Source organism: Cryptomeria japonica, chromosome 8, assembly GCF_030272615.1.
Source record: "Cryptomeria japonica chromosome 8, Sugi_1.0, whole genome shotgun sequence".
Taxonomy (NCBI): Eukaryota; Viridiplantae; Streptophyta; class Pinopsida; order Cupressales; family Cupressaceae; genus Cryptomeria; species Cryptomeria japonica.
Window position 1 is genome coordinate 594,501,952 of NC_081412.1, and position 144,179 is coordinate 594,646,130.

Below are 144,179 nucleotides of genomic sequence, written 5' to 3' on the forward strand. Positions count from 1 at the left end.
GAAGACTGAAAAAATCTCATTCTTTATCATTAAATGTTGATATTGATAACATAAACTGGCCTAGTGTTCTTGCAGGAAATACATTTTACAACACATCCAACAAGGACCGATACAGATCAAATTCCGATAGAGAATATTGCTTACATGTCCAATGCTTCTAAATATTTCTGTTTCCTGATCTCAAAGAAAATTTTCGTAGAGTGGAGATTCTCTCGAACTGTTGTAAAACCGGAGAGATAACACTCAACTTTATCCCATTCTCCAGCCAGAACTTGGGATTCAAAATAATCCATGTTAAAGTAGCACCCAGACTCTTGTTCCAACCTAGGCAATGCAAAATCAAAGTACAGTAAATATCAAGAGCAGACAAAAAGAAAGTTGAGCTATCTGATTTGCAGGATCATGGTAAAACAAAACAATGCTCAAAATTACCAGAATTAGACAGATAATACTTACTTGTGTGCTGTTTCACTGAGCCCCTCCTCATCCAGAAACTGCAAAATGAGGAACAGCAATTCGCTGCTCAAGTTGGTGTACATTGTGACCGAATTGCAAAGATCTGGTCCAAATCACTTACCTTGAACCAACTCAGCTTTTCCTTCTTCTTCTTCTCCTTGACAAGGATCAATAGCACCTGTACCATCAGATACCCAACAATCTTTATGTTCAGAAAACGGAAACCAGTTCCCTCTTTTTCACAAGTAGTGTCAAAAAGGAAAGTGAACAATTCTTAAATTACAGATAAAAACAAACAAGAAAGATTTAGATTAGCTATAGATGGGAATTTTGAAAAGGGCTAATCATTTCATCCCTGCATTGACCATGGCACCCAAATCTTTGTGAATTCAAAGCAACCAAATTTAAATATATAAAGAACTGACGATAAAACGAGGGTAAAAAATGTCCCACTGAAAACAACCGTATGTTACAAGGCTTTTATAGTGGAGATCTCAAAAGCAAAACAATATATAATAACTCATGATTTGTAAAATCTGCTGGCCTTTATAGTGAAGATCTCAAAAGGTAAGTTACATATTCATTCAGGGCTCTCATACAAGATCTGGTCCAAATCACTTACCTTGAACCAACTCAACTTTTCCTTCTTCTTCTCCTTGACAAGGATCAATAGCACCTGTACCATCAGACACCCAACAATCTTTATGTTCAGAAAACAGGAACCAGTTCCATCTTTTTCACAAGTAGTGTCAGAAAGGAAAGTGAACAATTCTTAAATTACAGATAAAAACAAACAAGAAAGATTTAGATTAGCTTTAGATGGGAATTTTGAGAAGGGCTAATCATTTCATCCCTGCACTGACCGTGGCACCCAAATCTTTGTGAATTCAAAGCAACCAAATTTAAATATATAAAGAACTGACAATAAAACGAGGGTAAAAAATGTCCCACTGAAAACAACCGTATGTTACAAGGCTTTTATAGTGGAGATCTCAAAAGAAAAACAATATAATAACTCATGATTTGTAAAATCTGCTGGCCTTTATAGTGAAGATCTCAAAAGGTAAGTTGCATACAAGATCTGGTCCAAATCACTTACCTTGAACCAACTCAACTTTTCCTTCTTCTTCTTCTCCTTGACAAGGATCAATAGCACCTGTACCATCAGACACCCAACAATCTTTATGTTCACAAAACAGGAACCAGTTCCATCTTTTTCACAAGTAGTGTCAGAAAGGAAAGTGAACAATTCTTAAATTACAGATAAAAACAAACAAGAAAGATTCAGTTTAGCTTTAGATGGGAATTTTGAAAAGGGCTAATCATTTCATCCCTGCACTGACCGTGGCACCCAAATCTTTGTGAATTCAAAGCAACCAAATTTAAATATATAAAGAACTGACGATAAAACGAGGGCAAAAAATGTCCCACTGAAAACAACCGTATGTTACAAGGCTTTTATATTGGAGATCTCAAAAGCAAAACAATATAATAACTCATGATTTGTAAAATCTGCTGGCCTTTATAGTGAAGATCTCAAAAGGTAAGTTGCATATTCATTCAGGGCACTCATAGTCTAAACCCTGCTCAGATCTTCAAATGACATTTTACATACTCATTAACACATTCAATTCTCCCTGCGCCTTACTCCAACTGACCAAGCCAGGCGTAGGCTACGGGTAAATTTAACAGTACATATACCATACAGCAACAGAGCAGGCCAGGCGAAAGTCTAGAGTATATTTAACCCGGCTCAAGTTTTAGAAAAATATAATCCAGTAAATTTAACTGGTACAAGTCCTAGATAAATCTAGAGAGTGCAAGCTCTCCAAAGCTTAAATCTAAGTTTATGATCTAAATCTCACCCAACATCAAGGCATGACTATCCTTCTGAACATGGAGGTATCCTAACTCAAAGGACACTCAAAGATTTTAAGAAAACAGAAAAGGAAATAAATAAATAAAACTAATTAGTTGCTTCTGTAATTCCAACATACCTCAAGACCCTGGAACAGAACACCAGAAGAAACAAAAGGCATGTAAGAGAAATGAAGTAACCCACATGAACATACCCAAATCTAATTTCAATTGTCGCATACAACTAAACAATGCAGTAGGTCATATTAAAATTTTCTCTTTCTTCCGCCTCCTTCGCTTCTGCTATTGTAGCTCTGCTTCTTTCGCCTCAACACAGAGCAAGTAGAGCTGAAAACAATGAAAAGAAAGCTTGATCAAACACGGTGAATGAATGAAGAGAATGGATTGATGGCCATTATATAACGAATCCAAATTTAAGTTCCCCATTCTCGAATTTATCACTCAGCCAGTGCAAATCAATGTCACCCTTCCTGGGAAGTATTTCCCTCAAACTGCGAAACTTTTTCAAGTAAAAGAAAATGTAAAGTCGTTGAATTTATTATAAGTTTGTGGGTCGTTTCCGTGCTATTGGGGCCCGGGCTCGTGTCATTTGAGTTTTGTCACCAGGCTGATAAGCACTCAAACTTATCGTTGATAAGTACGTTATATATCCAATAGTACGGCTGAGTTTGTATTTCTATAGATGGTGGAAATATAGTTCATGACAACGATTCGGATTGTGATCTCTTATAATTAATTTTTATACACGTTTTGTGAATTTCGAGGAAAGAACACGCTTTTGTTTTTCTTTTATTTGTGATCCCCAAAACATTACTGGTTTCCCTTTCCCCACAAATATTGATATTTTAGGTTTGAGAAGCATGTTTTTTTAGTTGACAAAATTAGGATGAGTTTTTTTATTATTTAATTAATACAACAAAATTAAAAGCCTTCAAATATCTCGATGTACTTTACATAGATTAGAGTAAAGATATATAGGGGAAAGGATCCAGTAGTTGTGCACCCTAACTTCGTGCTTCTCAAAATCCTACTTGGAAATTTCAAATCACTTCGATTTTTTTACAGCAGCTTACTTGGCAAGTCCCCTGCTTATAACTAAGGTTTCAGGGCCACATCATCAAATGTGATGCCACATTAGCATGCTTTTTGCCAAGGTGTCCAAAACAGCCCCCAAAAAATGTGAGACCAATAGGCGTGCAAAAGAGACCCCAATAGTTGTGCAGCTGACATGGCATCACCTGATTGGTTACTTTTTACAATATAAGTACATTTCTTAACAACTATTGGTACATTTCCTAACAACTATTGGTACATTTACTAACAAAAATTGATATTTTTTATTTCAAATAATAGATTTTATTTGTTCAATTTTTGGAACAAAAGGTATCAACAACCCTCACAACAATTGGTACATGCTCAACTACTGGGTCCTTTCCCCTATGCTAGTAGAAATGGAAGTTTGAACATATAAGGAAAATAAATTAATATGATTTTAATTAATTTTAATTTATTGGTTGCAATTTATTCATAAAAATAAATAATATTAATTTAATGATAAAATATTTAGATAATATAAATTTATTATTTGTACAATGAAATATTATTATATTATAAGATTAAAAATTTAAGTTATGAATGAATATATTATTGAAGTAATATATATATATAAATTATAGTTTTTACTAAAGTTTAAAAAAATTATAAATTTAAGTTTATCCTTATTTAAAGTTTGAGCTTTAATAATTGATCTCGATTTAGAAGTCTATGTAAACCTTAAATTGGAGAATATAACTATTTGAATTCTCATAAGTATAAACATAATTAAATAGTAAATCTGACCTTAATTGTGGATCATAACTGTGAGCTAATGTTAGTATAATATGAATTATATTTAATATTGGTATTTAATTTTTTAAATGAATTAAAACTTTTTGATTTTTTATATTGGTATTGTCTTAGGCAGTTTTTCAATGCCCTTTTATATATATATTTTAATAAATTATTTCCTCTAGGGAAACAAAATATTAAGAGAAATAAATGTCATATAATAAAATATTATTTAAAATTATTTTAGATAAATAAAATTGGTTTAAAAATGTGTCTTGGGTTAGAAAGCTTTGGTAATTAATTGTATTATTTTTTATATGATTGAGTTTTTTATATCTACCATCACGAATTGGATAGGAAATGACATGGGACGTGAAAAGCTCCCTAAAAAGTTTGGAGAAAATAAGGGTAAAGAGAATGAAAGAGATGTTTTAGATCATGACAAGTATCCTCATCCTATGTTATAAGACAACATGACCTAAAATTAACTTAATCTAATAATGAAAAAACACTCTTATGCTTAGCTTAAGTGTAATAAAGTAATAGGGGACTTAATTAATTAATTACTAGGTGATTATCCTATTGACTCTAATAGAAATCTCATCTATTTTTATAATTGATAAAGATAACTAGAACTTGTTATGCTAATAGAGCAAGGCAAATAGCTTCCCACCTTTTGCCTTAGTTGAGCCTCATTGATTAGTTCAACAATTTCATAAAAAAATTGAAAATGCACCAAGCAATAAATGCAACTAATTGTCAAGAATGTGTTGCTTGTTTTTATTTGTTATACACCCATAATAGATTATATACATCCACAAGATGGGGACTTGGAGAAACACCCTACTTTGGTGGTCTGCGGAGGCCTCAAGGAGAAAAGATGCTACTTTTCAAGGAATTTGGTAAACCCACGGTTTTATGTCCATTATTTTGTTCTACTACTTTTTTTTACCTATTGTGATGTGCGTGTAACTAAATGCACATTTATTGAAAGGAAGAAAATGTGTCAAATACACTTTCTACACTAATATATGAGAGGAGATATGACCAAAACTTAAATAGTTACAAAGATATAAAAATAATAACAATATACTAAACATAGTTAATTATATGGGACATGCCATTTTGAGAGAAAACCCCACACTCTAAAGCAAATGGATTAATCATTCAATAATCAAATTGTTATAATACACCTGTAGAGTCTAATCCTTTACATGAGCATTGCCAACCAAATATTTGGAGTAATTCTAGTAGCATAACAATACGTACAAAACTGACTATCAAAATTTTCATCTCAAGCACCTAATAAATAGAAGACATACATGAAACCATAAAATGGTAACTAGGAAACTGTGAAATAAAACCACCTAAAAATATGGCACATAAATCCCTATTTAGAAATCCATCAGCCAAAATCTCAAGATGAATCTACACACCGACAATAGCATATTCTATCTATTATCACAAACTTGTCATAATCCACTCGCCAACTTGTGTGGTCTATTTTGGCTTCATTATCTCCATTAAAAGATGTCTTGTGAAATGTCATAAGGCATATCATAAGTTGTTCAACAAGTGCAAGCCCCTCTTACAACTCTTTTATGTTTCATATATTTTTTACATTTCTAATACAAGAGGCCTAACTTCTAGAGGCCATATCTTTTGATATGGGAGATGGTCAATGCTTGAGTTTTTTGTAAATTATAAATCTCATTTATATCTAACTATTATCCATCCTTATAAGTAATGTTGAACAATCTAAAACATATATTTTATCAAAAAATAAACTATATATCCCAAAAATTGTGTCTATATCATAGTCTAAAAACTATATTTTTTATATTCTTAACATCAAGAGCAAGGTTGGGACACCTTTCCTAACATGGATTAGGGTTATTATGGGAAATAAGAAACTTATTGTATAGTAAGTTTAGAGGAAGGCTAAGTTGTCAAATTGAGTATGTGAGAATTTGCCTATAGCAACCAAGATCTAGAGGCCAATGAAAAGCACAAGAAGAGAGACAAATATATGTAACAAGAACAAACTGTATTCTCATCAATGATGTAGAAAGATCAATCAATTGGATTACATACAATGTAAATGAGCCTACTTATAAAGGCAAGACCATGAGAGCACACAGTCATGACATGTGGCCCAATAATATACAAGGGTAGGTACCTAGGATAAATAATAGAATATTCCACTAAAGGTGAATCGCCCACCAAAGGTGGAATGTGATAACAAGATAAAACCACAAAGGGTGGAATTTATCCAACAACCATCTTCCCTAGATGCACACTTCCCTAAGTGTCTCATATGCAAACTACTATGAATGCATTACCCTAAGTCAACTTAAGTAAAGTGTAACTATGAGACATAATTTACTCCAACACCCCCCCTTAAGTGCAACTTAGGGGAATGTAGACTCAAGCTAACAATGCAAGATGGGTCTCGGCTACAAGGCCATGTTAGGTACCTATGTACAAATGCAACGTAATATCTCACAGACAAAGAAAGAGAGAATAACCCAATGGAAAAAAACTTTGCCCCCAAAAGAGAGATGAAAGCACATAATGCTTTCAATGATGAATGAGAAGAAAAAAACCTCATGTGAGGAAAAAGCCCCCCATAAGAGAGAGGAAGAGAGGCCTTGAAGCCCCCTCTCAATGTAGAATCTCTTAGAAGGATGGTCCAATGATGTTGACCAACATTTTCCACATTAGGAAGAAGGGGAGCCAATTTGGCACCAAGAATGTCAAAGTGTGACAAAAATAGGTATCAATATCAATGAAGAATGATCGATGAATCACCCACTACAACAAAATGAAGAGTAGGCATGGAGACACCTCCTTGAGCATCAACTAGATACTCATCAATGGTAGATTGGTACAATCCAAGTCTCACTGAAGTCATGCACAAATGTGTATAATTTAAGTCTCAATTGGAGTCATGCACTAAAGGTGGATCACCCATCGAAGGTGGAATGTAATAAGAAGATAACACCACAAAAGGTGGAATTTCTCCTACAACCATCTTCCCTAGATACTATTGGCAATTGACACTCATTGGATTCATATGTTTTCATTGATGACAACAAGATTCTATAGAAGGCATATATCGGTAGATATCGATATTAGAGGCATACACCGATAGATACTGACATTGGAGTAATCAAGGTCATCACCGGCACAAACACCGACACTAGCATCCAACACTTCTGTGAAGTCAACATCAGTTTGAGATCCGAAAGGTTTTATTTATAAAATCATTTTGTAATTATTGTATGGGGCTGATATTGAATATCTTTTGTAATGTATTGTAAGCCGACATAAGGCATATTGTTTGTAAAGGGTATATAAGTCAGTTTATTAGGTCATTTTGATGTAGTACAAGGAAGTAGAACAGTGTGATGAGAAGGATATGTATGTAGGTCATTTGTATGTGAAAGTTATATCATGCAATGATTAGTAGATGGTTTGTAAAACATTCTCAGAGGAAAGGAGATACTGATAAAAGGGTTTAGGGTTTATGAACCGGTACAGAACATGATGAATACTAAGAGGGGGGTGAATTAGTATGCCAAAAAACACTGCATTGAAACACTTAAACAGTCTAAAGATAAATCGATAAAATAGTTTAATAGACAGACCGATTATCACACATGTAAACCAAAATGCAAATAAAGCATTCACCCACAAAAGCAATACAACCATAACACAAGATATTTGATGTGGAAACCCAAATGGGAAAAACCACGGTGAGATGGAACTCACAAGTCACTATCTGTAGAATAAAGACCAGTTAAGGTCAGACCGGTTAAGGTCTTACAATGTTCTTCACCAAAACAGATCCTGTTAGGAATCTCAATCTCTGTTAGGAGATAAGTTCGATCAAGGACTACCTTGCTAGAGGATTTTAGATTCACGGAGGTGAACCACCTTGTTAGAGGATTTTACAAAAGGCTTTTAGGCCTACTCGGTTAAGTGTTGAAATGTGGTGACTGATCAGCAAAGTATTGTACACTCAGCACATATCCTTACCATTTTTGTTGATGAAAACCGACATTGTAATAAAACCCTAAAAAGGCCGACTTTGTTTGTTGCCCTAAAAATGTACGTTATAAGCGGCTGGGATGCTTAAGGTATTGCAAGTTGATGTACTATTTTTGCTGGATAATAAGAAAGATTGGACGGCTGTGTATGGTGGACGCAACCCATTCTGGGTGAACCACGTTAAATCTCTATGTTATTTGTGTCCTATTTTATTCCTTTATCTTTTATATTTGAATCTGCATATAACTGTTAGTTCATATTTGCTTCGGATCTGCTTGAAAACCTAACATTAAGGGCTATAGATTTGTCAAAGATGTGAGTAATCAACAAGTGTTTGATCTACCTAATAGCACAGACTGCTCGGTTAGATCCTTGATAGCTCATTCTTAATGTACTCCTGCATTACTTCAGTCTTCTACACATTCATATTCTTTCCAACTCCTCAACCTCCTTAAACCCTAGCCGCAACATCGACTATCGCAACAACAATAATAACAAGCTAAAACCCTAGACATGATGTCCTTATAAAGGAAATTGATTTCATGTCAGTCCAATGGGATTGCATTACAATTTCCTAGGTTCAATGAACCTGGACATACTAGGTAGTACATCACAAAAAGCATCGCTACAGTGTCGGCACCGTCAAACAATCGGTGGATTGGTAACTCATCACAAAATGTCGGTTGGTAACTCATCACAGAGTATTACCAGTTCATACAAAATACCAGTTGCCGGTTTATCAAAAATGAAGACCGGTAGAAATGTGTTATGCCGCTTTGATCCCTCATACTGCTTGAGGTCAACATGCCGCTTTAGACCAGTAAACACATTTTGCAAAACATCAATAGTCTAATGACTATAATACAACATACTTGAAACATATCGGTTGGAACAAATATCGGTTGTGCTCTAACTCATACATATAAAGAGGATCTTAATGCAAGTGTGTGTCCATCAATGACAATCACAACATGAACATCAAGATTGCCAACAGAACAAAGCTATAACCAGAACTCTTTTTGGCATTGCAAATGCATTTTGTGAGTTCACCATTATTGTTTTATCTCAGCAGAAGCTTGTAGTCAGTGTGACTCTTTTGTGTTTAGCAGTGTGCCTTCCTGCATATGCAAGCCCCCATGCTATGTAATATCTTTCATATGGTCAGTGAATTGATATTGTGGGTCACAAATCCCACCGTGGTTTTTCCTCTTTGAGGTTTTCCATGTATAAAATTCAGTGTGTTATAGTGTTCATCCATGTGGCTGGTTTATTTACTCCATGTTATATGTTTCTTCATTTACCAGTTTATATGTGTATATTACAATAAGGTAAAATCTTACTCTACCGATAGAACATTGATTCACCCCCCCCCCCCCCCTCTCAGTGTTCTTGGATTCCTTCAATTCCAACAGATACACACTTCCCTAAGTATCTCATATGCAAAATACTATTAATGCATTACCCTAAGTCAACTTAATTATAATTATGAGACATAATTTACACCAACACCCCCCCTTAAGTGAAACTTAGGAGAATGTAGACTCAAGCTAATAATGCAAGATGGGTCTTGACTACAAGACTATGCTAGGTACCCCATGTACAAATGCAATAAAATCTCTCACAAACAAAAAGAGAAATATAATTATGGATTGTCATATGGTACAATCCCAGTCTCACTAGAGCCATGCACAAGTATGTACAATCTAAGTCTCGACTGGAGGTATAGTTTTTTGCCAAGAACCAATCCATGTTGCATAACCAATATGAAGATTAGATTATGCAGCTCAATTCAAACAAGTTGCCCAAAGGATTAGTTACCCTAGAGGGCATTTTCAATTCAGATGATCAAGTAAAGGGAAAGACTATGGACCTAACTGCAAGGAAGGGTGATTATAAGCCAATCACAATGGCTAATGGAAAATCTCTAAACTTGGGAAAGGTGTGTTCCAAAATAGAGCAAGAGGTCTTCATTAATATTTATAAAGAATACAATGGCATATTTTATTTTACTTATAAAGAGATAAACGAGTTTGATCCTAGTTTGGCCCAATATACCATAGAGCTAGATTCAAAACAAAAGCCTAATAGAAAAAAGCAGAGACCCATAAATCCAAAGATTGAACCCTTGATGAGGAAATAATTGTCCAAACTCATATAATCTAGTATAATTTTTCCAATCAAACACTCCTCTTGGGTAGATAATCTTGTTTCAGTTAGGAAAAGGAATGGGGAAATTAGGTTATGTGTAGACTTTAGGGATCTCAATAGAGCCTCCCTTAAGGACCATTACCTCCGTCCTTCCATGGAACAAATCTTGTTTAAAGTGAGTGGCTTAGAGATATTTTCATTCTTAGATGGATATTTAAGATATAATCAGATCCTAGTCCAAGAATCAAACCAATTCAAGGTTGTATTCACTACTAAATGGGGCACTTATGCCTATTATAAGATGCCATTCAGAGTGACTAATGTAGGTGCTAATTTTCAAAGATCCATGGATATGGATTTTAAGGGAGTATTCACAGAGTTTGTATTGATATACCTAGATGATATTAGTGTGTACTCCAAGCATGTAACAAATTACTTGGTCATCTTGAATAGGTGTTCAAGAAATGTAGAGAGTATGGTGTGTCCTTAAATCCCAGTAAGTGTGTATTAACTACCAATCAAGGTAGGTTGTTAGGGAACATTGTATCAAAGGGTGGCTTGGCCATAGATCTAGAAAGAGTGGAGTCCATTCTTTCTCTTACACTCCCAAGTCACATAAAGGGATTGTAAATTTTCCTTGGTAGGATCAACTTTGTAAGAAGATTCATTCCAAACCTAGTTGTCATGGTTAAACTCCTCATAGTCATGTTAAAGAAAGGTCTAGTTTTTCAATGGACCAAGGAGGGAAAAGATAGATTTGAACAAATAAAATAGGCAATTTCTCGGTCTCCTACCCTGGTAAATCCCAATTATGCCAAAGAATTCATCCTCTATACTTTAGGAGGGGACACAAGTATCTCAGTTGTCTTAACACAACATAATGAAGATAAGTTGGAGCAACCTATTGCCTTTTTCAGTGAGGGCCTAAAGGACTATGAACTTAAGTATAGCTACATAGAGAAGTAGGTCATCACTGTGGTCAGGGCATTGAAGAAATTTAGACACGTGTTATCCAACAATCGGATACAGCTGCTAGTCCCACATGTAAGTGTGAAATAATTCCTCTTAACAAGGATACCAGTGAGAGGATGGTTGGATGGATCGCCAAGGTCATGAAATATGACCTTAACATAAAAATTGCCAAGATGGTAAGAGGAAAAGGCCTACGTGAATAGTTTATTCATCTTTTGAAGCAAGTTCAGAGGCTTCCCTTGTGTTACAAGAGGAAGAACAACAAGCCAACGATGAGAATGGAAAAATTAGTTGGTTAGAGACCATGACTTCCTTCCTAAGGGATGGTAGCTATCCTCTCAATTTTGATAGAACTAAGAGAAGACACCTTAGACTACAATCCATCCCTTATGTATTAGTGGATGACGCCCTTTTCAAAAGAGAACCTAATGGGGTCTTATTGAGATGTACCAAATAAGATTAGGTTAGAAGACTATTAGAGGAGTTTCATGATGGTCCTTCAAGTGGTCATTTCTCTACAAGGACCACAACCATGAAGATGATCAAGGCAAGATACTATTGGACTTCCCTATTTAATGATTCACATAGGTGGGTGAGGAAGTGTAGGGAGTGTACCCTTTTCTCAGGCAAACAAAGATTGGTTGCCATTCCTCTTCATCCTATATAGACTGATCAACCTTTTACTCAATGGGGCCTACATTTCATTGGCCTAATTAATCCTCTATCAAGTGTTGGCCATAAGTGGATTTTGGCAGCCACAAATTACTTCACAAGGCAGACAAAGGAAATTGCCTTGAAAGATGCTACTGAAAGTTCAGTGGTTGATATCCTTGATGGAATTGTAACCAGATTTGGTACCCCTTCCACTATCATATCTGAAAATTGCAAGGAAGTTAAGTAGTAGAGCAACTTCCTACACTAACCTTGAGATCAGGATAATGCAAAAAAAATTATAGATCATTACCATAGTTATAGAAACTTAACATAAATAGACATAATATCATGCATACCACAACACAATGATTTACGTGGGGAAAACCCTTTTGAGAGAAAAACCCCACACACCAAAATCCGCTTAATATATTATTTAGAAATCAATAATAGATTATAATATACTTATAGAGTAAGATATTCACAGGAGTACCACCAACTAGAGATTCAGAGGTAACTCAATAACCATAAGACTCTTACACACAACCTCTATCTCATGCACCTCATATATACGAGATACAATACATGAAACCGTCAAATGGTATTACAAAACCATGGGCTAAAATGACTCAATAAAGTGGAACCAACCTTATCTCCAATCTAGATACTCTATGATGTGTCAAAATACACATCAACATGTGTTCCTCCCTTTTACAACTCATTTATGTGTTTGATGAATTTCTATATTTCCTATTTCAGGAGACCAAACTTTTGGAGGCCATAACTTGTGAACCAAGTGTCTGATTAACAAACTATTTGAAGTGTCTAAAATCCCATGAAGTGATCTATCACCTCATAACCTAATACGCTAATTACACTCACTTTTTAGGACATTTCAGAGCCTCTAAATTACTCAAAATTAAATTTAAACCTTTCATCACAACCCTAAAAAATGGAAACTATAATATCTTCAAATCTAGTTATGATCTTGCATCAAAAAATTGTTGGCATGATTATCTAGCCAATTTGATGCTTTGGGAAAAAATTTGAACCATTTCGTTTCCAATTTTTTTTTACTACAAATAACTTAACCTTATGTAAATGCAAGGTTGAGATGCCATTTTCCCAACATTCTCCCACTTGTCGAACACCTTACAAGAGAAAATGGAGTATCTACACAATCAATTAATTTATAGGGTCCATGAGGCCCATAGGCTCTAAACACCATCTAAACTTCTTTGTGTTCATAGCCTTGGTTAAAAAATCTATAACATTCATCAAATTTTCTACCTTAACTAGCTTTACCCTGCCATCTTCAACCATATCTCTAACAAAATGATATTGAACATCAATGTGTTTGGTCCAGAAATGAAATGTCGGGTTCTTAGCTAGGAAGATCACACTCTGCCTATCACAATAAATTGTCGCTACACCTTATTTTATTTTAATATCTAAACACAATCTTTTAATCCAAATGACTTCTTTACAAGAATGAGTAGCTTCTATATACTTTTCTTTTGTAGTGGACAAAGTAGCCACAACCTATTGCTTACTCATCCAACTAATTGCATCACCAAATATTTAAGTAAACAAATAAGTACTGGTGGAGCTTCTGCTATCAATATCACCTACTCAATTTGAATCCACATAATCATGAATATCAAGGGAAATCTCGTCTCCAATCAAACTACCATGATAACACTGTAATGGTGAAAATTAGGGTTTCCACCATTAGATGTATGAAAACTGCTAATTTTTCTTAGGGACCATCACATTAGGGAAAGATTGGAATTTGATAGATCTAAACCTAGTAGATCTAGATTCTAATAAATTTACAAGGGTATTAGATGTGCCTCTTCTTTCCCTTGATTTGAACTGAATTATTGAAGATGCCAAAATTAGGGTAAAAGTGTTGGAAATGAGAGTAAAAATATAAAAACAAGTTATAGTCATCAAATTGAGGCACACACTTGGATCTGAGAAATATAAGCAAATTCAAACCTAATCCCCGAAAGAACTCCTAAAATGTTTGGACCATGGTGGAATTTAATATGATCCTTTAAAATTTTTGCAAACCAAAAGGGAATTGATTCATCTCTATAAATAATGCCTATCATGAAGATCACAACTCTGTACCTATTTCTTGCACATAGAAATAAAGGGAAATAGGTTGGGAGTAGGGGTTTGACTAAGTCAAACCCCAGTTGAGGAATCAACCTTGAATGAAACGTTGCAAATACTGAAATAAATAATGAAAGGATATACCTTAGATCTATAATGACTGATAATGATGTTTTGCTTCTTGAATGTAATCACATATTTTCTATGAAATGGCATGAACATGACAAAACCCTAATCATACACACATGCTTGCATATGAATGACGTAATGTTGCTCCACAATTGATGAATGAAGAATGCAGCCTTAAAGAATTCTAGAAATTCTTGATGATGAATGCTTCAATACTTGAATGCTTGATGATTAGTGGATGATTACAATTTTTCCCTTGTATCCTTGTATCACCTTTTTCCAAATGAGAGAGGAATACCTCCTGTTATACTTGTCTATCAAAAAACATGTTAATTTCCTGACATAGGTCAACATGGGGCTAGGTTTCCCACCCAAATTTAAAAATGCCCAAGGGGTTCAAAGGGGGGCCCAAATAGGGAGGACCAAGGCATGGTGTCATGGTCCCAATGAGGACCAAGGCACCACACCTTAGTCCTACCCCATTTTAGGGCTGAAACAAAGGGGCCATTTGGTGCATGAAGTGAAAAAAAGGTCATATTTACATGATGTAAACATAATAAGTCTTAATTAATAATTGAGGGACAAACACTAAGGTGAGGGCCCAAAATATGGATTAAATTGTATGGGAGTACAATTTAGGATGCTACAAACACAAAGAATACTTTGAGGTACCCTTCAAATATCTGAAGACTCTTTTAACTGCATCCCAATGAACTCTACTAGGATTAAACATATATCTGTAAAGAACTCTCATTGCTTGAGAAATGTCTGGTCTCATACAAACCATAGCATACATCAAACTTCCAATTTTACTTTTGTAAGGCACTATGTTCATGTCTTCCATCTTTGATGGGGATGCAAGACAATCTGAAATAGATAATTTTGTTCTAACTTTAAAAGGAACACTCGATGTTCTACAATCCTACATGTTGAACCTTCATAAAACTGAATTCATATACTTACTCCGACGTAGCCAAAGATTTTTGTTCACTCAATCTCTTCTAATATCTATCCCAATAATGTGTTGTTCTGCACCAAGATCTTTCATGTCAAATTTAGCACGGTGTTGAGACTTTAGTTTTGAAATCATGACTTTCCCTTTACCAATGAATAACATATCATCAACATATAATGAAATGTATAGGAAATGATCACCATCAGATTTATAATAAACACAATGATTTGATTTAGAATGCTCAAATTCCAAACTCATCACATATGTTTCAAATTTTTGGTGCCACATCCTAGGACTCTGTTTGAGGCCATACAAAGATTTCTTCAATTTAAGACCAAATTACTTTTACCTTTTACCATATAGTGCTCTGGCTATGTCATATAAATATCCTCCTCCAAAACACCCTGAAGGAAAGTGGTTTTCACATCCATTTGTTCAACCTCTAAATCATAAGTAACAACAATAGAAAGCAAAAATGTAATGGGTTTCATTTTTGCAATAAGTGAAAATATCTCACCATATTCAATATCCTCAACTTGAGAGTAGCCTTTCACAACCAACCTTGCTTTATACTTCTCAATACCTCCATCTGAACCAATATTTTTTCTTGAACACCCATTTATAACCAACAAGTTTCTATCATTTAGGCAATGGTACAAGATCCTATGTATCATTCTTTTTCAAAACTATCATTTCTTCTTCCATAGCAATCTTCCAAGATTTTGCATCATTCATACCTAATATCTCTTTTATAGATCTAGGTTCATCCACATTAGTATTCAAAGAAAAAATACATCTCCAATCATCAGGCGAATACCTTTCAAGTGGTTTTCTATGCCTTGTAGACCTTCGAAAAAGCCAAGTTGGAGGTTCTTCTTCCTCTTTTGAATATTCAGAGCTAGATGAGCTCTTCTCAACTTCTTGTTTATCAAGTGGTCTTGATTCAAATATTTCAGGTCTAGAGGGGAATTGAATCACATCTTTGGTTTAGTCTATTCTAGCTACAATGTAACAAAAGGAGGCTTAGTTTCTCTAAAAATAACACTTCTACTATCTATTACCTTTTGTGCAACAGGGTCCCAAAGCTTGTATCCTTTCACACCATAATTGTATCCCATGAAGATACATTTCATACCCTTATTTTCTAACTTTGTTTTCTTATCCTTTGGTACATGTCCATATGTCTCACAACCATAAACTTTAAGATATCTCAATGAAGGATTATGACCAGACCATGCTTCTATAGGCATTTTATCAACAAGAGATGATGTGGGAGACTTGTTAATCAGGTAGCAAGAAGTGGCAACAACTTCATCCCAAAAAATTTTGTTCCTGACCAACACCACTTAGCATAGTCCTAGCCTTCTCTATCAATGTCTTGTTCATTCTTTCCGCAACTCCATTTTGTTGTGGAGAATATGAAGTTATCTTCTATCTATTAACATGACAATCTTTGCAAAATCTATCAAAATCATTAGAACAAAATTCACCACCATTATCAATCCTCAAACATTTTTTTTTCCAGTCTGCAACTCAAGCATTGCTTTAAATTCTTTAAAATAACTAAAAAACTTAAGATTTACTCTTAAAAAGTACACCCATGTCCTACTAAAATCATCAATGAATGAAACATAACATGTGGATTTTCCAATGGAAGAAATGTCTACAGGACCAAACACATCAGAATGATAAGATCCAAAACACCACAAGGTGTATGAGAAATCGAGTAAAATTGAATGCAATTTTGTTTTCTACAAATGCAATGCTCACAAAAATCAAAGTCAAGGTTACAATAATTCTAACCTTCAATAAGTTTTTTATTTTTCAAGGTCCTTAAACCCTTTTCTCCAATGTGGCCAAGCCTTTGGTGCCATAACAGTCTTCTTTATAGGTAACTTTGCTTCAAAAGAAAGAGCACCCTTAGATACCGAAATTTCATGTCCATCCGCTGAAGGTGAAACCCTCAAATATTCAAATGAAGTATCCACATATTTACTTTTTTCAAAAGTGCTATTACACTCAATAGTGTATATATCTAGCTTATACAAAGTGTCAAATCTAATACCTCTAGCAATCACCATAGCACCCTTTTAATCATTTTACATCCTGCATCAAAAAAGACTACCTCATACCCACATCTATCAATTTTCTCATAGTTAATAAATTTCATTTTAATCCAGGGATATGCAACGCACCACTAATCCTTTTTATTTTGTCATCAAGAAACCCAATTCTAACTTTTCCGTGACCAACAATATCTAAATGTGAATCATCACCCAAGTACACCTTACCTCCATTAAATTCTTTATATTCAGAAAACCAATCTCTATTGGAATTCATATGAAAAATGCACCTGAGTCAATTAACCATGCATCATTACCTACATGAGTAGCCAAAGCTGAAATGAATGCATCACCATCTTCTTTCTCAAACTCAAAATCAGAATCAAACTTCTTCTTTTTCTTCTTTGTAGTCCTTATAGATATGTCCTAATTTACCGTAGTTCCAACAAATGACTTTGGAATTTCTAGGAGATTTTGATCTCCATTTGGAATTGGATTTACTTAGGTCTTCCATGAACAGTTAGGGCTTCCTTCAAACTAATGGATACCTTCCTTCACATCTCTTCTCCAAGCAAGGCACCCACCACATCTTCAGGCTTCAAAATAATAGAAATACTACTAATAGTCACAACAAGAGAATCCCACAAATCAGGAAAAGAACAAAGCAAGATTTGACATTTCTCCTCCTCATCCATCTTGACACCAATAGATAACAATTGAGCCACCAACATATTAAATGCTTCTGGTTGGTATTTTATCTGTCCACCCTCTTCCATTCTCAAAAAATTAGATTTCTTCCTCAAGAAAAATTAATTTAATAAAGATTTGGCTTTCTACATTTCACCAACCTTGGTCCATAGCTTCTTTGTAGAGGTCTCTTCATGGACATTGATTAGAATAGAGTCTGCTAGGCACAATCTGATTAGGCCCTTGGATTTATGGTCCATAAAATCATACTAAGTAGACACAGTAGGATTTGAAGATCTTGAGGTATTTGCATCAACAACATCCCACATGCCCCAATCTATTAGCAAATCTTCGAGCTTTAACTTCCACATCTCAAAATTACTTCCATAAAATTTCTCCACCTCTATTGTCCTTGACGAGCTTGCCATCTAACAATTCTTGCAACAAGATAAAAAAATATCTTATATAATCTCCCACTCAAATCTGGATTAATTCAAAAAGTCCAACAACCCACAACTGAAACCAAAGGTGATGAGGTTTTGATACCACTTGTAAGGAATTTAAGTAGCAAAACAACTTCGTACACTAACCATGAGAGTAGGATAATGCAAAAAATTTTATAGATTGTTACAACAGTTACAAAAACTTAACAAAAATAGACATAATAGAATGCATACCACAACACAATGATTTACATGGGGAAACCCTTTCGGGAGAAAAACCCCACACTCCAAAAGCCACTCAATATATTATTTAGAAATCAATAACATATTATAATATACTTGTAGAGAAATCTATTCATAGGAGTACCACCTGTATACACCTAAAATTGGCTATGAGCAATTAAATAAATATTCTATATTTATTTAATATTTATCTAATATTTATTCTTCTATTAAATAGTTAATTTGAAAAGATTAATTTATTTAATTCATTTCGTGTCTTTCTATTAATTAATATTTTATTAATTAATTTAATTATTCTTCTAACTAAGTTAATTAAATATCTAATATTTAATTATTCCTCTAACCAAGTTAATTAAATATCTAATATTTAATAGTTTTTCTCCTATCCTATAGTCTCAAATATTAAATAATTTCCTAAATTATTTAATCCCTTTTCCAACTCACACTCCATCTCCACTTCATCTTCCCTTTGCCAACTCATCAAACATGTGGCTAAAGAAATTAATATTCCTTAAATATTAATTCATGATTTATCTCCAACTTCCAAAATTAATGAAATTGTGTATGTACACATATTTCATAACCATTTCCTATATTCTCTCCAACACCCCTACATCTTAGGAAGGACTTGAGTCCACTTGTCCTACCATGCCTAAATTTCCTCCAACCATCCCGAGATTCTCTCAATCAGCAACCCAGTCAAGGTGAGATGAGTGACACTTGTCTTCTCCTTCCCCTTTCTCTCAACCTTCATCTTTGCTCATAGCCATTCAAAATTGCAGATATGATCAAGACCATTGATCTGAGCCACATCATCTAATCCTCTCAAGGTCTATAAAATCAAGAGCTTCAGTTGAGAGGGTTAGTCTTGAATAATAGTTTTCAATCAATCATATGCATCTGTGAGTTTTTGAAGCAATTAGCAAATAGAAAATATCATTTTAACAATATAATCATATAGCATTATCATTTTAGCATAATCATGTAGCTTTGCATATCATACTATCAGTTAACTACAAGTTATCAGTCCATTCTTCATATGCCATCTTGGAAGCCAACAATGCATTGTCTGAGAGCACACCATCCGCAACCAGGAACAGTGGAGTTAGGACACAATGAGACATAAGCCATGAAGGTAAAATAATGTTTTATTTTAGTATGTATTTCATGTAGTTTCATTGGTGGATTTTTGATTTCTTGTATGCATTTCTATTGTATTTTGTGAAACTAACTTATTATAGGTAACATTCTAAGGATGAAATTCAAGCTCACATATTTTGGCGTCCACCATGGGGTTGGACCTCACATATACCTTTAAAAATCTCGCAAAAATAAAATTAATGCATTTGTAATGTAAATTCACACATGTGTGAATTCTGACAGCGCTTTTGTTCGATAGGTTAGTGCATTTGCATCATATTTTAGCGCATATGTCATGTAGGTTAGCGCTTTTGTTTGAAAATTTGTGCATTTGCATCATAAGTTAGCACTTTTGCATCACAAGTTAGCGCATATGTCATGTAGGTTAGTGCTTTTGTCTAAAAATCTGCACATTTGCATCACAGGTTAGCGCATTTGCATCACAGGTTAGCACTTTTGTGACGCAGGTTAGCGCTTTTGTGATGTAGGTTAGCACATTTGACAGATAGTTTAGCGCATTTGAAACAAAGTGCAAATTTTCTAATCAAATCTTGAAATTAGGCTTGTGTAAGGATAATATATATGGAATATAACATTTAAGTATAAGTGACATTTCCTCTTCTCTTTTCTCTTGAGGAAATGTCACTTATACTTTAAGTTATATACCATATATATTGTCAGGATGTTTGAGAGGGGTTTCGAACCTCTAGGAGTTATAATCCAAAATCTAGTCTTTGGAAGATCCTCCAAATTTCAGACTTAGTCAAATTTCAGGGCATTTCAGAATCAGGAGTGAAAAATTTGTAACCACGATTTGAAATTAGGCTTGTGGAAGCCCACCTAAGGTTTTGGATTTTCACTAAGTTCTTTTTTTATTGCAGGTTTCTAACAATTTCTTGCAGATTTGGAGGAGTTAACTTAAGATTTAGTTATTTCTTTTCTAGTTTTTTCAAAGTTGGTTCAAAAGAACTCATATTTCCTTTTGGGTAAAAAGGACTTCATTTTTCAATTTGGTGTTCTAAAAAGTACCTCACTTGTTTTTGGGCTCTAAAAATAATCACATTCGCAATGTAGAATGAACAACAAATCAAACATTTACTTTCTTGCAAAGTTGGGATTCACACCTCAAATTTTGGGCTCTAAAAAGAACAACAATCTTTTATTTTCTTGCAAAGGTAAAAAGCACAATCAATCTTATATTTTGCAAGTTAAAAAGAACAATCAACTCGTCCATTCTTATAAAGCAAGTTACTTTTTGCAACGATTTTCATTTTGTTGACCAGGATTTCCAATTCCTAGTTTATAAAATCATTTGCTATGAAGGGCTAAAATAAACACCATACTTGTTGTAGCAACATCTCCAAGTAGAGGATAGATCACATTGCTATAGAAAGTTAAAAAAAACACTTATATTCCGTGTCTCGAAAGTGGTGGGTATATGCTCTCCCCTTAATTGGGTGATCAAAAAGCCAAACCCACTCTTTTATGTTTTCTTTAATTTCAAGCTATTAAATCTTTTAGAGGGCCTACCTTCCCGAGCTACCTTGAGGGGGCCAGTGAGAGGGGAATGACCTAAAGTGGAAACAGGCTAATACTGACTCCTTCCAATCCACTATAAATAAATCATGTTTGTGACGAAAGTCCCAAACAATATGTCCTGATAAGTTCATATCGACACTATGTTTCCCCATAAACCCTATGGAGTGTAATCTCTATAGGCTGGGAACCTTCTGTATTTACAGAGCTGAAAGTGCCGCATGTATGGCCACATGACTGGAAGCCTTTACTAAAAACCACTTGTACTAGTTGCCAAAATCCTTCTAGTTGTTGGCGTAGGAGGTCGGACCTCTGAAGTGGCTCACACACATACGGTTCCTAGTAGAGATATAAAGTTTGCCATGGGGAGTTTTCATGGAAACTAGTGCTTGGCTGCCCTGAAGAAGTGAGTACCGATGGTGGAGCCAGTGGGGTCAAGCATCTAAATATCTGCTTTGAATAGCGTAGCCTCAGGGGAAACCCTATGTGAGATTCAACAACTATTGTCTCAGCCTGCCATAAGATTTGTACTTGCTTGTACATTTTGTTTATTAAACATTGTGTCTTCTATGTTTGAAACATGTTCCAAATGGTCAAAAATTGAAGAAGATTATCATCTACGAGTGAGAAAAAATCCAACAAATTGCTGAAAAAAATTGATCAAAAGGGTAATACAAAGACTTTCATCCAACAAGATTAGGGGATTATCAAACCAAGTGATCAATAGTATATCATCCAACTATCTCAATGACAACAATACCTAGCTAGGTATTCAATTTAGTCAAATCAATTTTCTATATCAAGAGACTTTATCCATATCATTTGACATACTTTGTCATAGGGGCCTATCGAACAAACCCTCTATTCAACTTAGTGAGCTTGAGTATCCGAAATGAAGTATCCATCAAGTCAACAACATCAACCTATCTAAATTGAAGCTTTGATCGCTCATGTGATCATCCCTTGTCACTTGAAAAAGAAGAAGCTTATTCAAAGGAAATGAGTCCTTGCCTAAATCAAGATCAAGATATCATGGCTCTCCAAACTAATCCCATTTTTCATCAAGATCCTACCAATCAAGAATATTATGATCATCCCCTAAAATTCCGGTATTCCATCCACAATGATCCCCTTTTATCTCAAGAGCATAGTACCATTCAACATCCACCTCCTAAGCAAGAGCATGGTATCCCTTCCATCTCCTTCACTAATCTAATTCAAAATCAAGTGAAAAACACAAACTCAAATGATCCTACTCCAAGTCAAGCTCAAGATCAAGAAAACTCTTCATCCTCCAAATCCATTTTAGGTCCTTTTGTTCCAAAGTCAAACTCTTCATCCTCCAAATCCATTTTTGGTCCTTTCGTTCCAAAGTCAAACTCTTCATCCTCCAAATCCATTTTAGGTCCTTTCATTCTATAAAGTGGAAAATCGGACCCCAGGTGTTCCCCCCACTCCACTCCAAGGAGAGAGAAAGGAGGTCACTAGGATTGACGGTTTTCACTTAGGAGAGACTTTACATTCAAAAAAGGGGTTGAAACCCACAAGATCCAATCCCACACAATGCAAGACTGGATTCTAAATGAGTTTCAAGGGTTGAGATAGCAAGGCTACCCTCTTTTGTAAAGAATGTAGATAGAAGGATTGAATTAGGAGTGTATGTAAAAGTAAGGAAGATTCGTTTGCAGACAGAAATAGAAACATGGGATGAAGCTGCGGACCTGGAATTAGTAGTAAAATGTCGAGACGATGCTGTCCTACAAATTTGAGTGAAAGTTGACGGGACGATGGCGCCCGACGTGCACACGGTCCTCCGAAAAATCCACGAAATGAAGGGGGATTTGTTCATCTCTGCACAAGGGTTCCAGATCTTCAATTACAACCGCGTACCTGCAACATGCAAAGGTGTAAATGTTGTTGTATGTTGTATGTTGTAAGTGATCTCCTCTTCAATGGTTGAATCCTTGTCTTGAATGCAACACTTAGCCTTGAATGGAGACTTAGAATGCTCAATTGCTTGAAGGAATGCTTGAATGCTTGAATGTTTGAATGTTTGCCTAGCGCTTCCGCCTCTTGTACACATATGTCCTTCCTCCTCAAAATGGGAGAGGAAATGTAGTTTATATACTTGTCAATTAGGGTTAAAAGACTGATTTTTCCGACCTTAGGTCGACCTAGGAAGATTATTTTCCAATTTTCCAACTTGAAGACCCGATGCCCCATAAGAGACCAGGCCCAAAATACGGCCAGGGACTAGGGCGCTGGGCGCCATGGTCCCACCTCCCGGGACAATAGGGTGCAAGGAAGGATCAGGCCAAGGTGCAGAAATATACAGTTTTTGATGTCGTAAACAAGTTTCGGGGTCTCCATTTAGGTTCAGTGTTGCATCGCCATCATGAAGACCCAAATGCAGTCAAAATTGCAAGTGTCACAATTTTAGGACGCTACATTTAGCCCCCACTTTAGCGGGAGTATAAGCGTATGCCCATACTTCCGGTAAAGTACAAGGAAACAACATTGAAAGACTTTCACCACGTCAAGGAGGCAAGATACACCAAGCCCCCAGTGGACTAAGGATCTTATGACTTCGATTGACAAAGTAAAAGGGAAGATCACAAGGGAGAACCATGACTGTCAGTAGTAAGGTTCCCTCACTATGAGTCATGCATTCAAAATACCAAAAATTTTCAAGGCAAAGCTAAGTTCATCAAGAAATTTTCAAGTATCCTGAAGAGATATGGATGGGGTGTATGCCCCCCTACGTTAAAGTGATCGCACACGCCTCATCGGGGGTGATTGCTTTAAGGTAGTGATACACATAAGAAACGAGAAGGGAAAGGAGCACGTTATCACAAAGATTTAGCCCCCAAGTGTGAGATAAACCCAAGGATAATAGACACAAAGCACGAGGTGACTTCGCTTTCCTCGGGGTCAATATGCTGTATGATAATTCATGTATATCATATGTATGTATGTATAATTGTTCTTCATTCCCCAATCAAGGAAGGTCACCTAGAAGAAGGGAACACATGTGTCTTTTGAGTCAACATGAGAGAGACCAAAAGAGATCTTCAATGCTTTGCATCGTCCTCAAGTAGACAACACTAAGGACAACAAATAGAAGAATGAGAATAACACATAGAAGAAGTAACAAAAGAAAGAGAGGAGGAGAGAGTCTGTTATGCTAATGAAACTAGTCTAGCATGTCATCCACCCCCCGATCTTGCTAATCAATATTTTGGGAAGGCAGGAAACACGCTAGAGGAGGAACATCCAACACAACAGATGGAGCTATCACGAGATCCAAACAAGGGCTATGTTCATGTTCCAAGCCACGTTGTTCTTGTCTAGGAGATAGGATAAGTGCTTTAGAAAATTCGTTAGATAAATGGTTATCAACATCAACATATTCATATTCACTATTAGAAGAAAGAGGAGTAGCATTTTCATCATGAATAACATTTTCATCTATATCATCATCAAGATTTATAAAAATAGGATCTTTAACTCACACAGGATCAAAATCGTCATGCATCTTATGCTTAGGAGATTTTGGAGAAAATGGAATAATACTAGCTGAAGGTGTTTTTGGGGATTGCAAAGTTTGAGAAGCAGTTGCCTGAGCTCTAAGACGACGCTTTCGTCAGTGTTCGCGTGCAGAACGATTTCGTCTAGTCTTAGTAGGAAGTTGAGAAGATTGAGGAGGAGGAATGTTCTCATCCTTATCACTTGGGTGTTTAGGTTGTGATCTCTTAGGTTGGATAATAGGAGAAGAGGAAGGTCTCTTCTCTCTATAAAAGGAAGGAGGAGGAACTGCTCCATATAAAGGAGGAATATTTGGTTTAGGAAGGAGACCAAGTCCATCATGACGAGGAGGTATAGGTCTACTTTTAGAAATTTTATTAGACATAGACATAGTCACATCCATAGGAATGGGTTGGGAATCTTCTTGAGGAAAGACATTAGTTTTATCTTTCAAAGGAAGAACTTCCTTCTCAAGAATGATAGGAATATCAAGTTTGGGTGTTCTAGGTTCACTTAGAGATAGGATCATATCTTTTTTCCACTTTTGATAAGATTTGAAAAGATGATCACTTCGCGGTGGAAGAGATTGGAATTGTTTAGGCCAAAAATAATCAATAGGAACGCTAGAAGTTCTTTCAGCTGGTTTAAAGAGACTATGATTGACAGTAACAACTTCACCATTATGGGGAAATTTCAAACACTTGTGAATAGGAGAAGCAATAGCTTTCATGGAAGATAGCCAAGGATAGCCTAGCTTCACACGAAATTGTTCGGATGACAGAATAATAGCAAAGTTCACATCAAGGGATTTGTTATGAACTTCAATAGGTAATGTAATAGAACCAATTGCAGGAGAAGAAAATGCATCAAATAATTTCACAACCACATTTGTTTTGTCATAGATCACTTGATTCAATTGCAAAGTAAAAAGAAATTCTTCAGTAATAACATTAACCATGCAAGAAGGATCAATAAGCACTCCACGACAAGGTGTATTCTTGACTTTTGCAACTATACATAAAGGACCATTAGGTGCCCTGATAGTTTCACTGGAATCAAATGTGATGGAAGGTTCTTTAGGGATTTTCTGCTGCTCTACAAAGTTAATCACATTTGGAGTCATAGACACAAGACCATCAGATGAGAAAGAGGAATCATTAGTCTCAATCACATTAGAGGTATGAGAAGGTAATGGATTAGTAAAAATCTTAAGATTTTGGTTAGGGGGAGCTACAGATGTGTTGCCTTTATCATTCACGCCTGAAACAGAGATAGTATTATTATCAATCAAATCTTGAATTTTACCCTTTAAAGCAAAACATTTTTCAGTATCATGCCCAGGCTGACGATGAAATTGACAAAAAGATTTGTTATCAAAATAGGGTGAATTAATCTTTGCAAGATCTATTTGCTTTATAGGAGGGAGAGTAAGCACATTTTGCTCCAATAATTTATTCATAATACTATGCAATGATTCATTCAAAGGAGTAAACTTTCTCTCTTTCTTGAAAAACTTAGAAATAGGAGGCACACCTGATGCTGCATTCACATTGTTGTTGATGATGTTTTCATTGAACTTAACAGACTCTCTGTTCGGTTTAAACTTCCCAAATGGTTGTTGACTACTATCACCCTTATCACTCGGAGCCATAGGATTTGCTTGTTCCATTTGACTCACAGTCAGTTGATAATTGTGAAGAGTTACACACAACTGTTGGAAAGAAGTAAACTCAGAAAACAAAAGTTTTTCTCTAATATCTTTTTGTAAATTAGAAATAAAGATTATTTGAATATCATTGTCAGGTACTGGAAAAGAAATTTGAGCACACAAATGCTTATATCTACCAATGAAATCAGTCATTTTTTCTTTAACACCTTGTTTACAATGCATTAAATCAATCAAAGTAACTTTAGGACCTATATTGTTTTGAAATTGTTGAATAAAAGCATTTGCAAGTTGTTGGAAAGAAGTAATAGAATAGGAAGGCAATGAGCAATACCATTGTAGGGCCTTATCTCTTAATGTTCTAGTAAACAGTTTTGCAAGCAACCTTTGGTCATGAGCAAAATCGGTACATGTTGTTTGAAAAGTCTTAACATGTGTTAGAGGATCACCTTTACCATTATAAAGCTCCAACTGTGGGATTTCAACATGCTTAGGAGGGATAGCTCGAACAATGTCAAGAGAAAGTGGGCTCGCAACATCAAATGTGGGCACACTAAACTTAGATTGATTCATAGAGGCAATTTGTTGCTGTAAAGAAGAGACAATTTGTGCAAGATTGTTAATGGTCGCTTCAGTTGAAGAATTCATATTAGACGTGTTAGATTGTGATGGAGGTATTATGTTATTGAAAGAAGGTATTGATTGAGAGTAAGGTGGCGGGACACTATGATGGTTAGTCATAGGAGATGATTGGAAAGGAGGAACACTACAAGGAGGAATGGAATGATTAAACGAATTGCCCCCTTGCGTCATGTTCATTTGTGGAGATGTAATAGGGACACTCATTGAAGGAATGAATGAAGAAGTTGGATTGAATGAAGGAAGAGGGTTAATTGAAGAGGAAGGATTGCCCCCATGACTGGTGATCATAGGCGGAATGTCTTGTATAGAAGTAGTCATTATGTTTGATGTAAAAGTAGGTATACTAGCAATAGAAGTTGTCAAAGGAATAGAATGATTGACTTGAGTAGGAGGTTGTGTATAACCTAAAATTTTGGCACAACTCTTCATAGGCATCACATTCGAATCCACAATGTGTGCAATGCTATGCAAAATATCAATATCATTCTTATCACTTTGAACCATACGTTTTAGACCCTCAATTAATGAAAGAGCTTGACTATCGGGGTATTCTTGAGACATCCATTGCTGAAAATCATCAAATTGGTTATCTAATTTTCAAAGTTGTTCTACAGAAACCTCATGGAGAGCTTCTTCATCATTAAGAGGATTAGAGGAATTACCCGTGTCCTCGTTAAAAGGGCCATTCAAATTAGGTTCCATCTCCTCGGTAATTAATCCTTGGAAAGACTTAATTCTAAGGCTTCATCTAACGGGAATAGTGTAAGTAGGGCGTATTGTTGTAAAACTCATGCACTAGAGAGAGAGAGAAGATTTTGAATTTAGAGGTAGTAAATTTCAATAAAATCAGCCAATCTCCTGGATTTAAGCTGTTAAATGCAATCACGACAATCTCCCAAAATTTCGGAAAAAGTGTCAGGGACCGTGGCCAACGGAGTGCACACGGTCCTCGCAAATTTTTTTGAAATTTTCAGGGATGAAAGTTATGATGATTTTAAAGCTAATTTGAAAAAATTGAGTGATTTTAGGATCTGTAGATAGGCCAAATTAAAGTTGCAATCTCAAAATTGAACCCTGCCAAGATTGTTGAAAAATGCAAAATTTGAATTTTGAAAAAGAGAGGGAAACTGAAATTTTGAATTTTATGATTTTAGAGGGAATACTAAGAGCAATGCAAGTTTTGAAATTTAAAAGTTGACTCAATTTCGTGCAAAATTCAATTTTGAAAGCGGAAATCAAAGTTGGTGTAATTAGACACTTAATTTCAAAAGTTACAAATTGCAAAGATTTGAATAAAGCATTGAAACTTTGAATGAATGCCAACACACTTTTCAGATTTAGGACAGTAAGAACACAATTTTGACACAAAATTTCAATTTCAACAATTTTTGAATGATTAGGAGCCTTAATCCAAGCAATCACTAGACCAATTTTGACTTTAATTTTGAAAGTGTTAGAATTGATGAAATCAGCCAAGATTCTGGATTTTAGTAGAAAGATACAGTAAGATCTAGCTCCCAAAATTTTGAAAAAAATGTCAGGGACAATGGCGCTCAAGGTGCACATGGTCCTCGCAACTTTTTTCCAAATTTTTAGGGATGAAAGATATTATGATTTTGTTGCGGAATCCAAAGTTACAGCCGATTTGGAGGTGTTTTGATCAGTGAAATTATCAGTCAAAGGTTGAATCAAGAGGGTTTTAAAAATTAGGGTTTTGACACTTAACCACTTAATTTTCAGAATTAAAGCACAAATATGAATTGATAATTTGCAATAGAAGGGTAGATCTGAAACAAGCATTAACCATTAAACATTTCGCAAGCTCAATTACTAAAAAGAAAATTTAGGGTTTTCATGCAATTAACCTCTAAAATTTGTAAAAGATCAAACATGGAAATGTAATTAAGGAAGCAAAATTTTCAGATCTAACCATGAATAATCAGAAAGGATGTTCACGTCGAGTTCACCAAAATGTAAAGCGGAAAATTGAACCCCAGGTGTTCCCCCCACTCCACTCCAAGGAGAGAGAAAGGAGGTCACTAGGATTGACGGTTTTCACTTAGGAGAGACTTTACATTCAAAAGAGGGGTTGAAACCCACAAGATCCAATCCCACACAATGCAAGACTGGATTCTAAATGAGTTTCAAGGGTTGAGACAGCAAGGCTACCCTCTTTTGTAAAGAATGTAGATAGAAGGATTGAATTAGGAGTGTATGTAAAAGTAAGGAAGATTCGTTTGCAGACAAAAATAGAAACATGGGATGAAGCTGCGGACCTGGAATTAGTAGTAAAATGTTGAGACAATGCTGTCCTGCAAATTTGAGTGAAAGTTGACGGGACGATGGCACCGGGCGTGCACACGATCCTCCGAAAAATCTGTGAAACGAAGGGGGATCTGTTCGTCTCTGCACAAGGGTTCCAGATCTTCAATTACAGTCGCGTACCTGCAACATGCGAAGGTGTAAATGTTGTTGTATGTTGTATGTTGTAAGTGATCTCCTCTTCAATGGTTGAATCCTTGTCTTGAATGCAACACTTAGCCTTGAATGGAGACTTAGAATGCTCAATTGCTTGAAGGAATGCTTGAATGCTTGAATGTTTGAATGTTTGCCTAGCACTTCCGCCTCTTGTACACATATGTCCTTCCTCCTCAAAATGGGAGAGGAAATGTAGTTTATATACTTGTCAATTAGGGTTAAAAGACTGATTTTTCCGACCTTAGGCCGACCTAGGAAGATTATTTTCCAATTCGCCAACTTGAAGACCCGATGCCCCATAAGAGACCAGGCCCAAAATAGGGCCAGGGACTAGGGCGCTGGGCGCCATGGTCCCACCTCTCGGGACAGTAGGGTGCAAGGAAGGATCAGGCCAAGGTGCAGAAATATGCAGTTTTTGATGTCGTAAACAAGTTTTGGGGTCTCCATTCAGGTTCAGTGTTGCGTTGCCATCGTGAAGACCCAAATGCAGTTGAAATTGCAAGTGTCACAATTTTAGGACGCTACACATTCCAAAGGCAATCTCTTTATCCTCCAAATTGATTTTAGGTCCTTTTGTTTCAAAGTCAATCTCTTTGTCCTCCAAATCCATTTTAGGTCCTTTCGTTCAAAATTCAAACTCTTCATCCTCCAAATCCATTTTAGGTCCTTTCGTTCAAAATTCAAACTCTTCATCCTCCAAATCCATTTCAGGTCCTTTCATTCCAAAGTCAAACTCTTTATCCCTTCCGTCTATCTTGGGTCCTTACTTCCCTCCATCCACCATTCCATCACCTCAAATGATCCATAAGAAAGATCAACAAAGGAACACATATTTGAACTTCTTTCAAACAAATATCTAAACATCTTTTCAAAACTATTCTTCCATCATTTTATTTATCTATTTTGGGTTCTTATGTCCCAAAATTCAATTTTCCTCCATATCTTCATTACTTCTTAAGTTGTGTACCAACACTCATCTTGAATACATTTCCATGTATCCTCACACAAATCTTCAAACATTCTATCTATTATCCAACACATCTTTTCTATCCTTCCATCCCTTTCATTCAATCCTTTTCATAAATTCATCATCTATGAAATAGGCATTTGTGTCATTTTGTCACATGCTTGCCCATGCTCGAATCTCATGTTTAGTCCTTTTCCTAGATATCTATTCATGATACACTTCTGAATCCAAGGTTATTCCTCTTCAACATTATCTTTTGGTTGGGATACACACTCAATCCAGAAAAGAACCACTTATCGTATCTTGGTACCAACATCTTTTGATTACTATATCTCATACACTTAATCAATTGCTTTAAATCATTGTGATCTCTTAGTCGAAGACATGGCTAGTGAAAAATCTAAAATCTTGCTTAAGTGCCACTATAATTATCAAACCCATGTAAGTTTCATTACTTACAAGCCAATGCAATCAAAATAAGAAAAGAAAAAGACAATATCAAAAGATCCAAAGCATGATTATGAAAAGAAATATCTAGAAAAGAAAAGAAAAGAAAAAATGAAATATCCAAAACTTGGCTATGGAAATATGTGAGTAACTCCATCGGGGCTATGGATGCCTGGCTGGCAATGGAGCAATATTTGTGATATTACAACAATAACCTCATTGGAGCTATGGATTCTTTCTAGCAGTGGGGCTCTATCCAGGATGCTTTTGAAGTCAAGAGAACTCATGTAGCTAGCCACGTTGGATTCTAAAGATTACAATGATCATATGAGCTAGAATGAACCCAATTGCACACACATGGGTAATCAAAGACTAAGTACCATGATCCAATCTGGGATTCTTCTTCCCTTTTGAGTCTACTTCCTAGTTTCTAGATATGTTTGGTTGAATTTATCAGAGGCTCTAAGTGTGGGTTGGGTCTCTATCTTTGAAAAGTTCAGGAACACTTATTCAGGTGGTGCTAAATATTGTGGCAATCTTACATATCACCTCTTTACAAATGGAGACCTTTATACTTGGGGTCAAAGTTTCATCCACTCTATTCTTCATACCACATCTCCCATTATCCTTCCTCTAGTATCCATTACTCTATCTAAATTCATCTAGTTCTATCTACAATCTTGCTTCATGCTAATCTATACCATCTATCCTAACTATTCATTTCTTCCATCATCTATCACTATCTATGATCTTGTTTCTCCTATCCATATTCCCTTTTCCATCCTTGATCTTGATTGAAACTAAGGACAAAAACACGATTTCAAAAAAATCTCTTAACGTGTCTCCTCATAAGCTACCTCCATCTTTCACCCATTCATCTTCAGCTCAATAATTCATCCATTCCTTGTCTTGCTATACATTGGGGAAACCAAATACATCTTTCTTCTAATCCAAAAAGCTCAAAAAAATAAAAAATATCCAAAAACTAAAAAAAAAAATAGAACAAAATTGAAAATCAAAGCATAAGTGCATGGCCCATCCATCAAATCAACAATATGAAAACTATCAAAGTCTGCAATCAAACTGAATCAATCATCGATTATTAAATCTATCAAATCAAATTGAAGCAACTTAAGCTATCAAATCATTTTTAAAAACCTATCAATCATGGTTTTCTATCAATCACTGAGTTCAATCAAACTCTGCTAAGTTCTTGCATTAGAAACTAAATTAGTTTCTTAGAGCCAATCAAATCTATCAAATCAAACTGAATCAATCATCAATTATCAAATCTATCAAATCAAATTGAAGCAACTTAAGCTATCAAATCATTTTAAAACTATCAATCATGGTTTTCTATCAATCACTGAGTTCAATCAAAACTCTACTAAGCTCTTGCATTAGAAACTAAATCAGTTTCTTAGAGACAATCAATTTTATCAAATCAAACTGAATCAATCATCAATTTCAATCAATCAAATCAAATTTAAACAAATTAAGCTATCAAATCATTTTCAAACCTATCAATCATGGTTTTTTATCAATCATTGAGTTTTACTCAAAAACTTTGCTAAGCTCTTACATTAGAAACTAAATCAGTTTCTTAGAGCTACTCTATCAATCAAGCTAATCAGGGCTACTCTATCAATCACGCTAATCAAGCAATCTATCAATCAAGCCAATCACGCAATCAAGCAATCAAATCAATCTATCCAACAATATCAATCAATCTATCAATCAAATCAATCAATCAAGTCCTTATTTCATCATACATGTGCATCAAACACATTAAATCTAATCATCAAAGTGATTTTTAGCTTTTGCACTTATCAAATACTGCAATCAAACTGATCACATGTCTTGTTAATCAATTCATCACTCGAAATCTATAAACATCAACCTGTCTTATATAGGGATAGGTACACTCAAAACCAGACAGATCGGTCTTACACGAGGTACTCACTCTTTGAAACCAGACATTCTTATCATTCATCGAACAAATCAACACAATGACATAGATCAGTATGACTGCTGGATTCTGTTGTGGGTAGTCTTATCGTTATCAATTGATGGCAGGACATGTTTCATCTCAAAAAAAAATCAATAAAAAGCATATAAAGTCCTAAAAAATTCAATAAAAAGCATATAAAGTCCTTAAAAAAATCAATAAAAAGCATATAAAGTCCTAAAAAAAATCAATAAAAAGCATATAAAATCCAACAAAAATGCAATAAATTTAGATGGTGAAAACCTGGTAAACATGCACTATCTAAAAAGTGAGTTCCTCCATCTATGAGATCGCTTTGCACACCTATCCACTCCATCCTCTCACACCTATCACTTCCATCTATCTTAGCTTATCCATTCCATCTTTTGCATACATTGCTTTGAACCATTAGCAAGAAATATGCAGCTTACCAATAGTTATAACCTTTTGACATACTTGTTGTAGTCACTGTCTTAGATTTTATCAGCATCTATCAATTTGCATTTCTATTCTGTCATGGTTTGGATCTTGACGAATTCATATATCCATAATAATTTTTGTTTCCGCTGGGGGAAAAATTCCAAATTCCTATTGCTAAGGTGATCTTTTGAATCTTTAAAAATCCAAAACATTCGAAAAACTTAAAAAACCAAAAACATCTAGGGTTTTGAAATAGATAACAAGCAACAAAGCAATGAAAATCAAGGCATCTCATCAACAACTGAATCGTCAAACTCAGAAACCGAAGAATCAATTAGTAAGCTATAAATGATTATCAAAGATCATTCATCAAGATGATTATATCAGTTAATGACCATTAGAATATGTGAATGACATACAAGATTCAGTGTTTATATCTTGATTTTATTGCTAATAATGTACTTTATACGACTCAAGGATGTCCATGACTAGAGGAGCTATGATGGGGCATGATTATTTTCTTTGATTGTTGTCTGTGGTTTATCTCTTACTATGGTATGAACTTGTCTTAGGATATGATCGGCAAAAGATCAACGAGGATGTTCCAAGTCATGCATGAAAGGAGATAATCCTTGTCTGTTCTGCAAGCAACACTCAGGTCAACTTGATCCATTATATCAAGTTGCTTGTATTAACTTGCTATATCAAAATCCATGTAAGAAATACTCAGGTCATCTTGAATCATTATGTCAAGTTGCTTGTATTTTCTTACAACATTTAAAGCTCAATGATGAAATCAAAGCACTGTTACAAGATAGCATATGAAGAATGGTAGTACAATTTTTAGTTAGATCATTTCATTAGCTCATTATTCATTTGCATTATAAGCATTTCATTTCATTAACAGATCAATGGTCATAAATAAAGATTGAGTTTACTTGGACAACAAAAACAATTTGCATTTAATCATTATAGGTGCATTCATTGTTTTTAGAATCATTTTAATCATTATCCATTTCATTTAATTGCATTTAAATCATTGCATTCACATTTGCATTTAGCTTGCATTTCATTCTTGAATGGGATCCCACAAGCTCATCTTATCCAAGGCTAAATCCATCACAAGAATCATTGAAGCATCATCATAAGTGTATACACAATCAAACTGATGACTCATCTCTCTCATGATATTGTCAACCCAGTGCCAATCTTATATCACCCCCTCAACCGAAACACCATCAGCATATCTACTGATCCTGCAACTTGATATCAACAAACTATCAGTTCTTTATCTAATCAATCTTAATCCATTCTATCAATCGATCGCATCTGATCTATCATATCATGTCTTATACAGGATGCATCCTTCTTGAAACCAGACATTCTGATCACGTCTTATACAGGATATATCTTTCCTGAAACCAGACGCTCTTGATCATCTTTGTCTTATACAGGAGGTGTCATTCCTGAAACCAGACTATATCTATATCTTATCGATCTCATCTTATCAATAGAAAACTAAACCATTGTGATCAAAGAACTCGCACTTTCATCAATCAAAGTTGTAGAATCAAACCTTTTCTAATTGGACATCAATGTCGTAATCATCCAACTGCTTTGCCAATCAATTATCTCAATTGATCTCCCGAGGGGGCATCATCGTACCACAATTTATCAACCAAGGTCTGGGGCATCCTATCAAACCAATATCATCATCAAATGAAATTATTCTTTGAATCAACGCGTCATCACACCTCACTTCAAAGAGGGGCAAAATGTATACCCCTAAAATTGGCTATGAGCAATTAAATAAATATTCTATATTTATTTAATATTTATCTAATATTTATTCTTCTATTAAATAGTTAATTTGAAAAGATTAATTTATTTAATTCATTTCATGTCTTTCTATTAATTAATATTTTATTAATTTATTTAATTATTCCTCTAACTAAGTTAATTAAATATCTAATATTTAATTATTCCTCTAACCAAGTTAATTAAATATCTAATATTTAATTATCTCCTCCAAACAATTAAATATCTAATATTTAATAGTTTTTCTCCTACCCTATAGTCTCAAATATTAAATAATTTCCTAAATTATTTAATCCCTTTTCCAACTCACACTCCATCTCCACTTCATCTTCCCTTTGCCAACTCATCAAACATGTGGCTAAAGAAATTAATATTCCTTAAATATTAATTCATGATTTATCTCCAACTTCCAAATTAATGAAATTGTGTACATACACATATTTCATAACCATTTCCTATATTCTCTCCAATGCCCCTACATCTTAGGAAGGACTTGAGTCCACTTGTCCTACCATGCCTAAATTTCCTCCAACCATCCCTAGATTCTCTCAGTCAGCAACCCAGTCAAGGTGAGATGAGTGACACTTGTCTTCTCCTTCCCCCTTTCTCTCAACCTTCATCTTTGCTCATAGCCTTTCAAAATTGCAAATCTGATCAAGACCGTTGATTGAGCCACAACATCTAATCCTCTCAAGGTTTATAAAATCAAGAGCTTCAATTGAGAGGGTTGGTCTTCAATAATAGTTTTCAATCAATCATATGCATCTGTGATTTTTTGAAGCAATTAGCAAATAGAAAATATCATTTTAACAATATAATCATATAGCATTATCATTTTAGCATAATCATGTAGCTTTGCATATCATACTATCAGTTAACTACAAGTTATCAGTCCATTCTTCATATGCCATCTTGGAAGCCAACAATGCATTGTCTGAGAGCACACCATCCGCAACCAGGAACAGTGGAGTTAGGACACAATGAGACATAAGCCATGAAGGTAAAATAATGTTTTATTTTAGTATGTATTTCATGTAGTTTCGTTGGTGGATTTTGGATTTCCTGTATGCATTTCCATTGTATTTTGTGAAACTAACTTATTACAGGTAACATTATAATGATGAAATCCAAGCTCACACACCACCAACTATATATTTAGAGGTATCTCAATAGCCATAAGACTCTTGCACACAACCTCTATCTCATGCACCTCATATATAGGAGATACAATACATGAAACCGTCAAACGGTATTACAAAACCATGGGCTAAAACCATCCAATAAAGTGGAACCAACCTTATCTCTAATCTAGATACCCTATGATGTGTCAAAACACACATCAACATGTGTTCCTTCCTTTTAAAACTCATTTATATGTTTGATGTATTTTTATATTTACTATTTCAGGAGACCAAACTTCTGAAGACCATAACTTGTGAACTGGGTGTTAGATTGAGGAATCATTTGAAGCGCCAAAAAGATCGTGAAGTGCTTTATCACCTCGTAATTGCTATGCTGGTTACACCCATTTTTTAGGACATTGAAGAGACTCTAAAGTACTCAAAATTAAATTTAAATCTTTCAATGCAACCTTCAAAAAAAACTTTAATATCTTCATATCTAGTTATGATCTTGCAACAAAAGTTTGTCGACTTGCTTATCTAGCCAATCCAAAGGTTTGGGGAAAATTTTGAACCATTTCATTCCCAAATGAAAAGTTACTATAAATAGTAACCTTATATAAATGCAAGGTTGAGAAATCATTTTTCTATCAACAATGCCAAGGCTATTGTCAAGGCTCAAATTAGTTCATGGGCGGTTAGGCATGACATCTACTTGAAGACATCATCAAACTACTACCCCTAGGGAAATGGCCTAGTTGAGTCCTCCAATAAGAACCTCATTAAGATCATCAAGAGAACTATAGATGATAGTTAAATATCTTGTCATTTAAATTTAAAGACAACCCTATCGACTGACACAATTAAAACCAAGAGAGTAGTTAGCAATTCACCCTTCATGTTGGTGTATGAAAGAGAGGCAAGGCTTCTCCTATCTCTTAAGTTTCCCTCTCTTGACTTGGCACACCAACCAGAGCTCATGGAGAATGATGCCATGATAGTAAAATAAGCAAAGCTAATAAAAATAGAAAAAATCAGAGGGAACGTCATGCAAATCCTTGAGATACATCAGAGATAGGTCAAAAGAAGTTTTGATAGAAAGGCCATTCATAGTACATTCAAATTTGGAGATCTAGCCCTGAAGTGGGATGTTGACAAAGTCAAACTAGGTAGGAACTAAAAAATTGATGCAATTTAAAGTAGCCCATATGTCATCATCGGCTACAAGGAAGCCAATTCTTTCCATCTTTCCAAACTCAATGGTGAAGCCCTTCCTATCGTAGTCAATGCCATTCACCATAAAGATTTATTTTACCTTGGTGATTTCAAGCCTTTGTAAATAGTTAGATTAGGTTTTTCATTTTCGAATAAGTGCTTTAGAATAGGCTATTCCTCCTTGGAGGGGTAAAGTTTTGATCTTTTACAGGTTATAGAGGTAGGAGTATTCATCTATTTGTTTCAGTTGTGACTCTATGTCCAATGGATGCTCAAGGCCATTGATCTATATGCCAAGAAGGCTTGCATTCCCTTTGAGTCACCATAAATGTTGACATTTTTTATGTTTCTTAGAGATTCATGTAAACAATTGATCTAAGATAACCTAATGGCTAAAACCCTGTATCCCCAAGGCCTAAAACCCTAAACCCTTAAGGTTTCCTTCCTTGGTCTTTCCAGCCTTGTTCTTTTCCTTTGTTGACTGGCTCAGGAAGTCATGTCACTTAAGTACCACCGGATGGAGTGTCCCTTATTCATCCCAGAACTAACTCTGCCCTTTCTTATCCACTATTGTGTCAGGTGGTACCAGTGAATAAGTTTAAATGTTACATGGATTGTTGGATCATAGGTTCATAGCAATCAAGGTGATCCACCAGTTAACCTTGCGATGTCGTGATGTACCATCGATAATTAATATGATGTTAATTACACCTTCACATATTATATGTAACTATTTTGAGCTAACCAGTGATCCTGTGAGATCTTTCCATGTGTCCAATTCAGTTAGTGAAAGATGATGGGCTCAACTTGGAGGGTGGGACTAACAAAGCTTTAATCTTGGTAGTTTCTATTGGTGTCTTGTGTGGTTACAGGTAGGAAGGATCAAAGCTTTAATCTTGGTGAATCACCTCCTCTTTACATTCTGCATTCTTTCTCCCTTTTCCTCTACAAGTGATTACAATATGTTTAGGAGTAAGTTTTACAAGTGTTGAGTAGGTTCAACACTGCACTATAATTGAAAAGGAAGTCAACCTTCTTCATAGATTCATCCTCACCTATGCAATATCCCACACTTGGAGGTTGTTTCCATGTTTCACAAGGTTGTTGAACATTTGTGTGAACAACAAGGGTGCAAAATTTTGTGAAAACACTATGGTAAAGAGGTTCCCTTAGGGGTTCTTCCAAGGGAATAACAATTGATAAATTTGTGATACTTTTTCATTCCTAGGGTAGCTTGAGAAGGTAAATGAAACACCCCTAAATTACACACACACACACATAGGTGTGTATATGTGTGTGTGTGTGTGTGTGTGTGTGTGTGTGTGTGTGTGTGTGTGTGTGTGTGTGTGTGTGTGTGTGTGTGTGTGTGTGTGTGTGTGTGTGTGTGTGTGTGCATGCATATGAATATGCATAATACTTTACATACATATAAATATATCATGTATATTCATACATGCACACACACACACACACACGCATGTATATCCATACATACATACATACACACATCAAATTTGGTTGTTTTCATTGATGCATGATTTGATGGTTTGGGGTTGGTTCCCATGTAAGAGGGTTGATTGATTGCATATAAGTCACATAAGCTCAAGGATTTGGAGTTATTAAATATTATCCACATGCTTGTTTGATGGAGGCATTTTCTTGTGGGTCATCATTTTGATCTTCATACCAACTATCATATTTTATAGTATATATTTACTCAACCAAACCTAAATTCTAAATAGCTTGCTTGGATGGATTTTTTATGAGTATGACTTTTATGTTTAGTACATAAAATGGAATGAGAATTATGTCACAAATTCCTTGAGCAAGAGGACATATGATATTTTTATTTTGATCCTTGGTATCAATTTATGGGATCAAATTCTTGAGGCACTTCCCAGTGATACATGGTATCAAGAGGTGAGAATGGAGATAGAGTCATATAGATACCTAGAGGACATGTTTTCTAGTTATTCCTTGGAGTCCATTGGCAAACAAATTTGTCATTGCAATTTCTTCTACAAACTGACCTTGTTTTCAAGAAGAGCAGTGACAAATGTTCCAAAAGTTGGAGAGATCATTATAGAACACTGATCTTCCTTTGTGTCTAAGAGAGGAAACTCCCTCGTATGATGAGGGTATTTGGTATTTTTTGTGTAATTTTAACTTGAAAGTTCAAAAGGAGAAGAAAAAAGCTAATGAAAGATTAATAACAAAACTTAACAATATACCTACGAAAATCAATTGAGATTCCACAATTGATAATCAATACAAAGGGGGTTTTAACACAAAATGTGATTTAGATATACAATGATGATGAAAGAAGAATGAAAAATATTGACATATGAAGAGATATGATATTTCAACACATTCAAACTAACATACTAAAGCCCATTTGTGTATCAATACACCAACTACACAAATTATCAATATTTCACACAAATGCATAAAACAAATACCAGTTTAGCATATGAGGAATTGGCAAAGATAACAAATAAATACATTGTGGAAGACACGAACTAAGATTCATTATTCATTATTTTTTGAAATTATACAATTCTAAAATCTTTCTATACATAGAATAAAAAGTTCTTCAAAGTCTTTCTATAAATTTCTCTAGCATTTCCCTTCCCAAAACTCCCCCTTACATTAAAAAAAGCCTTGTATTTATAGGCTTTAGAGGATAATTACTTTGTAACCACTTAGCATAACCACCTAGGATAACCACTCAACATAACTACCTAATTGATCACTTCTAATAACTACCTTGGTCATTACTTTTAGTAATTACGTTTTAGAAATTAGTTAGGATTTACCTAACTTTCATAGAAATTAAGCCTAAATAATAAATTTGGTTACAATAAATGACATGTCACTTTTTCAACAAAGTAATTTGAAAATATTAACCTTAAGTTATGAGTTTGATCGAGATAGACATAATTTCTTCTCGTAATCAATGAATCATTCATTCAACATTGAATTGGTCTTCAAGGATATATATTCCTACTTCATTTTCTAAGTATAGATTCCTTAGTAGTCTAGTCTCTTTGTGATCTCATGCAATTATATGATGCCCTTTGACTTATTACATGGATCACCTTTTAGCCCATTTAATACATATACCAATATCTTTTTCTGTCTTGAAAGGGATCAAAGGACATCACCTTCTTTGATATGAAAAAAACAAAGAAAAGACAAACAAAGAGAATAAAAGACACACAAAAAGGGTTAGTACTAAAAACAAAGGCTCCAAGTCAACTAGTTGAAGGGACCTCAATAATCCAATTTTTTTTCAAGCATTAATATCATTCTCAAAATTTTATTGCAAGAACACACAGTCTTATGAAAAGAGTAAGAGCATACATCAATTGATGAGACAAGAAACCATGATCCAACAACTAGCAAGGAGTGTTATGTTATGGGTTAATGGGAGAGAGAGAAAGGAAACATGGATTTCATTGGCTAGCAAGTTGTGTTATGCTAGGTGATCCATGAAAAGAGGGAACATGGATTCCATAGGCTAGAAAGTTGAGTTATGCTAGGTGATCCATGAAAGCATGAATCCTACTAGCCAACAAGTTGTGTTATGTTGTGTGATCCATGTGAAAAAGGAAAGGAGAGATAAAAGGTCTAGCAAGGTGTGCTATGATAGTTGAATCATCCTAAAAAAGGAGGGATTTCCAAACAAATATCGATGTTTGCAAGGCAATCAACTACAAAAATAAGTGCTATAGTGACACAGAGACAAGGTTAACCCAACAAAGCTCACTGTTTGTAAGGAATTCCACAAACACAACTGCAAGATGGGTGTTGCAGCAACACCCAGACAAGGAAGCACAAATTGAACAAGGATAACATAACAAAGCCCATAATTTGTAAGGGAATCCACAAGTTAAACAAGGATAACCAGATAAAACCCAATTTTTGTAAGGAAATCTATAAATTGAACAAGGATAACCAAACAAAGCCCATTTTTTTTTAAGGAAATCTTCAAATTGAACAAGGATAACCGAACAAAGCTTGCTATTTGTAAGGAAATATACAAATGCAACTATAAAATGGGTGTTATAGTATCACCGAGAAAAGGATCGAGGAGGCCACACATATGCTTCCCCTTAGGATTTCCACATACCTCCATGTTGATGTTTTAAGGTAGAAAGTAAAGCTAACAAGGATAAACACCTTCATCACCAAGGAGATATTCTTTGAGCAACAATGTACTTACAATTCAAGCTCAAAAGAGGGTCCATGACTCTTTTAAGCAAGGAAAAGATAGTTGCAAAATAAATATCTTGAAACAAGTGTAAAGGGATCCTTTTGAGAGATGCAAGTAATCGACATCCATAACGTTTCTAAAAAAATCAATAGCTCTTATAAAGTACGGACTAATGAGATATTTATTATTAATATTAATGAGTGGTTGATTTCAAAGACCAATCCACCCATCCATGGTAATGGAATATAAATATTCATCTCCATCATTAATAAATTCACCTTTAAATATTGTTGGTCAAGAAGGGGGTATGCTATGAATGTTCTCTAGTGTATTTTCCTAGGAAAAATGATTATGATAAGTAATTTGGAAATCCGATATTTCCAACCAAAACTTATAAAAGCTTAAGTCTAACATCACTTTTTTGAATTATTATGAATAAATTTATATTTAAATATTGAACTTAAATCTAGCACAAACTTAGAAATTCATCACCACATTTGCATAATTTAACATGAAAATCATAATATCATAAACTAGAAAGTTAAATAAAAAATTAATATGTTGGAGATCTAATCACTTCACCCAAATATATATAAACCCATATTTTTTCACTATTTTTTGATCCATTGGTACCCTAGATTCAAATTATATTCATAAATGTAAAATAAATTATAGAGCTTCTACTATAATAGTTGAGTGTGTGATACATGATAAAGGATGCTATAACAGTAATAATGAATTAGTAATATGGTATTACAATCACAATAGCCTACAACTTGAACAAAATTGATGTATTTGAAGATCTAGCACTAAGTAAGCCCAAATGTGAGCTCTAAGTGAAACCATTCTTCAATCGAAGTAATTTCATTCTTTGATGCATGGGATCAATGGGTTCTCATCTTTTGACTTTTTTATAAACACGAGGGATTTCATCTTCAAATTTGATCATTCAAGCACAAATGGTTTATAATATTTTTTATATTAGGATTTTTGTGCGTATTCATTTTTTTTTCATGAAGACTTAGGACTCTAGATACCTAAGAAATAATGTTGAAACCTACATTAAAGTCCATAAATATATTATTGGCACTTTGATAGGGATGCCCTTACCTAATAATCATCATTTTCCCTTGGATCACATTCAGAATCATACCCATTTACATAAATATATACTCAAAAGGAATGAGGAATGGATTCTTGTAACTTAAAAATATCCTCTAGAATAATATTGTGGGGCTACATAGGTTTTGAAACCCTAACCACCACATTGATGACAAAAAAGGTTATGTTTCTATTTTTTCTATTAGAGGTACACATGGACCTACATTGTAAATATTGAATAATAGATGGAAACCCTTTATACATTCTACAACATCAAATCCCTACAATAATGGAACTTCGTGTCATCTCTAGAGATAATTGAGGTAGACAAAAATAGAAATAGTGTCAAAGTTACCTTAAGAATTATACCACAAATTATGAATTCACGTTTAGAGGTGAAGTATATTGGTGAGAGGAATTTTGAATCTTTTAAAAAGGCTTGAGAAGAAGTGGGGTTAGGCAGCAAGGAATGACAAGATGGAGAAATCCAAGCTCTCGACAAAATATAGAACAATAGTATAGAATGTATTGAATTGTATACATGTATGGGGAATCTTGATTCTCCAACAAGAATATTGGAAAGGGAAGAATTGGGAGGAAAGGCTTGTAAAGATGGAGAAGTTTGGAAGCCTGACAAAAACCAAGGAAAATTGGACTTAGATAGAAAAGTATGCCTAGATGAGGAACTCCAAAATTTTGATGTTTGATAAACACTTAGAATGTTGGAACATGCATCCTGTAGCATTGTAAATTGTAAACTTGTACAATTTTACACTACTTTTTTGTGCCCTTGTCTTAGCATATTTTCTCAGCTCTTATCCAAGCCTATTTCTAGCCTTTGTACTACAAAACTGATGTCATATGTTTGCATTGTGATCTAAATCTCCATCCTTGGGTTGAGTGCACTTTATCCACAACTTATTTGCCCCGTTTTTGGGTAGAAAAGGGGGTTTAGATTTTCTTGTCTTAGACAAGGATATTTGGGGCATCCTTGTACCTGAAAATTGGACCCAAATTTGAATATGTTGGTGTTCGATTCTCACCAGTTGATTCTTAATCCTAATTCCTCAATATGACCATTGGAGATCAACCTAGTTTATAAAATACCTTGAGAAACCTATATAAGAGCATTATTTTCATTCATTATCATCATCATCCATGAATATCCACTACATTCATTATAATCAACTCGCATCCATCAAGCATCAAGATGAAATTTCATCCCACCATATCCTTAAAAAATTATTTAGATCTAAGCATTATGGAGTGACATGTTACAACACTCTTTATGCAAGAATGTATTTATCGATTATGTTACATCATGTTATTGAATCAACACTCGTGATCACTTTCAAAGATCATTACTTTATCAACCATAATCAACTTCAACAAGCTTGAGGTATAACATTCAACATTTTACTTCAGAGATTTCCTTTCAATTTTAATTCAATTATAGGGTTAATTCCAAACCCAGGGTTTGACCTAGGCAAACCCCTATCAACAAAACCATTTTCCTCCTTTCTATGTGCAGGTGAAATGATCTAGAGACAAAAGATACAAATTTAGGAAGAGTAGATGGAGACACATAAATCTAGCTTTTGCGGAGACCAAAATTGGAGGACAAGGTCACCCCAAGCAACATTGTCTGACACTTTTCTAGTGAAACTTCAGGGAAACACTCAAAGCAACATTGTGATTCTGAAAAGGCACCTATTGTCTACATTTGAAATCCTAGACAATATTTCCTCAAACAACATTGTGCGACATTTCCAAGTCCAAATTTCAAACACATGTTCCTCTATGCTTCTTGTTTCTAAATATGTACATTGTGTCTACATATTTGATCTGAAACTACATGTGCATGTTGATTCTTGTCAATTTCACATTTTTAGTCCTAGATCTTGCATTCAATTTACACCATTTTATAGTTCATTTTAAACTCAATCAAAGAGGGAATATAAGTCAATCAATGTTTAGCTCTTTTCAAATAATCAAGATTGGTTCTATTGATTTCATCCCCCTTTTATGCAATGGTAATTGGAAGTGGGTTGGTTCTTTATTTACATAGCTACTAGTGAATACCCCTATACCATGGAATGGATTGAATGGTATACATGTATGGGGAAGCTAGATCATCCAACAAGAATAATGGAATAGGAAGATTTGGGAAGAAAGGCATGCAATGATGGATAAGTTTGAAAGTCTAACAAAAACTAAGGAAAATTGGACTTAATAGAAAAGTATGCCTAGATGAGAAACTCCAAAATTTTAATGATTGATAAACACTTGAATGTTGGATATGCATTCAAATATAGAGACTCTAAAGACATTAAATTGACATAAGGGGAGTGAAATTAAAGAGCGTGTACATAAAATTAGATTAGGACAGATGTGGGAATATGAAATAGATATTCTAAGTCATAACATAAATTATTCCAAAAAGGGGACATGGCAAGAGCACCCTACTAACAATTGATTTTCATCAAGAAATTTTAAAATTTGGATCCTACAAACAATATCCCTTACTAGGTTATGTCCTTTGTAACAAGATTCGTCTATCAAACCAAGTACTTGATCATGTATGCATCTCTTAGCTTCATGTCCCTTGCATCCATAATAATTTTAAGAATTCAAATTAGTTTGTGTTCTTCATCTATGACCATAAATTCTCTCTCTATCTTGTGATAGTCTACATATGTTTTTGTATATTATACTCTTATTAGAGATTTTACTTGAGCGGCTTCAAGATTTCTTGTTTTTTCTTGATCAAATCACTTACTCACATGACCTTGATATTAGATAAAACAATGTCAACACTAGTTTAGGCTTCATACCCATATAAGGCCATGAAGAATGTCATTCTAATAAACACATGCATTATAACAATTCTCTCATATATGGAGCCATTTGATGCATTCCTTCCAAAAGCCAACAACATAATTCCTCAAATAACTTTTCACTTATTCATTTACTATCTCAATCCAATGATCCATTTTGGGGTCATAACTGGTGTTGGATGTGATATTTATTTCTCCCAAATAAAAGAGTTCTTTCTAAAACAAGCTCAATAATTGACTATCTCTTTAATTCACAATATTTTGAGGTAGCTGATGAAACCTAAACACATCCTTGAAAAATAGGGCAACAACTTGTGGTGTCTTAAAATCTAAAGAAATAGCAAAAATTGTGCATACTTGATGAGCCTATCCACAAACACATAAATGTCACGCTAACCTTTGAGTTTAGGAAGTCTAGTGATGAAATCCCCCACTTCTACTCCAAAGTGGCTAGACGCTTCTAGAGTCTTGCAAGGTTTTTTTTTTCAATTTTATTAACCAGAAAGGCATATTTGAGTATATTTGATAATCATTTTTTATTAAAAAAAATCATTAATAAACATTTATCTTTTTGAATAAATTTGATAGTCACTTGAATGTCTTATAATATGAGTTGGCAACTAATAAAGTCATAGACAAAGAAGAATTAGTAGTTACAATCACAGCAGGAACCTATTGAATTTAAATAAATAAAAAAGTTTGGAATTCAAAAAGTCCTCCCATTTCATCTCCTTAACGATACAATAGTCTTTAAATGAAATACAGGTTAATATATTTTAGGCATTTCCTTCTCTCTATAAGGTGAACGGATCCATTGAAAAACATAACGGATTTGCCAATTTGGATGGATGCATCAAATCAAAGAGAAAAAATATTATTTTGGACTTTAACAGTTTTTTATACAAATTCACCATACTAGAGATACAAAATGTTATTACAGAGTCGTGGATTTTGATACGGATCCAACGATTTTGATATAGATTACAAAAAGTAAAGATTGAAAAAATATTTTCAGTTGTGTTATATTTCATTCTAACCGTTTTCTATTAAATTAAGATATTCTTATATAAACTCTAACTCTTATACATAGCTATGAAATAGAATCAGGGTTGTATCTCTAAACTGAAATGCAATTAGGGTTAGGAATTATATTATATTATAAAATAGAGACGTTACAAGAAAGTTTAAACTACTTTAAAATCTCGACAAAGTTTAAGGGTATTTATTTTACAAAATAATTGAAATAAGGGAAATAAATTTCATAAGAAAAGCAAAGCACACAATAGTGAAGATTTGTTTATAATATAATTTTAGAAGAAAATGATAATAATTGTTATGAATACAAATGTTATTTCATTGAACTTCATAATTTATATAATTTCAAGTAAAATATTGTAAAAAATAGTATATTAGAATGGTTGTAGAACATGTTACTTTTTTCTATAAGCTTCAATTTAGGAAGATCAAAAACAATTTCTATATTTATAAATCTTAAACATAAAAAATATAATGTTTATAAACTCAAAAAATCAAACTTACATCCTATACAAATATTTTTTTATATTAAAAATAGAGTAATCAAAAAGAGAAGAAACAACCCGAAGAAGTCCCAAGAAGAGATCAGCTCCGGAGGCAAGCCTCACACGGAGAGAGTGTCACAACCAAAAAAACTGAGTATATAAGTTACATTACATACGGAACCAATATTTACAAAAGAGCAGAAAATTGAAAGAGATTAATAAAGTAAATCTTCAAACTGTTCCACCCACGCAGTCCATCCAAGAGGCCCTTCCATCCAAGCTATGCTTTTATTGGCTTGGATTTGAGCAATCTTTTTTATCTGATCATCAGTTGCATTTTTGTTTTTGGTTATCTCCTTGTGTAATTTTTTCACCGTTTTGTTGAAGAGAGCCAAGTTGTTCATGTGCACGAACATTGTGGAGTGTCCCATTTTGAGGAATCTGATAAGTTTTTCCTTCTCGATCATCATTGTGATACAAACCTGCGAGGAAATTTTAAGAAGGGTGAGTTTTAAGAACAACTCAGTAAGAGATCTATGCACACCTTGAAACCTTTCTTCGTTTCTACATTTCCAAAGCTACCATAAAATGTTAGAGGAGATAATGAACCATAACATATTAGAATCATTTTTAAGACCATGTATATAGCCCGTAGCTATTTCAAAAATATCAATGAATTTAGGGTATGTTATTCCACATAAGGCCCAAATCTTCTTTGCAAATTTACATTCAAAGAATATGTGTCTACATGATTCAGGTTTATTACAAAGATAACAGAGATCATTAGGCATCAAGTACCTGTTGATGGGGAGCCTATTAAGCATCATAAGCCATTTAAAACATCTGATCTTGGGATCAATAGAGGATTTCCAGATTCTATTAAAATTTTTATTCCAATCCTTCATCTCCAGATCAGTATACCACAAGTTATTCACATGCTTTATAATATCTTGGTTATTATTCAAAGAATTATATACATTTTTAGCTTTGATTTTATATAGTAGGGTGCCATCCGTCCATTTGCTATTGCTGTATCTGTGTGAGTCAATGAAACATCTGGAGGGGATATTTGAGCAAGCTCTAGATATCATGAAGTAAGTTTTTTTATGAGCGGCCGACAGATTGTATTTATTTTTTAACTCTTCCAAACTGATCAAGCAGTCATTCTCAAATAAATCAATGAAGGTGGAGATTCCTAATTTATTCCAGAATTTAGCCGAGCAGCCTTGAGTCAGGGCAAGAGGCTTCCCTTGGCGATACAGATTCCACCATATGGACCTCTCACCATGAAGAAGGCTGTCTGAGTGAAAGGAATTATCAGAAATACAGTGTCTCGAGGACTCCCAAGCTTTCCATATGGTTTTAAAGACAGGAGATCCATGAACATATGTTGGTAATTTGCCAAATAATATATCAGCAAATGGTAGCTCTTTCCATGATTTAGCCTTTTTTGGGTAGCCCCTCAAAATATTGTTTCTGACAAGTACTTTCCAAGGTTCATCTCCTTCAACACAGTGAGAGACCCATTTGGTGGCAAGAGCTATACCTTGGAGCCTGAGGTCTTTCAGGCCTAGCCCACCATATTTTTTATCAGTACTGCACCAATCCCAATTAACGGCGTGATGCTTTTTGTTACCTTTACCGTCAGACCAAAGGAAGCTCCTTATGGTCTTCTGGATTTCCAATATTTGGCAGTTGTTAAACATCCAAGCTGAAGCGTAGTATATGTTGTATGAAGATAATATTTTTTGGCAAACTTGAAGTCTTCCAGCAAGAGACAAGGATCGGTTGTACCAGTTATTAATCTTTTTGGTGATCTTGGACTTAACCCAGATCCACATATCCTTAATAGAAGGATCAACAACGAAAGGGATACCCAGGTATTTGACAATATTGTTGGGCCCCCCCCATTGGAATCCATAGTTCAAAAACCAACCCGGAGGTTGCTCGTTCCAGCCAAGACAAATGCATTTGCCTTGAGAGAGTCTAGCACCCGAAATCTTGCAGAAAAGGTCAAGCTTTTTGGTAAGATAACTAAAGTTAATATCTTCCATTTTAACAAATAAGCTAGTATCATCAGCGAATTGGCAGATGTTCAACTCTTCATTGTTAGGTAAGGTGATGCCTTTGACAGCTGGGGATATAGTATTATCAGTAAGAATATAGGATAAAGCTTCAGAAGCAATGACAAATAGAGCAGGGGCAAGAGGACATCCCTGTCTAATAGATCGGGTCAGAGGAAAGGGATCAGATAAGGATCCATTAATTTCAACTTGAGCCATAGCATCTTTAAGAAGGATCTTTATGTAGTTACAGAAGATGTTAGGGAATCCAAAGGCCTTGAGCATAATATCGATAAAATTCCATTCAATTCTATCATATGCTTTCTCAAAGTCTAAGAGAAATATAGCAACGTTCTGATTGGAAGACTTAGCCCAGTTCATTGCTTCCCAGCTGGTTATGAGGTTTTCCAAGATATATCTACCTTTAATAAATCCAGTTTGAGTGGATCCAACAAATTTAGGCAAGATGCTTTCCAATCTGCGAGCTAAAACTTTGGCAAGAATTTTATATGAGACATTCAATAAGGTAATTGGTCTCCAATTTTTTATATTTGTTTTGTCTCCCTCTTTAGGGATAAGCTTGATAATACCTCTGTTGATAATACTGCCCAAAGACCCTTTATTAAAGGCTTCATTATAAAGGTCAAGGAGATCCGAGCTTATCCATCCAATATTAGCTTGATAAAACTCAGTCGGGATCCCGTCAGGACCAGGAGTTTTATCTTTCTTAAGAGAAGAGATAGCATTAATAATTTCCTGTTGAGTTATACTTTGCCCCAGAGTGTCCGAATCGGTCTGCGTTAATTTTTTGGGGATAATGGAACTAATTGTGTTCCTGAGAGCAGAGGATTCTCTGTTATCCTCGGAAGTAAACAGAGTACAGTAATAGTTAGCAAAAGCTTTCTTAATGTCATTAGGATCAACTAACTCCTTATTATCAACATAAATGCTAGTAATATTTTCATTAATATGTTTTTGCTTAAGATAGTTAAAAAAGTATTTGGAGCCTTTATCACCATTTTGTATCCAATGTGTCCTGCATCTAAGCTTGGCACCATTGACAAGTTTTTGTTGATGCAAGCGAAGGTTGTCCCTAGCGGCCGAAACAATAGTGACTAAGTTATGATTGGAAGGGTCACTCTGCAGAAGAGTTTCAACAGTTTTAAGCTTATCAGCGAGATTTCTCTCAGCCAATCTATAATTCTTGGCCTCTTTTTGTCCAATTGTTTGAAGCAGGGTTTTCCAAGCAAGCATATTTTTTTGCCATCTATCACAGCATGAAAGGGACGGGTATCCATTCTTATTGACCGAACTAATGAGTTGGATAGCAATCAAGATGTCATCATCTTCCAGCAAGGAAGTATTGAGGATATACCTAGAGTTACCATTCCGAGGGGCTTGAGGAATACATGTGAGTTTGATACAGGCAGATATGGGATGATGATCCGAGAGGGCCGTAGGATGAACCAAAACAGCATTGCCAAATTTATCAAGGATAAAGGAAAAGCTATTCGAATGAGCATAGAATCTATCAAGTCTAGCATATATACGAGAAGAGCCTTGCTGAAAGTTACACCAGGTGTATCTAAGATTAGGAGAAATATTGACATTGTTTTTAATAGGATCAAAAAGTTTTTTATATTGGATCATATTATTCCAATGGTCAATCTCAGCCGGCTTCCAGCTAAAGGGTCTGCCACCCGATTTATCAATTTGAGATTCAATCATGTTGAAGTCTCCTCCCAAAATCCATGGGATGTCTGGAAGGGAGGTTAACCAAAGCCAAAGGTCAGCCCTCTCCATAGGGTCATTAGGGGCATAAACAGAGCATATTCCAAAGGAAACATTATTGAGACAGAAAGATGCCCACATAGAACTATTGCATGGAGATCGACCTTTATCCATAATGTACTTGGTCCATTTCGGATTGATAAGCAGCGCAGTACCACCCCTACCTTTTGAGTGAGCAGTACAGATTTTTATGGAGTCTTTCCAGATAATGTCAAGACTACAATCTAACATAAAATCAACAGCTTTGAGTTCTTGTAACATAATGAAATCTTTGTTCTTAATAGTGTCTAAAAAACGCTTAGCAATATATTTCCTATCCGGGGATTCAAGACCCCTAACATTCCATGAGATAAAATTCATTCTAGATTGTTGTCAGTGGGAATGCAAATAAGTTCCATGGACCCTTCTATCCTGTTAGAAATGCTTTGAGAGGATAATTCTTCAGTCCCGCACCCGCCAGGACTTTTGTTTTTTGACCCCGGAGGTCTACCCCGTCTCTTAGATCTGGGGAAATCTTTCTGCCATTCTAAGTCATCCGCTTCCGCTTCAGAAATCTTAGAGCAAACATTCCCACTTTCAGGTCTAAGCGACAGAGTAGAGATATTTTGGTCTTTTGTAGGCTCGGTAGGAATAGTTATCTTGTTACTTTTATTTGCTGGAACTATTTCCAGAAAATATCCTTCATCAATTTCTTTGAAGGTCTTAGTTTTAGTGGAGGTAGGATTAATATTAACTGGTGTGGGAGGAACATAGGTCGTAGGAGTCACAGGTGGAATGTTAGCTTTGTTAGTTTTATTACCTTGAGCTTCTGGGTTTTCAATTTTCCTTCTTCTTTTTTTGTCTGATTTCCTTTGGACTTCTTGAAACCCATTTGTCATATTAACATCTATAGTGGGTTCGGCCATTTTGGTAGAGGCTTGATCATTCATGAGCGTAACAGGTGTGGGAGATAGCACTGGAGATACCACAACGGTATTAGCAGGAGGGACAGGGTTTTTCATAGTTGCTAAATCAACAGGTTTAGGATTAGGATTAGCCCCATTTTTTTTTATTGATAATGGGGCATTCTCGGCGAAGATGTCCTTCCTTTTTACACAAAAAACAAGCATTCAGACCCCCAAGGATTTCCAGCGGACATGAGATAACCTCTCCAAGAATGTTGATCTCGAGGGCCGAAGGGATTTCTATACCAGGTTTAATCGAAACTAAAGCCCTAGCGTCCATGTGAGGAACCAACCGAGTAGAATCATCAAATCTAATTACCTTACCAAGTGGTTCCAGGAGTTGGGTAATGAAACGCCAAAGATATGGGGGCATATTTTTAACAATGATCCATCTTGGTGTCGACAGAGCAAGCACCTCTTCATGGATAGCTTCCGGAGTCCATGCTAATGCGCGAAAGGTAGTATTACCCACATTCCAATACTGCCGTTTGAGAACAGCTTCCTGCGCTTCCGTAGTTTTAAAGAAGATAACAAACAACCCCTTCTACACCTGCCTACAGAAAGATATGCTATGCCCTAGCTTGAGATTCCAATAATTGTAAAACCAATCATCAAGAAATATCCTAGCAGGGCATCTTTCTATATCAACAGTAGCAAAGAAAATGGCAAAATTTCTTAATCTATTTTTTTCCCTTACAATTTCACCTAGCATTTCAGGATTAGGCGAAATGGAAAAAGGTTTCAAGGTGTTCACAGAGCCCTTACCTGGCTCGGCCTCATCTTGCTGATGCGATATACAAAATTTAGCCGAAGCAGCGACAGTGGTGTTGGCCACCGCTTCAGAGAAGGTTTTTGATGATGAAAAAACATTGTGATTATCATTTTTGCTGTTAATCGGTTTAGATGCAGGGGATGCAACAGAGGCATTAATGGGCGTTTTGGCAGAAGTAACGTCTTCTGCAGAGGGTAATAAAGGCGGGCCAGACATCTTATATTTTTAAAAAAACAAAAGGAGAATGGAACGTGCACACCTGTGACATCGGTAGAGGAGCCCTAGTTGATGCGGTCGCCACGTTGCAATGCTTAGTCGGATGCAGAGTTCATTCAAGGATGCAGCGCGAGAAAACGCAGAGCCAATATCCGTTTGGAATATACAAATATTTCAAAAATAATCTATAATTTTTAATTTAGAAAGACTTAATTTTTTTTGTTGATGTTTCTATATTTTAATTATAAAATTATAATGTTTTTAAATTCAAAAAATACATAGAGAGCGATCCCCATAAAAGATAGCACTTACCATTAAAAAAAATCAAAATCAAAAAATACATACACAAATATTTCAAAACTAATATATAAAAAATATTTATTATTAAAACTAATTTTTAATTTATTATATTGGTGAGATAGTTCTATTTATATCTTAGTCATCTCTTAGTTGAGTTTGAATTCTATTATTATATATTAATTAAGTTTAACATTTTGATGTATTAAAATTTAAGAAATTAATTCTATTAAAATAATTTTTTAGAAATTTTTGAGTAAATTCGAAAAACTTTAAAAAGTTAAAAGAATGGTAATGTAAAAAATTTATATTTTAATTATTATTTAAATAATTTTATTATTTTTAATCAAATATTTTTAATTATTTCATAAAGGTCAAACCCCTACTTAAGATTTTGGTTTAATTAAGTTAGGCTTGGCATTAGAGTTTGGTAACCATTCAATTAAGATTTTGGATATATTATAGTTAGGGTTAGGGTTGTATTAGAACTCTGGTTAGGATTTAATTTTAATTAAGGTTAGGTTTAGAATAAAGGTTACAAGTAAGATAAAATTAATTATAAATTTTTTAAAATTGTTTTACACGTCCATAATTTAAATTTATACTAATAAGATTATTTTAGTAAAAATAAAATTTATGTTATTTTAAATGTCTTTATTTTATTAGAAAAAAGTGTAAAGTTATTTATTTCATAAAAATATTGAAATAAGGGAAAAAAATCACAAGAAAAGTTCATAATAATGAAGATTATTTTTAATATTTTATAAGAAAACGGTAATAGGTGTTATGAATGTGTTATCCTACAATAGTAATATTAATTGTAGTGTAACCTTAATACCCTAAACCTAACCTTACAATAATTGAAACCTAACCCTAAGATTGACTCTAACCCTAGAATTAAACCCTACCTACAACTTGAACCTAATGATGAGGGATACGAAAAAACAAAATCTTGAACCCTTAAAGCCCAACCATTTTAAAATGACATTATGACATCCCAATTTCAGGAAGCAAGAAATACTTAGACTAGAGAGGAGAAATGTATTTATAGGCATGTGCATGGGTGGATCCAAGTTTGGGGAAGAATGTGAGATTATTGGAATGGTATGGAGGTAAAGTATTGTTTGTACCGCATTTGTTGCGTAGATGTTCTTGGCAATGGTTGAAGGATATTAATAAGATGAATTTTGGAAATGGTAGAGATTAGAAATTTATTATTAAAATGAATTTATGAAAGGATTTAATGAATGGATAGATGAATATGTAAAATTAATGAATTAATAGAGGAAATAGATTAATAAATTAATTAAATAAACAATAAAATATATTTAATTAATAGAGGAATTATGATTCTTAGAAGGACTTTATGTATCTACATAACCCTATTCTAACCATTATTGAACATCCTAAATTGAACCCTATCCATATTTAGATCCCAACACTAATGTGATGTCCCATATATTATAGAATGCATCATTAAATATGATAACATCTTAATTTAAATGTTTAGATTAGTAGGCATTTACTTTTTAATAATATAATTCTAAAACCCTATATAACAAGGTCTTATTCTTGTTACTTCTCTAACCCAAATTGAGGAGGGAAAATTATTGTACTAGGATGCTTACAAGCCAATCAACAAGAACGATCCCTCAAGGTTTTGGGATGCAAGGCCCTTAGCCCATCTTAGGACTACTCCCTCAAGGTTTTTGATATATGTATCCTTACCCCATCTTGGGATTGCCTAACTTGTGAGGATTTAGATTTCTTTTCCCTACACATTCATTCCCATCCTCCATAGGCATTAGCAAAAGACTAAGGAATGGGCTATATATATAATAGTTTTTCATGTACTATGAATATATATGAAATTGATTGTCATACAAATTGAAATATATATTCACATTACTATTATATTCTACATAAGAGCATTATCAGGCTTCATATATTAAGCATACATATTTAGCATATCCCCATGCATACCACCAAGAACAAAGATGTTACTTCTTGCAACTTAATAACAATTTTGATTTGATACAATTGATGATGATGTCATTTGATGCTTTTGATTCCTTTCCTTTATATATCTCAATATGAGGAAGAGGTCACATCTCTTCATTCATGTACATGCCATTTGGAAAGAGACATACCCTTTCCACCATTAGAATCCTTTGAAAGAGTGCAAATCTTCATCATTTTTTCCCTTTTAAAGGGACACAACCTTTCACAATCAAATCTTCACTTCATATTTAAATTACATCTGCACTTTTGATTCCCAAAATTATCCCCCTCTTATATAATGTTCTCTCTCCATTTTATATCTCATGTTTGAGGGAGTCACAACTTTTCATTCCATGTATTTTGACTATTCATGTTAACTTAATTCAATATTAATTATATTTAATTACATTCTTTTGTATTTTAATTTAACTTTTTTTAATTATTATTTTGAATTTTAATTTTCTTACTATTATTTACTATTAGATTTTGTTTCAAAGTGGGGACATTACAATATGCCTCACTCAAGATTTCTTGTCCTCAAGCAATGATCATGGAGTGTTCAAAATGATTCCCACTATGAAATGGATTTAGAAACACACATAGAATAAACATGTTGGAAACATACTAGGCATGAACCAAACACAAAGCATACACATAAAAGTATGGAGCATACACAGAGAAATACGTAAACATGGAGCATACACACAAATACATGTATTATTAGATTCCTTCTTATTGACTAAAATGATTCATTGATTCATGTTTATTCTGCAAGATGACAATATCAAAGTTTTGATACCAATTGTGATGTCCCCTATATTATTGAATGCATCATTAAAATATCATAACATCTTAATTGGAATGTTTAGATTAGTAGGCATTTACTTCTTAATAATACAATTCCAAAACCCTATATAACATGGTCTTATCCTTGTTAATTGTCTAACCCAAATTGAGGAGGGAGAATTACTGTGTTATTGCACTTAGAGACCAATCAACAAGCAGGATCCCTTAAGATTTTTGGATGTACACACCCTTATCCCATCTTGGGATTGTCTGACTTGTGAAGATTTAGACCACCTTTCTCTACACAATCATTCTCATCCTCCATAGGAATTAGCAAAAGACTAAGGAATGGTCTATATATAAAATAGTTTTTCATGTACTATGAATGTACATGAAATTAATATGGTTGTTATACATATTGCAGTCTATATTAAGATTACTACTAAATTCTACATAAGAACATTATCAAGCTTCATATATTTAGCATACACACTCAACACATCCCCATGCATGCCACCAAGAACAAAGATATTTTTACCTATAACTTAATAATCGTTTTGATCTAATATGATTGATGGTGATGCCACTAGATGCTTTTGATTTCTTTTTTTATATTAATCTCAATGTGAGGGAGAGGTTGCATCTCTTCATCATGCATGCTCTTTAGCAAGAGACATACCCTTTCCACCATTAGCACCCTATGTAATAGTGCAACTATTCATTATTTTTCCCCTTTGAAAGGGACACAAACTTTCACAATTAGATATGAACTTCTTATTTAAATCAAATTTGCATTTCTAATTCCCAAAATTATCCCCCTCTCAAATGAGGTTCTCTTCTCCCTTTTATATCTCATGTTTGAGGGAGTCACAAATTTGAATTCCATGTATTTTGACCATTCATTAACTTAATGAAATATTAATTATATTCTTTTGTATTTTTATTTTATTTTTATTTTTATTTTTTATTCTATTGAATTTTAATTTTATTACTATTAAATTCTATTGCAAAGTGGGGAAATTAAAACCAACTTTAACTCCAATTCAAACTTAATTGAATTGTAATACTAACCCTATTCTTGATTCAACCCTTTCCCTAATTGTATTCTTGATTGAACCATTTCCCTAATCGTCACACTAATTCTAATTGAACCCCAACCCTTACCCCCTATATTATCCCACAATAGTAATCCTTATTGTAGCCTAACCTTACCCCTAAACCTCTAGTCTTACCAGATTTAAATCCTAACCATAATCTAACCCTAAACTTAAACTATCAGCTTAGAATTAAACATTACTTACAAATTGAACCCTAACCTAACCATGATTGAGCCCTAACCTAACCATGATTGAACTCTAACTCTTATACATAGCTATGAAATAGAATCAGGGTTGTATCTCTAAATTGAAATGCAATTAGGGTTAGGAATTAATATTATATTATTAAATAGAGACGTTAAAAGATAGTTTAAACTACTTTAAAATGTCTTTGTTTTATTAGAACAAAGTTTAAAGGTATTTAATTTATAAAATATTTGAAATAAGGGAAATTAATTTCATAAGAAAAGCACATAATAATGAAGATTTGTTTATAATATAATTTTAGAAGAAAATGATAATAATTGTTATGAATACAAATGTTATTTCAATGAATTTCATTATTTATATAATTTCAAGTAAAATATTGTAAAAAATAGTATATTAGAATGGTTATGGAACAGGTGACTTTTTTCTTTTTCTTATGATATTGTTAGAAATTTTAAGGAACAATAAAAATAAAAGCAATATTTTGATAGAAAAAGAAAGGAGAGAATCATAATCTTCAATTTAGAAAGATCAAAAATAATTTCTATATTTATAAATCTTAAACATAAAAAAATAAAGTTTCTAAATTCAAAAAATGGAAACTTACATCCTATACAAATATTTCAAAAATAATGCATAATTTTTAATTTTTAATTTAGAAAGACTTACAAAGAATTTTGATGTTTCTACATTTTAAGTATAAAAATATAATGTTTTTAAATTCAAAAAATACATACATAGTTACCCCATAAAAGATAGCCTTACCACTAAAAAAAATAAAAAAAATACATATACAAATATTTCAAAAATAATATATAAAAAATATTTATTATTAAAACTAATTTTTAATTTATTATATTGGTGAGATAATTCTATTTATATCTTAGTTATCTCTTAGTTGAGTTTGAATTCTTTTATTATATATTAATTAAGTTTAAAATTTTGATGTATTAAAATTTAAGAAATTAGTTCTATTAAAATAGTTTTTTATAGTCCAAGGGGTTGAGCTTAATTGGTTAAAACACTGGGTGTTCTCACTGTGGAGACCCAAGTTCAATTCCTAATAGGGACATCTAAAATGAATTCTAAGTTGTGACTCTTGGCCTTCCATAAAAATGGGGAAGGTCTAACTTTAAAAGGTTAAAAGAATAGCAATGTAAAAAATTTATATTTTAATTATTTTTATCAAATATTTTAAATTATTTCATAAAGGTTAAACCCCTAGTTAAGATTTTGGTTTAATTAAGTTAGGCTTGGCATTAGAGTTTGGTAACCATTCAATTAAGATTTTGGTTATATTATAGTTAGGGTTAGGGTTGTATTTTTTTTTTTTGATCGGTAAAAGGTTGAAGCCAGAGATTTTTTATTAATTTAAAAATGATAATTACAACTCCATTCAGTGTGGGCACCAGTAGGAAAGAATGAAGGGAAGAAAACCTTCGGTCTAGCCTAGATCCATTAATGGATCAAAAAACTAATGCTACAGAGAGCTAATAATAAAGTACAAGATACATGAATCCCTGGATAATTCACATCCAGGTTAATCTATTTGAAAGATTACTTAAAAATCGTCCAAGATTTCCTATGCGCTAAAATTTGACCCTTCCCTATTAATGATGCCCAAAACCAACTCTATCCTGAATTCTTTTTCTCTTATCTTGCAAGATTTGAAACAAACCATTCCATAGTTCTACAAAAGAACCTTATCACACCTTACAACCAAGATTGATGTTAGAAATTTTAAAAGCATTACGTATCATGAATAAAATTGACAACAACTTGAAACATAACTTCCTATTTGATTATTAATGTCAACTTCCCTCATAGGGTATTGAACCCTTAATCTTGTCATGATAATACCTGCAAGACACCTTCAGACCTGCCCTACAAAAATCACTTCAAGAAATGTTAGCCAATAAATAAACCCCCATCCATGATGCCAAGTCTATACCAATACAACAACTACAACCATAGAGATTTAGAATTGAAAAGAGCTGAAGAATAAATTCAAATCCAAAACACTACCTACATCTATACCATAATATAGAAATACCATAGAACTACTCTAGGAGATAGGGAATCTTTCATCAAAAGGATCTAAAAGTCACCTCACTCCTTATAGAGAAACTGATGAATTTGAAAATCAAAGACAAAAACCTTTCAAGAAGACTTAATCAGACAATTCCTTCCAAACAGTCCCCTAATTTTAAAACACTAAAGAGAGATTTCAAAATGATGACCCCCTTAAAAGAAGAGACAAGCATCGAAAGCAAGAAAGAAGACAAAGGGAAGACATCCCATTCCAAAAGAGAATCCTTCCCATACTTCACAAATCTCTTTCAGAAAAATGAAACCAGAAGCGGTCGTCCTCCCCAATTCTGTCAACCTACCCTTTTCAGAAGAAAATAACATCTATGCTTATGAATAAAAAGCCTGACAATAGATATAAGCATAAAATTAAGAGTATAAAAGAAGAGAGCAATGATTCATCATATCTAGCCAATAACTAAAAGAACTTTAGGAAGCTAAGATGACAAACATAATCAACTAAACCCATAAGCAGGATCCATAAAATTATACAAAGACAAAACCTTATAGGGAAGAATGAAAAAGGGGAACTGGTGAACTAAAGAGAGAAAATCATAACTAAAGCTAGAGCATATATTAACTAAGCATCCATAAGTTTTTAAAAGACAAGTATGAAATATGATGAAAGTTTGACTATAAACCCTTAAGAGTCAAAAGGTGATGATAGGATAAACCTGAGACAAACACCCAGCTATCTAGCCCAACATCTCCTTGCCCGCTCCTCTGATACCTTCTCTCCTGAGCTAGCTGAAGAATTAATTGGGCTAGAGATGGTGGTGGGAGGGATGTCCATGTCGTCCGGGATCACTTCAATGTTTTCAGCTTCCAGATAGTTGGCCAACCACCTGTTACAAGCCGGTTTCCTAACTTGCAGAAGCCACATGAGAAAGAAAAAATTCCTTCGCCTAGTCAGATTATAGGCCTCAAAGGCGGCCATATCCTCAATTGTCAAGATTGGAAATCTAGGCACCCGGTTGTTCATCTAAATGAGAATTTTATAATCACGAGGATTCAGAATAGTAAGCTCCTCGTCGATATTGATAATCACCCGCTCAAGTTCTCCCAACAATTCTTTCTTGAAGACCTTTTTACAGAATTTTATTACCACATCCCTATCCTTCTCATAATGCATAGCCACTACCAAGAACATAGCATCAATGTCTAAATTAGCCCTAGTGCGGTCTACATTCAAGATATATTCTTCCCCAAGGATTTTCATGACCACCCTGATGACCAAGGCATTCGGGAAGACCAGAGTGCCTTTCAATCTTTCCTCCTTAATTTCTCCTACAAAAGCCATTTGCCGCTTGAGCCCTATTAGTCTTAGTGGAGTATCCATAGGAGCTTCAAGACTCTCATATAACCAAAAACTCAAAACAAGCTTTTACTTATAATAATCTAGAATTAAAAGGCATCGAGAAATACAACTCATCTTTCTCGATGAAGGACCGATATGATCTCTAAAGAGTGTCAGAGGAACGGGGATGAAGGGTCATGATGCAACTTAAGTAATCTCTAGAATCAAGGTAATAAATACCGCCGCCGCTAGATGAGTGAGTTCCTTGGCATTAGCTGGCTTTCATAGCAAGGGAAGTCACATCATCAATCCCAAGTGTGCTGCCAAGATGGCACTACTCGAGGGATTTTGCTGACAATAAGATGTCCTAATAAATATATCAAACTACATCTGGTTGCCCCTAAAATCATGGAGTATATCTAAAGATAATCATTACCGAATACATCCATACAATAACATATATAACTATTACTCAATTTGCATGACTGAAAGCATCATAATCCTTTACGCCTATTAGTATATACTATATATATGTGTGTATTAATACATATACATCCACACACACACACACATATATATATGTATGTATGTCTATATATATGCATATCCATATATACATATATATACCTATAGACATAAAACCTTATAAGGCTCTGAGAAAGTATATAAAAGACCATATGAGTATATATATAACTTTCTATAAAAAGAATATATATGAATATAAGAACTAAAAATTTGTACCAAAGACCTTGAATTATAATCAGACAAATAAAGAAGAGGAACGAGCTCTAAAAGCCATCATAACTATTTAGGCTTTATGAGATACAAGATTAAATCATTCTACCACCTATGATCTAGACTTAACCATCTTAAACTGAAGAGACTATCAACCTCTTAAAAGGGGTAGCAAGGACAAATCCCCAAGGAGAACCCAAAGCCAAGATAATTGAGACCAGAAGCCAAAGAGTCCAAACCTTACAACTGATACTTAAGGAGGAGGGTTCTATCTTAACTTATGAACTGTCCATCAGCTCCTGCATTAGCTAATTCATCCACCTTGGAGTTACCTTTTCTACAGATATGATTGATGGTCATTTTCTTGAACTCCTTGAGGAGGCTAAGAGCTCTTGATAATATCGCATTCAACTTCCAGTTATGAAGAGAACCTTTTCTAAGGCCATTGATAATAATAGCCGAGTCTCCTTCAATGGCAAGCTTGTTGATACCCCTATTTTGACATAAGAGGAGACCTTCAACTAAGGCTAAGATCTCTGCTTTATTATTGGATTCAATCCCTATAGGTTTGGCTAACTTAGCCAATTCCCTACCGGCCCCATCATGTAGACAACACCCAATTCTTGCAAGACTTAGATTCCCACGAGAAGCTCCATTGAAGTTAAGCTTTACCCACCCTTTTTTAGGGACCATACATTTACAGGCTTCTCTTAACTCCTTTTTGTTAGAATTGCTAACTCCTACAAAGGGAGGGATCTTCAAACCTAGCCATATGTCTCTTATCTTCTCATCCCAGGATGTCATCTATGAGAGATTTCTAGGAAATTCAGAAGTTCTACTATTATGGGTTTCTATAATTGAGGCTTGTATTTTATTCACAAGTTGAAGCCAATCCATTTTTTTATCCTTGAAGAGTCTTCTATTACGTTCCTTCCAAAGTTCCCAAATAACTAGAAATGGAGCTAGTTTCCAAATCCCTCCAAAGAGGGAGCGCTGATATAGAATGGGCCATGCCTGAAATATTCCAAGAATGGAATTTGGAAAGGTTGAGCTCCATCCTAATTTGTTACATTACCAAAGCCAACAATTGGAGGCATAATTGTAATTGAGGAGGATATGATCCTTGTCCTCTTCTACCTTTTCACATAAAGGGAATTTGTTGGGACCTTCAAAGCCCATTTTTCTAAATCTCTGTCATTAAAATCTTGTTATGGAGAGCAAACCATGAAAACAATCCTGCCTTTGGCAAACACATCTTATCCCAACATAGAACTGAGGGGACAGGAGTGGTTGTGGAAAGCTGTTGGCTAAGGAGGAGATTATAACCATCTTTTGAGGTGTATTCTCCTGATTTTGATCCATCCCAGACAAGAGTGTCTGACCCCAAGTTGAAAGTGACCATCCTCTTTTTGAGGATGTATTGGAGCAACAGTTTTTCCCTTACTGGGATATCAACATGATCTAGAGATTTCCAAATCCAGCCCTTGGCTAGGTCCCCATCAATTGGCGATATGCAATCCTTAACATACCTGCCCCATATGGATTCTAGCACTGCTCTAGATGACTCCATATTAACACTCTCATGAAGGGCTTTGAAACCTCCCCAAGAATCAGCCCAAAAAAGAGCTTTTTCGCCATTGCCCAAAATCAATGATAATTTGTCTAAAATAATTTTCCTACATTCCAGCATAAAGTTCCAAATGTGTGAGCCTCTCGGGGGAGAAGAGTCCCTGAAGAGGCTAGTGTGGTATCTACCCCAAAGATATTTATGGTATAATATTTGAGCCCACTTGAGATGAGGAGATCTGAACATTCTCCAGATTAATTTGGCCCCTAGCACTCTGCTCTGATCCTTAATATTCTTAATCCCGATACCCCCTTCTGACTTTGGCCTACAGATCTTATCTGAGGCCATAAGGGAGATCTTTTTCTTCTCCTCATCCCCTTGCCAAAAGAAAGACCTAATATTTCTATTCAATATTTCCTTTTTGGACAGGGGGAGGTTAATACATGATAACTAATCGATGGGCATTGCAGCCAAAAGCGATTTGACTATAGTGGCTCTTCTTGCAGAGGATAGCCACTTGCCTTACTAGGTTGCTACCTTACTCTTGATCCTATCTATCACTGAATCCCACAAATTTGATGAACCATTACCCTTATCTAGGGGTAGACCTGGACACTTGTAGGGGAGCCTTCCCATATTAAAATTCAAAATTCTATAGATGTCATTTTGTAAGTAGACCTTAGTATTAAAAAAGAAGACTTCAGATTTAGATGGATTGATTTCATGTCTAGAAGCCTTAGAGTAAGAATCTAGGATCTGCTTAAAATACTTTGCTTCTCCTAAATCACCGAGCCCATATAACATAGTATCATCCACACATTGTTGATGCATGGTAGGGTCTAGGTTGCTAGTAATTTTAATTCCTGAAATCTAGCTGCTTTCCCTTGCTTTAGAGATCACTCTTCCCAATGGTTTCGCCATAATGATGAAGAGAAAAGGGGATAAGGGATCTCCTTTTCTTAGACCCCTAGAAGAGATAAAAAATCCTTCAGGAGTTCCATTGACTAACACTAAGAATTTAGGCATTGAGATACATTCAAATATCAAGTTAATCCATGAAGAGGGGAATCCAAAGGCTTCTAAGCATCTGCACAAGAATCTCCAATCCACCTTATCGTAGGCTTTCCTAATGTCTAATTTTAAGAGCATACTAGGGGTTCCATTCTTCTGGACAGAGTGAATAGCCTCCGAAGCTATAATAATCCCATCATAAATGGACCTACCAAGAACAAAACCCATTTGTTCCTCACTAATCAAAAGAGGAAGGATTTTTTGAAGCCTATTATCTAAAGTTTTAGTAAAAAGCTTATAGATGGTGTTGCACAAGGCAATGGGTCTAAACTCATCAAAGAACTCAAGTTTTTCCTTCTTCAGGATAAGGGCCAGAAAAGTGTTATTAATTTCTTTGAGGATATTACCTGAGTTCCTCATGCCTTCAAGAGCTACCGTCACCTCCTCTCCTATGAAGGACCAACATTTCTGAAAGAAACTGGTCGGAAAGCCATCCAGACCAGGGGATTTGTCTGGACTCATCTACATTACAGTTGCTTCTACTTCCACTAAAGAGAATTTAGTAGTCAGATTATAGGTTTGCTCCTTAGTGAGTAATCTTGGAATACATTTAATAAACTTGTCTTGGTCTAAGCAAAGAGGGCTCCAATCAGAATTGAGAATAAGGGAGAAAAAGTCTACAACCTCCCTCGCTATGATTTTAGGATCATCCACCTTAGAGCCATCACTCATCTTAATCTTAGAAATTAAGTTAATGACTCTCCTATGTCTCACACTATTATGGAAGAATTTAGTGGTCTTATCACCCTTATCTAGCCACGCCTCCCTTGATTTTTGTTTTCAAAAGACCTCTTTTTTTGCAAGAATATTTTCTTGTTCAAGGAGTTTTGTTTCTCTTAGAAACAAAGCTTCATCCATCCCATGCCTCATCACCACTTCATTTACCTCTGCTAACTTGACTTCCACTTGGGCTTTCTTGTCAAAAATATTACCAAAATGCTTCTTCCAGATAATGAGCTTCTGCTTAATTATCTTAAGTTTATTGACTACCTTATAGATCCCTGACCCGGAAACCTCTTCCTCAATCCACTAATCCTCAAGGATCTTAAGGATATTATCATCTTTCAACCACATATGCTCAAATTTATAAGGACATCTTTTTGGTCCTAAGTCACCCATAATGCTAAGTTGGATTGGGAAATGATCCGATCTTGAGAAAGGTAAAATTGAGGCTTCTAAGGTATATGGGAAGTTAGTGAGACTACCTGTAACAAAGAACCTATCTAGTTTTTCTGCTATATTATTGTAGCGTCCTAAAATTGTGACACTTGCAATTTCGACTGCATTTCGGTCTTCACGATGGCGACGCAACACGCAACCTGAATGGAGACCCCGAAACCTATTTTCGACACCAAAAACTGCATTTTCTAGCACCCTGGCCTGAACCTCCTTTGCACCCTGCTGTCCCGGGAGGTGGGACCAGAGCGCCCAGCGCCCTGGTCCCTGGGCCTATTTTGGGCCCGGTCTCCTATGGGGTCTCGGGTCTTTTTGTTTGCAATTTGGAAATTAACTTCCCTGGTCGGCCTAAGGTCGGGAAAATCAGTCTTTTAACCCTAATTGGCAAGTATATAAACTACATTTTTCTCTCTCATTTGGATGAAGAGGAGATGTGTAAAAAGCGTGGAAACTATACTAAAGCATTCAAGCATTCAAGCATTCCTTCCAAGTCTCCATTCAAGGCTAAGTGTTGCATTCAAGACAAGGATTCAACCATTGAAGAGGAGATCACTTACTACATGCTACATACAACATACTACATACAACAAAAAACAACATCTATACCTTCGCACATAAGGATACAAACATCCTTACAACAAGGTATTAGTACTTGTTTTACATCACATACATTTACATTTACAGCATTTCTCATTTCTTGGTTAATTCCAAAACTGGGGTTTGACCTAAAGGCAAACCCCTAATCCCTAACCCCCCAATCATCTTCGCTTTTCTGTGTGTAGGTTGCAGGTACGCGGCTGAAATTGAAGATCTGGAATCCTTGTACAGAGACGAACAGATCCCCCTTCGTTTCGCGGATTTTTCGGAGGACCGTGGCGCTGGGCACCATCGTCCCGACAACTTTTGCTCAAATTTGCAGGACAGCGCCGTATCGACATTTTACTGCTAATTCCAGGTCCGCAGCTTCATCCTATATCCCTATCTCAGTTTATAAGCGAATCTTTGTCACTTTCTATGCATTCCTAGCTTAATTCTCCTATGCACATGCTTTACAAAAGAGGGTAGCCTTGCTTTCTTAACCCTTGAGATGCATTTAGCATCCAATCTTGCATTGTGTGGGATTGGATCTTGTGAGTTTCAACCCCTCTTTTGAATGTAAAGTCTCTCCTCTAAGTGAAAACCATCAACCCTAGCAACCTCCCTTCTCTCTCCTCGGAGTTAGAAGAGGGGAGAGCAACTAGGGTTCGATTGCGATTTTCTGCTTTACATTTTGGTGAACCTGACGTGAACATCCTTTCTGATTATTCATGATTAGATCTGAAAATTGGCTTCCTTGATTTGATCTTGTGCAAATTTTAGAGGTTAATTGCATAAAAACCCTAAAATTTCTTTTTAGTAATTGAACTTGTGACATGTTTAATTGTTAATGCTTGTTTCAGATCTTCCCTCCTATTGCAAATTATCAATTCATATCTGTGCTTTAATTTTGAAAATTAAGTGGTTAAGTGTCAAAACCCTAATTTTTGAAACCCTCTTGATTCAACCTTTGTCCGACAATTTCACTAATCAAAACATCTCCAAATCAGCTGTAACTTGAGATTCCGCAATAAAATCACAATATCTTTCATCCCTGAAAATTTGGAAAAAAGTTGCGACGATCGTGTGCACTCCGAGTGCCATCGTCCCCGACATTTTTTCCAAAATTTTGGGAGCAAGATCTTACTGTATTTTCCTGCTAAAATCCAGAATTTTGGCTGATTTTATCAATTATAACACTTTCAAAATTACAGTCAAAGTTGGCCTTGTGATTGCTTGGTTTAGGGCTTCTAATCATTCAAAAATTGTTGAAATTGAAATTTTGTGTCAAAATTGTGTTCTTACTGTCCTAAATATGAAAAGTGTGTTTGCATTCATTCGAAATTTCAGTGCTTTATTCAAATTCTTGCAATTTGTGACTTTTGAAATTAAGTGCTTAATTACAACAACTTTGATTTCCGCTTTCAAAATTGAATTTTGCGTGAAATTGAGTCAATTTTTGAATTTCAAAATTTGCGTTGCTTTTGACATTCCCTCTAAAATCATAAAATTCAAAATTTCAGTTTCCCTCTCTTTTTCAAAATTCAAATTTTGCATTTTTCGACAATCTGGGTAGGGTTCAATTTTGAAATTGCAACTTTAATTTGGCCTATCTACAGATTATAAAATCATTCAATTTTTTCAGATTAGCTCTAAAATCATCATACCTTTCATCCCTGCAAATTTCGAAAAAAGTTTAAAGGACCGTGTGCACTCCGAGCGCCACGGTCCCGGACATTTTTTCTGAAATTTCGGGAGACTGTCGTGATTGCATTTAACAGCTTAAATCTAGAAGATTGGCTGGTTTTACTGAAAATTGCTACCTCTAAATTCAAAATTTTCTCTTTCTTTCTAGTGCATGAGTTTTACAACAATAAGCCCTACTTACATTATTCCCGTTAGACGAAGCAGTAGAATTAAGTCTTTCCGAGGTTTAACTACCGAGGAGATGGAACCTAATTTGAATAGCCTTTTCAACGAGGACATGGGTAATTCCTCTAATCCTCCTAATGATGAAGAAGCTCTCCATGAGGTTTCTGTAGAACAACTTTTGAAATTGGATAATCAATTGACGATTTTCACCAATGGATGTCTCATGAGTATCCCGATAGTCAAGCTCTTCCTTTAATTGAGGGTCTAAAACGCATGCTTCAAAGTGATAAGAATGGAATTGATATCTTGCGTGGTATTGCACACATTGTGGATTCGAATGTGATGCCTATGAAGAGTTGTGCTGAAACTTTAGGTTATACACAACCTCCTACTCAAGCTAATCATTCTATTCCTTTGACAACTTCTATTGCTAGCATACCTACCTTTACATCAAACATAATGACTACTTCTATACAAGACATTCCTCCTGTGATTACCAGTCATGGGGGCAATCCCTCTTCTTCAATCAATCCTCTTCCTTCATTTAATCTGACTTCTTCATTCATCCCTTCAATGAGTGTTCCTATTACATCTCCGCAAATGAACATGACGCAAGGGGGCAATTCATTTAACCATTCCATTCCTCCTTGTAGTGTTCCTCTTGTCCAATCCTCTCCTATGACTAACTATCATAGAGTCCCACCACCTTACTCTTTACCTTCTTTCAATAACATAACACCTCCATCTCAATCTAACACATCTAATATGAATTCTTCGACTGAAGCGACCATTAATAATCTTGCACAAACTGTCTCTTCTTTACAGCAACAAATTGCCTCTATGAATCAATCTAAGTTTAGTGTGCCCACATTTGATGTTACGAGCCCACTTTCTCTTGACATTGTCCGAGCTATCCCTCCTAAACATGTTGAAATCCCACATTTGGAGCTTTATAATGGTAAAGGTGATCCTCTAACACATGTTAAGACTTTTCAAACAATATGTACCGATTTTGCTTATGACCAAAGGTTGCTTGCAAAACTGTTTACTAGAACATTAAGAGACAAAGCCCTACAATGGTATTTCTCATTGCCTTCTTATTCTATTACTTCTTTTGAACAACTTGCAAATGCTTTCATTCAACAATTTCAAAACAATATAAGTCCTAAAGTTACTTTGATTGATTTAATGCATTGTAAACAAGGTGTTAAAGAAAAAGTGGCTGATTTCATTGGTAGATATAAACATTTGTATGCTCAAATTTCTTTTCCAGTGCCTGACAATGATATTCAAAGAATATTTATTTCTAATTTACAGAAAGATATTTGAGACAAACTTCTGTTTTCTGAGTTTACTTCTTTCCAACAGTTGTGTGCCACTCTTCACAATTATCAACTGACTGTGAGTCAAATGGAACAATCTCATCCTATGGCTCCGAGTGATAAGGGTGATAGCAGTCAACAACCATTTGGGAAGTTTAAACCGAACAGAGATTCCATCAAATTCAATGAAAACATCATCAACAACAATGTGAATGCAGCATCAGGTGTGCCTCCTATTTCTAAATTTTTCAAGAAAGAAAGAAAGTATACTCCTTTGAATGAATCATTGCATAGTATTATGAATAAGTTATTGGAACAAAATGTGCTTACTCTTCCTCCTATACGACAAATTGATCCTGCAAATATTACTTCACCTTATTTTGATAACAAAGCTTTTTGTCACTTTCATCGTCAGCCTGGGCATGATACTGAAAAATGTTTTTCTTTAAAGGGTAAAATTCAAGATTTGATTGATAATAATACTATCTTTGTTTCTAGAGTGAATGATAAAGGCAACACATCTGTAGCTCCTCCTAACCAAAATCTTCATATTTTTACTGATCCATTACCTTCTCATACTTCTCATACCTCTAATGCGATTGAGGCTAATGATTCCTCTCTCTCATCTGATGGTCTTGTGTCTATGACTCCGAATGTGATTAACTTTGTAGAGCAGCAAGAAAACCCTAAAGAACCTTCAATCTCATTTGATTCTAGTGAAATTATCAGGGCACCTGATGGTCCTTTATACATAGTTGCAAAAGTTAAGAATACACCTTGCCGTGGAGTGCTTATTGATCCTTCGTGCATGGTTAATATTATTACTGAAGAATTTCTTTTTACTTTGCAATTGAATCAAGTGATCTATGAAAAAACAGATGTGGTTGTGAAATTATTTGATGCATTTTCTTCTCCTGCAATTGGTTCTATTACATTGCCTATTGAGGTCCATAACAAATCTCTTGATGTGAACTTTGCTATTATTCCTTCATTCGAACAATTTCGTGTGAAGCTTGGCTATCCTTGGCTATCTTCCATGAAAGCTATCGCTTCTCCTATACATAAGTGTTTGAAATTTCCTCATAATAGTGAAATTGTTACTATCAATCATAGTCTCTTTAAACCAGCTGAAAGAACTTCTAGTGTTCCTATTGATTACTTTTGGCCTAAACAATTCCAGTCTCTTCCTCCGCGAAGTGATCATCTTTTCAAATCTTATCAAAAGTGGAAAACAAATATGATCCTATCTTTGAGTGAACCTAGAACACCTAAACTTGATATTCCTATTGTTCTTGAGAAGGAAGTTCTTCCTTTGAAAGATAAAACTAATGTCTTTCCTCAAGAAGATTCCCAACCCATCCCTATGGATGTGACTATGTCTATGCCTAATAAATCTTCTAAAAGTAGACCTATACCTCCTCGTCATGATGGACTTGGTCTTCTTCCTAAACCAAAAATTCCTCCTTTATATGGAGCAGTTCCTCCTCCTTCCTTTTATAGAGAGAAGAGACCTTCTTCTTCTCCTATTATTCAGCCTAAGAGACCACAACCTAAACACCCAAGTGATAAGGATGAGAACATTCCTCCTCCTCAATCTTCTCCACTTCCTACTAAGACTAGACGAAATCGTTCTGCACGTGAACGTCGATGAAAGCATCGTCTTAGAGCTCAAGCAGCTGCTTCTCAAACTTTACAATCTCCAAAAACACCTTCAGCAAGCATTATTCCATTTTCTCCTAAATCTCCTAAACATAAGATGCATGATGGTCTTGATCCTGTGCGGGTTAAAGATCCTATTTTTATAAATCTTGGTGATGATATAGATGAAAATGTTATTCATGATGAAAATGTTACTCCTCTTGCTTCTGATAGTGAATATGAACTTGTTGATATTGATAACCATTTATCTAACGAATTTTCTAAAGCACTTATCCTAGCTCCTAGACAAGAACAACGTGGCTCGGAACATGAACATAGCCCTTGTTTGGATCTTGTGATAGCTCCATCTGCTGTGTTGGATGTTCCTCCTCTAGCGTGTTCCCTGCCTTCCCGAAACATTGATCAGCAAGATCGGGAGGTAGATGACGTGCTAGACTAGTTACATTAGCATAGCAGATTCTCTCCTCCTCTCTTTTGTTACTTCTTCTATATGTTATTCTCATTCTTCTATTTGTTGTCCTTAGTGTTGTCTACTTGAGGACGATGCAAAGCATTGAGATCTCTTTTGGTCTCTCTCATGTTGACTCAAAAGACACATGTGTTCCCTTCTTCTAGGTGACCTTCCTTGATTGGGGAATGAAGAACAATTATGCATACATACATATGATATATATACATGACTTATCATACAGCATACTGACCCCGAGGAAAGCGAAGTCACCTCGTGCTTTGTGTTTTGTGTCTATTATCCTTGGGTTTATCTCACACTTGGGGGCTAAATCTTTGTGATAACGTGCTCCTTTCCTTTCTCATTTCTTATGTGTATCACTACGTTAAAACAATCACCCCCGTTGAGGTGTGTGCGATCACTTTAACGTAGGGGGGCATACACCCTATCTATCCTTTCAAGATACTTGAAAATTTCTTGGTGAACTTAGCTTTGCCTTGAAAATTTTTGGTATTTCTCTTGCATGACTCATAGTGAGGGAACCTTACTACTGACAGTCATGGTTCTCCCTCGTGATCTTCCCTTTTACTTTGTCAATCGAAGTCGTAAGATCCTTAGTCCACTGGGGGCTTGGTGTGTCTTGCCTCCTTGACGTGGTGAAATTCTTTCAATGTTGTTTCCTTGTAGTTTACCAGAAGTATGAGTATACATACTCCCACTAAAGTGGGGGCTAAATGTAGCGTCCTAAAATTGTGACACTTGCAATTTCGACTGCATTTCGGTCTTCACGATGGCGACGCAACACGCAACCTGAATGGAGACCCCGAAACCTGTTTTCGACACCAAAAACTGCATTTTCTAGCACCCTGGCTTGAACCTCCTTTGCACCCTGCTGTCCTGGGAGGTGGGACCAGAGCGCCCAGCGCCCTGGTCCTTCAAGACCAGGGTGCCCAGCGCCCTGGTCCCCCAGGACCATGGCGCCCAACACCCTAGTCCCTGGGCCTATTTTGGGCCCGGTCTCCTATGGGGTCTCGGGTCTTTTTGTTTGCAATTTGGAAATTAACTTCCCTGGTCGGCCTAAGGTCGGGAAAATCAGTCTTTTAACCCTAATTGGCAAGTATATAAACTACATTTTTCTCTCTCATTTGGATGAAAAGGAGATGTGTAAAAAGCGTGGAAACTATACTAAAGCATTCAAGCATTCAAGCATTCAAGCATTCCTTCCTAGTCTCCATTCAAGGCTAAGTGTTGCATTCAAGACAAGGATTCAACCATTGAAGAGGAGATCACTTACTACATGCTACATACAACATACTACATACAACAAACAACAACATTTATACCTTCGCACATAAGGATACAAACATTCTTACAACAAGGTATTAGTACTTGTTTTACATCACATACATTTACATTTACAACATTTCTCATTTCTTGGTTAATTCCAAAACCGGGGTTTGACCTAAAGGCAAACCCCTAATCCCTAACCCCCCAATCGTCTTTGCTTTTCTGTGTGTAGGTTGCAGGTATGTGGCTGAAATTGAAGATCTGGAATCCTTGTACAGAGACGAACAGATCCCCCTTCGTTTCGCGGATTTTTTGGAGGACCGTGGTGCCGGGCGCCATTGTCCCGACAACTTTTGCTCAAATTTGCAGGACAGCACCGTATCGACATTTTACTGCTAATTCCAGGTCCGTAGCTTCATCCTATATCCCTATCTTAGTTTATAAGCAAATCTTTGTCACTTTCTATGCATTCCTAGCTTAATTCTCCTATGCACATTCTTTACAAAAGAGGGTAGCCTTGCTTTCTTAACCCTTGAGATGCATTTAGCATCCAATCTTGCATTGTGTGGGATTGGATCTTGTGAGTTTCAACCCCTCTTTTGAATGTAAAGTCTCTCCCCTAAGTGAAAACCATCAACCCTAGCAACCTCCCTTCTCTCTCCTCGGAGTTAGAAGAGGGGAGAGCAACTAGGGTTCGATTGCGATTTTCCGCTTTACAATTACTAAAACCTAACCTTCTATTATTCTAGGTAAAGGCATCCTTAACCATATTAATCTCTATCAGGCCACATCGATTGACCCAATCTACAAAGTCTAAAGTTGCTCTAGAGATTTTACCTAAGCCTCCTCGTTTCTCATGTTGGTTCATAATTGCATTAAAGTCACCTCCTAAAATGCAAAAATGATCCAGGGAGTTTGTGAATTCCTCAATTTCTTTCCAAACTCTCTTTTTATCCCCATTTAGAGTTGGCCCATACACATTAATAATGATAAAATCTAGTTTGTTTTTCAAGCTGGCAACCCTGCCACTCATCCAATTTCCTCGAGACTCTAATAATGAGAATCTAATATTGCATGGATCCCATATAATGACCAAACCTCTAGAGGCTCCATTGGCTGGAGCCCCTATAATATGTCTGAAGCCCCTATAATATGTCTGAAGCCTAGTCATTTACCAAAGGAGGCTAAGTCAACATTCTCTAATTTGGTTTCCTGTAACATAACTAAATCAGGACTATAGATGGATAGACAATGTTTGACTATCCGTTGTTTGTTAGGGGCATTTAAACCCCTAACATTCCATGATACTACTTTTATGGTGCTGTGGGAAGGAACTTCCCCTTACCTGCATGAAACATGTCTATGATTTTAACCTAACCTTTCGCTATATCATCATTAGCTCTCAACTTCGATAAGGATTTCCTACCTCTCTTTTTGTAGAGCTTAGCACAATTCGGAGTTGATTTTTCCCCAGCCCATAGTTCAATTCCTAAGGCTTCATTTTCTTTGTTATCTAATTCTATAATGAGGGATTCCATATCATAGACCTCAGGGGGATGAGTAAAATTCATGATCCCTTTTCTTAGCAATCTTTTTCTGAAGTTCAAGCTCATCCTTATCCACCTAAATAGTTAGCAATTTCTCCATAATATCCTCAGTGACTGAGTTACATAAGTAGTTTATAATGCAATTTACCTCTTCCTCTTTGCAAGCCCAATCTTCCTCTTGTTCAGCCTTATCCAAACTATTGGGGGCATCCATCGGTTGGGAGGGGCCATTATCTCCCAAATTTCTCTGGACATCCAAACCAACATCCAGATCAGGGATAAGAGTAAATACTCCCTTCTCCCCACCCTCCTGATCATCAGTATTAGGAATGAGTTCACCCTTACTAACTTGAGATTTAACTACCTTAGAGTCAGAAACTCTCCCATGCTTATCCATCAGCCTATCCTCATGGGTTGGTAAAGGAGAGGGATTCTTCCCCTCATCCCTACTCTAGTCCACTATAATTTCCCCCTCTTCCACCCCATCAGATTGCCTAGTCAGTAGAGGGTTCTCCTTGATCACAAACCCTCCTTGTTCCAAATTGAGACATATATCCATCTTAGGGATTTCTCTAGGGTTTGTTTGAGAGGGAAGAAATTTTGAGACCGGTTCAGATGCCAAGTCTAGATCTAGAAACCCTTTATAAAATTCAAGGTAGATTAAGAAAGATGACTCCCTAGTTCTGATTTCAATGAGGCTGAGTGAATTCACACTAATATCCATGTTAATAATCAACACACAATTCAAATACTTTCTATTTTTGTCACTAATCTCTACAAATTTTCCTAAGTGATTATCTATTTTCCTAATAATTTCCATGTCCATTAATTCTACTGGTAAGTTAGGGATCATAACCAGTCTATCTACTTTGAAAGATTTTAATTTAATTGGATTGAAAGCAGGTTGCCATTCTAAAAATTTAAAATCAAAGCCTTTAAAAATCAGAGATTTACCTGTTAAACATTCATCTTTATGCCTTGCATTTCCATAGACAATATAAAGAAAACCCTAAGACAAGATAGCTATACTTACTATCCAATTGAAGGAAGACTTGAACCACTCTGCAATTGCTTCTGTCAGGACTCCAAGTTTGCGCCATCTAGAAAAAACCCCAAATGCTTTGCAAGATTGTTGAATCCTTTCAACCAAACTATCATTGATTTCCAATACATTCATCATTTATGAATTAGGGCTCATATTCTTGTTTGGATTAACCATCAAGGGTTTGGGAGGAGGCACGATTTTCTTGCTTTCCTCCACAGAAACCCTAGGTCTAGTATGAATACCACCCGAACTCCAGTTATCATTGTTCCCTTTACCTATATCATTATTTGTATTTGGTTTGACCTGGGGAGCTATTTTTATAAAACCTTCCTCAAGATTCTGCAAATGGATGAACCTGTTGGAGATAGAAGACTTGAAAGAGCCTCCCTAGTGACGGGTATTCTATTTACCCTGATCACCATTTCCAAAAAAAGGAAGATATTTCACTACTTCCCTCTGATACGTCCTAGGTTTCACCATCTACCATTCAGACTTAGCCTGAGGTGGGGGAGCCTAGTTCCCTGGGTTGTAGGCCGTGAGTGCATACTTAGTTCGCTCAAAAAACCATTTCTGTCGTTCAAGGTCTGAGAGTTTTCGCAGCGAAAATCGTAGAGCCATCTTCGCTCATTTAATATAAAATAAGATTATTACAATCTCCAACCTCACAACCCATTGAAAAAAGTTAGGGTTAGGGTTGTATTAGAAATAGGGTTAGGATTTAATTTTTATTAAGGTTAGGTTTAGAATAAAGGTTACAAGTAAGATATATTTAATTAAAAAAAAGTTTAAACTGTTTTGAAATGTCCATAATTTAAATTTATATTAATAAGATTATTTTAGTAAAAATAAGGTTTATGTTATTTTAAATGTCTTTATTTTATTATAACAAAGTGTAAAGTTATTTTTTTCATAAAACTATTGAAATAAGAAAAAAATCACAAGAAAAGTTCATAATAATGAAGATTCTTTTTAATATTTTATAAGAAAATGATAACAAGTGTTATGAATGTGTTATCCTACAATAGTAATGTTAATTGTAGCCTAACCTTAATACCCTAAACCTAACCTTACAATAATTGAAACCTAACCCTAAGATTGACTCTAACCCTAGAATTAAACCCTGCCTACAACTTGAACCTATTGATATCCCAATTTCAAGAAGCAAGAAATACGTAGATTGGAGAGGAGAAATGTATTTATAGGTATGACCATGGGTGGATCCAAGTTTGGGGAAGAATGTGAGATTATTGGAATGGTATGGAGGTAAAGTATTGTTTGTACCATATTTGTTGGGTAGATGTGCTTGGCGATGGTTGAAGGATATAAATAAGACAAATTTAGGAAATGGTAGATATTAGAAATTTATTATTAAAATGAATTTATGAAAGGATTTAATGAATGGATAGATGAATATGTAAAATTAATGAATTAATAGAGGAAATAGATTAATGAATTAATTAAATAAATAATAAAATCTGTTTAATTAATAAAGGAATTATGATTCTCAAAAGGACTTTATGTATCTACATAACCCTATTCTAACCATAATTGAACATCCTAAATTGAACCCTATCCATATTTAGATCCCAACACTAATGTGATGTCCCCTATATTATATAATGCATCATTAAATATAATAACATCTTAATTTAAATATTTATATTAGTAGACATTTAATTTTTAATAATATAATTCAAAAACCCTATATAACAAGGTCTTATCCTTGTTACTTCTCTAACCCAAATTGAGGAGGGAAAATTATTGTACTAAGATGCTTACAGGTCAATCAACAAGAAGGATCCCTCAAGGTTTTGGGATGTAGGCCCTTAGCCCATCTTAGGACTACTCCCTTAATTTTTTTGATATATGTATCCTTACCCCATCTTGGAATTGCCTGACTTGTGAGGATTTTGATTTCATTTCCCTACTCAATCATTCCCATCCTCCATAGGCATTAGAAAAAGACTAAGGAATGGGCTATATATATAATAGTTTTTCAAGTACTCTTAATGTATATGAAATTTATTGTCATACAAATTGCAATCTATATTCATATTACTATTAAATTCTACATAAGAACATTATCAGGCTTCATATATTAAGCATACATATTTAGCATATCCCCATGCATACCACCAAGAACAAAGATGTTACTTCTTGCAACTTAATAACAATTTTGATCTGATACAATTGACAGTTATGCCATTAGATTCTTTCGATTCCTTTCCTTTATATCTCTCAATATGAGGAAGAGCTCACATCTCTTCATTTATGTATATGCCCTTTGAGAAGAGACATACCCTTTCCACCATTACAATCCTTTGAAAGAGTGCAAATATTCATTATTTTTTCCCTTTTAAAGGGACACAACCTTTCACAATCAAATCTGCACTTCATATTTAAATTACATCTGCACTTCTAATTCCCAAAATTATCCCCTCTTAAATAAGGTTCTCTCTCCATTTTATAGCTCATGTTTGAGGGAGTCACAACTTTTCATTCCATGTATTTTGACTATTCATGTTAACTTAATTCAATATTAATTATATTTAATTACATTCTTTTGTATTTTAATTTAATTTTTTATTATTATTATTTTGAATTTTAATTCTATAACTATTATTTACTCTTAAATTTTTTTCAAAGTGGGAACATTACAGTATGCCCCACTCAAGATTGCTTGTCCTCAAGCAATGATCATGGAGTGTTCAAAATGATTCCCACTATCAAATGGCTTTAGAAACACACATAGAATAAACATGTTGGAAACATACTAGGCATGAACCAAACACAAAGCATACACATAAAAGTATGGAGCATATACAAAGAAATATGCAAACATGGAGCATACACACAAATACATGTATTATCAGATTCCTTCTTATTGACTAAAATGATTCATTGATTCATGTTTATTTTGCAAGATGACAATATCAAAGTTTTGATACCAATTGTGATGTCCCCTATATTATTGAATGCATCATTAAAATATTATAACATCTTAATTGAAATGTTTAGATTAGTAGGCATTTACTTCTTAATAATACAATTCCAAAACCTTATATAACATGGCCTTATCCTTGTTACTTGTCTAACCCAAATTGAGGAGGGAAAATTATTGTGTTATGGCACTTAGAGACCAATCAACAAGCAAGATCCCTCAAGATTTTTGGATGTACATGCCCTTACCCCATCTTGGGATTGTCTGACTTGTGAAGATTTATACCACCTTTCTCTACACAATCATTCTCATCCTCCATAAGCATTAGCAAAAGACTAAGGAATGGGCTATATATATAATAGTTTTTCATGTACTATGAATGTACATGAAATTAATATGGTTGTTATACATATTGCAGTCTATATTACGATTACTACTAAATTCTACATGAGAACATTATCAAGCTTCATATATTTAGCATACACATTCAATACATCCCCATGCATACCACCAAGAACAAAGATGTTTTTGCTTGTAACTTAACAATCATTTTGTTCTAATATGATTGATGGTGATGCCACTAGATGCTTTTAATTCCTTTTTTTATATTAATCTCAATGTGAGGGAGAGGTTGCATCTCTTCATCATGTATTCCCTTTGGCAAGAGACATACCCTTTCCACCATTAGCACCCTATGAAATAGTGCAACTCTTCATTATTTTTACCCTTTGAAAGGGACACGACCTTTCACAATTAGATCTAAACTTCTTATTTAAATCAGATTTGCATTTCTGATTACCAAAATTTTCCCCCTCTCAAATGAGGTTCTCTTCTCCCTTTTATATCTCATGTTTGAGGGAGTCACAACTTTTCATTCCATTTATTTTGACCATTCATTAAATCAATGAAATATTAATTATATTTAATTATATTCTTTTGTATTTTAATTTTTAATTTTTTATTCTTTTAAATTTCAATTTTATTACTATTAAATTCTATTGCAAAGTGGGGAAATTACAACCAACTCTAACCCCAATTCAACCTTAATTGAATTGTAATACTAACCCTATTCTTGATTCAACCGTTTCCCTAATTTTATTCTTGATTGAACCATTTCCCTAACCGTCTCTTTAATGCTAATTGAACCCCAACCCTTACCCCATGTATTATCCTAAAATAGTAATCCTTATTGTAGCCTAACCTTACCCCTTAACCTCTAGTCTTACCATATTTAAAACCTAACCATAATCTACTCCTAAACTTAAACTATCAACTTAGAATTAAACAATACTTACAAATTGAACCCTAACCCTAAACTAGACTAGGTAGTCGTAATTGAAGTCTAATCCTAATTAAATTCTAGCCCAAACCACAACTCTTTTTGAACTTGAACTCTTATTTCACCCTAACCCTAATGTAATTGAATCATAACCATTATTCTAACCCTAATTCAAATATAATACTAACCCTAATTTTAATTAAATCATTATTATAATCAAACCCTAACCTTGATAATATCCATAATCTAGACCTAATTGAACCCTAACTATAATCTAATCTTACCATAATTGAAACCTAAACATAACCCTAAACATAACTATAACCATAGGTTTAAGCCCTAACTACAACTTGAACCCTAATCTAACTAGAATCAACCCTAGCCCTTGTTGGCAAGAAACACTACACAGTTTGTTAGACGTTGTCATTGATGACAACTCTAGTTAGTGATTATATCCATAGTTCATTACTTGCCTATAATAGAAGTCAAATTGAAGATTTGGTTAAGTCTGGTAAGTTAGAACTGAGCATCTGACAGAGTTCAATATATTGATCAGTATTTCATTTTAGTTGAATAGTTTGTGTTGCAAATCTAAAGGAAGGTAGTTGGATGTATGGAGTACCTTATCCCATAATTTTAGCCTCTGATGATGATTCTCGTATGAGTTAGTAGATCCAGTATATCAGTTTTTGTGATGGATAGTGTACTATGTCCGACTTGTGTGATCAATTATTGTGCAAATCTGTTGGAGTTGTTTTGGTGATTTCTTTTATGATCGAGGATGTTTAGCCAACTTGTGGGAAGCAAGTGGATGATTATTTTTGGTTCACATAAGTATTTGAGATCAAATTCATCCAATAGTTCATACACATTTGGTGAATATGTTAAATGTTCTTGAATCGACATGTAGCCGATATGATTTTGTGTTGGAGATATATAAGGCTACTGTAGTTGATCATTTTGTGTATGAGAAAAGATTGTGTGATCAATGGTGTGGAGTCTCATGTACACAATTCAGAGATTTCTACTCTAGATTAATGCAGAACATGAATCAGATCAATATGAGGCAGAGTATGAAATATGTTTGTAAATGTGCTTAATTGAAATTATAATTTGGCATTTGTAGATGCTACCATTTTGTTCATGTACTTCAGTAATCTGTTATAATTTATTTATAATAGCGATTATTCCTTGAGTTGTATCCCTTGTTTTTTTTAGTAGTGATCTCTAAGTAGTGTGCCTGAATGCATGTTCATTCCCAATTGTAAAAATTTTATACTTCTGTAGAGTATATTTATATTGTGGGATCATCTGCACCGTGGTTTTTCCCTTAGCCAAATTTCCACATATAAAAATATTGGTGTTATGGTGTTATGGCTATTTGGATTATGTTCTTGCATCTTTCTTTTGTTGATTTGCATTAAGTGGTTGAAGGACCAGTTTAATAAGGTTAAAAATTGCAGAACACCGATTCACCCCCCCTCTCAGTGTTCCTTGATTCCAACAATTGGTATTAGAGCCTAGTTCGTTGGAGGAATTCTAACATCTTGAGGAGGATCCGAGAAGGTGTTTCAATGGATTCCGATGGTCTTCAACATCAACTTCTAGTTGCACTAGATGATCTTGATCAGTCTAAAGTTGAAGTCTGAGAATTGCAAGGAAGTCTTAAGGATGCTGAGAATTGTATTCAGTCATTGAAAGAGCAGTTGAACAAGTCCAAGTAAAAGAGAAAGGAACTTTTTGATAAGCTGAAAGAGAAGGAAAGAAAACGCATGGAAGATGAACACCTAAGTCAATCCTTGAAGGAGAAATTAGAATAATGTGTAAAAATTGCAAAAGAAAATATAACCTTGAAGTATGAGATGAAATCTATAGTGATGGGGTTAACAAAGGAGATTGAAGGAAGGAAGAAAAGTGAAGAGAATCTTGCTTAGTTGTTGAAAGATAAATCTAAAGAATGTTGCAGACTTGATTGTGAGAATGGCCAATTGAAGCTTGACTTGCAAGAATCTAGACATCATGAAGAAGAGCTTGAAAGGGGCATTGTCATTCTTAGGAATAAACTTGTGACTGTAAATGAGTACAAGGAGAAGTTCAAAATTAGCTCAGCCAAGCTTGATGAGATGCTTTGAAGCCAAAAGGATGTAGATGATAAGAGAGACCATCTTGGATTTGAGAAAGGCGAAAGGCTTATATCTAGTCAAAGCAATCCTAAGGCAGCAAATCAGAAGGACAAACCTAGAAGGGTTGTACTAAGACAACCTAATGCTCAAAAGTTCAATGGTAATTGCTTTGTTTGCAATAAATTTGGTCATAAAGCTATTTAGTGTAGAAACAGGATGAATCATAATGGTCCATCTTTCTCCGGTCAATGTTTCAAATGCAATAAATATGGACATAAATCATATGAGTGCAGAAGAATGATGAATAACTCTTTCAATAGAAGGGATATTAGATGTTGTGCATGTGGTAGGTTTGGACACATTGCTAATCAATGTTGATCAAGAGGAAATCAAGAAAATTTTAGACCTAGACAAAGAAACGTTGTGTGCTACAATTGCAACAAATCCGATCACATTGCAAGATTATACGGAAGCAAGAATGCAAATAGGAATTGTCTGACAGACAAAAACAAGAATGTGTAGGCAGATTTTAAAGGCAAAAAAAAAGTGGATGAGATCTAGGATCAAATGAAGACATGGGTGAAGAAAAGTGAGAATGATGTAGGGAATGGATCCACACCTAAATCTAGTGTTGGAAACTCATCTGATAATTGAATTAAGGCCTCTGACCTAGGGGGGGTTTTTATAAAAATCTTAGGCCCCCTATAGCAGATGATACCTGAATCTGGTAGGTTGGCAGATGCTATGTTAATATATTACAAATGGTCTGAGTAAATATCTGGAAAAATTTGTGCTATAATGAAAGATCCGTAGATGATTCTTGTGAAGCAGTCTATGAAAGTTGAGCATCCAGAAGGTCTAGGGCTAAACACATTTAATATTTGACCCTAAAAGTTAGATATGCAAGAGATAAAAGGTTACTTAACCTATTCATTTGACACTTTGCATTCGAGAGAAGAAGAGGTGGGAATTCTACAAGAAGATTATCCAATAGACCGAAGCATGAACAAGATTCTTCATGTGAAACCCTAATTCGGATAAGAAAGTATTTTTTGCTAAACTTTCAATTCAAGAATTCTGAAGATGGATACCCCTCTATTTGTTAACATTGCCAAAAGAGCCCGACCCAATTTCAAGAAGCATCCATTTGTATTTGTCGAAGTAGACCCGAAAGGAGCATTTTTGTCAATTCTACATGGTTTTCTTCATGTGGAGGACATTAGGATTTATCTTCATGTGAATCTTGAGGAGTTAGTATGCTCACATTTGTTGAATCTTTACAATAATCAACTAATAGATAAGGATTTTAGGCTCAAACCTGAATTCAGGGTATTGGAGGAAAAGAGTTTTGTGCAATTTGTCAAATTCCCATTTCTTGATGAACATGAGTGGGTCCGGTATGTGCTCATCAAGATGCATAATGAGTTTATGTGGTTGAAAAAGATGATCAAAATCACCAAGAGTGTCAATAGGGCCATAACTGGCCTATGCTCAATTGCTGAAATATGTGAAAAATCATATTGTCACCGATGCAACTAGTTTAAATTTTGATGGAAGGGAAATGACTATTAATGACATTCTTGAGGGTGATGTGAGATTTTCTTCAATGGTGATAGGATACATGATCTATAGTTCTAGCTGAGAGAATTTAGTATCTGGTACAACAATATTTGTAGCATATGAGATGATCTGGGAGAATAAGAAATACAATTTATGTGAGTTTCTCTAGAGTGAGCTATTGAATAACCTAGCAAATATCAAGCAGGACAAGAAGCATACATTCAAATACGGTACTTTGATTTTATGCTTATTCCTTTATTTCTGTTACTCCACTCGTAATTTTTTCTTTTTAAATATTCCAATTCACAGGTTGCCTTTTGTGACTTTGCTTCCGTTGGGTCATTTGTTCTCCTCGTACTTGAACCATTGAACTCTTTTGTCAAAAGGTTCATATGGTTCAAGATTCAAAGCGCGATTTAAAAAAGAAAGTTGTTTCGGTCTTTGTCATCGTGTGAACAAGCATTTTTTTTTTTTGGTCATTGAAGTTTTGAACCCGTTGAACCAAATTTCAAGAGGTTCAAGGTTCAAGGTTCAAAATGCCTTTTAGTGAGTCGCGGTAATGTATTGTTATATGATGAGCATGAGTCTTTTTATGTTGAGTTGATATGCGGTCTTCAACCTTGAACCAAATTTCAAGTGGTTGAAAAGGTTCAAGGTTCACTTTAAATAATCTTTTACTTTTGCCGCTCGATCCAGGTGTTGTTTATGTGCTGCCCATTACTGTTATATTTCTTAAGTGAATTTGAACTGTTGAACCTTTTGTTCAAGTGGTTCAAGGTTCATAGGTTCATTTCAAAACTAACCCGAAAGCTTTTTGGTGGAAATAAAAGCGGCAAGAAGGCGTCAGGTTTGTCATTTCACCGTTACTTCGCACGCTTGGGTAAATCATGATGAAGCGTGTGTGGCCCTATAGATATTTACCTGTCTGATTAAAGGAAAAATGTATGAGTTTATTTCCATATTTAGGAAGGTCACAGTTGCCATACTTCAATAAATTGGAGGTGTCGAAGGTAAATCCAGCTCTGTTCTTCGGAAGAATTTCTAGTTTTCATGGTGTTATCGGGTAGGTTCAATTGTTTTCTCCTAAGTTGTGTTTCTTTGTGTACTGAATTTTTATCAGTGTAGAAAAGGGGGAAATCTGAAAATTGTTGGGGTAGCATATTGTATTGCTATTAAAATTTCTTGGTTAAGGGAATAGATAGTTAAAATGAGCCCAGTGTTGCCAAAGCTTGGCCGAACCTCATGTTTAGTGAGTATCTTGCCAGAAATGGAAGACACCTTAGTTCATGTAGATTTGGGGGATTTCCTTGAAAGGACTAAGAACCCTCAGGCTGGTTCATTAATGGAGAAGATAGTTAAGAGTGGTCTTGTGGAAGCTACTGCATTGCCGCTTGTCGCGTTGTGTCCAGATTTAGTGTTTGCCTTCATGAACAAATATGACTCTGAGAACAGGTGTATCAGAACCATTGATGGTGAGGTGTTAGTCAGTATTAATAGGGAAATGGTGATGGCAAAAATGGGTATTCCGCATAAAGAGGAGTATGACGATTGGACCATTGGAAATTCATATGCCTATTTCTCTGAGAAGAAGAGCAAGTACAGAAGTGTAATTGCAAGAAATTGGCTCTTGAAGGTTCAGAAAGGAGGATCATGATTACCCAAACCCCTAACCAGAGAACACCTCATCACAAAGGTGCGGGACATTGTTGTGCTTTTAAATAGAGTAAAGGGGAATTCACATTCCTTCTACTGGAAGGAATGGATGTACTTTTTCATCCAAGTGGTTCTATACAGTGACAGATTTCTGGATTGGTCTCAAGTAATTGCGAAGAGACTTCACGAAGGACTAAGCAATTTTGTGGGGATGACTCCAGGTTTTACATGTCTTCTTACTTGTTTTATATTTTAGCTTGCAAAAGAGATTGGTCTGGATTACCCAATGAACCCTAGATTGATGGAATTAGGGTTTACAATTATTACTCTTTGTTGCAACAACAGAGACATGTTGTACAAATTGACAGACGGAATGGAGTCTTTGTGGGAAGACTGACCTTTGAACTTCGGGGTGATGCAAATAAGAGAATGTCCATTGAGGCTATGGAATTTGTGAGTATATATGGGAGTTTCTTTATCCAATTTCCACGGTTTACTTACATACGGGTAGGTGGTTTTGAAGGCCAACCATTCAAATTACCCAGGTGCACCTTTGATAGCTACGTGCTTATAGAAGTGAGTAGGTAGTTGTCTTATATAGATAAAAGATTAGGGGCAAAGGGTGAATCCGGGGTAGTATTTCCCGTTGAACTTGGGTATTACAGTTGAAAATCAATATCAAATGCCTTGAATCTAGAACTAGAGTTCAAAAGGATGAACTTGCAGCCATATGTGGCTAAGCGAAGATTTGATAGTAAAGGTTATGCAAGGGGGAACCTTAATATAGATGGTCATTTCTACCATGAACCTCAGATAGAGGATTATTGGGAAAACTGCAAGGATGAGCATGAAGTGAGAAAGAGGTTGTGGTCAAGATTCACTTTACGAAAGATAGCTATCTTGAGGCTCCCAATTAATACATCAGGTGTATTGGAAGATACAGAGGAAGACGTCTTGGATCCTGAGTTTGGTACTAAGATTGAAGGGAAACTGATTCCAAAACTTGACTGGGACAAAAAAGAAGATGATAGCATCCAAACAAGGACCTTCAATGTTGTCAGGAGAACAGAGAGATGGTTGAGGAAACTGAAATTCAAGGAGGGTCCTCACATGTCCTCACATGAATCAAGAAGTGATTCACACATCATGGTTCAATCTCTTGTTTCTGCCACTAATGAAATTGTTGATGTTGCAGGTGTCTCAAAGCCTGTTGTAGAGAAAATACCACCAAGAAGGTTAGGAAGGTTGCCATCCGTTCTTATAGCTGCCTGAGTAACTCGGTCAGGAAGTAAAAAGAGGGGTAGGGAGCCTGTCCTGCAATAGGTTGTGGTGGACTTAGACCCTAGCGAAGAGCCTGAACAAACAATGAACTCACAGGATCAAAGCGAGCCCAGGATGCAACAAATGGATACAAATGAAGAAGTGGAAATTCAACAAGATCCCATGAATACCCTGGTAATCATTACCTCCCCAGATGCACAGATCACCCCACCACCTAAAGAACCTACCAATGCACCAAGATGGTTGGAAGCTGCCATTGGAAAGAAGAGGAGCATGATGTTGGTCACCATTCCACTAGAGGACATGGTTAGTAAATGCTTGGGAAAAGCATTAAATCCCAAAAAGCTCAAAACACAAGCAATACTTGATGTGGATGACACAACTGGACATTGGACAACTAAAGTGGCCAAGCCCATCCCTAGGAGAGACACAAATAAGGCCACAAAGGAAGATTTGATTATGGAGAAAATAGATTTGGGGGTTGCATCAAGGGTCGTGGATGTAAAACATCTGGAATCCTCTACAAAGAGGATAATCTCAAGGACTTGGAAAGATGGAAAATAGAAGAGAGAAATGAAGCAAATGGTCACACAGATGGCATAATACATCAATGCTATTCACAACCTAGATCCTCAACCATTGTCATAGACACCAGTGTCATTTGACCCTAAGTCTCCAGTAAACCAGAAGATGCTTGATTAAGTTCAAAGGAACAAGGTAGTGAAGGAGATGTTTAACAAATGACTGGACTTGATAATTCAACAAGGATCAAAACATATTATTAATCTAGTTAAGGTTTATAAGGATGCAGAAACTGTGAGTAAAGAGCTCGAGCTGGAGACAATCGCCTGGGAAAAGGAAAGGATTAAGTGGGTAGCGGTTCTTGCACAAATGAATGATGTCCAAAAGTATGGAGTGATGAAGTTCCTAGCTGAGAAACCAATGGAGAACCTAGATGATAATGTGCTATATGTGTCAAAGAAAAATGTGGAATGGTGCAATTCAATCATCAGGCAAGGCCATGAAGAGTCCACCAAGATTCTCAGAGGACTGACTGACTTGATTGACACTATATAGAAAGACCTTAAATGTATTGATATCCAACTCATGAAGGAGGGAGCCAAAGTGATTGAGGAAGTTGCAGAAATGAGTAAAGTCTTCCAAGAAAGAGTTCATTCCATTCAGATCACAAAATCCTTGATGACCGATGACTTTTCAATGGTAGCAAGGATTGAATCAATGCTCATTGTCTGTTCGAATCACTTAGAGTTTCATAAAGTGAAGGTCACGCAGGTGAATATGGACAAAGAAATGTGGAAATAGAGGATCATACACATTGGCCTGCCCTATTTCCAAGTCATCTTGAACTTTTTAGAAGCACACCTAGAATGGCGTGGATCCACGACAAAGCAGGACAAGCCCATAACTTCCTCAGCTGTGGTGGATGTTTAGTTGTTCTAAAATGAAATGTCGGCCTTTCAGTGGCTATTAGTTTTGTTCTCTTTTATGTTATTTTAACAGTTTCTTTCACCGAAGTGAACGTAAATGTTATTTGTTAATCATGTAAAAACTATGGCCTGGTGGCTATTTAAGCTAAAAAGCTTGCCTTTGAATGGGTTCTGAAACTATGATTTTGGAAGCGATAGAAAAGTCATTTTTTTGGTTTCTGATATGACAATGGCTGATTATTAATGGAATGTTGCGTCATCTTTGAATTTGTGCATTTTGAGATTTGTAATCTTTCTTAAGTTGTTATGTGGGCATGATATAATCTGGTAATCAGTCATCTTTGCATTTCTTCTCAATTCATATTTATTATAAGTTGTTGGATGACTCACATGGTGTTGATCTGCTTGATCCCCCTGCGCTGTGAGGCATGAGAGAGTCTCAATCAAGCTATTAGTTTCTCTTGCTGATTCCCTGTTTTGTTTTGAATGTATGCAACAAATATGTTATAAATCAGAGTCTGTGAACTCCCCTTTTAACATTCTTTTTCAGAAAAATTTAGGTGTTTATTTGTGTTGATGGAAAAATGCTGAGGCCTTTTCAATACTTTTTGGTTAAAAGTGTTAGCATATCAATTGTACAATTAATTTGTTGCAAATCATAAGAGGAGCTGCCCTCAAATGTAGAGGTTGAATTTTCATTAATTCTTCCAATTGTTGGTAAATTTGTTTCTTTCAAAAGGGAAAAACAGAGTCACATTTTGCTTTAAGGACATCATAGTTAGAAGTTTAAGAAGGAGACAAATCTGTTAACCAACAGATTTTTGGCGACTCTGCTGGGGAGTCAAATTATAAGACTATTTGCCTAGTTGCAAGACTGGAGTCAAGGAGATATACTAGGTCCTAAATAAGGGAAGGGATTTTTGATTCTATCTTTCAAGAGTTGCAAAATCTAAATTTTCAACCCACTTTCTCACCTAAAAGAAGGGCAAGAAGTAGGCCTCCTTCCCCATCGCCATCACCACCAATGTCCTTAGTTTTTCAAGCTCTAACCTTGCATGGTGTTTCTCTACCTAATATATTCAACCTGACTCCCCTCAATATCATACTTCCAATGGCAGCAAATAATCCTTGGGGGGCAGCTATAGGCCCATTGAACTTAGGTTTGAATCTTAACCCCTTACCAAAAGGTGCTAGGGATCATTTTCCAAAATTTAGTGGTGATGGAAAGATCACCATTGATGAACACTTGAATGCCTTTAATGCAGCCTGTGGGATAATAGCAGTTCAACACGAGGATGTTGCTGTGAGGTTGTTCATCCAGACACTAACCGGGGTAGCAGCCGATTGGTTTTATCACTTACCAAATAGTGTGATAACAACCTGGCAAGATCTAAAAATGAGATTTGAGGCAAGATTTAAAGTAGTAGAGGATGAACATTCCCTCTCAGCTCAATTAGCCCAGTTAAAGAAGGAAATTCTCAAATCTATGAGGGACTTTGTAGCAAATTTTGATAAGATCTTGCACAAGATTTCGGCTAATCAAAAGCCCTCAGATGACAATCTTAAGTGTTTCTTTATTAATTCTATGCCTCCTGAAATAGGTTTCCTGATCCGCAGGTAAAGAGTTGTAGATTTAAATGTTGCTAAACCCTTGTAGTTTAATTATAAGATGATTTAATCACAACAGGTAAATGGAAAAGGGAAGTACATACACCTAATGCTCAGCCTTCAACTTCTTCTTATGATCCTGTCATCCAGCGGTTAATGAATGATGCGATTACCCTTAAAAGATAGTTTCCCAAAGCCAATACCTCATACCCACCTCCCTACCAAGATATACCTAGAAGGAATGTGAACTAGTCTTTGAGCTATGGGAATAAGACCATGTAATTAGCCCCTACTCAACAAAGATTAGCAATTGAAGCACCTCTTGCTAAAGGGAATATGTGTGTATTTCACCTTATTGATGAACATGATGGAAGTTCCTATCCTGAGATGGTATGTTATGCTTAATTGATGAATTTCAAAGATACCTCAAATGAGTGGGGTGAAGAAGAATCTTCAAAGCAACCTGGTGACTCTGAAATCCATTTTCTTGAGTATGAGTCAGATTCAGAAAGAGGCAGTGATATTTTGGTTACTTTAGAGGATCCTTCATGTGCTATGCTCACAAGAAATCATCAAAATGTGAAACCCCATATGTCTTCTTCATCATCTACGATGGCCTTCAAAGGTAAAGGGATGGATTCAAAATTGTATAATAATGATAAAAAATTGCAAGAACCCTTATTTTTAAAGCCTGTTGAAAAAGAAAGTTCATTTGATATTATAGAATTTTGCAAATCTTCTCAAATTCAAATCACACTTGCTGAGTACTTGAAGCTAAATCCTAAAGAACTAGACATACTTGTACAATTTGTGAAAGGAAATAATGTACAACAGACTAATGGAATGCAGTGGTCAGTAAATGCCATATTGCCCTCACATAGCAATGAGTTGGTTCATCCCTCAGTTTGTGAAAAGATACTTGAAACAAGTGCTCTTCAAATAGATGATTCTATATCCCTCCTTGAGTCGAAACCAGAGCCCTTTTATATATCATTATTCATAAATGGTCATAAGTTGAATAATTGTATTATAGATTCAGGTGCGTCCAATAATATAATACCCTCTGCTGTAGCCAAAGAACTAGGGTTATCCTTGACCAAAACCTTTGGCAGATTCTATTCTATGGATTCAAAACAAATTCCTCTACTAGGCCAAATTAAGGATGCTCAAGTAGTCCTTGCCTCCCACCTGAACAAAAGGATCAAGTTGACAATTCTAATAGCTGATATGCCGGCTAGTTATGGCATGTTGTTAAATCATACTTTTTGTAGGGATTTAGGTGGTGAAATCAAAATGGATTGGTCCCAAGCCACAATTCCTATTGGAAAGCAGCGAGTCATCCAACAGCCTGAACCAAAGTCCAAATTCACTATTTTCCCATCTGACGACCCTAGGGCCCATATTTTGTATCATGATTGTCAATTTGGGAACTACATGATTTTGTCTAATAGTGAGGTGGAGGGGGATTCATCTCAAAATGAGGGAAAAGAAAGCCTGTGGCTAATGGAGTTCGATGGCAGTTGTGCAACGTTAGGTTCTGGTGCAGGGGTAGTGTTAATACCACCTTCCGACAATCCTATCCCTTTTTCCGTCAAGCTAGAGTTCAAAAATACCAACAATATGGCTGAGTATAAGGCCTTGTTGTTAGGCTTAGTCAAAGCTAAAAGATTGGGAGTGAAGCTCCTGTGGGTTAAAGGAGATGCTGAACTTATTGTAAAGCAAGTCAGGGGGTTGTGTAGTGTTAAAAATGAAAGGTTGAAGCACTATCGAAAAAATGTTTTGGATGAAATTGAAGATTTTGATGCATTCTCCATTGAGGCAATACCCAAGGAATTGAACTCAAAAGAAAATTCATTAGCAGTCTCAGCTTCATTTCTTGTCCCACATCTTGAATTTGTTGAAGAAATTTATAGGGTAGAGTTGGTGTATCGGACTAGTGTCCTAGACAACTCTGACTCGTGGCAGGTATTTGAGAGTGATAAACAAATAAATAATTTTATGTAAGGTTTAGATATGTTTTCTGCCATGTATTTTGAAGGTTCTAATGTATAGTGCAAATAATTTTTGCTAGAACGAGTCAAGGGGTTGCTTGATGGAATCATGCAGATGAAAGGAAACAAGATTCCTAAAGGACTAGTTTCTTTGGAGCATCTGTTTGACCGTAATGATGCCCACAAAAATAACAAAGATGACAAGTCCTGAGAGGCCCAGGATAGTGGAGGTTATGAAAAGGTCAACATTGGTATCGAGAATGAATCTAAATATATCAATTTGGGAAAGTGTTGTTCACCGATAGAAAAAGAGAGGTTCGTTAGCCTCCTAGTGGAGTTCAAGGATGTTTTTTCTTGGTGTTATGATGATCTTAAGAATTTTAGAGAAGGAAAATTTCAGCACCAGATTCATTTGAATCCCGGAGCAAGCCCTTTCTAGCAAAAGCTTAGAAACTTCAATCCAAAAGTGGCACATGCTATATTCCAGGAAGTGGATAAGATGTTAAAAGCTAGGATTATATATCCTATCTATCATTCTACATGGATAGAAAATATAGTACCCGTCAGAAAGAAAAATGGGGAAATAAGGATTTGCGTAGACTTCATAAATCCTAACTAAGCCAACTTAAAAGACAATTATCCCTTGCCGGCCATGGACCACATTCTGCAAACTATCTCAAGGTCCGAGATGATGTCCATGCTTGATGGATTTTTGGGACATAATTAGATCAGCGTTCAGGAAGTTGATCAACACAAAAGTTCCTTTATTACTCCCTGGAGTACATTTGCATATAATCGGATGCCCTTCGGTTTGATTAATGTAGGTGTGTGAGATTTTGCCAAGATCAAGAGCTCAATGAAAAGTACAATAGAGACAAAATATAGGACAAGAATAAACTATATTCTCATCAGTAGAAAATGATCAATAATAATAAATTACATACAATGTAGATGAGCCTGCTTATATAGGCAAGGCTAGGGATATGTGAGCACACAAACATGACATGTGGCTCAATAAGAAACAAGGGTAGGTAGGAAATAGGTGTGGGTAGGTAGGAGAAATACTATAATAGTCCACATGAGGTGGATCACCCACTGAATGTGGAGTGTAACAACAAGATCAACACCATAAAAGGTGGAATTTCTCCTACACACACTATCCCAATGTGGCACAAACACCCAAGTGTCTCATACCCAAACTACTATGAAATGCATTTCCTAAGTAAACTTAAGTAAGTGTAATAATATCCAAGATGGATAATTATTTACACCAACACCCCCCCTTAAGTGCAACTTAGGGAAATGCACTTAAGTCTACAATGCAACTAAGCAATGCAAGATGGGTCTTGGCTACTAGGCCATGTTAGGTACCCATGTACAAATGCAAATGCATGAAAACCAATGCAATGAAATCTCTCACAAAGTGGGGAAAGAGAGAAAAACCCAATGGGAAAAAACCCTCCCCCAAAAGAGAGATGAAAGCTATACAAGAGAACTCTCATAGAAGAATGTGAAGGATAAAACTCCATGTGAGGAAAAAGTCCCCCCCATATGAGAGAAGAAGAGAAGCTAGGAAGCCCCCCCTCAATGTGGATTCTGCACCAATGATAAAAGCTCAATGTATGAAGAAACTGCTCCATGAATGTCGAACAACATTCCTCCCCTTAGGAAGAAACAAAACCAAAGGTGTATCCATGAAGTCTCCCCAATCATGAAGGGAAGATGTATGAAGAAAACTCATGATGAATGGAATCTCTGAAAACTGCTCAAGTGTCCCCATGTCAATGCTGAAAGATACCCCCTCCAAAGGTGGTAAACTGTGCCACACTGCTGAAAAAGGCACTCCAAGATCTAGTGGAGATGGATGTAGAACATGTCCCAAAGACTCACATGTCTCCTCAAAAAATAAAGAGACCTCCTCCAACTGATGTACAAAAGTATCCACAATCATGTCAACCTCGAAAGAATGATCATGTAGAGAATGAACAAGAGGGTTAGAGTGTTCCCTCGCAACAATCAAAGAAGGATCATCTTCATCAAAGAGAAGATGAATGTCATCAATGATGTCTCCCAAATCTGCAATGTAGGATTCCACAAACAAACCTGCAATGTCTGTCAAGTAATGATCCCATGAATCTGAAGCTGGAAGACAATGAATATCCTACTGCACTGAATCACATGAAGGCAAAACTGTTGCACTATCTGCATCATCAGGGGCAATAGGTGATGTGATATCAATATGAGGAGATAAAATACAAGACTCAAGAATGGGTTCACATGTGAGAATCCCCATGTTCAAGTGCCCAAAGTTCACCTCAAAATCTAAACCATCACAATAAGTGTGATCATCATGTGTAGAATCATCAAATGTGAAATCATCATCATCAACAAAATCTGAAAAGGAGTATAACCGAGATGCATGATCAACCACCCTAGTCGCAATGATAGCTCTAGTCTCCAAGTCTCTAATGAAAACTGAGTTAGGTGTGAACTCCACAACCCTCTTAGTTGCACCATGTGTGATTTGATAGATAGAAAGGAGATTGTTTGTCAAGTGGGGTACACACAACACATCATTGAAGGAGTTATCCCCAATGTCAATAGATCCTTTCCCAATCACATCCATGTATGTATGATTTCCCATCAAAATCTGTGGCATGGTGCAAGGCTCAAATGTAGAGAACATAGACTGTGAAGATGCCATATGCTGAGAAGCCCCTGAATCTAGAAGCCATCTCTCTGAATCATGACCGATAGTAGCACATAGAGCTTTTCCTTTTCTTGTCCCAAAAGAGTGAGTCTTCCCACTTGTATTAGCCATGAATGCTTGCCCTTTTCCTTTTGAATGTGAGGAAGTGGAAGTTGATGAATCATCCTTCTTATAGACTTTAGGCAAATCAATGTTATGCTTTTTGATGATATGTGTGAGCTCATCAATCTTCTTACAATGGAAACGATGCTCCTCATGACCAATCTTTTTACAATAAGCACAAGTAGGTCTCTCCCTCTTTGGTGAATTATCTCTCTTGGAAGAGGATGAATCTCCTTGTTTTGGAGAAGATGGTGCTTTTTGCTTAGGCTTTGATTGCCATTTCTTCTTGTTTGAGTTGTCCTTTCCTTGATTTCCTTTGTTCCCTTGATTTGCCACTAATGCTTGAGACTTAGAAGCCTTAAGAATGCCCATGCTTATCAACTTAGTTTGTTCCATCATCAACATTTCATTGAAAGCATCAAATGTAGGCATTTTGTAGCTTGAACCCATTGTCATCCTATGGGTTTGGAAACTAGAAACAAATGCTGCATATTCTTGTGGAAGCTTGCCTATCAAGTTGAATATCAATTGGGTATCCTTCTTATCAATGCCACAATCTTTGAGTTGTGACCTCAACTCATTTTCCTTAGTGAAATAATCTTGTATAGTATCAAAGTTCTTGGGATCTAACATGGTGAGATCACTATCAATTTGATATCCCCTAATCTCATCAACTTGACCATACAAGTCTTGAAACTTTTGCCAAGCATCCTTGATTAGAGTACACTTCTCAATATGAAAAATGAGATCCTTTGATACATACTTTCTTAAGGTACCAATTGCCATGATATTTTTAGTGAGCCAATCTAAGTGACCAACTGGATCAACCTTAGGATCAACGGGAGCAACAATAGTTCCATCAATGTAATGAGTGAGTCCTTTTTCCATAAGTTTACTCCATGCATCAATTTTCCAAGTAGCATAATTATGAGGAGTTAAGAGAGGAAACTTAGAAGAACCCATAGCAGCAAAAAGGAAGGAACACAAGAGCACAAAAGCACAAGAGACACCCCCCAAATTCAATCAATCAAAGTACCCCCCCAAAGTAATGATTTTGGCACTTTATACTTAGTGCGATTACAATGAGCCACTTGCAAAACAAGGCAAAGTGGACTTATGATGAAAATTTTACAACTTCTCAAATGAGATACAAGAGACTTCAATCAATAGTGCAATGAATCTAACTAAGATTCAAGCAAATATACAAGTACCAAGAGAGCCAAAAATGGCCAAAATCTGAAAGTACAATTTCTTCTTACAATGGCATCAATCTAATAGCATCATGTGAAAGTAGACAAAAAAATACACACTTTCAAAAAAAACAGCACCTGAAAAGGAGGTCGTATGACCCTAAACAAAGCCTCTGAAGTTGCAAAAACTGGGATTACTTAGGTACAGTCATCAAAAACTGCATTTTCTAAAAAATCCATGCATCAAAATCAAAAAATTCCTTCACCATTACGGAGAGAATGAAATTATAGCCCATTTCAAAAAAAAAATCTCAAAAAAAGGAGCAAAAATGAGCAAGATATCATCATCTGAAGTTGAACTGCAAAATCAAAAATGCAAATGAGAGGGGGGGGCCAAAAATTTTCAAACGCTGCTGATGTGGCACTGACATTAGCAAGTCACTGTGTTAAATTTGATGACCATATGACCGTCACAAAAACATCACCTCCCTGCTGACTGAGCATCTGTACTGTACGAACTACTGACTGTGCAGGCCGTACTGTACAGATCTGACGTGGCTGTGCAGGGGTACAGTTTTCCCGCAGGCTAGTGGCTGCCTGCCACGTGGCGGATGCGGGTCCTCTTGGTTTAGGTGGTCGCCGACGGGGGGAGGCATTGCCGGAGAGGAAGATCCCTGTGGGCCGGGAGCCGAGGTCGCCAGGAGGTCTCTACCAACAACGCTAGGGAGAAGGTCGCCGGAGAGGGGAAGCGGTTTGGACGGCGACGACGGGGACAGTGGGTACCGACGCGGGTGGCGGTGGGTACAGGCGCGGGTGGAGCGTGGCGAGGACGGAACGGCCGACGTTGACAGCGGCAGACGGGAGGATGGAAGCCGAGGCGGCTGACGAGAGGATGGGGCCACAGCTGAGGACGTCGGAGGTGGCGGTGGCACGGGTGACGTGGACCGATGCTGCAGACCTGCAGGGTACGGCAGGTCATGGGGGGGGTCTGCAGACCCCCCAAAAATTGATTTTTTTTTTTTTTTTTGACCAAAAATTTTCAAATTTTTTTTTTTTGAAAAATTAATAAAAAATTTGGAAATCCGTACAATAATAGCAAAATTGGCGAAAAAATTTTTCTCACCAAAATAGGCCAACTTTATAACCAAAATTCATGGAAACGGCCTTCTGAACGCAATCACAAGGTCAGATTTGGTCTAGGATGCCTCCAAAAGATGCTGCTCCTCAGATCTGCCTCTTGACGTCGCAATAATGCCTCTTCAAGATGAATCAATGAAGCCCCAATGGCTCTGATACCATGAGAGATTTTGCCAAGATCAAGAACTCAATGAAAAGTACAATAGAGACAAAATATAGGACAAGAATAAACTATATTCTCATCAATAGAAAATGATCAATAATAATAAATTACATACAATGTAGATGACCCTGCTTATATAGGCAAGGCTAGGGATATGTGAGCACACAAACATGACATGTGGCTCAATAAGAAACAAGGGTAGGTAGGAAATAGGTGTGGGTAGGTAGGAGAAATAATATAATAGTCCACATGAGGTGGATCACCCACTGAATGTGGAGTGTAACAACAAGATCAACACCATAAAAGGTGGAATTTCTCCTACACACACTATCCCAATGTGGCACAAACACCCAAGTGTCTCATACCCAAACTACTATGAAATGTATTTCCTAAGTAAACTTAAGTAAGTGTAATAATATCCAAGATGGATAATTATTTACACCAACAAGGTGCAACATTTCAGTGGGCTATGGAATTGTCTTTTGGCCACTTAAAGGATAAGATCATTGTTGTATATATGGATGATTTAACAGTGTTCTCAAAAAGAAGAAAGCATCACCTTTGGGATCTAAGGAAAGTGTTGCAGAGCTGTCATTGTTACTACTTATCAAGTTGCCATTAGTTTTATATCCAAAGTCATTCTATATACTCTAGTCAGTTACTACTACTGAAACATTCAGTCGGTATGCACAGAACAGTCGGTTAAAGAAGAAAGTATTCACAGAGCCTAGTATACACCGACCTATCTACCGAGTATCATTCCATGTCTACCGAGCAGAAAAGATGATACACCGAGTTGATATACACCAAGTGAAATGTGTTACTAGATTCATTGAACTTAGACATACATATGGAAACATGTTACAAGATCAAGGAACATAGAACCGTCATCACATTAGAAATTGCACTTAAGGATTGTGTATGATTTCGAGGTCATCTAACCAATGAAGTATTTTGTATGGTTATTCATTCAATAAATCATGTTTGTAAGATCAAAGCAATGAACCTGACCACTGACATAAGAGATCTATTTATACAACATAGATTGAGATCAGATATATACACATAGTGTGATAGAGAGAGATATAGAGGTGTATGAAGCAAGACATGTAAAAGCACTAAGTGTTATGACTGTTACAGAGACACAGAGGTCACCAAGAAGCATTTCAGAGAACAGTCAAAGAACAGAGTAAACAAAAGGGTTTACCGAGTTACTTTATGGGTTATCGAGGTATGCTATAAGCAAGGTAATCTTATTATGAGCACATAGAATCTGCTATAACATTCTAGATGTAAAGTTGTAGATATTTGTAATGATTTTATTGTAATATTTTGAAGTTGTAAGAGAAACCTTTAATAGAGTAAAAGACTCTAACTAAGTCTATAAATTGTAAAGCCTCTAACTAGGTGCAGCATTTAGATTAAGTGTTGTAAAGTCCTTTAGCAAGATAGATCTAACAGATCTTGATACTCCTAACAGGGTAAGCTATCAGAAATAGCTAAACATGTAGCTCTAACCGAGCGCTCTTTATTATTGTAGTAGTGAAGTTGTGAGTGCCATCCCCACTGCAGTTTTTCTCTCTAACCAAGAGTTTCTGCGTAACCAAAATATATGTGTTATGGAGTGAATCATGTATGATTGTTATTTATTTGTTTTAGCTTTATGTTATGTTACAACAGTTTTTGGTTTATGCATAATAGTAAAGATATTGTTGATAAAAGGATTTGAAATACTGATTCACCCCTCCCCTCTCAATACATCAGCTTTCCATATTGGGCCTAACAATTGGTATCAGAGTTTGAATCTTGGACAAAGGTTTAACAACCTAAAGAGAAAGATCTTATCAATGGAAAGCTATAAACAATCTTGGAGGATTGTGTATCTGCAAGAAGAGTTGGATCATGCTAATCAGGTGATTGTAGACATGCAAAGACAAATGCAAAAATCTCTAAGAGTTAGAAGAAGATTATCTGATGATTTGCAGGACTCTCAAGAGTTAGTGGAACAAATTGAAACATCATCTCAGAACAATATGTCTGAAGAGACTGAAGAAATGATTGAAGTATTGAAAGAAAAGAACAAAGCACTGGCTGATCAACTAAAACCAATGAAAAGAGGACAAGAACATTTTAGCACACAGATGACTAAAAATCTTGATGCATTGAGGATAGCTAAGGATAAAGTAAGAGATCTAGAAAGAGAAAAACAACAACTTGAAGCATTAGTATTTGAAAAGAATGATGAAATCACAAGGTTGATTGGGATTCAACAAAATCTGTTAGATCAACTAGGTTATGCACATCATGAAGCAAATCTGAAAGATGATGAGAATCAAGCATTGAAACTTGAAATATCAAGGTTGACCAATGAACTTGAAACATAAAAGAATTCCAAGGAAACACTGAAGAAGAGCTATGAAGCATCAAAGATGTTGGATGAGCAACTGAATACAAGAAGACCCAACAAAGAAGCAGGACTCGGTTACAAAGGAAAAGATTCTACTGAGAAGGGAATTCATACTACTGAGAAAGGAGAATCATCAAAGCAAGCTGGAAACAAGAAGATCATCAAAAGAAAGAAGCCCATTTGCAACTACTGTGGAAATCAAGGTCATACTACTAACATGTGCCAAATAAGAAAAGGTAAGCAACCTAATGTTACTAAGTCTAATGGTTATTATCACAATTGCAATAATTATGGTCACACATTTAACCAATGTAGGACAAAGTCTGTTAACAATTGTAAGAAGGCAAAATTCAAAGGGTTTTGTAAAAACTGCAATAGATATGGACATAGTACTGAGAAGTGTTGGTTTAAGCAAAAGAACTATATGTGGTATGCACACCAAGCAAACACTAGAGGCTACCAAACTCACACAGATCCTTACCAACAGTATTCTATAGTACCATGGGATTACAATACAAGGATATGGTGTGAATGTTGTGGAAGATATGGACATATAAGTGCCAACTGTTTTATAAGGTTTAGAATGAACAACCGAAGATCATGGAAAAATCCTGGTATGGCATGTTTTCATTGTCACAAAGTTGGACACTTGGCTGGAGATTGTAGAGATCAACCTAGAGGAGATATTGAAGAAATAAAAGGCAAATTCCAGATGATTTGGAAAAAGAAGGAAATTATGTCAAATGAAGAAAGCACCTTACCTACTGAGTTAGGTGCACCTATTCCAAATTAATTAGTAAAGGTATGAAGGGACTGCATTCTCTCAAAGATTAAATCTTAACAGTTCCTATTTTATTATGTACTTAATTCAAATCTACATAACTAAGATGTATTAGTAAGTTTGAAATTCTATCAAAGTCTTTTGGAGCACTATACAGGAAGACTGTCAATTCGGTGAATACAGGAAGCCTGTCAAGTTGGTAAATGAAGAAAGTCTGGTTACTTGGTTAAAACACAAAAAGGAAAGTAAATCGGTTTAGTGGAACCGAGTGCATTTAATATTTTTAACCTAACCTGCATGGAGCCCAATAAGGTATATTGTGTACTTACAACATTTATGTGGTCATTTTACACTTACCAAGTTTTCAAGAGAGTGAAGCAAGTGATTCAAAGGCGATCAAACCACCTTCCGAAGCAAATTTCAAGGTATTTACATCAATCTCAATGCATTGTTAAGTTGGTTTACCGATCATATCAAGTTGTTACTATCTACTAAGTGTGAAGCGTCTGTTATTTGAAAACTGCAAACCCTAAGGATCCTTTGTTAATTTTTATCTGAAATCTGCAATGGCACCTAAGATCCAAGATCCCATTGTTGTTAAGAATGTTGAAAAGCTCTCACTAACATATTCTCTAACTCCCAAAGTAGCATCTAAACCGGATGACAAAACTGCATTTTCACTCATCTTGGATAGAGTTTTACTAGTCGAGGATGTGAGATTCTTCACCAAATGTCGTGTTGAGGAACTCGGTCATGTTGAAATCAAGGATACATATGATGAATTGTGCACTCATGGGAAATTGGATAGCAAGTACGATCACATTAAAATCAAGGGATTGACTGAAGCCCTAACCTATCCCTGTGTCTTCAAACCCTAGTGGGTCAAATTTGTTTTAAGCAGAGTTCATGATGATTTCATGTGGTTAGAAGAGCAACCATTTAAGATCACAAAAGGAAATCATTCATTTGATCACCGGTTACCCTATTTATGATCATGCTCGAGCTCAAAAAATGATATCATAGAAGGAATTGATCAATTTAACCAGAGTAGAATCAGATTGAAGGGGACTGAAATTGAACAATATCACTGATGCAGAGCTAAAGTTTGCCATTAGAGTATTAGGTTACTATTTCTTCCAATTGGCAAGGGAAAATAGTGTACCCTATACAACAGTAGACTTAGCCTATAAAATTGTGAAGAAAGGCATGAAAATTGATTGATGCAAGGCGTTGTTGAAAAACCTGTTTGAGAATCTGAACACCATAAGGAAGCCGAAGAAGAACAAGTCAGCCAATACACTGAAGTTTGGATCACTATTAGTTTGCATAATTTTCTATTTTGAGAAATTCTTTCCATCAGTCGGTAAAGTAGTTTGGGAGCTACACCGACCAATCACCCATCAAATCAATGACTTCATCAAGAAGCTAGGTGATAATTTTAATGATATTATGGATGATTATTTCAGCAAGTTTCAAGAGAAGATGCATAACATGCATAGAATTCCACCCCAGATAGTGGAAAAATACAAGGATCACATATGTTTTGAAGTGGACACTGATTACTGTTATGTGAATGCTATGGAACCAAGAACTCAAGCTTTGCCACCAATGGGTTATGAGATCAATTTTGACATAACACAATAGCAAATAGATGCATTTCTCACTTTACCAAGGCATGCTACCGAGATGAGGTATGGAACATATGAAGAAGTGAAGGAAAAAGTAAAAATGAGCATTGTAGTACCCAAAGCTACAAGAAAAGCAACAAAAATGATCAAGGCATTATTAGAGAAATTTGGAGAAGGTTCTTCCTCCACACTTGTCAAAGGCACTATAGTAATCACCAAAGAGGAATCTGAAGCCCAAGAGGCAGCTATAACACTGAGCACTGAATTGCCTAAGGGAAAAGTGTTGAAAAGAAAGAAACAGGATACATCAAAGGTATCACCGACTCCTCCTGCTAAGTGACCTAACACAAGGGCATCTGCAGCTTCACCGAGTAAAAAAGCAAAGAGTGTTGCTGCACCAAAGGTAACAAAAACTTACAAGAAATCTACTCAGAGACTCATTTTGTCAAAAGAGTCTAGTGACACCAAATCTGAAGATGCAAGTAAATTTCAGATTGTCAAGAGCAAGAAGGTAAATGTACATAGCGTTGAAAACTTTTGTGCTAATCTTAAGCAATATGGTGGATTTGGATCATTCAGATATGTTAAGTATGAATCTAGAAATAATGCCAAAAAGAGACAAATAGAAGAAGCTGTCATCTGCACACTTCTAAAATTCTGATTGGTCCCATTGTAAGTATCTAATTCTCTTCCAAAAGAATTGTATGTGCATATTGATAACAGGTGGAAATATGCAATGGACTCGAAAAGACAGATTAGAGAAAGAAGTCTGGTACATCTCTTTCTAGACATGTCGGTAGATGAAATCAAAGAAAATCTGACAAACTACCACAAAAACTTCCTAGTCAAGCAAAAAGCTTTAAAATTGATGAAGACTTTATCTAGAAGTAGAGAAAGAGACCAAGGAAAAGTGGCAGGAAATATTTCGCACCAAGGATGCTGGTGAGCAAGCTGAAGTTGAAATAGTTGATGTCACCGAGCAAGATCCTGATATCACCGAGTAGCACCCTGTTGACACCATACAAGTAGATGAAGATATCATGGATACAGAGGCACCGAAATAGGAAATGATTGACGGGAACGCTTATGCCCAACTTGTATCTAGTGAGTCAGTTTTGGATCAAGTTCAGCCCTATCCTCCGGTCAATTAGCCCATTTCAACTGAGGTCCCCAAGGATACTGAACAAAGCACAGAAGGTCACAAGACAACAACAGGAGAAGGTACTTCTCAAGAACAGACCTCTCAAGCTCCTTCTAGCACTGAAAATGTTACATCTGAGACCCCAAGCACTAAAGCACCGACGGAGACACCAAAGGCTACATCAGAGACTAAAGAAACCGACCAAAGTGTTGCCTCTACCGAGCAACCTAGCGAGGGTCATCAAGCCTCACAAGCCATTGTCTTAGTTCAATCGGTGAAAGGTAAAGAAAAGAAGATGAAAAAGCATAGTTTCAAATTAGATTTGTCAATACCAATAGTGTTGCCCAATGTTGATATATCCAAATTAAAGGGGCAAGCACTCATTGATTTCGGTGAACTATGCAAAGCCAAAGCTGAATAGGAGAAGCAAATGGCTATTCAAAAGAAAAATAAAGTACTTCAGAAGGTGAAAGCACTCTTAACCGATATGCTACCTAAAGCTACAGTCACTAAAGATGCAGCCATCCACATTCAACTGGATGAACTCCTAACCAAGCTAGAGACATCTGGAGTAGATGCATCCGAATATCTGAGCAAAATAAAAGACAAAGAGCTCATTATCAAAAATGATTGAAGAGGTACAGAAGGCTATTGCCATTGGCAAAGTTAAACTTGTCAAATTTATTGCTAACTTGTCCCCTCAACTCAAGCACATTCTTTATTTATTTCATACACTCTATGCATTCTCTTTATTCATTAAAGATGTCAAGAATAAAACAGAAGCAATTGAGAAAGAGATCACCGATCTCTCAAGTAAGTTGACCACTGAGCCACATTCCATTCATAATTTTTATATCAAGCTACAATAACTCATGGCTCAACAATTGGAACTAAGGAATGAAGAACACAAGATAAGGATGGACATAATGACACTTCAAACATTATTCCTTCCTCATCTTTCATCCGTCCAAGAGCAGATCAACAAGGCTACCTCCCTATCCACTCAGCAAGAGGGAAGCACATTAGATGGATTAATTTCACTGTTAGTTGACATTACAACTCATAATTCTTTAATGGATAGTGTCAAGAATTCCCTCTCTACCACTCATACCGATGCACAAACAAAGTACAAATCTATTTTTGACCAGTTGCCACCACCAAATGGTAACTAAGTTTAGATGTTTGTCAAAAAGGGGGAGTGAGTATCATATGTAAGTATACAAGGGAATATAGTATACAGGGGGAGTACACCGAGCAAAACAGAGTATTCAAATACAGAGTCAATTTTGACAGGGAACAGAGAACAAAGCAGTGAACCGAGCATACAAAATCAGAGTTTTGTACAGTATATTGATAAGGGGAGTATACCTAAATATACTATTTCATTGACTAATGTATATACTGTATGTTTAGTCAAATTTTGTAAGTATATAGATTTTTGAGATATGACTTTGAAAGTAGTTTTGTCAAACATCTCAACTAATGTCAAAAGGGGAGATTGTTACTACTTATCAAGTTGCCATTAGTTTTATATCCAAAGTCATTCTATATACTCTAGTTGGTTACTACTACTGAAACATTCAGTCGGTATGCATAGAACAGTCGGTTAAAGAAGAAAGTATTCACAGAGCCCAGTATACACTGAGTTGTCTACCGAGTATCATTCCATGTCTACCGAGCAGCAAATATGATACACCGAGTGAAACATGTTACCAGATTCATTGAACCTAGACATACATATGGAAATGTGTTACAAGATCAAGGAACATAGAACCATTATCACATTGGAAATTGCACTTAAGGATTGCGTATGATTTCGAGGTCATCTAACCAATGAAGTATTTTGTATGGTTATTCATTCGATAAATCATGTTTGTAAGATCAAAGCAATGAACCTGACCACTGACATAAGAGATCTATTTATACAACATAGATTGAGATCAGATATATACACATAGTGTGACAGAGAGAGATATAGAGGTGTATGAAGCAAGACATGTAAAAGCACTAAGTGTTATGACTATTATAGAGACATAGAGGCCATCGAGAAGCATTTCAGAGAACAGTCAAAGAACAGAGTAAACAGAAGGGTTTACCGAGTTACTTTATGGGTTACCGAGGTATGCTATAAGCAAGGTAATCTTATTATGAGCACATAGAATCTGCTATAATATTCCAGATGTAAAGTTGCAGATATTTGTAATGATTTTATTGTAATATTTTGAAGTTGTAAGAGAAACCTTTAACAGGGTAAAAGACTCTAACTAAGTCTATAAATTGTAAAGCCTCTAACCAATTGCAACATTTAGATTAAGTGTTGTAAAATCCTTTAGCAAGGTAGATCTCACAGATCTTGATACTCCTAATAGGGTAAGCTATCATAAATAGCTAAACATGTATCTCTAATTGAGCACTCTTTATTATTGCAGTAGTGAAGTTGTGGGTGCCATCCCCACTACAGTTTTTCTCTCTAACCAAGAGTTTCTGTGTAACCAAAATATATGTGTTATGGAGTGAATCATGTATGATTGTTATTTATTTGTTTTAGCTTTATGTTATGTTACAACAATTTTTGGTTTTTGCATAACAATAAAGATATTGTTGATAAAAGGATTTGAAGTACCGATTCACCCCTCCCCTCTCAGTACATTAGCTTTCCATATTGGGCCTAACGGTCGCGAGCATGGGGTATCCTTGAACCCCAAGAAATAAGTGTTTGGAGTCACAGAGGGTAAGTTGCTCGGTCATATTGTTTCTAAAGAAGGGGTGAAAATAGATCCTGAAAGGGTAAGAGAAATTCAACAACTAACTTTGCCGTCAAGTAGGAATGTCGTTAGATCCTTCTTCGGGGAGGTGAATTTTCTTTGGAGGTTTATCCTAGACTTTGTTGAGACTACCAGATATATTGTGAATTTTATGAGTGAGAAACAGTCTTTCAAATGGAGCGAGGAAGGGAAGAAAGCGTTCACCTCAATAAAAGATTCTATTGGTCAGGCACCTATCTTGGTTAATCCTGATTTCAATAAAGATTTTGTCATGTACTGCTATGCCTCAGAGCACACTATGTTAGGGATTTTGTTATAGAAGAATGATGATAATAATGAGCTCCCTATATCATTCATGAGCATACCTCTAAAAAAGCATGAACTTAAATATTCAATAATGGAAAAGCAAGCATATGCGGTTGTGAAGGCGATGAAACAATTCAGGTATTATATTCTCCATTCTCACGCTGTGGTTTATGTGCCTCATTCAGAAGTCAAGAGCATTCTAACGCAACAAGACATAGGTATGAATGAAAGAGCTTCTTGGGTATAAAAAATTCAAGAGTTCAATTTAGACATTAGACCCACAAAATTGGTAAGGGGGAAAGGTTTGTGCAAGTTGATTGCTAAAAGTAAGGAGGAAGTGATAGAGGAATTGCCTTTAGTTCTATTTTTTTCTCTACAAGATTCCTGGTTTGCAGATGTAGCATATTACTTGACATATGGAGATTGCCCAGAACACCTTTCTGCGAAGGAGAAGAGGAACCCGAAACTGAAAGCTGCTAAGTACGTCATGTTTAATGAGGTACTATATAAAAGGGGATTAGATGGAACCTTCTTAAGATGTGTCGATAAATCACTCCAGGAGTCTCTTTTGAAAACATTCCACGATGAAGCCTATGGGGGTCATTTCTCTTCAATAGTAACCGCTTACAAGATCTCAAGGAACTTCTATTATTGGCCAGGAATGTTCAGGGACACATATGCATGGGTGGCCAGATGTGAAAAATGTAAGTTGTTCGCCGGTAAACCTCAGCTCGTAACATTACCACTCTCACCCATGGTTGTGGATGAACCTTTCAAGCAGTGGGGTCTGGATTTTATTGGTCCCCTGACACCAACCTCTAGTGCCAGTCACACTCATATTTTAACAGCCATAGACTATTTTACTAAATGGCTTGAGGCCATTCCAGTACGAAAGATAACCTCAGAGATTATTTGTAATTTTCTGAAGGAGAACATCTTGGTTCAATTTGGAGTCCCATTAAAAATTGTAGCAGACAACGCTAACAATTTTTGCTTTGCTGAAATTTCTTTGTTTTGCTTTGATCATGGAATCTCTCTTGCTCACTCATCTGATTATTATCCTTAGAGAAACGGTCAGGCTGAATCCAGTAACAAAAACCTCATTAATATCATAAAAAAATTAGTGAGTCAGAATTTTAAGGATTGGCATAAGAAACTGTATGAAGCTCTTTGGGCTAACCTTACATCACCAAAGAGGGCAATTGGGATGTCTCCATTTGAACTGATCTATGGTGTTGGCACTCAGGTAGCACTTCCTTTAGAGCTGGCAGCAACCAAACTACAAACAGTTATTGAAGACTTACTTCCAGAGTTCCTTAGAAAAGCGAATCATGCACCTGACAAAGATTTATGAAGAAAGGGATAAACTGGTGGACCAGATAACAGAACATCAAATGAGGGTAAAAAGAATATTCGACAAGCAAGCAAGGCCTCAAAATTTCATGCTGGGTGATCAGGTACTCCTCTAGGATAGAAGAACAAAACCTAAGAGAGAACATGCTAAGCTTGAGTCACTCTGGAAGGGACCATTCCTGATTCATGAGGTAAAAGGACTGAATTCTTTTAAACTTGCATATCCAGAGGGTACTATTCTTCCTTTGACCTACAATGGTCAAGATTTGAAATTATATCAACTATAAACAAGAGTCCCTCGTAGTTTTTGTACATAGTGTTTAGTTATTTTGTGTTTGTGTGTCTTTTCGTTTTAGTATGTTTGTGTCTTTGAATAAAGTTTGGCATGCGAAACCAGAGATTCTGGAGTTCATTTCTAGTTCCTTCACAGTTCTAGTCCCCAGTCAAAGCTGATGTTAGTCCACCCGTAATTTTTTCCTTTTAAATATTCCAATTCGCAGGTTGCCTTTTATGCCTTTGCTTTTGTCGGGTCATTTGTTCTCCTTGTACTTGAACAGTTGAACTCTTTTGTCAAAGGTTCATATGGTTCAAGGTTCAAAGTGCGATTTAAAAAAGAAAGTTGTTTCGGTCTTTGTCGCCATGTAAACAAGCGCGTTTTTTGTTTTTGGTCATTGAAGTTTTGAACCCGTTGAACCAAATTTCAAGAGGTTCAAGGTTCAAGGTTCGAAATACCTTTTAGTGAGTCATGGCAATGTATTGTTATATGATGAGCATGAGTCTTTTTACATTGAGTTGATATGCGGTCTTGAACCTTGAACCAAATTTCAAGCGGTTCAAAAGGTTCAAGGTTCACTTTAAATAGTCCTTTTCTTTTGCCACTTGTTCCCAGTGTTGTTTATGTGCCACCCATTACTGTTATATTTTTTAAGTGAATTTGAACTATTGAACCTTTTGTTCAAGTGGTTCAAGGTTCATAGGTTCATTTCAAAACTAAAACGAAAGCTTTTTAGTCTAAATAAAAGTGGCAAGAAGGAATATTCCCTCATTTAGCTTTTTGAAATTCTAAATGTGGAAAGTAATCATGCAAACATCAAATTGCCTATGCAGAAGTGATGGATAATTAAGAAGGCATCAGGTTTGTCATTTCACTGTTACTTCGCACACTTGGGTAAATCATGATGAAGCGTGTGTGGCCCTATAGATATTTACCTGTCTGATTAAAGGAAAAATGTATGAGTTTATTTCCATATTTAGGAAGGTTGTAGTTGCCATACTTCAATAAATTGGAGGCGCCGAAGGTAAATCAAGCTCTATTCTTTGGAAGAATCTCCAGTTTTCATGGTGTTATTGGGTAAGTTCAGTTGTTTTCTCCTAAGTTGTGTTTCTTTGTGTATTGAAGTTTTATCAGTGTAGAAAAGGGGGAAATCTGAAAATTGTTGGGGTAGCATACTGTATTGCTATTAAAATTTCTTGGCTAAGGGAATAGATAGTTAAAATGAGGCCAGTGATGCCAAAGCTTGGTCAAACCTCATGTTTAGTGAGTATCTTGCTGAAAATGGAAGACACCTCCTTAGTTCATGTAGATTTGGGGGATTTCCTTGAAAGGACTAAGAACCCTCAAGCTGGTTCATTAATGGAGAAGATAGTTAAGAGTGGTCTTGTGGAAGCTGTTGCATTCCTGCTCGTCGCACCGTGTCTAGATTTAGTGTTGGCCTGCATGAACAGATATGACTCTGAGAATAGGTGTATCAGAACCAGTGATGCTGAGGTATTAGTTAGTATTAATAGGGAAATGATGATGGTGACAATGGGTATTTCACATAAAGAGGAGTATGAGGATTGGACCATTGGAAATTCATACGCTTATTTCTCTGAGAAGAAGAGCAAGTACAGAAGTGTAATTGCAATAAATTGGCTCTTGAAGGTTCAGAAAGGTGGATCATGATTACCCAAACCCCTAACCAGAGAACACCTCATCATAGAGGTGTGGGACATTGTTGTGCTTTTAAACAAAGTAAAGGGGAATTCACATTCCTTCTACTGGGAGGACTCGATATACTTTTTCATCCAAGTGGTTCTATCCAGTGACAAATTTCTAGATTGGTCTCAGGTAATTACGGAGAGACTTCACAAAGGACTAAGCAATTTTGTGGGGATGATTGGGTTTTACATGTCTTCTTACCTATTTTATATTTTAGCTTGCACAAGAGATTGGCCTGGATTACCCAATGAGCCCTAGATAGATGGAATGAGGGTTTACAATTATTACCCTTTGTTGCAATAATAGAGACATGTTGAACAAATTGACAAATGGAATGGAGTCTTTGTGGGAATACTGGCCTTTGAACTTCAGGGTGATGCAAACAAGCGAATGTCCATTGAAGCTATGGAATTTGTGAGTATATATGGGAGTTTCTTTATCCAATTTCCACGGTTTACTTACATACGGGTAGGTGGTTTTGAAGGCCAACCATTCAAATTACCCAAATACGCCATTGATAGCTGCGTGCGTACAAAAGTGAGAAGGCAGTTGGCTTATATAGATAAAAGATTAGGGGAAAATGGTGAATCCGGGGTGTTATTTCTCATTGAACTTGGGTATTACAGTTGCAAATCAGTATTAGATGCTTTGAATCTAGAACTAGAGTTCGAAAGGATGAACCTACAGCCATATGTGGCTAGGCAAAGATTTGACAACAAAGGTTATGCAAGGGAGAACCTTAATATAGACAGTCATTTCTACCATGAACCTCAAATAGAGGATTATTGGGAAAACTGCAAGGATGAGCATGAAGTGAGAAAGAGGTTATAGTCAAGATTCACTTTATGATAGATAGCTATCTGGAGGCTCCCAATTAATACATCACATGTATTGGAAGATACAGAGGAAGACGTCTTGGATCCTGAGTTTGCTAGTAAGATTGAAGGGAAACCGATTCCAGAAATTGACTGGAACAAAAAAGAAGATGATAGCATCCAAACAAGGACCTTCAATATTGTCAGGAGAATAGAGAGATGGTTGAGGAAATTGAAATTAAAGGAGGGTCCTCACATGTCCTCACACGCATCAAGAAGTGATTCACACATCGTGGTTCAGTCTCCTATTTCTGCCACTAATGAAATTGCTAATGTTGCAGGTGTCTCAAAGCCCACTATAGAGAAAATACCATCAAGAAGGTCAGGAAGGTCGCCATCCGGTCTTATAGCTGCCCGAGTAACTTGATCAAGAAGCAAAAAGAGGGGTAGGGAGCCTGTCCTGCAATAGGTCATGGTGGACTTAGACCCCAACAAAGAGCCTGAACAAATAATGAACTCACCGGATCAAAGCGAGCCCAGGATGCAAGAAATGGATACAAATGAAGAAGTGGAAACTCAACAAGATCCCATGAATACCATGGTAATCGTTACCTCCCCAGATGCACAAATCACTCCGCCACCTAAAGAACTGACCAATGCACCAAGATGGCTGGGAGCCACCATTGGAAAGAAGAGGAGCATGGTGTTGGTCACCATTCCACTGGAGGACATGGTTAGTAAATGCTTGGGAAAAGCATTAAAGCCCAAAAAGCTCAAAACACAAGCAATGCTTGATGTGGATGACATAATCAGACACTGGACAACTGAAGTGGCCAAGCCCATCCCTAGGAGAGATGCAGATAAGGCCACAGAGGAAGATTTTACTATGGAGAAAATAGATTTGGGGGTTGCATCAAGGGTCGTGGATGTAAAACATCTGGAATCCTCTATAAAGAGGATAATCTCAAGGACTTGGAAAGATGAAAAAGACAAGAGAGAAATGAAGCAAATGGTCACATAGATGGCATAATACATCAACGCTATTCACAACCTAGATCCTCAACCATTGTTGCAGATACCAGTGTCATTTGACCCTAAGTCTCCAGCAAATGAGAAGATGCTTGATCAAGTTCAAAGGAATAGGGTAGTGAGGAAGATGTTTAACAAATGGATGGACCTGATAATTCAACAAGGATCATAATATATTATTAATCTGGTTAAGGTTTATAAGGATGCGAAAACCGTGAGTAAAGAGCTCAAGCTAGAGACGGTCGCCTGGGAAAAGGAAAGGATTAAGTGGGTAGCGGTTCTCGCACAAATGAATGATGTCCAAAAGTATGGAGTGATGAAGTTCCTAGCTGAGAATTCGATGGAGAACCTAGATGATAATGTGCTATACGTGTCAAAGAAAATCATGGAATGGTGCAATTCAATCATCGGGCAGGGCCATGAAGAGTCCACCAAGCTGCTTAGAGGACTAACTGACTTGATTGACACTATATAGAAAGACCTTAAATGTATTGATATCCAACTCATGAAGGAGGGAGACAAGGTGATTGAGGAAGTTGTAGACATGACTAAAGTCTTCCAAGAAAGAGTTCATTCCATTCAAATCACAAAATCCTTGACTACTGATGACTTTTCAAAGGTAGCAAGGATTGAATCAATGCTCATTATCTGTTCGGATCACTTAGAGGTTCATAAAGTGAAGGTCACGCAGGTGAATATGGACAAAGAAGTGTGGAAGTAGAGGATCATACACATTAGCCTGCCCTATTTCCAAGTCATCCTAAAAATTTTGGCAGTACACCTAGAATGGCATGGATCCACGACAAAGAAGGACAAGCCTGTAACTTCCTCAGCTGCAGTGGATGTTTAGTTGTTCTAAAATGAAATGTCGGCCTTTCAGTGGCTATTAGTTTAGTTCTCTTTTATGTTATTTTCATGGTTTATTTCACCGAATTGAAAGTAAATGTTATTTGTTAATCATGTAAAAAATATGGCCTGGTGGCTATTTAAGCCAAAAAGCTTGCCTTTGAATGGGTTCTGAAACTGTGATTTTGGAAGTGATAGAAAAGTGTTTTTTTTGGTTTCCGATATGAATTATTGGAATGATACAATGGATGATTATTAATGGAATGTTGTGTTATATTTGAATTTGTGCATTCTGAGATTTGTAATCTTTCTTAAGTTGTTATGTGGGCATGATATAATCTGGTAATCAGTCATCTTTGCATTTCTTCTCAGTTCATATTTATTATAAGTTGTTGGACGACTCACATGGTGTTGATTTGCTTGTTCCCTCCTGCCCTGTGAGGCATGAGAGAGTCTTGATCAAGCTATTAGTTTCTCTTGCTAAGTCCCCATTTTGTTTTGAATGTATGCAGGAAATATGTTATAAATCAGTGTCTGTGAACTCCCGTTTTAATATTCTTTTTAGAAAAATCTAGGCATTTATTTGTGTTGATGGATAAATGCTGAGGCCTTTTCAATAATTTATGGTTAAAAGTGTTAGCATATCAATTATATAGTTAATTCGTTGCAAATCATACGAGGAGCTGCCCTCAAATGTAGAGGTTGAATTTTCATTAATTCTTCCAACTGTTTTTAAATTTTTTTCTTTCAAAAGGGAAAAATGGAGTCACATTTTTCTTTAAGGAGATCATAGTTAGAATTTTAAGGAGACAAATCTGTTAACCAACAATTTCATGAATGAGGTTCTGGGAGTATGTCAAGTGCAATGGGCATATGACAAACTGATAGCTTCCCAAATCAGAGAACACATACAATGTTGGTGACAACAAGACTTGTAAGGTTTCTCTTTGGGGATATTTCAAAAAAATTCAGAGTGCAATGCAGAGTAGGGAGAGGATCCTTAAGTCTATTGTTGAGAATTATAAGGACACTATTTGCTTCATGGTTGATAAATACTAATGCCTAATAGAAGTAGTTGAGACCAGAACTATCTAGATCATGCCCATGGGGTATGAAGTTGAGGAGAAATTTCTTGAGTTGTATGCTCAACATCTCTTGAGAAAATTGGTAGATCCATCAAAAGAAAGGTTTGGTACATTTACCGAGAACGACTTGCAGTTGCATTCTCAATTCAAGAAGCCAGAAATTAAAAAGAAGATGAGGAAGCACATTGAAGAATATTTTGAAAGTATTGGGATCACCAAGAAAGCATTCCAGGAGGCAAGAAAGAGGAATCGACAAGCAATAGAAGGAAAGACATGGAAGGTTGAATCTACTGGTCTGAAAGCCTCTGCTCCCAAGCCTAATAAAACTAGAAGCATTGCTCTTATTGGTGTTTTTTCCTTCTATCCTTAATCCTAAGAGAAATTATAAGACTCTGGCCTATGGGATTGAATTCCTAGGTCACACAAATTTGCACTCTCTACAAACTAAGGACAAGAAAACCCAATAGTAACAAGGCTCTCATAACCTTCTTCACTTCGAGCTCCATCATACTCAAGAGGGTGTTCTTATTTTGATCCTGCATTGATAATAACTTGACAATATCACTTCCTACAAGCTCATGGAAGATGGATTATTCTCAGACGCATAGGACACTTACACATTACTTCAGATTCAAGCTTAATCCCATTCACCATGCCTTTGAGAAAATTTGAGAATAAATAATTGAAAATTATTTATAAAGAGAAAAGGGGAAAAGGGGAAGATTAATTTGATCAGAAATATTTCTAAAACAAATTTTGAACAACAATAGGCCAGTGTCTATCCTAGGGCATTGAGTCTATTCCCAAATTAAAAATGCAAACTTAAATAGTAGATTACTTCAGAATAGTGAGCCTTTGAAACATTAATGCCTTGCATTAATGCAACTTGTTTTGATGTTATATAAACCATTCTTTTTAATCCATAATATATTTCCCAAAATCACTGTAATTTACAGATAGGTTTTAATTCCTCCCTTAAAGGAAACACATACACGTGATCACAAATTGATAGAAAAACATCAAGACAAATCAAAACATCCTTAACATTTTGATTCATATGAAATTTGAAAAATACAAATCGAGACAATTTTTGTAACAATTTAACAGTCTTCTCATGAACTAATTGAAATCACCGAGGAGCTTATACATTCATTCCTTGAGGAATTTATTCAAGCACTAAAGATATGCATAGCCATATTCTACCTGCTTAGAAAATAAAAAAATTTAGAACTCCAATAATAGCCTTGGTATTCCTTTTATAATGATAAGGAATGCAACAAGCCTCAGGCTGTTTACATGTGTCCAAATCACTTTTCTAATTATCCCTTTTATTTCAAAAGTGACTGAATGGATCCAGTTGTCTCTATTTTATCATGTGGTGTAAGTGTCGGGATGGTTATGTGTGGTAGCCATCATGCCCAGATTAGAGAGCATCAATGGGAGCTAACTGTCACACCAACCACATCACCACTAACCATGGGTGGTTATAGATGCAGAAGATACCAGCTTGAGTGGATTCCACTACTCATCCTAGTAGGGGAGAACTTTGAGAGTTTGGGCTAACAATGCTACCAACACAATTCCTTAGTGTTTGCACCACTCATTGTCTCCCTACACTTTTGCATCCAAAGGGAAAATTTTGCTGCTAGAGGAAATCTAGTGAAATGCAAACTATAAAATAGTATTGCATATGCACATTTATCATAGGTTTTATTTCAAGACCTTGACACCTCTTTTGCACCATGATCCATTTCTCACAAGACTTTGGCATAGTTGTAAATATTTCTGAAGTTTAAACTTCTATCGAGTTAGTCATATGACTCAATGACTTATTCATCCTTACACTGATATGTATTTAAGAACATCCCTACCATCCCTAAAAGATTCATTGTATACCACTCATCGCAAGTCAGGATTCACACATACAACATGATCATGAAAAATTAAATTTCTATAATTTTATTCCTTCAACGTGTGTGGAATATCCTCCAAATCCCTACTTTTCTTACACCTGTTAAAATGCAGACTTCAAATGCCAAAACTTTCTGCATGTTCATTTACCGGGAATCACTTTTTATCTTCCATAAAATCAGGTCTCGTTGAAATTATCTTAGGCATCTCACCAATTACCAAGTTGCCAACTCAGTCTCTTTATAACGTTTAGCACATATCCTTCATCTTCTCGAGACTCGCTCAAGTGGAAAAGACATTCCCACCAAGTCCCTAGTGGTCCCATACACCTTGCAATCCAAAAGACATGAAGCTTTCCAATTGGAAAGGTGGGGCCTACCGAGAACCAAGTAATCAATTCCTTGCAACTTCATTTGGGGCTCGGCCAGACCAAATAACATATTATGTGGAGTGTCAAGTTCCTTCGAGAGGGACACCTTGGAGTGGCCATGTAAATAGAGTGGTCCCATAGGATTCGGGACCTAACTTTGATTAAACCCTCAAGAAAATTGGTATAGGCTAACAAGGATTTATTTCCGTTTTACAAACTATCGGTTTAATATTTATGACAAGGACCTAGGGTCGGTTTTTCGAATGGTATTAGCCCCGTCAAAAGGTGATTTAATTTTAATACTAACCAGGATGACGAGTCAATTTAAAAGAATACACCCACCAATCCAATTTCAAAATTTTACAGGATTTTTAGTTCTTTTCAATGGAATCAAAATTTAGGGCCAACAGCTCACTCCTCAGGTTTTGCCAAATCTCCAGCCAAGCCATCTGGTAAAGGTGAAAAGTGGAAGAAAGAGAAGAGCACAAGAGTTTATGTCACTATTAAGGATGATGAGGAGACCGAGTCTGATGAAGAGATGAATAAAATGAATACCAAGGGAATCAAAACCACAAAAGTCTTTAAGGACAAGCCCTCCACTGAAGGAAAAGCTAGCAAGAAGGTGAAAATATATTCTGATAAGACAAGTATGGCAGTCCAAGAGGTTGAAAAATCCTAAACAATGCAAGGTAATCTAAATCCTCTTTCTAATTTTTATGACAAGTTTGATGGTGCTAGGAAAATAACTCTTGAGGAAGCCACCGTTAAATATTTGAACATTTTTTAGTAGGGCACTTATAGAAATAATGTCAGAAATTCCAAAGAGTTTGTATGATATTTTGGAAATGAGAAGAAATATTGCTAAAGTAGAAGATGAAAGGCTAAAGGAATATGTAATAGTCAATGTATGTTTGGTAATAGCATTAGAAGAGGTAAAGAGAATACTCAAAGAAGCCCAAAATCATTTTAGGAGCAAAGCAAGAATTAATAAGATTATAATTGGGCAAGTAGATGAAGTAATAAAGGATACTGAGGCGATCCTGAAACCAATTTTGGAGAGGAATCAATATGATGTTGTATCATCCATTCCGAAAGTGCAAAAAGATCAACCAAAAGACGTTCAAGTTGAGGTGAATGTCTCTTCTATTCTAGAAAAAGGTAGATGAAGGTAAATAGGAAGATGAGTTGAATATAGGTGAAGAGGAGATAGGTAAAGATAATGAGGGTGAGGATACACAAAATTCTTGGGATCAGCCTATGGACTCAATGCCATCTATGGAGACACAAGCTCTAGTTGATGATGCAGGTGTGAAAGAAGTTAAGGCACAGATTAACATTAAGGATAAAAATATTGAAGCAAGAGAAACTGCAGAGGATTTAAAATATTTTCTTGAGAAGGATAAGCAGTTTTTTGATGATATGCACTATCCCAAGGGCCAATCAACTTGGATACTCTCTCTCGTATTCAAAAATTAAAGTTAGCAATATTTGCACAGATTAAGGCTAGAGAGGAAATTTTGAAGTCACATATTGAGGATAGTGAGTTGCTTAATCTTACATTCAATGTCCTACAAAACATTATTCCTACCTATGTCATGGACACTTTAGATTCTCCATCCAAACAACTTAAGAACCTAATTAACTCCGTAAGTACTCATTTTGAATCATTAGAGAAGTCAATAGAGATTAAGATCTAGAATGAGTTTGATGCTAAGATATGTGGTGAGCTGCAAAGGATGATTACTAATAATAGAAGCTTGTTAGGCACATGTGTGAAAGGTATCCAAGATGCCTTATCAGAAGGTGGAAATATCTACAAGTCTTGTTTATCATTTTTTAAGTTTGTTGCAGACATTGAGAAGCAAATTATGGAGAATGAGAAGATACTAGTAGATATATCACAATATTTTAATCCTTTGTCAGTCTCGGTGGCCAGTTAGGAAACTTAGATTATATCATTGCTTGACAAGATCAAGAATATTAACCATGAAAATGAGAATATTATTGGTAGATTTGGTGAGCTCCGAAGCTTCATTTCTCCCAAGTTAGATACCATGCTCAGTGCATTAAAGAGATCTCAGGATGCTATTGCCACAAATGATCCTACAGATATTCAGTTAGCCGAAATACAAGCATGTCTCTTTAGTGGTCTAATCTCAGTTTTGGAGTGCCTTAAGAAAGGTTGGGATAGTTACTTAAGTTCATTGAAAAATGCTTTTTTAGATATCTTGAAGTTCATGTAAAGGCTTGTTTGTACATATGTATAAAGAGTTTTGGTCTGAATTTTGGCATCTGAATCCCTACCTTTTCCATTGATGTCAAAGGGGGGGTGTAGGGAAGTGAAAAATGTTGTATTCATCTTAGGGGGAGTTATAGAATTTTAAGGTTTTGATTTTTACAGTGTATATATGTTGGTACTGATTCCAACATAGTCAAATTTCACTAAGTGTTGCCATCAATGCTAAAGGGGGAGATTGTTGGCAAGAGACATTGGAAATTGCACAGTTTGTCAGATGTTATCATTGGTGGCAACTCTAGTCAGTGATTCTATTTGCAATTCATGACTTGCCTATACTAGAAGTCAGATTGAAGATTTGGTTAAGTCAGGTAAGTTAGAATAGAGCATCTGACAGAGTTTAATATATTGATCGATATTTCATTTCAATTGAATATTTTGTGTTACGGAGATAAAGGAAGGTAGTTGGACATCTATAATACCTTATCCCATGATTTTAGCCTCTAGTGATGATTGTCATATGAGTTAGTAGATCCGGTATATCGGTTTTTGTGTTGGACACTGTAGTATGGCTGACTTGTGTGATTGATTTTTGTGCGGATCTATTGGAGATGTTTTGGTGATTTCTTTTGTGATTGAGGATGTTTAGCCAACTTTTGGGAAGCATGTGGACAATTATATTTGGTCCGCATAAGTATTTGAGATTGAATTTAGAATAATTCATAGACATTTGGTGAATGTTAAATATTCTTGAGCCGACATGTTGATATGATTTCGTGTTGTGGATATATAAGGCCGATGTAGTTGATCATTTTGTGTATGAAAAATATTGTGTGATTGATGGTGCATAGTTTCACATGCTCAATTCAGATATTTGTACTCTAGATTAATGCAGAACAATCAATCAGATCAGTATGAGGTAGAGTATGAAATGTTTGTAAATGTGCTTAACTAGAACTATAATTTGGCATTTGTAGATGCTACCATTTAGTTCATGTACTTAAGTATTTTTTTATTTATTCATTTGTAAGACAATGAGTCTTCCTTGGGTTGTAGCCCTTGTTATCTTTGAGCAGTGAGCTCTAGGCAGTGTGCCTTAATGCATATGCATTCCCAACTGTACTATTTCTATACTTCTTTAGAGTATATTTATATTGTCGGTTCATCCCCACTGTGGTTTTTCTCTTAATCGGGTTTCCATGTATAAAAATCTTGGTGCTATGGATATTTGGTTTATGTTCTTGCATCTTTATTTTGTTTATTTACATTAAGTGGTTGAAGGATCAATTTAATAAGGTTAAAAATTGTAGAACACTGATTCACCCCCCTCTCAGTGTTCCTTGATTCCAACAACGCTAACCTTAATCCTAATCCCTAATATAACCTTAACCCTAATCCTAATTGAACTATGATCCTAATTTAAACATAACTCTAATGTGATTTAATCATATCCCTAATTGAACTCTAAACCTAACCGTAACTATAATCAAACCTTAATCATAATTAAACCCTAACTTTAACCCCAATCCCTCTAATTGAATGAAAATCCTAGCATGACCCTAAACTTAACTATAACCATAGAATTAAACACTACCTAACATCCGAACCTTAATCTAGCCCTAAAAGAATCCTAACCCTAATGTAATTGAATCATAACCCTAATTGAACTCTAATACTAACCCTAACTATAATTAAAATATTACCATAATTAAACCCTAAAGTTGAAAATATCCCTAATCTAGACCTAAGTGAACCCTAACCCTAATTTAACATTTATGCTAACATAACCATAATCCTAATTAAACCTTAACCCTAATCTTAAAATCAAGCTTTGTTATATAATCCTAACCCTTACAACATGCTTTATCCTTAAACACTAACCCTATTTGAATCTTAACACTAACTCTAGAATCCTAATTAATCCCCAAATGAATTTTAATACTAATCATATTCTTGATTGAACCCTAGCCCCAATCCTAATACTAATTCCCTTACCCCAAGCATTTTTCTAGAATAGTAACCCTAATTATAGTGTAACCTTGACCCTAAGCCTATCTCTAGCCCTAGAATTAAAGCCCAACTACAACTTGAACCTTAATCTAACAATAATTTAACCCTCTCCCTAAACTTAACCTTGACCTTAATTGAGTTGTAATGATAATTGAACCCTATCCCTAAACTTAACCCTAACCCTAAGTGAACTATAATCCTAATTGAACTCTAATATTAATCTAATCCTAACCATATTCTAGCCCAATCCCTAATCTTAATTGAACTATAATACTAATTTAACCCTAACCCTAATGTAATTTAATCATAACCCTAATTCTAACCCTAATTGAACTCAATTCCTAAGTGTAATTGAACCCTTATGATAGCCTAACCATAAAATTAACCATTTCTATAATTAAACCCTATCTTGAACCTAGGCCTTGACCCTAAACTAACCTTAACCATAAACCCATCGTAACCTTGACCCTATCTCTAACCTTTATGCTAACATAACCCATAACCCTAATTAAACATTATCTCTAACCTTGAAAGTAGGCTTTATTATAGAACCCTAACCCTAACACTATGCTTTATCCTTAAACCCTAACCCTTTTTGAATCCTAACACTAACTCTAACCCTTATGAAACTATAATTCAATTGCAATACTAACCCTATTCTTGAATTAGTCCTAACCCTCACACTAATACTAATTGAATCTCAACACTTACCCCAAGTATTATCTTAGAATAATAACCCTAAGTGTAGCCTAACATTAATTGTAAACCTAATCCTTTTTTTTTTTAATTGGTAATGGGCCAAAGCCGATAAGGTGTACATACCCTACCCCCTTGTGGGATTTGAACTTGTGACCTCTCTTTCAAGAGCACAAGTTCTCCACCACTAGGCCAACTTAGGTTGTACTATCGTAAACCTAATCTTACCATAATTGAAACCTAACCATAACATAACCGTAAACTTAATTCTAACTCTAGAATTAAACCCAACCTTCAACTTAATCACAATCTAACCATAATTAAACCCTAACCATAATCAAACCCAATTAATATAATTATAATCTTATTAAATAAAAATATAATGTAATATTATATTACAACAATACACTTATAGGTATTGAAAATAATCTTAACATAATAATATTATTATATATTAATATAGCTCTATTTAATAATACAATACTATATAAATATATATTGACTTATTTAATGTCGTCTACGTTGTGTCTTGATTGCTACTAGCTTACATATATTTAATAGTATACATAGATTAAGCCAAGAGATATCCTTCTCGAAGCACCTATTTCACTTTAATGCGATAAAAAGATTAAAAAAAAATAGGCACTTGAAAATGATTTCTCTTGGCTTAATCTATATATTATCAAATACATATAAGCTAGTTATATTGGAAAACCACGCATTCTTTAATGTTCATAAAGAAAATCATCCAGGAGTCCTTTCCATGTATACCTCCCCCTAATTTACTTATAAGTCTTGAAGCATTCAAGTTGACCTACCAATCAAGTGTTATGAAAGTCTCCTAAAATGTCTTCCTTAATTCTTGATTTACTCACCATATAAGTTATTTCTTATAGAGAATGAGTTCATTGCACATAGTGTACCCATCATCCAATAGTTTCCACTACAAAATATTAGTTGCAAACACATTTTTAGCACATTTTCTATGATCTTTGTATTCAAATCAACAGAAATATGAGACATAAAGCATAATGTTGGTTTCCTAAATAATACATTAGTGACAATAAACTTTCTCTCAACATACTAAATATAAAAAATCATATGCTTGTAATTTTCTTATTCATTTTTTAAATTCATTTAGATCCCTTTGACTAACAAAATATTTCAAGCTATTGTGATTTATCTTGACTACAAATGGGCTACCAACCAATTATTGCTTGAACTTGGTCAATGCATGGATAATTCCTGACATCTCCTTGTCATACATAGAGAATCGCCTTCCCAACTCCTTTATTTTATGAATTGAATGTTATTAATTGTTGTCCCGATTCCTTCTCTTAATGCATCATACTCCAAGAAAAAGGGAAGAAAAAATAACGCACTTAACATGAGCTTATTACCTCTTTCGTTTTATAAAAAGATCATTCCACTACCCCATTCAACGTGAAATCTCTCTTCTTTTTTAGATCTATTAAGGGGGTGATTAGATGAGAGAATATTTCAACCAGCTTCTAGTAGAAATTACAAAGGTCAAAAAATCCTCACAATTGTCTTAGAGTTTGTGTGGGAAGCCAATGAAGAATGACTTGGATCTTCTCCAAATTCACCAATGCTTCCCTCGTATTAATGACATGCCCCAAGTATAAAATTTATGTCGTTGTAAACTCACATTTAGACTCTTTTTAAAAAATACTATGTGCCTTTAAAATTAGTAACACATCATCAATATGTCTTAAGTGCTCCTCCCAAGTTTTGTTGCAAATAAGAATTTTGTCAAAGAAAGCAATGGTAAACTTCCTCAATTTTTTGATGAACACCTAGTTCATGTATGACTGGAAGGTTGTAGGGGCATTTGTCAAACCAAATTACATGAATACAAATTCAAAGTGGTAGCATTGAAATGTCATCTTGTGGATATCCTTCTCTTCACATAATCTGAGACATATCTTTGATAAATAGACAACTCCATGAAGCTAGTCTATCCATTCATCAATATTGGGAATCAAGTGTTGATTTTTTTATATTTTTTTTAATTATTTATTTTTAGTCGAATTACATCCTCATTATGTCATACTTCTTCTCCCCAAGGACTACATAAGAGCTAAAAGGATTTAACCTAAGCTTGTTGTGACCCATTTATTAAAATTTTCTTTATTTACTTTTCAATATCCTCCTCATGCCTTCTAGGGTGGCAACAAGGAGTGGGAGTAATAAGACTAGCACTCTACTACAAATCTAACATGTCAAAAGATTCTATCAAGCAATTTTCTGGAAGAATACCATTGAAAACCTTGTGCTTATTTCATTCATTTTGTATACCTATGTGGTATGCTTTATTGCCTTTGGGAGAGTTCATCACCAGTATAAAGTAATCCACTTCCGAGTATACATGTCCATGACTAAACATTATCTCCATTCTTTTTCAAATACAATCCTTCATGCTCCATTAATCATTCCATATAAGTATTGCTTCATTTTCTTCAAATTGGAACTTTAGGTACATGGATTGGAAGTTTTATGTGATTTCTCCCAATGAATCCAACCACTTAATGCCTAAACCAAATTTACGCCTCTTGTACTAATCACATAGAATTTATTTTTCATATTATAGTCTCCTAGGGTATTGGTTAACTAAGATATCATTCTAGTGCATTGGATAGAAAATTTGTTGATGACCATCACATTAAAACCTTCAAAGACTTCTATTTTGGGACCTTTCTATATCGCTAATCCTTCATCTAATAAATTATGAGTAGCACCAGTCTCAATGAAGACAGTGACTCTTTGTTCCTCAAAACCATACAAAGTTGTTAAGGATCACATTTTAAAGTACTATAAATCTTAGCAAGGGCGCTTCTTGATCTTTCACCTTCCTCCTTTGGATTGTCTTCTTCTTCAATCTCTAATTTGGGTTCCTCTCTTTCACTTTATGGCTCATGTTTTTCACCTCCTGACTCATCTTCAAATACTAACTCATGCAATTAATTTTGTCTTTCCAAGACTCCCATGTATTAGTGTTTAAGGTTCTTTGAAAGAAAAACATATCTATTCATTACCAAGTTCTTCTTGACCTCTATGTATTTTCTTTATTGTTAGTTCTTGGGCTTATGTACCTCATGAAAATTCTTCTTCAAAGGGATAGTCTTTTTCTACAACCTATTCCTCAACATAGAAGCCTAAATTATTGAGGCCCACTTGATTGCATCTTTTAAGGAAGGTGGTTTAAAGGCTTTGACCAATCCATTGAGAGACCAAATTAATTCCTCAATAGAGTATAGTCAACCTCACCTATATGATATTAGGTACCATCACAAAAATCTTCTCAAAATCTATCACATAGTTTTCCACTAAACCATAATGTTTTAGTTGAGCTAATTCTATGATATGTATCTTAGGATCCCTCTAGTCAACCTCTTACTAACACATCATGAAGAACTCATTATATAAATTGACAAAGTTATGGCCTTGTGTGCCTAGTTTGTGGAACCACCATTCATGTGTAGTCTCTTAATGTAGGCAAGCAAAATTTCTAGCCTTATCTTTAGTCATTGGGTTAAGGGTCAGGTCCATGTCTAACTTCTATACACATGCATAAGAAGTGCATTTGTTGAATTCATCGTAGGTGGAAACTGTCAACTTCCTCAAGCCATTATACAACTCACTAGAAATCTTGTTATCTTGGTTCAAGTCTAGGACTACTCTCACCTAACTTCTTCAAATTTATAGAGTTGATAAGAGACATTTGAACCTATATTTCCTTTAGAATGGATTAGTACTCAGTGTAACAAGTTATAATATCATCAATAATTGAACTTTGAGCTTCAACTTTAGGAACTTCTTCCTCTCTATGGTCTAATAAGTGAAACCAAAATAATCCTTAAGGTATTGGTATGAGTGAGATTAGTATTGCTAGCACTAGAAGTGCTTCCATTGCTATTTTTCTATCTCAACGCATTCATTATTTTATCCATCTTGTGAAGCATTTGTGCAAGCAAGTCCAACATTGTATCAAACTTCCTTTCTACTTAAGGATGAAGGATCTCTTATGCATTATTTATCTCTCTTTTTATTCTTCCATAATACTCTAGCATATATTTTGGAGACATTTTTTCTATTTGTGATTTGTAGTGTGGCTCTATTTTCTTATTCCTCTTTGATACTATATACTCTATCACTAGAATGATTAGAAATTATGTATGCAAGAAATTTGTTCTAAAAAGAAAACATATTAGCAATACCACTATCTCTAATGCTACTATAGTATCTCAAAAAGAATATTTAAGGTGAATCATTTGTAGATTTATTATTTCCAATTATAAATTATAAAATTATAAATCTCCCATCTTTTTTGTGATTTATTACAAATATATTTCTAATTTGCATATTTTACTTAGAATCTAGCACAAACCCAAAAATATATTGCCACATTTGTATAATAACATTAAAACCCTAGGTTCTTTTTAATAAAAAATATTAAAAACCCTAATATTATAAATTGGACCCTCAAATGAAAATAGATATGTTGTAGATCCAAAAACTTTACATAAATTTATTAACTAGTTTTTATACTCTAGATTCAAGTTGGGTTTACAAATGTAAAATAGATTGTAGAGCATGTATTATAATACTCAAGTTCATAATACATTACAAACACTACTGTAATAGAAATAAAAAATTGGAAATACAACTTTATGATAGTTTGCAACTCAAATACACTTGGTACAACTAAAGATTTCCCACCAAATAAGCCCAAATGTGACCTCTAAGTGAGATTGTCTTTTAACCGAAGGACTCTCATCCTTTCACATGCAAAGATAATAGGGTTTTCATCCTTTGATCTTTGATAAACCCAAGGTGGTTTTTGTCTTAGAATTGATTGTTTCAACACAAGAGTTTAGAACAGTTTCTTTATTAGGGTTTTTGTGTATAACCAATAATGTTTCTTCATGAAGACTTAAGACCCTTAATACCCAAGAGAGAATTTTGAAACTTGCATTGAAGTCCAAAAAAATGTGAATGGTACTCTATTGAGGACGCCCATACCTAACATACATTGTTTTCTATTGGATTGTGTTTGAAATTGCACCCATGTCTGCAAGGTTGTACTCAAAAGGCATGATATAAGGATTCCTACAACCTCCAAATTTCCTCTATTATAATGACATGTGTTCATGTAGGTTTTGAAGCCCTACATGTGAGATTAGTGATAGCAAAAGTTGTTTTCTCTATTTTTGTTGTTCAAGGTTTATAAGGATTCACACACTAAAGATTAAATAATGTTTTGGGGTGGAAGGGAAACTTTATAAAAGCTATAGCATGAAATATACACTTTAATGGAAATTTATGTCATGGCTAGAGGTAGGTGAGGTCAATAGTGAAAAATGAAGTGTTTGAGTTCAAGTGCTTAGGATATTTCAAGACTTATACAAACAATCAAGGATCAGGATTCAAGGGTGAAGCATACCAATTAGAGGAATTCTAACTCTTTGGAAAAGCCTTTTGAAGTGTGGTTAGAAGAAAAAATATGACGAGGTGGAAAAATTAAAGGCCTCAATGGAGGATAGAAAAATATTGTGGGGAATGAACATAATGCATGTTTGGATGGAGAAGTCCAACTCTCTGACAAGTACATAGTGATGCAGGAACACCCATGTGGAGGAGGGCTTAATCATTGAAATAGAAATGAAGAAAGAGAGAATTGTGACTTTATGGAACATTAATTATTACAATTGTTGGCACTCATTTTATAATATTGAAGGGATAAGAATAGCCAAAAAAGAAACTAAAAATGAAGGGAGAAGTTAGTAATTGTAGCATCCTAAAATTGTACCCTCTATAATTTTGACCATATTTTGGGCCCTCACCTTGGCATTCTCATCCCTATGCTTAACTGGGACCCATTTATTCTTATACCATGCAATATCGGTCTTTATCTCACATTCCATCTTGCTAGGACCCTTAACCTTGGCCCAAATATGGGGTAGGACTAGAGCGTGGCACTTTGGTCCTCATTGGGACCATGGTACCATGCCATGGTCTTCCCTAATTGGGCCCTATTTCAAACCCTTTGCCCTATCTCAAAACTGAGTGGGAAACCTTTCTCTAGTCAGCCTATGTCAGAAAATTAATGTAATTGATGGGGAAAGTATATAAGGAGGTCTTCCCCTCTCATTTAGGATAAGGTGGTGAGATTGGGAGCACAAACAATAAAGCAATCAAGCAATCAATCAATAAAGCATTCAAGCATTAAGACATTCATCATTAAGCATTTCTAGAGGTCTTCAAGGCTACATATTCTTCATCCATTCATTATTGAGCAATTTTACTTCATTCCTATGCAAAGATGTGTGTGTGATTAGAGTTTTGTCATGTTCATGCCATTTCATACAACATATGTGATACATTCAAGAAGCAAAGCATCATTATTAGTCATTTCAGATCTGAGTTATATCTTTCCATTATTTATTTTAGTATTTGCAACATTTCATCAAAGGTTGATTCCTCAACTAGGGTTTGACTTAGGCAAACCCTTATCCCCAACCCATTTCCCCTTCTTTTTGTGTGTAGGAAAGAAGTATGGACCTATGATCTTTAGAATAAGCCTTATTTATAGAGACGAATAAATCCCCCTTTGGTGTGCGAGACATGTAGAGTGATTGTATGATGAAAGAATAAGGATCCGGTCAACTACTAAGAGGGGGTGAATCTATAGATAGAAAACTGACATAAAATTTTCACCAAACAAAAATCAACCTCTCAAAGAAAACTCTAAACTGACTGGTTTAAACACTGAACTTCAAATGCAATAATACTGACAAGTTAAACCGATTGATTGTTATAACATACTAATAGTAAAATAACTCTAAAACTCTCAAAACCATTTAACTGAATCATTCAAACACTTTACTGACAAAACTAAAAACATATTTTAGATTGTTGTCGGTTAACATAACATATCAAAGTGGATTTAGCAGTTAAGAAATTTAACCATAGTAAACATAACCACAAAAACATTCACCACTTGACACAATATTTTTGATGTGGAAACTCAAATCGGAAAAACCATGGTGGGGATGAATACCCACAATTATTTTGAACTCTTTTGAAGTTTGCCCTGTTAGGAGCCTAGCCTATTAAATCTTTACAAAAAGTCTTGTTAAGAACATATCCTGTTAGGGACCACCCAGTTAAGAGATTGAGTATAATGACCTATTAGAAGCAATTCTATGTTAGGAGTAACCTCGGTAGAGGATTTGAAATCCAAGCTAATGGACCACCTGGTTAGAGGATTTGAATAACACTAAGCTTGTTAGAACTTACTCAGTTAGGGGATTTGATTGTTGTAATTGTTAGAAAACAACAAGGGTTTGTTGATCTGTTTGAATAACACTACACTTGCTTGTTTAGATCCTTTTCAAGCTCCTATTTGCCTTTACACATACTGCAAATACTTCATTTGGTTCGGCAACCACACTCTCACTCTCAACTACAATTTCCAACACTACAAAAAAATAACTCATCGACCTTATAAACAAATCAACAAGTCGGTAACACATCACAAACCTAATTATCTCATAGATATTACAAACAAATTGGTTCAAGTATGACCATTGGATTACATAGCAATCATTGCACAACATTCAAGATATCCCCAACTGCTCCTTAATCACCGCTTCATCAAACATTGTAACTCATCACGCAGTTTACATTGTATGCAATGAAATTCCTCATTCCCAAGACAAAAACCATTATCTCTACGTGCCAAAACCATTTGAAATTCTTCTCACATAGCATGCATATGTGTCATAATCATTACCACTTATCATCAGATCATAAACCAATATAATCGATTCACCAAACTTCATCGGTTAGGGTTTAGCATGTCAACAGGTAGGGTTTACTAGTTGATCTTATGTCTTCTCTAGTAATATCAGTTTCCTTCACAAGCTCACTTACCGGTAGCAAAACAACATTATAACAACATCGTTACCGGTTATAATTGACATCAATGACAACATAACATTTCATTAATAAAAATCTTCATGCAAATACCAACAATCTCCCCCTTTGGCATTGATGGCAATACAAGTATCAATACCCTTGATTGCTATGATTGTGAATAGGAATCCTGGTTTACATTTTTCCATGTAATCTCCTTCAATTGAGTCTCCATGTCTTCAGCTATAGATCTTCTCTCTGTCAATCATACAATTCTTCTCCCCAATCATATAGTTCTTCTCCCCCTTTGACAACAATGCCAAAGTGAAAGTAAAACATGCAATGTAAAATTTCACTGTTCATCATCATCAACTTGCAACTTGATGCTCCACCTGTGGAATAAATCCACTCTACACCAATCCTACTGTAAAATTATGCAAGTAGCTTCGGACTGGTGTATTCACATCATGTTCAATTGACCTCATGTAGGGGTACAACCCCTAGCTGACTTCTAAGATACTCAAAAGTAGTCTTAGGAAGAGATTTTGCAAACATATCTGCTAGCTGCTCCTTGGTAGAAACATGCTCCAATAACACATCTTTACTCCACCCTTTTTCTCTCAATAAATGATACTTCAATTAAATATGCTTGGTTCGTGTATGCAAAACATGGTTCTTTGAAATATTTATGGCACTGGTATTGTCACACAAGATCTTTACCGGTTTTGAAATCTTCATCTTGAATCCTTCCAGAATGTGTCTCGTATAATTCATATAAGCTACAACATACTCAACTTCAATAGTGGACTATGAAGTATAGCTCTGCTTCTTGCTACTCCATAAAACAAGTCTTCCTCCAAGAAATAATGCTCCATCAGTTGTGCTTTTCCTATCATCAACATTACCTGCCCAATCTGCATCTGTATACACCTTCAAATAAAAGTTACCTACATATGGATACCAAAAACCATAGTCAATGGTACCCTTCAAATATCTGAATATCCTCTTGGTTGCTATCAAATGTATCTCCTTTGGATTCTTCTGAAATATGGCAACTAAACCAACTGCTATATCCAGTCTGACATGAACAACATAGTGCAATTTCCCTATCATTGATCTGTACTCTTTTTCATCAACAGATGTGGCTTCATCCTCTTTAGACAACTTACAACCTGTAACCATTGGTGTCCCAACTGGTTTACAATCACTCATTCCAAATGTCTTTAGTACCTCTTTTACATACTTAGACTGTGTGATAAAAATACCACTCTTCATCTGGTGTATTTATAAACCTATTAAAAAATTTATCTCTCCTACTAGAGACATTTCAAACTCACTTTTCATCTCATTTGCAATGTCATCACTCATATGATCATTGCCTCCAAATATGATATCATCTGCAAACACTTCACTAAACAGTATCTTATCTCCTTCAAATTTGAGATATATGTTGTTATCTTCATTGGTTCTCTGAAAACATATCTTCATCAAGTGTGAATACAACCTTTCATACCATTCTCTCGGTGCTTTCTTTAACCCATATAGTGCCTTGTGCAATTTGCATATCATGTCTTTTGTATTAGTCAAGGCATAACCATCTGGCTAATCAATGTATACTTCTTCTTTCGGTATCCCATTTAGAAATGTTGACTTCACATCCATCTGATATACTTTGAATCTCTTATGTGCTGCAAATGCAAGTAAAGTCCTGACACCTTCCATTCTAGAAACTAATGCAAAAGTCTCACCATAATCTTCTCCTTCTTCCTGTGCATAACCTTTGCATACCAATCTATCTTTGTTTCAGACTACTACTCTATCTTCATTCAGTTTATTCCCGAATACCCACTTAGTACCTATCAAATTTTTATTCACCGGTCTAGGTACTAGGGTTCATGTGTTGGTCTTCTCAATTTGATCAAGTTCCTCCTCCATAGATTTGGTCTAGTGATCATCTCCAGATAATTCCTTAGAAGTTCCAGGCTCAATAGTGGAGATCATGCAAGAATTCTCTTTAATTCTTCTTCTGGATAACACTCCAATGTCTTTATCTCCAATAATTTGGTCAGGATTATGATTGAGTCTCACATACCTCAGAATAATATGATCATTATCTTCAGGTTCTTCTACTTCATTATCATCTTCTTCTTCTGAATCTACCTATTCTAGTTGAACTAGTACAATTCACTTACCAGTTTCAGGTTTCACTGGTTCTGGTTCCATAAACAAAATGCAAGGATATTCTTCCTTTTTGTCCACACAGGTTTCCCCTGAGACTTCAGGATACTTATCCACTCAAACATCAATGCTTTCAATGATTCTCTGTGTCTGGTTGTTATAATATTTGTAAGCCTTACTCTTGGTGGAGTAACCAAGAAATATGCCTTCATCACTTTTATCCTCAAACTTGCTAACATAGTCACCTCTCTTAATAAAACATTTACTGCCAAATATCTTAAAATAACTGACTTTAGGTGATCTACCATACCAATAATCATAAGGAGTTTTATCATTACCTCTTTTTACCAATATCTGGTTCATAGTGTAGATAGTTGTGTTGACAGCTTCTCTCCATAAAGTTTTTTCTACACCTCCTTATATCAACATTATCCTAACATCTTCAACAACTTACTGGTTTTTTCTCTCTATAATACCATTCTATTGTGGTGTCCTCAGTGCAGAAAGTTGCCTTTTGATACCATTTTTTTCACAATATCTAATGAATTCCTCTAAAGTAAATTCACCACCTTGATCAATCCTCAAACACTTTATCTTCTTGGCACTTTCCTTTTTAGCTAAGGCTCTGAATGCCTTGAACTTACTAAAGGCTTATGTTTTATCCTTCACAAATGTGACCCACATCATTCTTGAGCAATCATCAGTAAAGATCATAAAATATATGTCACCTTGAATACTTTTAGTCCTTATTGGTCCATAGAGGTCTGTATGAACCAAATCTAAAAAATGTTCTACTGAAAAATATTTTCTCTTAAAAGTTGAGGATATCATCTTTCCCAATTGACATTCCTTACACAGAGCACTAATCGGTTTGTCCAACTGAGGAAACTCTCTCACTGACTTGGACTTACTCACTTTAACAATGTTATAAATTTTTATATGACAAAATCTTCTATACCAAAGCCAACTATCATCTACTTTAGCAATTAAAAAGTTTTTGACTTTAGGATTAAGGTGAAACGGGTTACCTTTAGTCTTCTTTCCGGCTGCAACCAGTTCACCTGTTCTCCCATAGATTTTGCACATACTATTCTTAAATTCCAATGGATAGCCTCTCTCATTGAGTGGCTACACAAAAAAAGATTCTACTTTATTCCTTCAACCCAGGAGACATCATCTGCACTTCTCTTTCCATTAAGAGAAATAGTTCCCTTTCCTTTTACCATGCAGGGTGAGTCATTACCAAATCTCACAACTCCTCCATCAAATTCCTTCAAGGTAAGAAATTTGCTCCGGTCACCGGTCATATGATGTGAACAACCACTATCAGTGATCCAATCATCAAAATTTTCCATGCGAGAAACTAATGCCTTCTGATAAGAGGTTTCCTCTTTAATGGCTACAAAAACAATGTCTTCATTAGCATCTCCCTTAGATTCCTCATCAGTGATACCACCATCAACTGCAATGAGACAATCTCTTTTGCCTTTTCCTTTGTACTTCTTGAACTTCTCACGCTTGTGCTCATTCTCACCATTAGGACAGTTAGCTGCAATGTGTCCAATATTGTTGCATGCAAAACATTTCAAAGGTAATTTACCTCTTTATTTACCGGTACCTCTGGGCAACCACTTGGCCAACAATGCTTCAAGCTCAACCAAACTATCTTCATCAACTTCTCTGTTGGATCTAAATTCATAACTGTGACTAACATCTCTAATTTTCCTTATAGAAGGGTTAGAAACTGAAGCTCTAAATACAGATTCAGATTTCAAAACACTACCATCATAACCATTTAATTCAAAAGAAGTAAGCTTACCAATGATGGAAACAAGGGTTACCTTAGCTTTATCAATTGACTTTAGCTCCTGAATGGTTGCAACTCGGATAGCATAGACTAGTAGAAGGGTTCTCAACACCTTACTAACCACTATGGCATCTTCCACTTTACCACCAACACTCTTGATCTCACCAACTATCTCTTTGATCCTCTGACCATACTGTTGTATATTCTTACCTTTAGCCATCTGCATGTAATCAAACTTTCCTCTTAGACTCTCTTCTTTGTCAATCTTCACATGCTCATCACCGCTATAGATCTCTTCAAGTTTCTTCCATACCTCATAAGTAGTCTCTAGACCATGGACATCAACATATTCTGCATCAGACAAAGAACTGATAATAGCCTCCAGTGCTTGATTATTTTCTTGTTTCTCTTTCTTCTGATCATCAGTCATAATCCCACTAGGTGCAACATATCGAGTACCAACATGTTCCCAGTATTGACTTCCTAGACTCTTGATATAAATTTTTATTCAATCACTCCGTATTTTGTAGTTCTCTCTATTAAACTTGGGACCTTCTTTCTTCATCATGTTCTACAAGATCTTTACCTCAAGCTGTTAGGCTTAGACCTTAGAGGACTTGAAATGATCTGATACCAATTGATGGTATGATGAAAGAATAAGGATCCGATCAACTAATGAGAGGGGGGGTGACTCAGTAGATAGAAAACTGACATAAACTTTTCACCAAACAAAAATCAACCTCTCAAAGGAAACTCTAAACTGACTGGTTTAAACATTGAACTTCAAATGCAATAATACTAACAAGTTAAACCGGTTGACTATTATAATAGACTAATAGTAAAACAACTCTAAAACTCTCAAAACCATTTATCTGAATCATTCAAATACTTTACTGACAATAGTAAAAACATATTTCAGATTGTTGTCAGTTAACATAACATATCAAAGTGGATTTAGCAGCTAAGAAATTTAACCATAGTAAACATAACCACAAAAACATTCAACACTTGACACAATATTTTTTAAGTAGAAACCCAAATGGGAAAAACCATGATGGGGATGAATACCCACAAGTATTTTTAACTATTCTGAAGTTTGCCCTATTAGGAGCCTAGCTTGTTAAAGCTTTACAAAAAGTCATGTTAAGAACAGATCCCATTAGGGACCACCCGGTTAAGGGATTGACTATAATGCCCTATTAGAAGGAATACTCTATTAGGAGTAACCTTGGTAGAGGATTTGAAATCCAAGATAATGGACCACCTGGTTAAAGGATTTGAATAACACTAAGCTTGTTAGAGCTTACTTGTGTTGGTGTTGGAAATGAGCCACACCTAGATCGACGATGGACTGGTCCAAGAGGGGTGAGTAGCTCAGTGGTAGAGCACTCCACCAGCGTATGGAAGGTCCTAGGTTTGAGTCCTAGCTGGTCCATGTCTCAACATGGTATCAGAGCCAGGTCTAGGCTAGGAGCCCCAAGCACACAAGAGGTGTGGCTTAAGGGGGGGTGTTGGTGTTGGAAATAAGCCACACCCAGACCGATGATGGACTAATCCAAGAGGGGCTAGTAGCTCAGTGGTAGAGCACTCCAACAACGTATGGATGGTACTAGGTTCGAGTCCTAGCTGGTCCATGTCTCAACAACTTGGTTAGGAGATTTGACTATTGTAATTGTTAGAAAATAACAGGGGTTTGCTGATTTGTTTGAATATCACTACACTTACTTGTTCAAATCCTTTTCAAGCTCCTATCTACCTTTACACATACTGCAGATACTTCATCTGGTTCGGCAACCACACTCTCACTCTTAACTACAATTTCCAACACTACAACAAAACAACTCATCGACCTTGTAAACAAATCAACAGGTCAGTAACACATCACCAACCTAATTATCTCATAGAGATTACAAACAAATCAGTTCAAGTATGACCATTGGATTACATAGTAATCATTGCACAACATTCAAGATATCCTCGACCACTCCTTGATCACCACTTCATCGAACACTGTAACTCATTACGTGGTTTGCATTATATGCAATGAACTTTCTTATTCCAAAGACAAAAACCGTTATCTCTACATGCCAAAACCATTTGAAACTCTTCTCATATAACATGCATACGTGTCATAATCATTACCGCTCATCATCAGATCATAAACTAATACAACCAATTCACCAAACTTCATCAGTTAGGGTTTAGCATGCCAATAGGTAGGGTTTACTAGTTGATCTCACTTCTTGTCTAGTAATACCAGTTTCCTTCACAAGCTCACTTACTGGTAGAAAAAAAACATTATAACAACATCATTACCGGTTATAATTGATATCAATGACAACATAACATTTCATCAATGCAATCTTCATGCAAATGCCAACGCGGAGGACCAGGGTGACCACCACCATAGTACCGACATTTCAAGAGCTCTTTCAAAGATTAGATCTGATTCAAATTACATTTCTTAGATGTAGGTGCATGCAAAAATCTCATGTTTGTAGCTCACAATTTCCTCATTTTTACCTTCATTTTTCAGCACTTTATCTTAATTCAGCATTTCAACTCACAAATGAGGGCAATCGATTCACACCCCCTTAAATCCAATTAGTATTTAGTCCCTATCACTCTTCATTTAGGATTGGATCTATTGGATTCATCCCTCTTTTGAATGTAATGGCAAATTAGCGGTTTTCATCCCTCTAATGGTGAAAACCCTAATTTTTCACTTTTACATTTTGGTGAACCCGACTCCTTACACCATCAATTCTGATTTATGTTCTTAGATCTGAGTGTTTATTCAATTTTTCATTTACAAGTTTGATTTCCTTACAAATTTTAAAAATTTAGAGGTTAATTTCATTAAAACCCTAATTTTTAAATTTAAAATTGAGCTTGTGAATTGCTTCATTTGGATTAATTATTTCATATTTGAGTTCTTTTTCAATCTCAAAATTCAAATTTTCAACTACAAGTCAAATTCCAAATTCAAATTTTAAAATTAAGTGATTAATTCTAAAGACCCTAATTTTTTAAAAAATTAAAAATTGAGCTTGTGGGTTGTTTAAATTTTGAATTTACCATTTTAAAGTTGACTCAAACTCAAAATTGCAACCTTGGATCAAATTTTAAATTTATATTTTAAAATTAAGTTATTAATTACAAGAGCCCTAATTTTTAAATTTAAATTAGCCTTGTGGGTTGCCCAATCTTGGATTTCACTTTCAAAATTTCAACCTCAGATCTAATTTTAAATTTAAATTTTAAAATTAAGAGGTTATTTTCACAAAGCCCTACTTTTAAATTTAAATTTCTTGTGGATAATTTTAAAATTAAGAGGTTCTTTTCACAAGGTCCTAATTTTTTTAAATTCAAATTTATTAGTGGGTTGCATAATTTTTCATAATTATTATTTATCTTTTCAAAATCACAAATTAATTTTCTTATGTAATTGAACAATCATTTTTCAAAAAATTTGCATTATTCAATTATTTTGCAAGTTTCCAAAATTCAAATTTTAACTTTCAGAATCAAAATTCAAAATTCAAAATTCAAGTCTCAAATTTCATTTCACATTTTTCAAAATTTAAATCTCAAAATAGGAAACACAAATCAAATTTGTGAATCTCATCAATTTACATAAATTAAGAGTTTTTATTTGTAAAATCCTAATTTTTTTAAATTAATTTACCTAAATTTTTCATCATGGCAATTAATGGATTTGATTTATTTGCTATTTCACATATGATTACATTGCTTTTTACGTACATTTATTATAATCATATGTCGGATAATGGCTTCTTTCATTTCATGTTACTCCTTTTCATTCATATCACTTGGACATATTGCATTTTTAGGATTTCCAAGTTGCTTCCTTTTTATCAATTAGATCTCAAAGCTCTCATCTATCATGTATGTTGTGTTATGGTGATGTTTTTGGAAAAATGCATTTTATACATAGATCATCTAAAAGCTTTTGTAGATCCCAATCCTAGAGATGTTAATGAGAAACCTAATACTTGTACCTCTCCTAGGGTATCTAATGTAAAGGAAGAAATAGATAATACTCCTATCAATGGTCTCTCTAAGGGAGATAAAATGTTGAAGAACAACATGGCCCCATCTTCTTCTCAAACACATACCCTTACACAAGGGGGGCAAGATCAAAATATTGGCGTTTTCATCTCTGTAGATCCTCCTTATTCTCATTTCATCTCTCTAGGAATATTTGTAGAGAAGATGATATACATTTCATTCATGATCTCTCTCCTCACATTATATTAAGAAAAGGTGAGGCCTTAGATGATAAGGTTCTTCCCTCTCAATCAACCAAAGAGGATATGCATGATGAAAGAAAGGAAGAATCTCCTTCAAAATATGTTCCTTCTTCATCTACTAATCCTTTAATTCCTTCTAAATATCCTTACACTACAAACTTCAAATAAATTTATTACAATGTTCCCCCACATTTTTAATTAACAAATTCTTATAGGAGTGACTTTAACATAATATCAAAACAAGAATTTAGAGGATGAAGACTTGGAAAATTTGAACAAGGAATTAGAGTCCCTCTAATCCCTCCTACACAAATCATTGATAGTGGAAAAGTAAAAATCATTGATGACAATCCTTCTTCTGCTAATAATAACTCTTGTCCTCAATCTCAAAAGGATAAGCTTACAACTATTGATGATCAATAAAAATTGGCAACTAGAATCTTTTGGAAATTGATGTATGACAATAATGTTGTTTTTCCTTTTGGAAGTTTAGCAGTAAGCATAAAGAAGGTAGTGAGCATTCATCATGGTGGTTCTCATTCTCTTAGAAAGTGTAGAGAATTTAAAGAATTTGTTCAAGAACAATATGATCATGCTCGTATATGTATTTCAATAGACATTTCTCTCTTTCTAGGTGAAAAGGTAGTGCCTTAGCACTCCTTTCACCCTCATGTTGATCCTCACCCTATGCCACAAGTATTTAACTTAATTGGGGGGCTCTTTTTCATTAGTTGTGTTGCTTTTTCAATTTCAAACATCTTGGGGTAGCAACATGATTCCCTTTTACCTCTATCATATATGTTATCTTTAAAGTTTCATCATTTCCTTTAGGGACTCCATTCTTCATAATTTGATGTCCTTTCTTGCATAGAATTATCCTTCATGCGAATGCATGTGTGTTCCTTGAATAGGACTTATTCTTTGTTTGGAACAACACATCTCTTATGGATAATCTCTCCTAAGAAAATGTGTGGTACTTCCCTCTAATCTATCTTTTTCCTCTTGCTTGGGGGGCAAGGATGGAATTTTACCTCTCTCTCTTGCTCTCAAAAGTATTAAAATTATATTTCGGGGCTTTAATTTTTCATATGATGAAATCCTTTCTTACATGGAATGGTATATCTCTTATGATAAGTCCCTCCTTAGGGGAATTTATGATCTTCCTTCCTTTCTTTCTCTTTGTCTTTGAAGATTACCTCTTCTTTAGAGTTGCATTTTACATATACTAATTTCATTCCTTATATTGTATATTTATTCATGTGATTACATTGTGAATTTTCTTATGTTTATCTCTCTTTGGAAGTTGTGTAATTATTCTCATTTTACTTACACTTGAGGAGCAATTATTTATCTCTCTATCTCTCACCCTCTCTAAGGATCTACTTTTGCTTTGTTGAGTGGTGTTTATTTTATGATTTGGTGTCATTTCCTTGTGAGAAGATGTTGTTTACTTGAGGATTCTCTCTTATGCAAGAGGTGTCCTTGGCTACAACCTATTTTACACTTGGTTATGTACACCTATCATAAACTTATTCCCTCATATTGGGTTAAAAAATGTGTCATCCTTCATCAAGATTCTCTTTCACCTAGCAATAGGGGGAAGGTATGAATTATTGTTCTCCTTCCTTTATTTTGGTATACGATGTTATATTTGTTCAGAGAAACTCCTCTTGGAGGTGGATTTATTTTGAGAAAAGCTTTCTTCTCCAAGGATCTCCTTTACACTTGTTGCAAGATATATCTTTTTCAACTATCTTATCCTTGCTTGAAAATTATTCTCTCTTTAGCTTGGATTTATGAAATTGTTGCCTAAAGGATATCTCCTTGGTGTTGAAGGTTGGTATCCTTGTTTCTAAGCTTCCTCAAGACATCAACATATAACTATGTTGACATCTTGAGGGGGGGGGGGGGCACTCATATCGCTCCCATTGTACCATATTATACTATATTTTTGCATGTCTTAAACAAGGTGTTTATTCTCAAAACTAGAGGAAACAAACTCTTACACAGGATGCTTTACACCCAAAACCAGATGCAACATTTGATATAAGTCTTAGACGGGGTTATACATCACCGAAACCAAAGAAAAAATCTTACATGGGATTTCCTCAAAACCAAGCATGTATTTGTCATTCACCTCTTGGCATTTACAAATTAGCCTCTTGGAATTTGCACACACATTCACATCTTGGTATTTGCACACACATTCGCCTCTTGGCATTTGCACACATAGTCACCTCTTGGCATTTGCATTTACATTAAATGTCTTAAATAGGTTGATGCACACTAAAAAATGAGTGTGCTTCATACTTGAAAACACACATCACTTGCACATACGCCCAAGGATGAGGGGAAATAGTGGAATAGGGCTAGACTATTCCTACTTTCCTCCCCAACATGGATCACCTAGATACAAACATATAGGGGCGGTGTATCTATGTTCTCTCTCATCATTCTTCTCATGGATCACTTGGATAAAGACATCTAGTGTATTCATGTTCTCTCTTCTTATTCTCTCGAGCTCACAACTTTTCTATTGATAGTTCATGGGTGATGCTTTCTTTTCTATTTTATGTGATCGCTTGTGTTTGTGAGATGTCATTTTCAAGAATGATATTAGTTGTTGAGACATTTTCATATCGAGGTCCCTTCGACTAGTTGACTTGAGATCTTGTTTTTAGTCTTTGGCCTTTTTTGTGTGTTTTTTTGTGTCTATTACCTTTGTTTGTCCTTTTGTATTTCTTTACCTTTTTTGTCTTATTTTTGTGTGCCCTTTGCATATGTCTGAGTAAGTTAAGACCCTAAGATTGGGGGCTTGGTTCCTAGAAATTAGTGATGTCTTATGCTCCTCAGTGATCCTCTCTTTCATCTCTCTTTCTTCTACTTTACCGTGAGTATTTGCTTAAGCTGATACTTCCACTAAAGTGGGGGCTAAATGTAGTGTCCTAAAATTGCACCCTCTGCAATTTTAACTGCATTTAGGGTCCTCACCTTGGCGTTCTCATCCCTATGCTTAAGTGGGACCCATTTATTCTTGTACCATATAATAATGGCCTTTATATCACATTCCATCTTGCTAGGACCCTTAACCTTGGCCCAAATATGGGGTAGGAATAGGGCGTGGCACCTTGGTACTTAGTGGGACCATGGCACCACGCCATGGTCCTCCCTAAGTGGGCCATATTTCAAAACCTTTTCCCTATCTCAAAATTAAGCAGGAAACCTTTCTCTATGTCGGCCTATGTCAGAAAATTAACATAATTGATGATGGGCAAGTATATAATTAGGTCTTCCCGTCTCATTTGGGATAAGGTGGTGATATTGGGAGCACAAAAAATCAAGCATTCATAGAGGTCTTCAAGGCTACATATTCTTCATCTATTCCTTGTGGAGAAATTTTCCTTCATTCCTATGAAAGCATGTGTGTGTGGTTAGGTTTTTGTCATGTTCATGCCATTTCATACACCATATGTGATTACATTCAAGAAACAAAGCATCATTATCAATCATTTTTAAAAATTGAGGTATATCTTTCTATTATTTATTTTAGTATTTGCAACATTTCATTCAAGGTTGATTCCTCAACCAGGATTTGACTTAGGCAACCCTTATCCCCAACCTATTTCCCCTTCTTTTTGTGTGTAGGAAATAGATACAAAGCTATGATCTTCAGAATAAGCCTTATTTACAAAGATGAATCAGTCCCCCTTTGGTGTGCGAGAAGTGCGGAGGACCAGGGTGACCACCACTATGGTCTTGAAATTACAAGAGCTCTTTCAAAGATCAAATCTGACTCAACCTACATTTCTCAAATCCAGGTGCGTGTGAAAATCCCGCATTTGTAGCTCATTGTTTCCTCATTTTTACCTTCATTTTTCAGCACTTTATCATAATTCAACATTTCAACTCACAAAAGAGGGCAATCAATTCACACCCTCTTGAATCCAATCAATATTCAGTCTCTATCACTCTTCATTTGGGATTGGATTTATTGGATTCATCCCTCTTTTGAATGTAATGGCAAATTAGCAGTTTTCATCCCTTTAATGGTGGAAACCCTAATTTTTTACCATTATAGTAATGAGGGGGAAAGAGTAGTGGTCATTGCATAACTAAGGGGGGTGCAGTGATTGAAAAGAGGAGACTTGCTATTATAGAGAGGCAAGGGAATGGTCTAAGAATATAGACCAAATAAATAAATGAATAGGTTAAATTGGGAGAAGTATGGAGAAGAAAAATAACAAGTTTTACTTGAACTTGTGGGACTGAAAAATGGAGGTACCCAGAAAAGGAGAGAATAGTGATAACAAAGGAGGTAGTGTTTAAGAAAGAAAGAAAAGGACATTGTAGAGGTGCGAGAAAATACATAGGGAAATTAGAATTAAGGCAAGAGACCGATGATTACAAATTGAGGAAAGACAAGGGAAAGTCTTATTTGTAATTTCTTTTGCAAATTTAATTATGTTATTGAGATTGAATAAGAGTGGGGTTGTGTGTAGATACGAAAGTTTGGCTGCAAGGTGCATATGCAAAGACAAAATTTACAATATTTTCAGGTGAATTGAATGAGAGGCTATGAAACGAAGATTATTTTTGTTGAATGTATATTTATGTAATTTGTTTAGGATGTAATTTTATTTTTTTTGGATTTCAATAAAATCTTTGAGTTTTGAATGCATTTCTTTAGTTTCTATTATGTATGGATGTGTGTTTTATGAGTGGTAAGTAGGTAGAGGGAGTTTTTCATTGTATTAGTTGCATCAAAGTTAAAATATTTTGAGTGCGCATGCATATTCATCAAAGGGAGGCAACTTGCATTAGGATTGAGATAGTGGGTCTTGTGAAAGATGTATGCAAGAGAAGCCGCACGTGATTGGGGTAGAGGTTAAGTTAGAAATGGAGAAAGAAACCCTCTAGATGATCTATGTAAGGAATATTTTAGAGCCCTGAGTAAGAAAGTTTAATTCATACAAGAAGAAATAAGAATACGCTTTTCTTCGAAAAAAAAAAAAAAAAAAAATCTTTTGTATTTTTGAAGGAAAAAAAGCTCTGCTCTGCTATTTGGCGAAATGCGAAATCAAAACACAGCGAACTTGGCAAGGTTTCCGGCGGGGGGTTGCAGGCAAGTCTTCGCCACGCGCCCGAGGAGCATCACGGTCTTCAGTCCGCCATGTAAGGGACATTCTACAACAAATGAAAGGCGTTCGGTTTACAGAACGGGCGCATTTGGGAAAATCAATGAAATTAGGGCAAAAAAACCCGAAGTCTTGTCACTTCCCTCCGACGGAATTTGGCAAGTCACTCGGTCAAAAGTTGCCAAGAAGAAGATGGGCGAAAATAGAAAGTTGTCTTCAAACTTCGATAGGCATAAAACCACAGCCTCGAACCAGTATCCGGCAACTGGGGCAAACATGGTGCCGCTCGGAAAAGTAAGAAATTTTGTGCCAAAACCCAGATTAAGTCTGAGGCGAATTTGTAATATCCCGGAAGATTTAATGGAACCCCAATTCAAATTATATAGCGAATGTGGGGTTTTTGCTAAATGGGCTGGTATAGGAGAAGATGCAAGAAAACTTATCGAGTGGTGGACAGCCCAATACCCTGGACAGGTAAGTATCTCTATCTTGGAAAATAATTTTCTTTCAATCTTGTGTGATAATCAAAACACAAAAAATGATATTCTCCATGGTAAGGTAAAACTGTACAAAGGATATGGATTTTTTAGATGTGAATGGGAACCGAATTTTGACCCACACTCTCAGGATGTAAATAAATGCCCTAGATGGATTAATTTGGGTCCTTTACTAGTCGAATATTTGGATTTTAAAATCTTAGAATATATCGGGGAATAGTTTGGCTCTTTTCTGGGCTGTGAAGGGCTAGGAAATGAGGTTTCAAACAAGAATATCAAAATATTAGTTGAAACTGACATTAAAACCACGGTCTTAGAACCCACCATGCTAGTATCGAGCAGGGGGGAATGGAGCATTCATCCCACCTTCTATGATGGGGTTATAAATGAAGCCGATATAAGACTGTTAACATGCCCAGTTCTGATTAATAGTATCGAACATACGGAAAACCCTCTTCCAGAACAGTATAATAATATCACTTCAAAAACGTCACCCACACATGATAATTGCCCTCCTGTGGTTAACACAGAGGTAAATAATAACAATAATTCCAGTAACATTAGTGATCTGGATAAAATTATAGATGAGGCAAATTCTATAAAAAATGATGCCCTAATGGAGATGACAAAAAGAATCTCCGATTCGGTGGATTCATTAAAACTTCCATCTGAATCAAAGATAGTCGAAAATCTGGGACAAGATAATGAGGCAGAGCAAGATGAAATGACCTCTAAAATGGCTGCTGTTCTTGAGGCATTCGACAATAACGTTGTTGAAAATCTTTCCCCAGAAGAGGAAGCTGAGAAGAGGTTCCTAATTCAGGAACTCTTGTCTTCCATGGAAGAGGTAGAAAATATAGAGAATAGGGTAGGAGACACTACACCTAGTCCTGGCAATGAATTCACAGAAGCTCAGCCCCAAGTGGGAGAGGATGATGGAGATGGAGTGATTGTCTCCCAGCAAACCTTAGGGATAAAAAATATATATGACAGGAAAAACCTTCCTGACTGCGCTAGAGAAGCGAAAAGTAGAGGCAGAAAATCTTTGAACGAACTAAGACTGGAGGATGGAAATGCAAAAGACCAAGGCAAGTTAACTGCCTTCTTTGATGTTGGGAAGGGGAAGGGCCTTCCCACGGCCCCATGAAAATCTCTTCATGGAATGTTAGGGGCATGAATGCCCCTAACAAACAGCGTCTAATAAGACGCAACATTACAAAATGGAAACATGATATCGTTCTCTTACAAGAAACTAAATTAGCCCAGGTTGAAGCTAAGGCTTTTAAAAGGAAATTAGGTCTTCTTTGCTGTGAATTTGTGGAAGCCAGGGGAGCTTCTGGTGGTATTGGAATAATTTGGAATCCACGGAGTATTAATTTCCTTCCTTTAGCAGGTAATAGAAATTGGCTATTAGGGAAGGTTACTAGCAAGCATAGCAATCTCACATTCACCCTAATAAACATTTATGGCCCTAGCCCAGATGTCGGAAAGCGAAGGGTTTGGTCAGAAATCTCATTTATGATGGGGCTAGATATCTCATCCCCTGTTATTTTAGGAGGGGACTTCAATGCCATCCTGAATTTATCAGAAAAAAAGGGTGGCATTTGTAGGGAACCGCAGTCCTTAAAGGACTTTAGAGAGTGGGTTGCTCATAACAACCTGATAGATATAGAAACTAGTAATGGTGTGTATACCTGGTACAATAGACGATCAGGTTTTACACAAATCGCTGAGAGATTAGATAGATTCCTTTTTAGGGGGAACTTGAGTGATTTAGCGGTCAATCTATCAGCTTCGCTTCTCCCATCTTCAGGATCTGACCACTATCCTGTTATTCTTAATATTGAGGGAGAGGCTACACCGCGATGTTGCCCTTTTAAGTTTGAAAAAATGTGGATGCAAAATCCAGAGTTCTATGATCTCGTCTCCAAGTGGTGGTCTGAGGTAAGCTTCCAGGGATCAAAGATGTTTTGCCTGGTAAATAAGCTGAAACATCTCAAGAGCAAGTTATTGAAATGGAATAATGAAGTTTTCGGAAACATTTTTGAAACCAAAATATCATTAGAAAAAGAAATCACTGATCTCAATGAAAAAGTGTTTAGACTTGGAATGGATCAGGATAGCTTCCTCAAAGAAAAGGAGCTTCTCGGGAAATATGAGGATACGTTAACAAAAGAAGAAGTATTTTGGAAATAGAAGTCTAGGGAGAATTGGCTTCAAAATGGGGATAGGAACACTAAGTTCTTCCACAACAGTACAAAAATAAGGAGGAACACGAACAACATCCTCAAGATCATGAGTAATAATGGTACAATTCTGGAAGATCAAAAGGATATAACTACTGAAGCGGTAAACCATTTCAAAACCCTGTTCAGTTCGGAATCGTCTCCTAAAGATGCCAATTTAACTTTGCTTAGGAATATTCCTAAGATTATAACTGAAAACCAAAACAAAGCGCTCAACAACAAATTCTCTGAATCAAAAGTTAAATTAGCATTGGGGCAGCTTAATCCTGATAAAGCTCCTGGCCCGGATGGCTTTCCCGCTTGCTTTTTTCAAAAATGCTGGCACATTATTGGCAAGGAGGTTGTGGAAGCATTGGAAGCGGTTAGAAACTCAGGGAGTATCTTAAGAGAGATCAACAACACTTTCATTACCTTGATTCCAAAGAAGGAGGA

At 35.5% G+C, this 144,179-nt stretch overlaps 1 protein-coding gene across 11 annotated transcripts in view; it reads right to left on the reverse strand.

The window, feature by feature from the left end:
* The window catches only part of LOC131037930 (protein TOPLESS-RELATED PROTEIN 2), an 11,894-nt gene extending 9,046 nt beyond the window's left edge, over positions 1-2,848 (reverse strand). For 4 of the 11 annotated variants that reach the window (XM_057970188.2, XM_059209985.1, XM_057970187.2 and 1 more), the window contains exons 1-6: positions 2,454-2,848; positions 1,556-1,612; positions 1,079-1,132; positions 578-634; positions 457-494; positions 145-324 (exon numbers count right to left, since the gene is read on the reverse strand). In XM_057970188.2, coding sequence (XP_057826171.2) covers positions 145-324; positions 457-494; positions 578-634; positions 1,079-1,132; positions 1,556-1,612; positions 2,454-2,495 — 428 coding nt within the window. In that variant the 5' untranslated portion in view covers positions 2,496-2,848. Of the gene's footprint in view, positions 1-144; positions 325-456; positions 635-1,078; positions 1,133-1,555; positions 1,613-2,453 lie in introns of all 11 variants that reach the window. The other 7 variants (XM_057970184.2, XM_057970183.2, XM_059209986.1 and 4 more) reach the window with 6 other exon arrangements.
* Positions 2,849-144,179: the final 141,331 nt, after the last annotated feature.